This window comes from Danio aesculapii, chromosome 9, assembly GCF_903798145.1.
Source record: "Danio aesculapii chromosome 9, fDanAes4.1, whole genome shotgun sequence".
NCBI classification, from domain to species: Eukaryota; Metazoa; Chordata; class Actinopteri; order Cypriniformes; family Danionidae; genus Danio; species Danio aesculapii.
In genome coordinates, this window is record NC_079443.1 from 24254416 (window position 1) to 24398594 (window position 144179).

The window sequence follows — 144179 nt, forward strand, 5'->3', positions numbered from 1 at the left end:
TATTCTCTATGGGCAACCAAACAACAGTGGTAAAAGCAAATTCAGGCATGCGCGCAATAAAACATTCCAGTGCGCCTCACACACACTCTCTGTGTGGATCCCAGTTGTTTACATGCACGCCGATAAAATACACGACACTCATGTGCTGAGAAACTGGAGTAACAGCCTTTTACGCAGAGGTGGCGGCAGCAAGACTTGTGCTGACAAAACTAAAGTTAATATAATATGATGATGATCTTAGGGTGCTTTCACACCTGTGGATGGATTCTCTTGTTCTGAAACAGGGATTAAAATTGTTACAATTTTGCTCTTTGTTCTTGGTGCGGTTCGCTTTCACACAGCAAAGTTTCTAAACAGACCAAAAGAGCTAAAACAAGTCACGAGCGAGTTAACTCTCCTCACATTGGTTAGAGGTGCACGGTTTATTTTTCAGAGTCCCGCTCAGCTGTCATGCGTCCTTATTTAATTTATGACGATGAGCTATAAGACATTATAAGCGACAAGCTGCGCTTTCATTTTGAATGTAATAAAGAGCAGAGGTAAGACTTTCTCATACACAGCAGTTGGCTTATGCATTTTAGGCTTTACATTACAGATTAAAATAACAGATAAACCAAGACTGCTGTTGGGTCAATTAACAGATAAACAGCTCTGGTTAATACTTCAGCATACTTTCACTTTCGTATTTGATATGAAATTTACCTGTAGGAATGACATCCCGCCCTACTCATAATTCTCTCTTCATATAACCATATATGCCTACTACATATCCATAATACACTGTGATATAGCTTGGCTCGGATCGTATTGCTTTCTCACTACAATTCATCTGCTCCAGAGCTCGTTTCAATTATTTTAGCACGGATCCGAGTGCGATTGCTGGATTCACATATGCCAACGAACCACGCTAATTGGGGAAACGGACCAGTTTCCGAAACAAAAACCTAGGTGTGAAAGCACCCTTGTTTTGACTAGGCCCAAGCATGGCTATGAAGCAGATATGAGGGATTAAGAGTGAGGGAGGTAAGACTTTATAACATTAACTCTCGACGATGAGTTGGATCTGAGACAACAGGTAATTCTATAAAACATGCTTATTTTGTATTCTATAAAATTGGCATAATTAATATTCATCACTCCAGTTGTGTCACATTTAGGATTGATTTCTGTTGTTTATTTAAAATACTAATTGTGTAAAATAGTAATAATAATTATTTATGATAACTATAAATAAATTGTTATATTTATTGAAAATAAAGAAATAAATATATATTATGGAGGGGGGGTGCTTTGAAATGAGGGGGAGGGGTGGGGATGTTTGGGCTCTATGATGATATAAATGATGACTTTGCAGCAAAAAAGGCAAGAAAGGTCCAGATGTTGTGAAATAGAAGTAAAATCGTTTGTTTGTATGCTGTCTGAATTGTTTGTTTGAGACAATTGCATGTGTTCCAATGGGAGTAATAAATAAAAATAAAAAGAGCACATACTCTCTCCATTTTTTCTCAGGGGATGGGGGATGTAAATGGGGTGGTTTGCCCAGGGTGCCATTTAAACTAGAACCAAAATCTACTCAAAACCATCAAAGACAAATCAACCCGTGAAGGCTAATGAGAAAATATGTAGAGAAGTAAAGTGTGAAGCATCTGTCATGACAGATAAAAACACTTTATTTTGTTGTATATTACATGAGTGCAGTCTCCTTTTGCATGGTACCGTGTCTCTTCAGAGCCTGCTGCAGGCACAGGGTTAATGAAAATACTGGACTGTTCACACTGGACAACAGCACCATGTCAGGGAGCCGGAAAGCAGCGAGGCCAGTCCAGGCAGAGTCAAGCACAGAGAGAGAAAGTCCTCTTAGTCCAACGTCTGTGCGCCCCCCTGCTATGGCCACTCGTGCAGAAAAACACTGGATTTATGCTGTCTGCGAGTCCCAACTTACTTTAATGGGTTAGTTGCAGATTGTTTGTTCACAGTTCTCAATAATCGGAAATAAATTAAACGCTGTGGTGAGTCCCCTTCACAGTGAGCGTCCACCAGCCTCCACAGAGAGAGCACACTGAGGTCGGAGGTCATCTGACCCGCAGCCGTGACATCATCCATTCCAGACCCTGGCAGAGCCTGCGGGCAGCAAAGACACATTCAACAATGCTTCTCTTTTCATTCTTTCAGTAAATCAAACAAAGGAAGCTTTCTGTCTGTTATTCAGGATGAGGCCTCTGAACCTAATGACCTTGGACATGAATTGAGGTGCATTCTTATCGTCTTTTCAGTAAATGTAAATGACCTCTCACCCTTTCCATTATGAAAAACACAGAAAACATTAAATGTTACTTTATTTTTGTGCTGAATGGGGTTGGAGAAAAGTTGCTTCTGTAAACTATATAGAGAGCAGTGTTGCCAGCCACAAGGCATCCAAAACCAGCCCAAACGCACCAAAAATGCCCAAATATTAGATTAATATTTTATTTATTTTAATTTCTTTAAATCAAAATTAACCTAGTTACTTAACTGTCATAATTTTTAACCATACAGCAACCAACAACAGCAGTCACAGAACCACAACATAACCGGACTACATTGAAGCACTGCCCCCTATCACCCACACACTGCACTTATTGTTGTGTAGATTACACTACCTATTAATGTTTTACTTTCGAAATGGGGAATAAATTCATCCCATTTGGCATTTTAAATTCTTTTGAACATAACTCCTTGACAATCAGACAAGACTTCTATGTTTGTTCTTGCTGTTAATGGTGCTGTATGTAAGTTTTTGACTCTTCTAAAGCATAAACCCACAATAATATGTATGCAGATATTTGAGAAACATGCCAAGTGAACATACTTGTTTATCTGAAAAACAATGATGAAGTCAGATATTCTGCTTGGAACATGTGTATTCCATGCCGGAACGCTGTCTTTGTTTTGGTTAATTTAACCCGCCTAATGTCAGTTTAGCCAATTATATTTCAGCACTACGGGTTGCCTTGTTGGAAACCATGCGTTTCATTTATTCATTCATTCAGAAAGGCTCTCAAAGAATGCGCCTGTGACCGAAATGCGACCTCTGGTGGACTGTAGCATACTCCGAAATTAGGCGCAGATTTAGAGTTCCACATGAGGTTATTAACTAGCAAATGATATTAATATTACGAACGTAAACATTAGGTGAGCTTACACTGTAACCATGTGTCCTAACGACATGCTTTGTGACGAGATTTGCAGTGATAAGCAATTTGGCTGTTTGCACCGGACGAAACACGACAGAAATTTAAATACAGCCATTCAGAAGCCACACAGAATATGCACTCACTCACGAAATGGTACGGTTTATAATCTATTTAATACATATTAACCCTCTTTAACATTATTAAATGTAGATGCTGAATCATTGATGTGTGTTTAGTTCTAAAGTTCCATTTCAAACGGTTTATTTTATTTTCAAGTTCTGAGGTGAACTATCTGCTGCTGCTTTCAGTAGTATGGCAATAAATGTCATGTAAAATGACATTCAAACTCACATCATTAGCATTTAACACTGAATAAAGCACATGAGGTGTACCTGAGGTGATCATTGTCAGTGTTCTGTTGTTCAGCTGCAAGAAATTAATTTCTAAGAAATGAATTCTAGGTGTTGGTTAGAACAAAAACCTCTTTTATTATTAAAAATAGTTCTTCTATCACGTGCCGTTGCTTTTACGTAGAACACGATTTAAATCAGCCTTTTTGGTCCTAAATCTGGCAACCTGCGCTTGCGTTTGTTTTGATCCAGGAATACAATACCTAGTTCAACCACTGGGTGTCAAAATTACATACTGCACCTTTAAATATGTAAAATAAGATTGATAAAAGTGTCATGATAAACCACTGTGAGTTTAACTGCAGGTGCTGAGTGATGCGCGTGCACACAAAGGGAAGTCAGATTTGTCCAGGGAATCAGATTTTGATACAACTTTCTTTCACCTCCTCTCGTGGGTGGGCCCACATGCTATGCACTGGTTACTACTAACTGAATGGAGTAGAAGCACAGAGTTATGTTTTGTTAAATAAGTTGCATATAAAATTTAGGTTTCAAAATTTACGCACAATCAAATTCAAAACTGCCCAATCTGGCAACACTGATAGAGAGACCTTGTACAACACTATAATACTACACTTACCTATTACTACAATTAACAACATGCAGTGCCCAAAACATTGAATTAAATCATGTATTTTTAGACGTGATAATCAAGAACACAAATTAATGTTAAAAAAATACAAATATTAATGTTGAATATTTAAAGAATTGAAATATTAAATATTAATTGCACATAAGGCACTTTTTTTTCCACATAAGCAGGCACTCTGCTGCTGTTTGATCTGAGGATACATAGGGATGTAACGATTCACCTGACTCATGATTTGATACAATTCACGATACTAATCTCCTGATTCACGATTTAACCAAAATTATTTAAAACAAATTTAAGCTGAATAAGAGCCCTTTCATTTTTTTCTTAAAGCTGCACGTTTTTTGCAAAAGAATACATTTTTGGCCATAACTAAATTTCTATTTTAAAAACAAATTTTTTTTTAAAAAGAATAATAGAAACTAATGACTCATTAATATAAACAAACTAAAGCTGTGCTGGGACTTCACTTTTTTTTTTACAAAAAGAAATATTAGCATATATAGGTTTTCTGGCATAAGCTGAGGTCTTTGCACATTTACAATGTCCCCTACTGATGAAAAAAGTCTTTCACAGAGGACTGAGATGGCCGGTGTGGAGAGGAAAGCCTTTCCTAAAGCAGAGAGCAATGTGTTCAGAGGTGGTCAATAGACCCTCCGATCCAGGCGACAGGCCACTCGCATAAAAAGTGATTTTGAAATGACTAATTATAGAGTAGGATAGAGACAGGAGTTTAACATGATTATGAAGGTGAATAATTAATATTACTTGTATAATTAATTAGTACAAGTATCACTGTGATACACTTAATAAGAGATGATCTTGAACATTTTTAAATATTCAATAATAATAAGCATATTATTAAAATATGCATAAACTCATTTCAAAAGGAGAGGGTAAAATTTATCTAATACCTGCTTCTGTAACAGAACAACTTTCTCTTTCAGTCTGAAAAATATCTTCACACTTTCGTTATGAAAACACTGATGCACCGTGTATTCTCCATAGCACTCGTCGGAGCAAGCGGAGCTGCTAATCATCCGGTCTGTGTGGTTTTGCTTACAGTGTTTCCCCCACCATTGTATAAGGGGGGCACCCCGCCCCCCCAATGGCTTTCCCTGCCCATCCTTGAAGTCAAGTTAATTGTATTTTATATATAGTACCAGATCACAACTTCTTTTAATAAAAAAGCTAAATGGCCGTATGTAATATCTTATTTACACAACGACATGTGATTTCTGTCTCTACATGGTCGCGCGATTACATATTTCTGCTCTCTGAGTCGCGCACAGCGGAGTTCTACAAAGCCACTCTCTGCTGAATGGTAATGAGACTGCTCGCCACATCTGACAGGACTGAAGACGCACATGCACTTCCGTACATTATGCTTGGCCTACAGCAGCCAAAACAAAGGTAAATGATGTGTGGGAGCCTAATGCGCTTGGTCGCAGCAGATAAAATATATACAGATGTGATGGGACCTCTGTTTAGTTTATTGGCGCGACCCGCGCAAGTGATGCATTCTTTGTTGCAAGTGCAGCCATTGTATCTCCAGTGTCTTGAGCTGCTGTGACGCGTTCACCCCTATCTAGCGTCTCATCCAACCTGACCTCTCCCGGAAGCTCCGTGAATCTCCTGCAAATTTATACCAGCCCTGTGATCCCACAAAATGAGTTAAAATACTCAAAAATAATGGCGACGAGAGTGAATGAGCAGGACAACAGATCGCGAGAGGCACATTAATGTTCTAAGCATTACATTTCTGCGGTTAAACGAATAAAGCAGTAAAGATATCTCGAGTGCAAATCCCTCTATCTCTGAGTGATCTGCTGTCAATTGTTGGAGATTTAGGCCTTTTTACATATAACAACTGAAAGTTCTGTTTTGACAATATTGCAAATTCAGTAAAAGCTGGCTGGAATTATTAGATAAATAAAACTGTATTTTTTAACATGAATATTTAATCATATAAATTCTTGTGATACACTCATTGCTATAAACGGTAGTTTATAGACCTCTTTCCTTTTAGTAAAGAAGTATTACATTTATAGGTGTGCATTTTAATTCTTCTGCATCAAACATACGCTCTAAACTTGTTCTTGATTGCATTGTCATTTTTCATAACAATTTTTATACCGGTGCTATATTTTCTGTGGCGGTTAATTTCACTGTGGCGACCCCTGATAAATAAGGGACTAAGCCAGAGTAAAATTAATGGATGAATTATTTTCTGTAAAGCTGCTTCTGGCCATGACGCATTCACACCTGGTTATAAGAGGCGTGTTTAAGGTATTATATGCAGCATCCTTGATTTATTCTCTTACATAAGGCAAGATCTTCTCTTAAGATTCATACTTAGAGGGAAAATGTGCTCAATGCATTATAAAGCTTGAAGCATTAGAATCGGTGCTCAGTATCAGCCAATCACCATGACAAGGAATCAGTACTCAATATCAGCTGTAAAAATCCTGATCAGAACATCCCTAGCTTTGACCCAACTTGGCTGTCAGAGCAGCAATACTCCTTCTGCTGTACAAGACTGATCTTGGCAAGTCAGTAAATACGCCCTTAGGAAAAAGAAGTATTCTTAAAGGTCAAGTATAAAAGTATACTTTGTTTAATAAGTAATTAAGCCCAAGATACACTGCAGTGACAAAAGCTGCACACTTTGTTGATTAAAAAGATATAAAAATAAATGTTAATTTTTAGCTTGTACGGTTGTACAGTTCAAATAATTGTTCCTTTTTTTTACTGCTGTCATTAAAAGAAACTAATTAACACCATGACTGCTTGTGTCGGTGTCAGTCTGAACAGCTGCACCGCACCATGCCACGGCACACCACGCAATCCCCCAAACACGGTAAACTTAGGGGAAACACTGGCTTATTAATAGTTTTTTTTTGCATATAGACGTCTGTTTTTCACTATTCTGACAATTTATGTGCATCATATTCGTTCTTCTGTTAGTGTATGTAAACGTCTTTCTGCAATATTTGCAGTTTGTTTTGTCTGGCGCACTTTGCCGCTGTCATTCTAGTCTGCCACCCCACCTCTTGCTCGCAGCTGATGTGCAGGTAAAGAGAGTTATTAACACAGCGCCCCCTCAGTTTAAAACAGGTATCGCGATTCATTCAACATTTCTACCGGTTTGAATAGTCACACATTTAAATCGATTTTCATCCGGCTCATGGTGAATTGTTACATCTCTAGTAATATGTCATGTCTCATCACAATTATAACTTTGTCATTTTGAAATCACTCAATTTGAACTTTATTCATTTAAAATCGGGCTTTTTCTTCTTCCTTTCTACCCCTTGTGCCCTAATCAAGTAAAAAACTAAATCTAAAGAAATCAAAAGCAAATAATAGCATAAATATCATGTCAAAATAGCATAATTTTGACATGATATTTATTACAAATTATTGTGAGATTTTTTTTCTTATTGCTTCTTATAATCGTCTGCTTATAAGCTATCTTAAAGCTGTGAGAATTTAGTTTAATCATATAAACACTCCTGGGCTGGAAGATAATGTCTATATTAGTCTGCAACTTTCAGACATATGATGATTCATCATTTTTTATCAAGCAACATGACTAGAACTACAGATATTTACACAATCTGTGAATCATTACATCATGTCTGTTGTCACAAATATGCAATTGGACCTTTTCATGTATGTGGCTCTAACAGTTTTTTTTCCATAAGCTTACCCTTCTCCCGTGAGGGCACAGCAGGCCTGGATGTGCCACTGATGGTCTTTGACAGAAGTCAGCTGAAGACTCTGAGAAATCTCAGCTACAGTCAAACAGCCCTTCACGTCTTGCTTGTTGGCGAAAATCAACAAACCAGCTTTTTTCAGATCCTAATAATAAGAAATAAGGAAGTGAAATCAAGTAGTGTGACTGCGAAGACAAGAAAAAAAACATACTAATCACTTTGACATATACTGGCCTCGTGAGCTAACATCCTGTAGAGCTCCTCTCTGGTCACGGAGATCCTCTCTCGGTCAGTGCTGTCCACCACCACGATCACAAACTGCACACAAGAGACACCTGTTAAGGAGACGTTCCCTTCACCCTTTCAGTGAGATGTCAGGACATCTACCTCTGTGTTAGTGTAGTAGGTGTTCCACGAGGACCGCAGCGATTCTTGTCCTCCGATGTCCCACATGAGGAAGTGTGTATTGTTGACCACAATCTCTTCCACATTGCTGCCTATGGTGGGTGAAGTGTGGACCACCTCATTCATAGAACTGGAGATATGAGAGATATGAGATGAGATATGAGATAAGAGAGAGATTGTTGAATTTATTGCCATCAGATCAACCAGATCAAATTTACAACATTTTATCACTTTCTCTATTAAAATATATACATATATAACAATAAAAAACATCAACAGCAATGTATGATACACGAGATAAAAATCTAAAACAGTTAATGAAGGTTTGAGTTGGAGATGACAAACAGTGACTTGTTTGTGTGTGTTTAACACCATGCTAGCTACTATGGCTATTTTTATGGTGAGAAATGTATAGTGAAGTTGAATTATATGAAGTTTTTACTATTTATTATGGTCCGTTTCCAATGATGGTATGGTTCGGTTCAGTGCGCTTTTATGGCAATTTTCTGAGAAGTCTCATCTGATATGGAACGACCTGTACAGCTTTACTGTAGACATTTTCGAGTGAAAATGACATTGACTGAAACTTTGTCGTACACCACGCCCACCAAAAAGGTACCATTGGTAACCTTTTAGCAGTGGAAACGCAAGCCAGATAAAGGTGACCCGTACCGACCCGTACCGTACTGTACCACTCAGTGGAAACGGGCCAATCAGGATGATCCAATCTGGATTTTTTGAGCTAATACAGAGTATCGATTCCTTGTCATGGTGATCGGCTGATACAGCGTACCGATTTTGATGCTTCAAGCTTTATATAACTTTAACACTGCATAAAGTGCATTTTTCCTTTAACTATGATACTTGAGTGGAAGGATGAAGAATGTTGAATATAATCCCTTAAACACGTCTCTTATTACCATTTAGTGCTGACACATCATGGTCAGAAGCAGCTTTCAGAAAATAATAAAGACGACAAATTTGGTAAGGAAAATGACTAACAATAGAATGTGAAAATAATTTAACATATCTCAATAAAGAAAAGGTTTAGAGCGCACATTTGATGCATAAGAAGTAAAAATGGATCTTCTTCTGCTTGTAAACCTGTAAACGAACACTTTTGATAGGTTCATGTGATCGGCCAGATTATAGAGTACCGATCGAGTCATAAAATGTGATTATCGGCCAATACCGATCTTCGTCCAATCAATCGGAGCATCTCTACTATTTATTTTTTGCTAAAAACGCTAAAACTGTATTTGGTTTAACAGAGTGAAAAAGTGAATAGAAGAAATGCTCACAGCACAATCTAATAGAACATGCTTCATAGACAAAGTGCTTTTGCAAAGAGAACACAAGGGAGAATCTTCTCCTAGTACTAGGGCTGGGTGATTTGGCCTAAAATGAAAACCACGATTAATTGAACATTGTAACTCGATTATTACGATAATTGTATTTATTTATTTTGCCCTCTTAGTTCACTGACAGGTTTTGTACAGTAAATATGCTCACATATTACAAGTGAGAAAGTTTTGAATGAAGGATGCATTACTTGACTTTAAAATAATTGAATGAAACACACACCATCTACTATTAATGAGTAATGAACCTCAACGTTGAACAACTGAAATTAAAATACACGGTGCCTAAACCAACAGTCACTTTTTTCTTATAAAAAAGCTTGCAAAAAGTTGAGTACAAACAGAGGAAATCGTCGCGTGAGCAAAGAGATTCACACGCTTCTATTACATGAATGCGCTCTCAATTTGTAATACTGCGCTCACGACAATTGTCATTGAAATAAAGCCATAGAGATCAGATCTGGCTGCAAAGTGATGAACATTGTTTAGTTCAGCGGGGGTCACATGACTCGTGACTCAGTAGGGAAAGTAGCCAAAAACATTTACCTGGACATATTAGATGGATTATAGGTATTAATTTTCAATTAATCGCCCAGCCCTACCTAGTGCAAAAAACTTTTGTTTGTCATCATTGAGTGACCAACTCTACAGTGGGTATGAACTGTCTGGTTCCACAAGTTGGAAAATTTATAGAGTCATTACTTTCATTGCATTTTCATGTTTTCTCCTTTTGTGCATATTCCATTCTTGCTATTAACATATAAACAATTAATTGATTTTAAGTGCAATGGAGGTACTTGACAAATTTTCAGGTTTGTCACTAGCTATGTTTCCATCCAAAAATGCAAATTAACTTTATGTGCAAAACTGGAATATCGTTTAAACGACGTGCGAATAAAGCAGCGTTTCCATCCGAGTCAAAGATAACTAAAGAGTCACCACTTTTTGATTAACTTGCACCAAATATTAATATCACAGATGAAAATTGCAGTGGTAGTAGAAACTGCATGAATCTATTCTTTATTTAATAAATTTCTAGCACCTCAGAAGACGCACACAAAGCAATGAACACGTGGTGGCATTTGAAGGTGTGAGACGCGGAGCACAGACCCTCTTGACAGTTCTGGAGGTAAATAATAATATAATAACATTAATATTGAAACGGTTAAGGCGTTTTAGAATCACCAAAACAAATTTCTGATGTTTTAGTCTGCTCAGCCTGCTGGTTTGTCCATTCACACACATTTTTATCATCACATGATCTCTTAAAACTAAATCACATTACTTTTTTAATGCGCATACTGGCCTTTGTTTGGCAAGCGTTTCCATGCGCATCTTTTCTTTTAGTTTATCCTACTCAGTTATGCGCATACATTTTTTATGCACATTTTCAAAATTGATGCGCATCTTGGTGTTTCCATCAACTGATTTTTTTATAAGCATATCCAAAATGCGCATAAAAATAGGTGGATGGAAGCGTAGCTAATAATGTTTCTTTTGCAGCAGAGATTGCTTCCTCATTCCCTTTGATTCCACAGTGTCCAGGTACACAACAAAACCAGCTATCAAAATTAAGATCCTCCAATAGCAGAAGTTTGTAATAAGTTTGTCACAAAAGCGCTGGATGATCATTTTTAGGGAAATCAGATTTGAAGACAAGACTTTAAATCTGCAATTAAAAGAAACTTTCTCTGTTCTGCAGACTTTATGTAGTCCAAAGCCAAGATAATAGCATTGGTTCTGCTGTCAAAAAAGACTGCTTAAAAGCAACAGCACATTGGAAAACACATCATCCTTAAACCATACAGACCATTTTGAAGTATGTAAACAATAACAATGCTCCGGACATTCTTCCTGTTTTTCATTTTAAATTTCCATAGCTTCTGAGAGTCCAAAATGTTCCAAATATTAATAAATAATATTACGATAGCTGGTATAACATCAAATTATGATTGAATCACCTTTTGTTACAGAAATGAAATAATTTGAAAACAATCAGGAATTGTTCATGGGCCAATGACATCACCCTATTGCAATGGTCTATTCTGTATACAGTATACTTTATGTATTACATGTACTCATTAGCTATATTTTATTATACTGAGATCAAGAACTGACTGCTTGATTCATAACTAGCTGCAATACTTACAACTGATAAAGTATGGTGGTCTTTCCTGCATTGTCCAGCCCAACAATAATGACCTTGTGCTCTGGGGGAAAACAGGAAAACGGTTTCAGTAAACATTTCACATCATATCAAACTTTGCAGTCAACCAGCTTTCATTTTGACTGTCGTTAAATAACTAGAATACATATGTGTGTATATACCAGTATTTAAATGCGTCACCATAGCAATGCGTAATTCCATACAGTAACTCAAGTATGAAGGGGACAGTCAAACCCGTCATACAAAAGGAAGAAGTGAAATCTGCCAATCCCACGCAGTAAAAAGCAACAAGTCTCAAACTTGCTTTAAGCTTGAGGCAGAAGAAACTAATCCAGTTCCTGTCCTTAAAAAACTTCTTTTTTACTACCTACATTAATCACAAACAATGCAGTAAGTGATTATGCACCATAAAAGGTTACAAATAGACTATATCTGACAATGTACTGATGATATTAAGAAGACTCATTTTGGCCTAATGCACCTATACATGTGCAATTTAGTTAATATAGGCCAAGTGAAACTATACACAACAGACTTGGAATGGACTATATAAAAGAAATAGAAATGGACTAAATAAACGTCATGCAACACATTCATTAACCACTCTCACATTGAAAACAACGGCATGAGAAAGGGCTGTTTGCATCTGCAAAAACTTCAAAGGAATCAGGGAGTAGATGACGTGGTGACACCTATGGGTGTGTAAAGGTGGCCAAATAGTTTCCACAAGAGAACACAATGCTTAGTTGCAAGAGGATTTTGCATAGGCTACTATAATCTATCATGCATGACAATGAACAACAAGCATATTGTAGAGCTAATGCAAATATCTCAATGGAATTGAACTGACTGCCACATGCAAAAATAGTCAGCATTTCTTTTTTTGCAGCACAGTTGCCAAAATGGGCCCAATAAAGACGTTTTACACAAATCACATTTGTGTTGTATTGGAGAGCTGATTTTGAAAGCTCACTTTGTTGTAAATAAACTCCAGTTCTCTGATACAATTCTACTTTGGCTAAGGGAAAATTAAAGATCATTCACAAATAATAATATGTTGTTAAACGTTTAAATTCTGGCTGAGATTCATATTTGCTGAAAATTACCTGACAAAAAAACTTAATAATTGATACACTTGCTTAACATGATAACTCGATAATAAAAAGGACTGAAATGTATTAGTAATGTATTAGAATAGTGCGTGTCAAACTGAGAAGATCTGAACAAAATCAAATATATGAATAGGAATATTCACAATTTTCCTTAAAGGTCATAAATGAAAAGATGTCCTTAAGATGATTAATGGGCAAAAATGAATCAGAATATGAGAGGAAAGACTACTTCTTTTCTCTTGAACAGAATGAAGAAAAAGCTGAAACTAGAACACACTGCAGTGAGTCAGTACCTGCATGAGGTATTCAAGGACATTCAGACACACCCATTCATGCGTTGGAGAATGACTCACAAGTATGCACACTAGCTAGACCACGGTCCTTGCTTGGCTTGAGGTAGAGACAGTTCACTTCACATCAATTTGTATAATGTCTTATCCAATATTTAACTATTTAATTATAAAATTATATTTTTAAAAAAACATGTTTTCTCCCAGAAAACAACACTTTGGCCCCTTTCAAATGCATGTCGTGAAGACCATTAATGCCATTGTGTTCAAATTTGTCAAGATGTGCAATGTGACATCTCAAAAACATAATGTCTGTATATAACTTTTTCATGAGAACTCAGTGAGACACACAAGTTCTTTTGAATCAAGGAACTATGGGCAGAGCCATTTAGGTAAAATATCGTATTGCAGTATCTTAATTTTTCGTTTAAACAGATAATGCGATTTTATTTGCGATTAAATTTTGTAAAGCCAAAATTAAGCTCAATAATGTAGTATTCCATGCTTTAATAAAAAGCAATACAACACTTTTTGACCTGAATATATAAATATATTCATTTATTCTGTGTGGATGTATAGCATATGCATACACATATCAAATTCAATTACGTTTCTGAGATTTCAATTCTTATAAAAAGGTTAAAAAAAGGTTAAGAAAAAGAGTATAAAAAGGTCAAACATTTTTATGAAACCTTTATAATATGATATTAGTTGCTATAAACAGAGAGACGAATGTGAATGCTTTAACATACACCAATTGTTGGATGTTTAATGAGCACAACGTTAAGAACTCTGTATAGCCAAGTATCTAACATTTATAGCAGTAATTTATTATTCTATTTTTCTGAACGCTAACAACGACAATCACAGAATAAACTGTATGCGTTGATGAACTCATTAGCTACCACAGAAAGTATTTAATTTGTAGCATTCAATAACTGATTCAATAATCCAGAAATTTACATTTACAATTAGCAGGCTTACAATGAAAGAGGTATTCAGTGATTCAACAAAAAGAAGCAATAAACACAAGAAGTGCTGGTTATACACGATATACACAGGCCACACACGATAAACGCGATATATAAATACACATTACATTACAGTTATACAAAGTAACTTGTCTGTTCTCAGAGAATTTAGAACTGGATTTGCTATTGAATTCCCATACGCTTTACAAGGGAGGAAAAAAGTAAGTGAAAGAAAACCATGTGGATGGTGTAATAATCAACATGTTTTGGTAAAAAAAAAGTGGTGTGGACGTTGTTTTGGTGCTTTTTCACACACTTCCCATTAGTTCAGTAGGCAGAAAGCAGGTGGTGTTTTGTAGCTGTTGAGTGTTTATACTATGAAAGCAACCAAATCTTATGCGTTTATGAAAGCTGACGAGCGTAGAACATTTAAACCCTGTTTACAACTGTATTCAGCAAAATTCACTCATGATTGGATTGGCAAAAAAAGTATCTTAATGTTGCAGGTGTAAACACGGCCTTTGAAGCTGATGGCACTCAAGAATCTGAGGTTGATGTAATCATGTCAGTCAGCATTTAAAGAGGGTGCAAAGGTTAAGTATTGTTAAGATGTGTTTTAGTAGTACTTCACTAATTTGTTTTTCAATTCCTTGTCTTCACAAGAAAAATGCTAAGTACTTTCACATGTATTAAATAAATGTGGCAAAATGGGACACGCATGGGGACGGGGTGTATCAAATTCAAATATTCAGCTGTGTTGACTTTCAGGTTTAAAGAGGTGGTTGAAGTCACATGATTCCGGATCTCTCTTTCAGCTCATAAAGACATCAGGAGGTCTCAACAATACACTAATATCTTAGCACTTTCTAAATATCTAACATTAAATAAAGAAAAGTTCTTGAGTTCTCTTCACTCATTGAATGTTTTTTTAAAGTAATGATATCTGTGAATCATATACAGTAAAGTAAGCTTTCAATATGTTTTGCAAAAAGATGCAATACCATAGGTATGTATATTTTCTGACCATTCTGGTTATGCTGAAAAAAATCAGCATTTGAAACTAGCCTGGCAACTTCAGCTTGACATTAGGAAGATTTGTAGAAGTTACAGCATCTGTTTTTTTCATACCTGCAATTTTTATTTTTTTGCAAAGAACAAACAAATACATGACTAATTAATGTGACAATGCACCACAAAGTTGACAATTAAAACAAACAAAGCTAGCTGATTTGGGGTTACATGTGCAGTGTCAACTTTCAAGAAATCTTATTTTCGAAGTTTGTATGTTTCACTGGAGAGAGTTTCATAACCTACACAAGAAAGGACATGAAGCTCAGGAAAAAGACAAGAAAATCAAAAGGATACAAAGCATGAAGCAAGGAGTTCAATTCTAATCATTCAGCCAGTGAGTGATTATATCTTATCATGTCTACCTTTTCCACGAGTCGTTTTGAAAGAATGTATTCATTTTTTGTGTGCCAGTAATGCAGTGTGATGAAATCCTCAACAACAAAAATGTGGATTTAGGGTGAAAGACTAACATAGATTTTTCTTTCAATGTTTGGAGTGAATATTTTATTCAGCAAGGCTGCATGAAGAAAGTGGCAGTAAATATGTTTGTAATGTTTCAAAAGATTATATTTTTATTTATTTATTTTTATCTATCTATTTTTATGATCAAATACATGATTTGAGGATGCAAAAATGTTTATGTTGGGAAACAAAAATAAAATTAAGATACAAGAATGTGTCGGGGGACCCCAAAAGGTTTATAGATTGTTTATTAGATTTTATAGAGATGTTGGCGACAATAGCCTAGTGGTTGAGTAAGCTGACATATAGCACCATGATGCTCACGGCGACCTGAGTTCGATTCCCGACTCGAGGTCCTTAGCCAACCATTCCCCTCTCTCTGCTCCCAATGCTTTCCTGTCTGTAACCTCAACTGTCCCATCTCAATTAAAGGTGAAAAAAACCTTAAAAATATATACATTTTATGGAGATGCACTCCCACATCCAACATCCAAGCATACTACAAGTATAAGTAAAGCATTGGCTTTACTTTATATCCAAAGAAAAGAAAGATCTCCAAAGATGCCTTCACAAGTTGTAAAGAAATCTGTGTTTTTGAAACTAATGAAGACAGAAGTAGTCAATGATTTGTTTTAGTTATTTATCCTGACATCTTTACTGTTCCACAATACTTTAAATGATTCTCAAAATAAAATATATTGAGTTCAGTTGAGTTACCCAGGCATTTAAAAAGAACTTATAGAAGAACTTTTAGAGCAGTCATCACAATAGTGTGAAAACTAGAGATGCTCATTTCGGTTAATTTTCCCAAGCAATAACCGCTGCTGGTTAATAGATTTGTTTTTACATATAATATTTTATTAATTTGTATTTATATTTTATAGTTAATAGAGCAATAAAATTAAAGCCTCAGTTTGGTGCAGTTATTATTATGCAAAAAATGATTGGATTTGTTTTAAAATGAACCTTTTAAAAGAACTATTAATAACTTCCAAATGGAAAAAATTTTGGCTTGTTGGTTGTATGCTATATCATCAAAACATTGTGTTTATTCAATTCACCTTTATTTGTATAGTGCTTTTACAATGTAGATTGTGTCAAAGCAGCTTCACATAAAAGGTCATAGTAAATAGGAACAGTGTAGTTCAGTTTTTAGTGTTTAAGTTCAGTTCAGTTTAGCTCAGTTCAGTTTAATAATCATTACTGAGAGTCCAAACACTGAAGAGCAAATCCAACGATGCGCAGCTCTACAGATCCCGAACCATGCAAGCCAGTGGCGACAGCGGAGAGGGACAAAAAAAACTTCACTAATTGGCGAAAGTGAAGAAAAAAACCTTGAGAGAACCAGACTCGGTTGGGCACGACCATGAGCAGCGCCGCAGAGCACTCTGATGGAGAGAAAACCTCGACACTCCTGCTTGTGGCCAGCTTGTTTGCTAAGCATTGATTGGACATTTAAGAAAGTTTACGGTTTCTAGCTCCACTTGTGTGAAGAGACCGGGGTGTTTATGATGCAGATCCAAAACTGAGGCAATCGCCATCATCTCGTGTCAAACTGTGACCAAAAATATACTTTTCGGTCCTTTCATTTTGCTTCTCTGGCAAATACGTCTGTAGTTGCACGTGTTACCGCCCGGCGAGTTAACAAATATTTGTTGCACATTTATGTACCCAAACTTAAAAAACATGAAATTAAACCATTTTATTTTTACCATTTAACTGATTCCATTAATCGGTTAAAAATGCATTCTTTCGGTTAACAGTTAATGGGTAAATGTGAACATCCCTAAGTGAAACGGTGATATTTTTATCGAAGGCTATCATACCGTCAGAACCTTATACTGGCCCATGTCTAGTCTATTCATTGGCAATCATGACAAAATAACACAGTTTTTACTAAAATACTACACAGATCATTTTAAAGAATGATTCCTGAGCAACAAATTAACATAAGAAACAATTACAAAATGTAACACTGAATACTGAAGTAATGGCTGCTGAAAATTCAGCTTTGCCTGTACTGAAATATATTTAAAATATATTAAACTAGAAAACAACTATTTAAATTAGTAAATATGTAACTATAACAGTTTAACAAATACACTGATTTGCTAAGTATTAGAGTCTTTTAAAGAAAGAAAAAAAAATACTGCTGACCCCAAACTTTTGAAAAACAGTGTGTTCAGTTACCTTTAAAAGACTATAAGTAGTACTAAAGACTATTACTATAAACCAAAAATAGATAAAAGAGATGCATCTGACTGCACACAACACTCTCTAATGCTCAAGTTACCAGGCTCAAGCCTACCACAATGATCTGTTCAGATAACGAGTAAGGTGAGAACGGAGAGAAATGTTCCACTGGGTTGTGTTGCAGATTGCACATGCTCAGTACGTCACACGCTGATGTGCAAGTCCTTCAAACAAGAATATGCTTTATGGACATCCCGCAGCATTTATAATAAATGAGAGACCACTGGCTATCACATGGATGTGTGTAACGAGTAATGCTGACACAAATTCCACCGCTTTGAGGATTACACCACAGTCAGAGATGCACAATGTTGCAAAATGCCCAGCCTGCACTATCACAGGGCAAAGAGGCACAAATGATCTACCTTAAAAAAGCAAAGAGTGCTGCAATGGCTGTTTCGCTTTTCAATTCAGACCTACTGGAGCTACAGCAGGTTAATCTATTCTCAATGCTGATAACTGCCTTCCGTGTATATTTTATACAGTTATCTCTGTATAGATGAGCTGCGGTTTATCAATGACAAAGTACATAATATCAAAGATAATATCAAAGTATAGGAGAATATAATGCCTCTCTTCCCTTGTATTTTTTTTGTGTTTTCCAGCGTAAACATCTTCAAATCAAGAGACATTTACTGAAATCCAAATGAAAACAATAATTGGTTTTCTAGGAGAATAAGTGGTAATACTGTATATGGCAAATAGGCATGGGCTGGTATAAGATTCATGGTATTATAAACGGAATCTTCACAAATAATATCTGGGGACACAGATTTATTTTACATCATATGAAAAGGGGCATAATACAGTGGGCAAAAAAGTATTGAACACATCATAATTTTTCTCAGAAAACATATTTCTAAAGGTGCAGTTGACTTGGAATTTTCACCAGATGTCAGTAGCTTACCAAAGTATTCCATATATACAAATAAAACAAAACTAGATTGTTTAGAAAATAAGTTGTGTGCAATTCAATGACAAGACACAGGAAATGCATTGAACATGAAGAAATGTATGTGTAAAACTAAAAAGTCATGGAATGCCCAGACATAGATAAAGTATTTCAGTTAGAAGAAAACCTTCCCCCTTGTTAGTGTTAGGCATAGGCCGCTATAAGATTCTAATGGTATGATAACCTTGGATAAAAATATCTCGGTTTCACTGTAGTGTGATTACTGCTGTAAAATATATTCTTTTTAAATGTTTGGGTAAAAAACAAAAACTTTTTCCCCTTTGAACACAATAGATCTTATTTTGAGAAACATCTAAACTATTTTGTACAGTAAACATGTCAGGCTAAATAATTAAACCAAATCATTGACTTCTGCTGTCTTCATTAGTTTCAAAAACAGATTTCTTTACAATTTAAAACAGCATTTTTGGAGATATTTTCTGCTACGGATACTGTTACAGATACATAATAAATCTTACATATACCCTAGTAACGGTATTGCAGAAAATGTTGTAAAACCTTGACTTTTTCAAACCGCAATATACCTGGAAAATGACTATTGTCCCATGCGGCTATGGTACATTATAACTATATAGAGCAATGGTGAATTATGAATTGCTTTTTACTTTTAATTAACTGATATTCTGAGCTGCGCTTTAAAAGATATCTGCTCTCACTTCTTTATTCTGATCAATTCATGTATTTTCGCTTTGCAAGCAAATTTATTTTTAAGATTCTTGTATTGGTAATTGACAAAACACTCAGAAGAAGTTAATTTTAAGTTGTTTTGTTGAACAGTAAAGTAAAAACTACACAATTGAAGGTGCCAAGAACCAACACTTAGTGATGCCACAGAGGAGCATCTTCATTCTCCAAAAACCTTTCTTTGAATAAACTTTAAATAATTTTTTAAAATAAATAATCTTTTTCCACTGTTAAAAAAAAACCTTGTGAGGAATGAAAAGCTTCCATGGATGTCAAGTGTCCTTTATGGGAACTATTAAAGAACCTTTATTTTTAAGAGTGTATAGATACTAAATTTTACATAGGAACTACACGAGCGTCCCACAGGACTCGACGTCAGCCAAATGAGTGAAAAATAACGACATCAGAGCTCCATCCTCCATAAACATAGACTCAGCCTCACAGCAGCAGAAAGCTGTCAGTCGCAGATTTACTGATACATTTTAGAAATCTTTTCAATATAATGCCAGGCATTTATACAATATTTCCCGCATGTATATATGAAACATGTTTATAATCACTGATGTCGTACATAACACACGCGAGCATCGCTGTTTTAAAGCGAAACTAATTACAGTAGCAGGTTAGCAGACACTTGTTAGCTATTATATCCACATATACAACATAACCAAATTCTGTTTTAAAATATTCTATTTGACGTACCTTGGTGGTTGAAAAGCCTCCATAACTTAGTGAAAATGATTCCCATCGCTGGCGTCCGGCCTCGGGCAACACCACCCAGCAGCAGGGACTGAAAATCTATCTGCTAGCCAGCCAAGCTAACGATCCGCTTCAGTGCGAAATAATGCTCTCCGTAACAGTTATTCACTCATTTAACATCCTCCAGCGGATGGTGTCCATGTCTCGAGAAGATGCGGTTTGTGAATACTGCATCATTTCAGCGCTGTCATGTCTGCAGGAGACTGAAATGAGGGCGTTCATTGGGCTCTGCGGCAGAGTCGAGTCGAGCTTCTGTCTGTGTGCCGCTGCCGCAAACACTCACTGAGCTCAATCAAAGCGGTGAACACACAACAGCCACGCAACACACACCGGAAGTCTCTTTGGTCGTGTCTCAAATCCTACCTAGACTGCGTGGCAGTTTTGCGCCTGAACCGCGTTTAAATTGTTCGCCAGTTGTTGAGATGCTCGGAAATGTTGTCTAGTTAGGGAGCTGAGTGTGTGTATTGAGTTACAGCCACACACTCTCACTGACAGCGTCGTCGACTGATACTAGAGATAGGATTTCTGCGTGCGTATATAACGAATACGTGACCAGACATGTCTAGTAGGGGTTTTCAAGCCGGGCTCTTTGGAAATGTTTTGGAAACAAATATTAAATTGTAAATCACGCGCACACAAAAAATAATAATACAAAACAAATGACTGAAAGCAACCAAGAAGCAAGCACTTAAAATATAATTAAACATTTTAATCATTCATTCATTAAATTTCCTTCAGCTTAGTCCTTTTATTCACCAGGGATCGCCACAGCAGAATGAACCGCCTACTTAACCAGCATATGTTTTACGCAGCGGATGCTGCAACCCAGAAACATCCTTAGACTCTCATTCACACACATACACTAGGGCCAATTTATTTTATTTTATTTTATTCACCTATAGCGCGTTTTTTGACATGCAAACTCCAAACAGAAATGCCAACTGACCCAGATGAGGCTTGGAGCCGAGACAGTCTTGCTGTGAGGCAAGTGCTAACCACTGAGCCACCGTGTCACCAACAATTTAATCATTGCAGTATATTAAACATGAGTAATATAAAAGGATCAAAATAAGGCTCAAATAAATAAATTATTTCATTATTAAATCAATATATAAATAAATATACCACTAGAATACTGGAATAAATGTTATTGTGTAACTAAATAAAATTTAAATACTTTCCAAGTAATATCTCAGACTCCTTTGTAATACTCCTTTGTAAATCTCATTTACATTGAAAACTATGTGTTTATAAAAGAAATAATATATTAAAAATTAAAATAAACACTGCATTTATGAAGTGTGCTTTCCACTGGTGAGTGGGCTTGCCTAGCCACCTGTAGAAACACTCTCTTCTCAATTAAAAAAATCACTCCACCTTCTTAGCACTTAACTCACTGAGCAAACAGTTTGTTTGTATAATGTATAATAATTATATAATCTTCTTCTTAAATCACTGAATGCCTCCTCAATTACAAGTCACTTTGGATAAAAAAGTGTATGTTAAATTACTAAATGTAAATATTTTACAATTTTACGATGGGTGTAAAAATAAAAATATTCGGCTGAAGTATATATGTACAAGTGACATAATTTGATGGAGGAGAAGCTGACAATAATCATAGATGCGTTCTATCATTAAATTGTATGATTTTATGCTTGTTTTTGTATAATTTGTGAGGACGACAAGCTTAAAGGTCAGGCCCTGTCACACTTTTTTATAAGTGAAAATATTTCTGGTAGAATGTCCCATACGCACACATTTTTTCCTTACATGTACAGTGCCTGTTTATTTATTATTATACAATATTTTAATACTATTACATTTCCCAGTGGTGGGTTGCAGCTGGAAGGGCCGCCGCTGCGTAAAACATATGCTGGAAAAGTTGGTGGTTCATTCCGCTGGGGCGACCCCTGATTAATAAAGGGACTAAGCCGAAAAGAAAATGAATGAATGAATGAATAATACTATTATCATACTATTCCAATCTCACTAAGAATAAGAAGAAAACTGTTTAAAATAATTGTAAGCCTGGCAAATTGTTAAAATTACTTAAGATGTCAAAAAAAAAAAAAAATCTGAAAAAGGGGGCTTCAAATTTCTGTCCTGGAGACCCCCTAAATCTCTTCATGACTACAAGTACAGACAGATATAAGCCCTCTGTTTCTCTGGATTTATGATGTGTTTGAGTTACATGTTTTATTATGTGGAATAGCCTACTGATGACATTCTTCCCAATTTAAATAGAAAATGGTGGAATACCTGTGACTTTCAGTCGCAACAAAACAATAAATCTTTTGTCATTATCTGAAACAAATAAATAAATATCAACTTTAAGTGACATTTGCTGTGGGATGCTGTGGGAACTATAGCCTAGTACAAACATTTGAACATTTGAAAAAAAATAAGATTCCAAGTGCTCTCTTTTTTAAGTCTTCTATATAGCCTACGTTTATCCAAATTTCCTGAAGTGGCGTTTGTGTGTAAAAAAAAATATTAATAAAAACCACAGACTGAACATATAGGTATTTATCACGCATTTTCAGTAGATGGCGTCGAGTTTACCAGCAACCTGCCCGAAGAGAAACCATCTTTACGTCATCACTGCGCGTCAAGCTAAAGAAGCACAGATGTGAATGTGCACGCTGATGACTCCAGTTATTATACCTGCAGGTTTGCTTTGCGTGCACGATTAATAAGCGGTCTCGGTTTACAGTGTTTGCATCATCCGTAGATTGGACATTGTGATCAGCTCAACACGGCAAACAGCACAAGCTAAGCGCGTTTGAAGATGTCTGTAACGGAGATGTTTAGCTATATTCAGGGCTTTTTGAGTGCCGATCAAGATATTCGAGAGGTAAACAACCGTACTAGCGTATAATAACGCGTTTGTTGCAGTTTAAATAGATTTTAAGAGACGTGAAATATATATATGAAATATTGCTTTATCAGTAATAATCTCTGTCATGCCATCAGTGGATGTTTCTGATTTATAAATAAGACATGATGAAGTGTAACATATGTCTTGACAGAAGGTTCTGGTGATCTCTTTTTGAATGTGAGCTTCTTTTAAATCCACATTTCTATGTTCATTAGGACATAAGAAAAGTTGTCCAAGTTCTGGAGCAAACAGCCAGAGAGATCCTCACTGTCCTTCAAAGTGTCCATCAACCAACTGGCTTCAAAGACAGTAAGACTAGTTAAAAGCCTGTTTGTAAGTCTTTTGAGCTTCATAATGTATTTTACATTGTGTTTACTGTTTGTTTTCTAGTTCCAAGCAAGTGTCTAAAGGCCAGAGAGCTGTTCTGCACTGTCAGAAATCACACCGGAGAGCTGAAAACCAAATTCCCTGTGGAGCAGTACTATCGGTTAGGTCACTTCACTTCAAGTTTATTTGGAAAACATTTTTTAGGGAAATTCTAAAATGCTTAACATGGCTTACTGTAGCTAAACACTGATCAGAGAAACACTAGTGTCTGTCAAACTTTACTTAACACTTACTACTTTAAAAATAATGAGTCCTAATTCCATAGATAAAGTGAACATTATCACGTTAAGCGTTTTCTTCCCCCTTAAAGTCCATTATGTGGATAAAGCTTAACATGGTTGGACATATATTAACAAAAAGCGGAGGAAAATAAATTTTCATCAATATTTACTTGAAATTAACACTAACCACTATCAAAAGCATGAGCTCTGATTCCACATCTAAAGTGAACAATATTGGGCTCTATTTTAACGAACTAGACACAAAGTCTAAAGCGCATGGCGCAAAAGCATTCAGGGCGTGTCTTTGCTGGACTTTAGACCTGCTTTCAGCTGGTCAATTTTGCATTCTATTTCAGTTCTTCAAAATAGCAATGCGCCAACAATGTGCGTTAACACACCTCCTTTCTAGATGGGAACACCCATGAGAAGTGGTGCAAATGGATTTGCTATTAAAACAGTGTGGTGCAAAACTGGAAAATTAGGGTTGCGCTGGTCTGAGAATAGCAACACAACACAGCAAACACGTCTTGTGCCTTATTGCGCCGGGTGTATGATAGGCCCATTATGTTAAGCATTCTCTGCTATGACGTTGTTGCGGGCGGCATGAAGCATATAAGCGCATTCTTTTGACAGCAGAATGTGTTAAATCTATCATGAATAAAATGTAATTTTTAGGAACAGCCTTTTTAAAAATGTGGTTTTCTCTAGTTCTTCAATGGTCTTCAATGGGGAAGAATACACTTAAAGTGCACATGAAATCAAATCCAACCATATTGATTTTGTTAGCTGACATTGCTAGTTTTCTGGTGAACAATTCATCTGTGCATGTCATTAAGTAAAAAAAAAAAAAGTTTGCCCCTGTAATCTTTAATCTAAAAAAAAATGCACTTGTATTTTAGTCAAATTCTCAGATTACGTCTGTCTGAGGTATTGGGTGTGGTTAACATACTTAACCACACCCCTCCAACTGTCAGTTTTGACAGCACTATGACAACAAACAGAAATTGGGTTGTAAGTGGTAATAACTCTCCCGAAACCCTTTTCCCAATCTTTGTGACTAGAATGCTTACTTTACTTCATCCAATAAGCTCGCAGTAAAAAAAAAACAAGCCACACCCACTCTTTTCTCATTAATATTCCATATCTTTAGGAACTTAACAATACAAAAGAAAATGGTCACAGTTTCCGGTTCATGTGGACTTTAAGATGATATTGTCTATGGAATTAGGGCCGTTCTAATAATAGTTAGTGTTAATCACAAGTAAAGTTTAACAGAAATTCACGTTTCTCTGGTTGGTGTTTAGGTACATTAAGCAGTGTTTCCCAAAGTGGGGGTCGGGACCCCACAGGGGGTCTTGGGACGGTGATGGGTGGTTGCTTGGCGATTTCCAAAAATCAAATTCATTTCATTAAAGTGTTAGAATTATCATACTTCATCCACAACCTACTGAAGAACAAAATAGTAGTAACATTAATAGTAAGATTGTTAACATGTAAATAATAAATTTTAAAAAACAACATGCAAAGAAAAAGCCATCAGCCTTTCGATTTTATTGTTGGGTGATTACGTTATATTAAAGACACAGCAATAGCATTAGATACCGCAGATTGATTTTATGGCATTTTCTGACACCTTTACAGCACTCGCATACCTTAAAAATAAATACAGCCATGGAGGATGGTCTTCGAGTGGCATTCTCCAAAATTAAATGATGAATAGACTTGGGACTATTGGTATGTGTGTGCTGTTGTGTGCAAGGTTTATATATTTAAAACCACCATAGAGAATATTGGGGGTTGCAAGTCACTGGCACTGTTATTTAGGGGTTCGTGGGCTGAAAGGTTTGGGAACCCCTGCATTAATCCATGTTAAGCTTTTTAAAATGTCCCCACTTTTCACAATAATATTTAAAAAGCGTTCCAAAGCAGCTTCATGAAAGGTGCCCCTCATTACATTACAGTCAAAATCAGAAAGGCCAAGGAGTTGTGAATAGGGAGGGCAGTATATAAACATAGTTATCCTGCAGTTATACAGTATAAAGCGTGCTTCCAAAAAAACCCTAATAATAAAAATACTGTTTACTACTTACCTGATAATATCCAGTGACTGAATGATTGTTTGTCTTGAGATGTATATTAAAGACTCACATGTCCACTTTTCCCCAGGTATCATGAACTCTGGAGATTTGTCCTTCAGCGACTCGCCTTCCTTGCAGCGTTTGTGGTGTACCTAGAAAGCGAAGCATTGGTCACACGTGAGGAAGTCGCTAAAATACTTGCCAGTATGTAACCCTCAAGTGTTTTTAAATATCTTGGAATACCAGGTGGATGTAGGTTAGTTATTCTTCACCATTTTTGCAGTTGAAGTTGACAGAGAAAAAGGGTTTCATTTGGATGTGGAAGACTATCTCGCTGGAGTTCTTATTCTGGCAAGTGAGCTGGTGAGTTTTCTTCATTTATTGTTATTATTGTTATAATTGTTATGTATATTGTATACATAAACATTTAGCAGAAGTAATAAATCTGTTACTATTTTAAACATTAAAGTTGATGTTTAGTTTGCACTGATATGGATTTGCAGTGACGCGTTGTTTTTGTTGTAATGAGCAACATCAGCTGCCCTGTTGATGAGCATAATTACACCTATTATGTGACATCATATCCACACATGCATGATTTGATATATTATCCACTGCTAAATTTTAAATGCAAGCAAGTTTAACATTTTAATAGACAGCTGTCATGACCTATAGAACATTGCTGTGATGTTTATAGAAATTGTGGAAAAATATAAATGATTAATAATGCAAGTCAAATTCGTCTTTAACATTATTTTGTGCTTTTTTTGTTTTTGTGGGGAGATAGATTGGGAGTTAGGGGTACAAATGCACCCCTAAGCAACTTTTGGTTGTTCTATAGGCTGGTGTGTCTTTTTACATAGTCAAATAATTTATTGAGAATAACAATTATTTCAAACTTCTGTTTTATTAGGTTTTTTTTTTTACATGGAACATCAATTACATCATTCATTTGATTATTTTATAATTCTCTTTCCATGTTGTTACTAACACTACCCCAAATAAACACTTCCCTCCTCAACAGCCTATAACTTCCCATTGCAAAAACTAAATTAATATAATTAATAAGTAAATAAAAAAAAAAACTAAATAAATAAATAAATAAATAATATTAATGCTCAATTTAATAATCAAGTTAGCCGTCGGCACCAGTAGTGTAGTGGTTAGTGCGTCTTCACATGCACTCCGGTGCTCACGGCAACCTGAGTTCGATTCCTGCCTCGTGGTCCTGTGCCGATCCTTCCCCTCTCTCTGCTCCCAATACTTTCCTGTCAATACTCTCTACTGTCCTGTCCAATAAAGGTGAAAACCCAGAAAAAATAATTTTATATATATATATATATATATATATATATATATATATATATATATATATATATATATATATATATATATATATATATATAAAAAATCAAGTTTGCAAGTAGGTAATCTAAAAAGGGACGCCAGACCTTGTCAATGGTCGTTAAAGAACCAGTGATAGTCAAATTGTTTCCACTTTAAAAGGAGACATGTTACTAGTAAAGTAGTAAAAGCTAAAGCCTTTTGGACCATAACAATAACAATTAAAATCATGAGAAGCAGCCAGCATTTGGGGCTATAATAACATTCATTTCTTGCAATATTTTCAAAAATAGGTAGATTTTATCCCCTGGCAGTGGACACTAGATGGTGCTGTCTTCAAACTTTACAGCCTTTTTAAAGGCATAATGTAAATCTTGTCTGCTCTATTTTGTGCGAATACAGCAACTGAAAGAAGTTTATTGGCTTCTTTCACCCAAGTAATTAGTAGAAGTACTTACAATTACAATTTTAAAAGTGTAGATAGATTATCTCTTTACCTGTGCTGCAACAAAGCCTCCTGCTCTTTCTTCTGATGAAATGTGCATGTTTATCGATGTGAGAAAAGAACATTTTTCACATCATACAACTGAAGCCTTGAATCAGTTTTGAAATAAGCAACTGACTGAGGCTTTCACAAACCAGTTTCAACATATTCACCCCCCCTCGCCCCAAAATAAAAAGAGAATGTCCTCATTTACTCGCATTCTAGTGGTTCTAAAGTTAAACACAATATTTCTGAAGAATGTTGGAAGGACATTAACATCCATAGTATTTTTTACTCCAATGGAAGTCAATGAATGCTGCTTTTCTACATTCTTCATTATATCTCTTTGGTGTTCAACTGAAGAAAGAAAATCCTATCCACTTTGAAACCGGTTTGGAGTAAATAAGAGAATTGTAATTTCTATTTGGGAGAGCCGTCCCTTTAAGTGTTTATCTTTTGTATTCTTTTATCAGTTTTGAGAGCTTGTTTAGTTTGTTTTATAGAGGGCTTAGCTAAAAAGAGACAAGGGTCGAAAGTTCACAGTGATGGCTGATGATAACCCATTAAAATTGCAAATCAGTTATGATGATTTTTACTGAAATCACACGAATCTGCTGAACACTCCAAACCACTACTTTGAAACAAGTGATTCTCAAAGGATTCAAAGCTCTTGAAGCAATGTTTTGTTTAGTAAGCGCTTATCACTGTTCATTAGATCAAAGTGTGGCCAAGATACAGCATGTTTTACTATTACAAGCTGACATTGAACTGTCTTTCATGATGCAAGCAGTGAAATGGAAAAAATACCAGGTTAAGAAAAATCTGTCGTATTATTCTATAGAAACACGATATGTGGAATGCCAAAACATGTTCTGTGAATGACCCCTTAAGGATGCAGCCACCTGTTGTGCTAGACTCTAATAATCTAATTGTATCTAGTTGACACTCTAGCAACTAGAGTGTCAACTAGATACAATTAGATTATTTACAACATTTAATGTGTAGCATAGAGAATTGAAATATGACGTTATAGTGCAATGCATTCTGGCAATCTGGAACAGGACAGCCTGATTGATCTCTATAGGTTCCACATTGATTTGCAATAAACTAAGCACTCACGCCACAAGAAGGAAATCATGTATAGACATGATTTCTTATGGCAGCTCATTAATACCCTGTCGCTTACTGATAAGCTCATTCGTTTATTTCAGGGGTGCCCAAACTTTTTCTCATGAAGGGCCAAAAATCAAACTTGATTGAGGGTGGTGGGCTGAAGTTAAATAAACCAAAATGTTATATGGTGATTTCTTAATATTTAAAAATAAATTTACTTAAATATTTAAGTCATAGTAATAATTGTTTTATTTTTTTTTTACATTTAATGATGAACAATGCCATTTATAATGCTGAATATTTAAAAAACTGTAAGGATCCTCAATGAGCAAATCAAGTGTATTCAATTACACTTGATTTGCTCGTTGAGGATCCTTACAGTTTTTAATACCCGATTCATGCGTAAGATTTAATTGAAAAATTTATTTTAATTAGCTTTTTCTTATTTCTACAATTAAACAAACAAACAAACAAAAGGTCACGTTAAAATTAGAAATGACGTCTGCGCCAGTGGTGTATTGGTTAGTGCGTCGACACATGCACTCCAGTGCTCACGGCGACCCGAGTTCAAGTCCGCCTCGCGGTCCTATGCCGAACCTTCCACTCTATCTGCTTCCCATGCTTTCCTGTCAATACTCTCTACTGTCCTGTCTAATAAAGGTGAAAACCATGAAAAAATTATTATAAAAAAAAAATAGAAATGACGAGCTGTGTTGAAGGCATTGGCTTTAACTTGCCCACCATTCTCCCTCTCTTCTCAGATGAAATGGTGGGCCAACTTTGGCAGGATTTATTTGATTTCTCCATCTCTAGTTCCACTTTAGCACCGGAGACTGATTATGGAATGCACAATTTCAGCTTCTCAGACACACAAAGAGCGTTTGTAAAAAGTATTGCTATAAAACATTGGGCTTTTATTGTGGTGATTTGCATTGGTTTACATTGTGCGAGCTTAATATTGCCATTCTCTATTAACTAAGAATCAATATTTTATATATATTTATTCACGCTTCGATATAAAAACCTTTCAATCCATATTGCTCATTTTCCACAGTAAATCTGATTCCTTGTCAACATGAACATCGTTTAAATTACAGCCAATGTTTTAAGTAATGGAACATTTCTGGGGTTTTATCATGAATTTTGTCCAACCTACTTGAACTGAATCGTCTACAAAGTGAATTCAACGTATCGCCCTGTTATGTTTCCTTGGTTTAGTCCAGGCTGGCAGTGAACAGTGTGACCGCAGGGGATTACGGGCGTCCGCTTAGGATCTCAAACTTTATCAATGAACTGGACTCTGGCTTTCGCTTGCTCAACTTGAAAAACGACCCCCTCCGCAAACGCTACGACGGCCTCAAGTACGACGTTAAAAAGATCGAGGAGGTGGTGTACGATCTGTCCATCCGAGGCCTCGCCAAGGAGCAGGAGGCGGGAGAAGAGAAGTAGAGGCATTGTGGGAATGCAGGACGCCCTGGTTGCGATTCGCCACATCTAGAAGAAGAGTGCTAGAACCTGTCAGCGGACAGTTGAAGAAGGGGAGGGAACGAAGGTCCTCAGATGGTGTCTTTTAAACCATCTATCCACCTTGACAAAGAACAGGTTTCAATGGGAAGATGTTTTCTTTCTCACTTCTGTTGAGAGATGCTTTTGTACAGGTGCGTTCTGTTTGCTTGTTCTGTTTGATTGGATGTTTTTATACTATTATTGATATTTTTGTCTCCGCCACGTGTATTTCAAACCATTCTACAGTCAAACAACATGAAGAAATATGGGAAACGTTGGGGGGAAACAGAGGGTCTGTGCATGTTTTGTTCATTTCTGTCTAGAATGACATGTGAAGACGCTTTTGCATTGGACATTTATTTGTTTATTAATTAAATTGAGTTTTTGAAACACTTTTTATTTACTATTATTATTATTAGTGGTTATTAGTGGTTTTTCGCTGAAGAAATCGATAAACATACCAAAATGACAAGCTTTATACTGCAATCTGCAGTCTGTAAATCGTACATTTTCCTTCACTGTTGGTTCGATGTTTGTGTCGTGCACAATTCCGTGTGTTTCTCTGTTAAATGGATGGTTTATACAAAATAAAAGTTCTGTCATAAATGTTTCATTTTCAGGTTGTTCTGAAATTCTTGAATCCCGTTGGCTTAGATTTTTTTCAGTGGAAATCTTCTTTAAAATGATGTTTTTCTTTAGTGATTTACTGAAGGAAGCTTTGGAACAACATGAGGATGAGAACATTATGACTGAACGTTCATTTCTGACTGTACATTACTGATCAGTGTTTATCACTCTGACTTGACTATTTGCTTCTTTTTGTTCTGCTCTTATATTGCATGCTGAACTCCTTGAAGTATTTCATCATGATAAAGAGCTTTGGAAAAATAACACAAACCGTTCGAGCAAATGTTTCAAAGAGCAAACTGACAGTGCATTTGTTTTGTGATGGAAACTTAATTTGCTTTATTAGTGTTCTGTCAGTGCATTGCCTTCTTATTGCAGATCTGGTTTCTTTTGTATGTGCATGTTTCATCTGATCTTTCAGTGATGTTAGGAGACTTTTATTTTTATTTTTACAAGTAATTGTAAGCAATAATGCTCAGTTTCTCCTCAAAGAAAGATATCTATCTGACAGTATTTGCATTTGAAATGCCTGTTCATATGATGGTTAAACAATTGACTTTGATTTTCAGTAGGAAGTCATGTTTTTCTTGTTCAGTAGTGTTATGTAATAAAGATTCTTGTTGCAAACAATGTTCTCAGAAAACACAGAGAGAGATGGATCCTTGTCTTTTTTTAATTGTAGTTCACAATATTTTACACAACAAAATCATATTAAATTAGATTTTTAAGAACGGAAAAAAGGTATTGAACAGCTTGATTGGTCTCAGATCAAACTCTGGCAGCTGCAACTCTTTCTGTCGTGTACTGTGGAAGCTATGATTTATCTAACAGTATCAATGCCATTGGAAAACAAACCGTAAATATACATGTTGCAACTTAGATGTAATCATTTCTATCCATCTATAGATGGAGAAAGACCGGAATGACGGTGTGAATGTGGCTGATTGCTATTGCTGAAGTCAACTGTGGTTCTCTTAAAGCTCAAACAATCTTTAAAACGGAGTACAGTAAAGCTTTGTAAACTGCAGAACATCGTTCTCGCTCCTGTTTTAGGACCTTCATAATAAAGTGCATCAAACAAAAACAGGTAAGGTAACCGAGCGAGTTGTCATAAAGCACAGCTTCGAATATCAGTGGGGAATCACTTGGAATACAATAGCAGCAAAAAAAGAATATCGATCTCGTTTACGGCCTGATCTGTGGGTACAAGTAGAGGGGAAACTTGAACTAATTTGTACTCGTTCATTATCAAATAAACAAAGGCACATATTTTCTTCCCCTCAAAGATTACAAGAGAAGCAAAATCCCAATTATTAGCTACAAGATTTGGGGAGGAAATGGTTCATTAAATTGATTCTAATTCGGGTTTCAGCACAACCATGAGTGGCAATAGATTGAGGCTACATCATCATCATCATCATCAATGGAGAAAACATACCAACAAATGTTTTTGTTACATCGCTGCTCACAAGAACATGGGTACCTCCAAACAAAAACTGCTGCTACAATGAAGATTATTGCTGTTTTATAAACCAGCACAGTGATACAAAAATGAGAACTGCTCCTGGATGGCAGTGGGAATCAAAGCTAATGGAAGAAAGAGAGTGGAAGAGGGAGTTACAATGGTCCGAAAACAAACGGCTTTACCCAGTCTTCACCCCAAACACAGCTTTCCACTCTGTTGTGCATTCTAAAAAGTCCACCAATCCTCGCTCATGCTCATCGTCACCATTTCACACCTGAAAACGTTTCTTCTCAGTAGCCAACTGGTTTTACAATCAGTAAGTGCAGCAGTGAGGCATCTAACAAGGCCCTCGTTTTGTCATGCCAAAGGGCATTACTTTTTGCTTGACAGTGAATTTCTCCTCGTCCCAAATGTCATTTTTTCTCTCTCCACTCATACAAAGTGCCACCTTAATATTAAGTCGCTGTTAAACCACAGTAAAACCTTGCGATTTAAAAGTCCATTGGTGGAGAAATATCTACTGGACGCGGTTTCCCCACACAAATACTGTTCGCTCAACAAAATATTGATTTGTTTGTATTGTCTTCATCATTATAACTCATTATACATCAGAGTTTGTGCCTGAGGGCTCAGTCTCAGGACCGGCTCTGAGTGGTGTTAATCATGATATTAGGGAGAGCGTTGCGTCGTTTTCTCCAGGATCCCAGATCACAAACGTATCTCTTGACCTGTCGAAACCACTGCTGAGTGCGCGGTTTGTCGGAGGCACGGAAAACGAAGGCCTCGCGTCGGATGTCCAGCACTTCAAAGGTATCTTCACAGTCTGGGTCCACGGACACCACGCAGTTGGCCAGACGGATGGGTTCCCGTAACACAGTGAACTTGCCACTGCTTTTGTCCTTGATGAGCACCAGCACACCATCCTGCACCGTCTCCGAAATCTCCAAACTACCATCAGTCACTGAGTCTGTAGCGCGGAGGGTGCGAACCATAAGTAAACTTTGAACATTCTGGAATTTGAGGGATTTGCTTCCCTTCTTCAGCCACTGTCCATCGGCGGGCTGTGCTAGCTGGAGCGGCCCCTCCATGATGAAGTGGGTGCTTTCCCGCGCCCAGCCCACCATCTTCATCGACAGCTCCCTCATCTCGATGTTGATGACCTCTCGGTTCTTGCGGCTGTCACGTCGGAAGGAGCGTAAGGACCATGTGGCAGTCCCTTCTTGTTTGGTTTTCATGTTGATGTGCTCCAGATGGGACTCTACGCGGCTCTTGGCTTCTTTTAAGCGCGGGTAATCTGGGTGACATTCGTTGGTGGCCTTGCTGATGCGGCTTAGCAGCAGTGGGTATTTGGTCACGCGCTGAAGCGGCGCCATGAGGAAGGAGCGCAGGTTCATGCGTCTGAGTGCTGTGTTGTCATTCTGGGAGACATCGAGAAATATTCTGAGGGGAGAAAAAATCAGTAGTTAAAAAAATATGAACTTAAACAGCATCTAATCCTACCCAAAACCTAAACCCAACTTCTACCCTACTAATTATAAAAAAACAGCTAATTAGTAGTTTATTAAGCTGGTAGTGTTAGTTATTAGTAGGGCCAGATGGAAACTGCAGACAATTTTTTGCTATTTCTGTGCAGAATTTTGTAACAAATCTGCGGATTTATGCGGAATGATTTTGAGAGTATCATAACTAAAAGCTTAATATATGAAATTAAAAAGTTTTAACTTGTATTTAATGTTTACAATGCAAATCCAATTAGATCCACTTTATTTGGTAAACAAAGCAAGTCTCACATATAATATATCTACTAAAAGACATTAAATATTACTTTACTAACTATATTGTAAATAAATCATATAAATATTTTCATATTAGTCAATAAAATGACTGAAATTATTTAAAAAACTGAATAAATATAGATATACACACATTTACACCAGTAAATAAACAGAATCAACGATGGGCTAAAAATCTGCGGAATTCTGCGAGCGCAGATTCCGTGTGGGCCTACTTATTAGTTTATATAATACTGTGAATTGTGACCTAAACTAAAGTGTTACTGTTTCATTTAGCAGGGATGCGTAACATTTGGGACGAGCTGGACTGCATAGTCAATGGGTAAAACTGATGAAGGTAAATATAACTCTGCCCGTTGACTGCAGTGAAAATGGTGGTCCAATGAAAATACAGCGCATGTAAAAATATTAACAACTAGCTTGACAAGATTTTATTTTATCTTATTATAATTGGAGTATAATTTCCTAATGCTGAAGAGGCAGTGTGTAGAATGTGTACCTAAGCAGCTCCTTTTCCTTCTCCAGAGTGTTGAGCATGTTGACAGATGTGGACTGCTGTAAGCAGTACGTCTGAAACGCTGGAAGCATGTTGACAAACTCTAAGAAGATTTCTCCAATACACACAGCCTGCAGGTCCTCGTCACCCTGTATGGAGACAGTCACGGTTTCATTTAGCTATTACATTTGTAGAATTGTACAATTTTAAGCATTTTTTGAAGCTAAATTGTCTGTAGTGTATGTGTGTATGTCCTGGTCCTCCAGGTTGAGGGTTGAGCGTTGGGCTAACAACCCACCTCATAAAAAATGAGATGTTACGAAACACCAACATGGTGCAGCTAAATATCAACTTCGATATAAAACGGCCCTGAGAGTAAATAAATAAGCATTTTTTGAAGATGTATTGTTTTGCATTTATTAGGATAAGACTGTATTTAGACAGGAAACAAGTTTGGAGAGAGAAAGAGGTGGATGGTATCAGGGAAAGGTCAGCCAGCTGGGACTCTAACTTAGGATGCACAATGGTGCTTTATGAGCTACAGTTGAAGTCAGAATTATAAGCCCCCCTTTGAATTTGTTCTTTTTTAAATATTTCCCAAATGATGTTGAAAGTCTTATTTGTTTTATTTCGGCTAGAATAAAAGCAGTTTTTAATTTTTTTAAAACCATTTTAGGGACAAAATTATTAGCCCCTTTAAGCTATATTATTCAATCGTCTACAGAACAAACCATCGTTATACAATGACTTGCCTAATTACCCTAACCTGCCTAGTTAAGCTGTATAGAAGTGTCTTAAATATTATTTATTGTCATCATGGCAAAGATAAAATAAATCAGTTATTAAAACTATTATGTTTAGAAATGTGTTGAAAAAATCTTCTCAATGTTAAACACAAACTGCACCTGAATCTTGAATCAGTGGAAGATGGTCATCTGGTACAGGTTTCTTTTAAATAACACGAACGACTGTATATGTGCACATTTTAACACAGAGTGATGACACCAGGATGCACTATAGGATGACAAGTAGTCAGTAGAGGGGTCGATGGGGAGAGCCTAGTGGTGAAGCACACTGACACATAGCACAACTGTGGTTATGCAAGTTTTATTCCTGCTATCTCTCCGCTGCAGTATCAACGAAAAGTTTAGGAGTGTGAAGCTCTGGGAAATGTTCCGGTGGGAAACCCTTGGTCTGCCATTTGTGCAAATGTTTGTGCTATCTTTTGAAACACTGTTGCTGACCCCTTCATGACAGTGTTGTTCTAGAATGCTAGAAGTACTTTGTAATAAGATGCTGATTGTGTGCCATAGATGTGTCCTCGTACAGCGGGAAAAAGCACCCTGCCACAATGCTCATATTGTTCAGAAATGGTTTAACAAACATGAGGAAGAATTAAAGGTTTTCAGATTTCATAACTGAGCATCTGTGAGTGCTCGTTCAACAGTGCCTCCACCTTAAAAACCTTCAAAAAAGCTTGAAAAATACTACTAACACGTTGTTGCCAGTCTCTGCAGGACACTTTCAGGGGTCCAGACCTTGGTGGGTCTGCACTCTTTTAGAAGCACATGGATTACCTTGTAATTATTTTGTAAAGATGTAATTATCTTTGTCAATTTAATAGGATGATTCCCAAAAATTCAGCAGAATTGTTTTAGTTCTGGAATTGACAAGAATGCAAACTAAAGACCAGTTCACACTGCACTGCCAGAAAGTGACCAACATAGACACACTAGATTATATTACACCACTTCTCAGATATTCCACCACTCGGAAAAAAGCTAATTGAACATAAAGTGTTGGCAAAAATATGTGCCAAGCTGCCAACCATCGCAAACAGATCCCATTAGAAGAAATGCACTGACAAAGTGCCATTGATCTGCATCTAAAGCTTCTATTATATTAATGCTGAAATTACCAAACATTGGCCTGGTGAATTTGATCATACAGTGCATCCGTAAAGTATTCATAGCGCTTCACTTTTTCCACAATTTTTATGTGACAACCTTATTCCAAGATGGATTAAATTCATTTATTTCATCAAATATTTCATCATTCATTTATTTCCTCAAAATTCTACACACAATAGCCCATAATGACAATGTGAAAAAAGATTTTTTGAAATTGTTGCAAATTTATTAAAAATAAAAAACCTGAAAAATCACATGTACATCAGTATTCACAGCCTTTGCCGTGAAGCTCTAAATTGAGCTCAGGTACATTCTGTTTCCACTGATCATTCTTGAGATGCGTTAATTGGAGTTCACCTGTGGTAAATTCAGCTGATTGGACATGATTTGAAAAGGCATACACCTGTCTATATAAGGTCCCAGGGTTGACAGTGCATGTCAAAGCACAAACCAAGCATGAAGACAAAGGAATTGTCTGTAGACCCCTGAGACAGGATTGTCTCGAGGCACATGGCTGGGGAAGGTTACAGAAAAATTTCTGCTGCTCTAAAAGTTCCAATGAGCACAGTGGCCTCCATTATCCGTAAGTGTAAGATGTTTGGAACCAACAGAACTCTTCCTGGCCGACCATCTAAGCTCAGTGATCGGGGGAGAAGGGCCTTAGTCAGGGAGGTGATCAATAACCCGATGGTCACTCTATCTGAGCTCCAGCGTTCTTCTGTGGAGAGAGGAGAACCTTACAGAAGGACAACCATCTGTGCAGCAATCCACCAATCAGGCCTGTATGATAGAGTGGTCAGACAGAAGCCACTTCCCGCCTGGAATTTGCCAAAAGGGTATCTGAAGGCGGGAAAGATGAATGCAGCAATGTACAGAGACATTCTGAATGAAAACCTGCTTCAGAGTGCTCTTGACCTCTGACTGGGGCAACAGTTCATCTTCCAGCAGGACAATGACCCAAAGCACACCACCAAAATATCAATGGAGTGGCTTCACAACAACTTAGTAAATGTCCTTGAGTGGCCCAGCTAGAGCTCAGACCTAAACCCTATTGAACAACTCTGGAGAGATCTGAAAATGGCTGTACATGGTCGCTTCCCATCCAACCTGACAGAGCTTGAAAGGTACTGCAAAGACGAATGGGCAAAAATTCCCAAAGACAGGTGTGCTAAGCTTGTGGCGTCATATTCAAAAAGACTTGAGGCTGTTATTGTTGCCAAAGGTGCATCAACAAAGTATTGAGCAAAGGCTGTGAATACTTATGTACACGTGATTTTTCAGATTTTTTATTTTTAATAAATTTGCAACAATTAACAATTCTTTTTCACGTTGTCATTATGGGGTATTGTGTGTAGAATTTGGAGGAAATAAATGAATTTAATCCATTTTGGAATAAGGCTGTAACATTAAAAAATGTAGAAAAAGTGAAGCGCTATGAATACTTTCTGGATGCACTGTAAATGCAGCTCACCTGATCAAATGCCTGATCAATGCTGTCCTGCAGATGGTCTGTGAACTTGTCATTGACATCGATGAGCTCTTGAACGTTGCTGAAGACCACGGTCAGCTGTTCTGCGGTCAGCAACCCTGCACTCTGCATGGGACAGTAAAACTCCTCCTTGATGATTCGCAGATCTTCTCCGTAGCTGGACTCAGTGTTGAGAAACTCCAGGATGGCTTCTTTGCGCTCTGTGCGTAGCTTTGAGCAGCGTTCACACATGCCCTCTCCATGAGCGCCCTCTTTGTGTCCGCAGTCGGGACAGGGCTGCGGAACCTCCCAGGTCCTAAGGAACGGCAGGGGTCTCCTCCGGCTCCGAGCCAATCCATGGCCGATGCCGCTGTCCACCCGCTCTACCTCGGCTCCGGCGCTGTGACGGGCCCGACGGGGCTCTTCCTCATCCTCGCGCTCATCGCTCCAGCCCACCACACCGCTGTCTGCACTTAGGCTGCTGACTGTACTCCAGCGGTGCTGTGCGGAGCGACTCACACCCAAACCCCTGCTCCTGTCCTCACCTCTGGGCTCTGAGCGGCCCCGAGCTGTGCCTGCTGCTGGAGACACACAACAAACAGCAAAAGATCAGCTCACACAGTTCCATCACAACAGTTATAAGAACCATTTTGGTATAATCACAACAAGTTATATTTTTAAAAATAAAAACACCATCAGAAAAAGCGGAGAAAATTATATAAAACATAAAAATGATAACTGAATATTTAAGAAAATGCATTTGATGTGCTTTAAAACAGTACATATTTATCAGTGGTGAATTCACAGAGTAAATAGTGTTATATACTGTGTGATATATTATAGTCATATGTTATCACTTTTTATTGATTGTATTTTTTTTAAATATATCGCAATGTTATCTGTTGCTGTGAGGGAAAGCTGAATCACACATGGATGCAGAGTGCTTAATGCTTTTTTTTTTAAATAGAAACATTTATATTTAAGTTTTAAGTCAATTTAAATTAATAAAATGAAACAGTTAAATTAAATATGAAATAAATAAGATTATACAGTTAAAGTCAGAATTATTAGCGCACCTGAATCATTAGCCCCCTGTTTATTTTTTCCCCCAATTTCTGTTTAATGGAGAGCAGATTTTTTCAACACATTTCCAAACATAGTAGTTTTAATAACTCATTTCTAATAACTGATTTATTTGACTAGATATTTTTCAAGACACTTCTATACAGCTTAAAGTGACATTTAAAGGCTTAACTAGGTTAATTAGGTTAAGTAGGCAGGTTTGGGTAATTAGGCAAGTTATTGTATAATGATGGTTTGTTCTGTAGACTATCATAAAATATAGCTTAAAGGGGCTAATAATTTTGACCTTAAAATAGTTTAAAAAAATTAAAAACTGCTTTTATTCTAGCCGAAATAAAACAAATAAGACTTTCTCCAGAAGAAAAAATATTATCTGACATACTGTGAAAATTTCCTTGCTCTGTTCAACATCATTAGGGAAATATAAATAAAAAAACAAAGGGGGGCTAATAATTCTGGTGTCGGCTATATATAACATTCTTTTCTTCAATTTCATCATTTATTGACATTTAATACAATGCTTTATATAAAATCCTAATGTCTCTGTTGTGATCGCCAGCTATGTTCTCTCCATTGGAGATTACTTCTGGTATTCTTACCGAAATATATCTCTCAGAACTCTTTGCACCAATCAACTGATTACATAGGCTGATTAGATGGACCATATATATGTCATTACGGTTTCCTTGTTTGTTTTTCCCGTGTTTTTGATTCTTGCTTTGTTTCCCGTTTTGATCCTTTGCTCCCCAGTGAGACATCTCGCCTGTATTTTGACCACGTCTATTAGATTACCCTTGTGCTACTGTTTTGCTCCTGTTTACGACCATTGCCTGTATGACCTGTTCTTTATTAAACGGCATTTGGATCCGCATGTCTGCTGTCATCGTCTGCTTCACATCAGTCTCCATTTGAATGTAAATAGCAGTATAACCTTACATTATACTACAAAACTATAACTGTGTGTGAATAGCATTAATAGTATTTTCTTCACTTGAAAATAACGACAGATGTCATTCACACCATATCAGAAATAGTGGAGAAAGATGATGAAATTGCCTTTACTAAACTTTTTATGTTACAATAACTGATGAATAGCAGCTACAATTAATCAATAAATTCTTAAATATAGACTTTAAAAAGAGAAAATTTGCTGAACAATTGCAAATGATACTCTTGGATTGACCTCTGGGATAGATCAATATTTGTCATAATAGTAACTAGTTCGTAGTTAGTGCCATATGATGATCTAAATCTAAAAACAGACTGAAGCAATTAAATAGTTTATATTTATTGATACACTCAAAGAATATTCTTGCTGCTTGTTCAAACTACTTATTTAAAATGAGCTGAAATAACACAATTCTTGAGATTTTGGGGGGACAACTTGTTATTTTGTATTTAATCCACTTAAAGATCCACTTCTTAACTTAAGAAAGTTTCTTAAGTAACTTAATCGATTTGTGTTGGGACACCATGATTGAATTGTGTGGAACCCTGAGTTTCTTACAGTAAACTACTACAATTAACCCTATAGAGCTGCACCTATCATATTTGATACACAAAGTTCTAAGACCTATATAATATCAAACTAATCAATCCTTTGTTTAAAAACCTGTTGTATATGATATATATATATATATATATATATATATATATATATATATATATATATATATATATATATATATATATATATATATATATATATATATATATATATATATATATATATCACAGGTAACAGGTAAAACAAAGTGAAAAACTGCCTGAAATGTTTTCCGTTGTCAAAATGTCAAGGGCAATATATATATATATATATATATATATATATATATATATATATATATATATATATATATATATATATATATATATATATATATATATATATATATATATATATATATATATATATATAAATATATATATATATATATATATATATATATATATATATATATATATATATATATATATATATATATATATATATATATATACATATATATATATATATCAAACGCCTGATGTATCAAATGTGATACAATATAAATATCATGAAAAAAATGTATATGGCAAAAATGAGTTTGTTTGCTAGATAGTTTAATAAACGTCTCAGTTCCGAAAAAAATGTGAATGTTTTGATATCTCAGATCTTACAAGGTTAAGATGTCCTACATATTTAAAAGTTGTCTTAAAGTCTAAAACAAGTATGGGCAGTGAATCCAGCTGCCATGATGCAGAAAAATAAAAGCAGTCTCCAGGGTAGAGGTCATGCATGTGACGGCGCTACAGTAAAAGCCCCCCACGGCCAGGTTTTAGTAATAACTGACTCATAATCACAACTAAAGTGATACCCTTGGGTTACAGACGAGCCTAAAAATGTTTTCAATGAAATAAACTCGGTGCAAATTAGGACATGAGTAGAGTTTATTTACAGTAAGAGCACTGAGCAAAGCTGTTTGAGAGAGTTGTACCGGTGTCTCTGTCTCTGCGGTGAATGTTCAAGCGTGCGGCGGCGGCAATCTTCATCTCCAGCTGCTTCCGCTTGGTGGCATCTGCAGGCATGGGGTCGCTGTAGTGGGGCCGCAGACGACACTCACGCTGGGCCCTCACGGACTCCGCCAGCTCATAGGCCGCATCTGAGCTGGAGCGTCTGCAGCCCGGCCCTGAAACCTGCCAACGGGACGGAGATCTGTTAGACGGCTGTGCACATGGCAGAACGCTGCTCTCAAATATGCATGTGACCTGAGTGTAAAACCTCAGTGAAGACAGATCTGATCTCTAAGCACAAATGAGAATGAATGAAAACACTAACAGCGTCAGACATCGATACATCGCTACATTACCGATGCTTTTTAATATGTTGAACTGGTAAGTGGACAGGTCATAGCTATAAGTTTACATTTACATCTATTGCTCTAATTTCATCATTTACTGACATTTAATACAATGTTTTGTATAAAGACCTTGTGTCTCTGATTGAATGGGAATAGCAACAGGGCTTGACATTAACTTTTTTGATCACCAGCCACTGTGGCTAGTAGATTTCATCATCACTAGCCACTCACCATTTTTACTAGCCACAATTTTGTTGTTGGGAAAATATATTTTATATACAGAAATTTGACTTTGACATGCTAAAATTGCTACATTTAGATTTCTCATTCGTTTCATTTTTGTGTGTGTGTGTTGTGTATGATCTTGCTTAATAAGCATGAGCAAATGGGTTGTGCTTACATGGTGTTGCATTGCAATGAGTTTTATTTCACTTTATTTCACTTTTCAGGGCTCAAAATTAGGGATTTACCAAATTTATCTCTGACCAAACAAAAATAAATCATTATTTCTTAGCCACAACTTTTAAATAATGTGTGAAAACAAACAAAATACAGCTGTATACATGCAAAAAAACATTTAAAAATATTTATTATCGTGTATCTAAAATATGCACAGTAAGCTGTTCTGGCAAAAGGTCCCAGATCACCAGTTAACTACAAATAAATGGGGAGTTAATCTCCTATTAAAGCAATGTTATTGTAAAAAATGATAATTAAACCATGCTAATAAAAATAACTAAGCAAACGAAAGCTGGTAGAAAAACATACCGTGTTTAATATTGAAAGGATGATCACGCGCACATAAGAAAACTACAATTATAAAATTATTTTCAACCAGCCAAAGTAGCAAGTTGGAGGGTCTGTTTAACCCGCCACAGCTGAAATCTACCCACATGTCAAGCCCTGAATAGCTGTATAACTATATACTTTACTGCTATCTATAACTATATATTATACTCAGGTTTCGAGTAACCTGAGTTTGAGGAGTCTTAGGAAACTTTCTTGATCCTGTCCCACTTCACGTCCTGTCATTTCTCTCTAAACTATCTCAATAAAATAAATCTGAAATTTATGTTTAAGCCTGAACTCTTGGGTGGTTTAAAGGGATAGTTTGCCCCCCAAAATGACATTTTGTTGTTAATGTACTCACTTTCAGATGATCTAAGATGAAGGTGACTTTTTTCCTTTTAAAGTATCACTTCACTTTCTTGGAAAAATTGGCTCATTTTACAAGTTCCTAAGAGTTTTACCATTTTGAATCTATGCAATGATATTATACAGCACCTGAGTAATAAGAACTAGGTAACAGCATTGTGTAATATTGGTGTGGCAGAAAAATTCCATGATTATTATGTCAGAATGACAGTATAGTTCCTAGACATATAGAAAATAGCAACTCTTTATTTTCTGTTTGTCTTGGTTATCCTAACATCTCACAATGTCACAACAGAAGAGTCAATCTTTAAATAGGAAAATTATCAAAATAATTTGACATTTTTAATTTTTTTTTTAATCTTTCAATTTTTTTTTTTCAATTTTAAAGTAATTTTTGATTGAATCAATTTTTTTGTGAGATGCTAACGGTCTAATTCAATTCAATAATCTATGCTAAGCAGAACTAAAAGAGCTCCTATCAGATCTAAATGGAAAAAAAATCATAGTTATAAAAACTATACTATAGGGGAAAATTAAGTGTTTTCTAAAAGTAACAAAAAATAAATAAATAAATATCAAAAATATATATACACATACATACATACATATATATATATATATATGTATATATATATATATATATATATATATATATATATATATATATATATATATATATATATATATATATATATATATATATATATATATATATACAAAAAACAGAAATAAACTGGCTTCTCATTATTTACCAATGGCTTAAGAAGGTCTTATCTTTTAAACCTGTTTTAATACGTTTTAATTTGTTCTAAATCATTTTAATTCTTTATTGCTTTTATTTATTATACTTGTTTAGTGACTATTTTATGATTCTTTTATTTCTTTAATAATTTGTTTCTTACTACCTTTAAACCAAGACAGTCTGGAGAGTGAGCAGCCTGTTGCACAAGACGTCAAGGTGATGTCAGGAGCCACAGAAGTTCATTTATTATCCAACCATTGATTTTTAAATCAATAAAAGTATTCTTTGATGTTCTATTGGAGAAAAACAACTCGTATCTTTCATGAGGGTAAATTAACAGAATATTTTGTATTATTTTTGGGTAGTTTTACTTTTATTTCTGACTGAATTATCCGTTTAAAACATTTATCCTATTTGCTAGTCATAATCCAGATGATATTTCATCAAAAAAGAGAACAATTTCCAACATAAAAACATTGGGAAAACTATAGAAAGAATTGCTACACTACCTGACACAACTGGAAATGTTCATTAAGATCTTATTTTTTAATTATATATTATCCTAAGCTATTTTTTCCAACACAAAACACTTTTGTCACCCAAAGTTAAAATCAAGTCAGTCATTTAATTTCCCAGTATAAAATCCCACTTCACTCCAATCATACAGTGGAGGTCGAACAGATCTGTCAGCGCTTTCATGTAGACTAAAGCTGTTCACACTGACTGAATCTGCTTCAACTAACAGAATTGATAACCCTTCATCTTTTACACCTCTGCAACCATAGAACGCAAATCCAAAATGACATGTCGTCTCATTCGATACATTGCGTGTTTCGGTTCCATCTGATCCACACATCAATGACGTAAAAAAAGCCCTCAAAAGATCTCCCGACAGCATTACGTTCTCATGTTATCAAAGTACGAGACACAAGACACCACGGCTTCAGGTGACGTACAGAATTATTAATAAGGCAGCAGTTCTCTTAATTAAAACCCCAGTAACAGAGAGACAGAAGAAGCATCCTCCTGCACCAATGAATCACATCAACACTGCACAGCCTTCCTCAAAGAAAAACACACACACACACACATGCAGTTGTATAGCTATGAATGAATGTGCTGCAATGAAATCTGGCTGGCATCTCAAGCAGCAGCAGCAGCAGGAGCCGGACACACAGAAAGAAACAGAAAGCATTTACCACCATGAAACCTGGCTCTAATCCTCCCTGCGTGTGGCTCTCAGCTACATTTCTGTGGTCGCATCTACCTTGCAGATTCCCCTGCAACCTCATGCATGACACAGACGCCGGCGTCCATATTCAGAGAGAGCATCGCTTACGCATTCTGTGTCCGCTTTCCCCCGCCGTCCCGTGGGCTCGGTGCAAGCCTCCTCTCCGCAGGCCCGCGTCGTCATGGCAACGCAGGCAGATTGATGGCAGGGCTGGGTGATGCCGGTGACGTCATCGGGCTCGCGCGACAGTCGGACGGGCGTCTCGGCTGCAATCTCTGCACTGCAGCTGGAGCAGCAAAGGAGAGAGAGCACAAAAGACAGCAGAATGGAGGTGTTAGATTATTGGGATTGTGATTCCTGATTCACCATTCCTGCGTTGTGTGGCGTTTTGGTCAACCCCCACATCCCCTAGAGAGGAGCAGTCATGGCCCCGGAGCAAAGGGGTTCATGGAGGACGGCAATTAGACGCATCAATTCACATTAACACCTGAACTCTCTCGCCAAAGGGGCTCAGAATGGGAATAAGCAGAATCAATCTTTTAGATTCTTTTGTGTGTGTGTGTGTGTGTGTGAGAGAGGTAGAAAGAGAGATTATTCATCAATGAATGACCCCACACACTGCAGGCGGTGAACAAATAACAGCACATAATGGACAAATTACACTTTGACAACACACAAGTAAAATTGTGTAGGATAAGATTTGATTTCAGAGAATATTGAATGTTTGTTATATATGTTTTAAAAAATAATTCCTAAAATATTTGGTAAATAATTAGATAAATACAAGAGTAGGCATAGGACGATAACTCATTTCAACGTTTACCATGGTTTGGTAAAGTCAAAGTTTTAAAACCACCACAATTTTCTGTTATACCATTCCTACAGTATACGTAAAACCTTTTTTTTTACATGTTTTTTGCGACTGTTTTATTTAGTTTTTTTACGGCAACAGTATCTTCAGCAAAAAAGGACCCTCTACATTGAAAGTAACTGTTTCAAAATATTTGAAATGTTTCTAAAAATAAAACATATTGTGTTCAAAGGGGTTGTTTTTTTTACCCAGACATTTAAAAAAAACATATTATAAAGCAGTAACCACAATACCGTGAAACTTAGATTTTTTTTTAAGGTTATCATACGGTCACAATCTTATAGGCCCATACCTATGCAAGAGTAATGAAATTTTAGATTTTTAAGAAACTATACAACTTCAGTAGCTAGTGGGGTAAAGAGAATTCTGTTAAATAAATAAAGTTTTATTAATACAAATAGATATTTATAATAATATTTTGAAAAATGTGTTTTTTTATGCATTTGTATTAAATAATCATAAATGATAGTGTATGACGGTTTCTGCAAAAATATTTAGCAGCACAGCTATTTTAACACTGATAACAAAGGAGAAATTTCAAAAATATTATAAATCAGCCTAAAAGCCTGGTGAAAATGGTCTTGTTTTGAGTATGTATATTTTTTAGGGACACAAAAAGTAGTTTTTGCAGTGTATTAAAGTAAAGACATTAAAGAATATGGAAAAAATGATAATGAATCAAAGACCCAATCTGGTGTCCTATTTAAATCAAATGCTATATTATATACAAAGCATATTAAATATATGGGTGAAATAATGTCCTATTGTCAGTGTAACATATATTTTTATAAAAAATAAAAAATATATAAAATAATAAAATAAAAATCTGGCCTGTACATTGTGACTGTAAAAGAATGAGTACGAGTATAATGGTTTAAAATGAGTACATGGTTATAAGTATTTTTCACTGTGATCCATAAATAGAGTCTTTAATCATGCCATCATATGATTTTTTTTGCATATATGCCTAACAAAATATTTGCTGAATTATATTTTAGATATTTTAGTGGGTATCTTCTGTAAATGATCAAATTAAATAGAGAAAAAGTTACAACCATTCAATTGAAAAAACAAACACATTTCATATTTAGATACTTGAAAACCCTTTTTCATCTTTGACCATAATAAATGTTGTCAAAGAATGCTGAATGCAGAACATTGGTTTTCGATCACAGAGACTAAAGGGGATTTTGGAATTAGATCAGATATTTGACAACAGGAACCTGAAATCATTCCAGTTATTAAAACAGCAATTCAATTTAATTTTTGCAACTACAATATTTTCTAGAATCGTCCCTTAAGTCTTGATCTTTTTTACATGGAAAAACAATTGTATTCTTCATTTTCTCTCAAAAGGAAGATATCTTTTTTACTCAATGTTATCTAATGTAGGGTGTTCTTCCCTTACCTCCTTGAAAGTTTTATGGGAGAAAGATTGTGGAACAAGTTTTAGTAAAGAAGAATGGCTTTTGGCCTGTTCTGGCATATTTTTCAGCAGGGCTTTGATCACAAGCCACGAGCAAAATTTTAAATACTTTTACAGAACCTATTAAACATCAATTCGTCTCAATAAGATATTTCCTAATGTTTATCAGTGTTGTTTTAAGTGCAATGTTGGTACTGTGATGCATGTATTCTGGAACTGTGACATGATTAAGACATACTGGAAAGAGATCGACAAATTACTTCTGAAGATTATTGGTATACCTTTTGCCCTATCTCCAGTTATTTATCTGCTGAATTGTAAAACTGCTCTACACCTAGTCATGGACGGACTAGAATCTGTGTTACACTTTTCTACATATCTAGCAAGAAAATGTATTCTTCTGTTGTGCTCCTCTCCTAACATTCCTTCGGTCAATATGTGGATAAATCAGATTGCCATTTTCTTACCCTTAGAAAAACGCACTTATGACTTGTGTATGAAATCTGATGATTTCTGGCATATCTGAAATCCTTTATGCGAGTTTTTGGAGAATGAATCTTGAAAGACTATTTACATTGTTTTTATTTTTTATTTATTTATTTATTTTGTATATGTTTATATATGTTTATTATATGTTAATAATTATCCTTCACAAAAGACTTGAATTACTAGCCGATGGACGATTGTATAATAGATGGCTATATTATTATGATGACATGAGACACCTATACCACTGTTCTGCCATTGTAAATCTTTAAATAAATGTTTAAATAAAAAATAAATGTTTGCTGAATGCCGTGTGTTCAGTTTTGACACCTATTAAAAGTATTAAACAGCTGTATGCTCAAGTCATTGTTCTCATACAGCCATCACTCCCATTAAAAACAGGTGTTTTGATTGATTTGTTATAGCTCTTAATTGCTTCTTCCACAATGCTTCCATCTCTTTTGATGCCTCACTACCTCAATATCTGATAATGCTGCGCTCATCGCTGTCATACATTTGCATAGCCGCCATCTGAGAATAATGCTGACAGCACAACCTTGAAGCTCTGAAGCATTCAAAAGAGAACACAAAGACAAAAAAGCCTTGACATCTCACTAGGAGAAAACGAATCACAAAACGCAGATGTTAAAAGCTGCCATGTGACTGATGTCGGCTTTTTCATCCCAACAATAAAATGCGAGCGAGTTCATCCACAAACCTGTAGCCGTGGACTGACAGTAATTAATATTCCACTCTGAAAACGGCAATAAAAGCAATGTCTTTCACACATGAATGAAACTGTCATTACTGCACTGCAGATTTATTACCCGTCATCTCAACAGTGCCGCATGAAGCCATTAATTGGATTTTTCCCCTAAATTATTGTATAATTTATATTAAAAAATGATTCCAGTGTACTATCGGACGTTGATAAAGGCGCTACTTATTAGGTTTAAAAGTACAGTGCACATCCAATCAATCAAATAAATGACATCACTGTACCACGTTCACATGTTTGAAGTCTTTGAAATGCAAGCCTGGAGCATGGTAAAGCTCAAAACGGTGCTCAACAATTTGCTACGGTTTCCAGCTTGAACAACCTATTTCCTGGAAATGGTGTGCAACAAGATTTGTAATATGTTTTCTTTTGTTTGGTGCATGTGTCAAAAACATGGATATAAAACATGCAATATTAGAAGACATTTCACCCAAAACTGAAAGTTTTGGCATAATTTACTCATCATTCACTCGACAAAAAACCTGTTTGAGTTTCTTTCTTCTGTTAAACGCAGAAGAAGCTATTTTGAAAAATGATGAAAACCTGTAACCATTGACTTTTGGTTATTTTCTACTAGGGATGTCAGTGGTTACAGGTTTCTAACATTTTTCAAAATATTAGTATGAAACCCCTTGAGGGTGAGTAAATAGTAAGTAAATGTTTATTTTTGGGTAAACTATCCCTTTAAAGAGACAGCTCACACAATAAATAATATAATTAATATAATATAATATATATAATATAAATAATAAGAACATGAATAGATCTAGAACTTGTTTAGATTTTAGTCCGTCTAAATATTATGTAGTAATCGCAATGCCTTTTAATCCATATCTTTTTCTTACGAAGGTGCACCAGACACTCATTAATGTAACGATAAACAGATATCATTTATATATTTTGCTATTGTACCATGGGGTAACTCTTTCATGAATTTTCCTCTGATTATATAATGATAAATATTATATCATAGTACAATAATGGTTATTAGTAATAATGATAAGCTAATACAATAAAAATAATAATTATGGTGACAGAACATAGTTTAACGCACTACAGTTTTCCATTGAAAAATTGTTTTATCTGGATAGTAGTCCTGTAAAAATGGTAACACTTTGCATTATGGTTCCATTGGTTAATATATTTACTAGTATGAACAAAATATTTAAAAACTATTAATTTATTTTTATTTTTTTACATTTAATTATGAAAATAAATGTGTTTATTGTTAGTTCATGTTAACTTACAGTGCATTAAATAATGTTATCAAGATGTTAGCAATGCATGTTTAGATGTTATCAATGCATTAGAAAATGTTAAACTAAGATTAATAAATGCTAATAAAGTAATAAGTTAATTATTCATTCATTCATTAATTTTCCTTCGGCTTAGTCCCTTTTTTAATCAGGGGTCGTCACAGCAGCATGAACCGCAAACTATTCCAGCATATGTTTTACGCAGTGGATGCCCTTCCAGCCACAACCCAGCACATACACACATAAACACACATACATTCTCGCATTCACACACATACACTACTGACAATTTATTTTATTCAATTCACCTATAGCGCAGGTCTTTGGACTGTGGGGGAAACCTGAGCACCCAGAGGAAACCCACAAGAACACAGGGAAAACATGAAAACTATACACAGAAATGCCAACTGAGACTCGAACCTTGCTGTGAGGCAACAGTGTTAACCACTGAGCCACTGTGTCGCCAATAAGTTAATTATTAATTTATTCATTTTCTTGTTGGTTTAGTCCCTTTATTAATCCAGGGTCACCACAGCGGAATGAACCGCCAACTTATCCAGCACATGTTTTACGCAGCAGATGCCCTTCCAGCCGCAACCCATCACTGGGAAACATCCATTCACACTCATACACTACGGACAATTTAGTCTACCCAATTCACCTGTACCGCATGTCTTTCGACTGTGGGGGAAACCGGAGCACCCAGAGGAAACCCACGCGAATGCAGGGAGAACATGCAAACTCCACACAGAAATGCCAACTGACCCAGCCGAGGCTCGAAGCAGCAACCCTCTTGCTGTGAGGCGACAGCCCTACCTACTGCGCCACTGAGTAAAGTTAATTAATTAAAGTAAAATAAGTAAAATTAAAAATAAGTTTGTGTTAGAAAATACATGGAACCTATTGTAAAGTGTGAATCTTTTTGTTTTTGGCACTGTCTGGGATGAAATGTTGCATTTTCAATGCATTTCAAACTGGAACTATTTTTGGTACCTGGAGTAAAATAGACTTAAATAGACTGTAAAAATCGAAATAAAAATGGCAAATATATGATGCCTGCATTAACAGCCAAAATGATAAAAATGAAATGAAAAATACAAAAATGTCCATAAGGATACAAGGATTAAAATAACACTTAAAAAATAAAAATAGGCTTATTTTACAAGTCACCTAGAGTTAAACAGTTGAGTTTCACCTGGGAGAAGCACTTTTAGCTTAGCTTAGCATAAATCATTAACTCCGATTAGACCATTAGCATCTCCTTCAATTTTCTTATTTAAATCTTGAATTTGCATTGTCTTATGTTAGTGCACAATATAACTACAGAAGATTCAATGTTTAAATAAGAAAATTATCTAAACCCTTTAGTCATTTTTTAGCGAGATGCTAATGGTCTAGCTTAGAGGAGTTGTAAAATTAGCCTATTTTAAAAGAAAAGTGAAGTGTTTCCTTAAATAAGAGCATTGCCTTGTTCATCTTTTTCTGTCAAGCAGAAAACAAGTACAAATATCTATATAAAAGTCTTATAAGAAGAACTGGAAGCCCCGGGCTGCTCTGGACTTAATGAATACCCACACTTGAGGCACTGCTACAGCTGGGATATTGGAGGTTATATTTAGACTGTTCGCAGCCTGGATTGAACTCCTGCCCTGGAGGAACGTAACATTAGAGAAGGGCTCTGTTATGCCGAAAAGCCTCTGATGCACCAACAATTAATCTCCATACTACATCTGAAACAAAAGCGGCTGAAGGAAAATCTACACAGATTTATGCATGCATGCTAAATTCGAAGAGACTGTCAAGGCCAGAGGTATGTGCTGTTATGATAATCAAATTCCAGTCAGGTTTGCATATTTTAAGCTTGTGTGAGATTCTGTGTGTTGAAACGTGATGTTGGTGGACAGGTGTGAACCAGACAGCGAACCACAGCACATCAAATCCATGGAAGAATGTGTATGATACACTTACTGCTTTTGTAAATCCTTTGGGAATTCATGGATTTTGTTGCTATAGCATCCAGTCCTGTACCTTTGGTTCTGTACCTTTGTGCTACTGCAAAAGCTGCTCTTTTTCCCTCAGTAATAGGGGCAAAGAGGATTGGCAGGCATTAAATCAATAAAAGTGTGATCAATAAAAGTGTAATGTAAAATACATTTTTTCATACACTTTCAAACATTTATTTTCAATTATTTTAAACATTTAAAAAACATAATTATTATATGCACATTTTCTGAGAAAAAAAACTGACAACAGCATTCTGTTGTACCATGATGTAAAGAAGACACACACACACACGCACGCACGCACGCACACACACACACACACACACACACACACACACACACACACACACACACACACACACACACACACACACACACACGCACACACACACACACACACACACACACACACACACACAGTTAAATGTTATTCATTGTATACACTGACCGGTCACTTTATTAGGTACACCTTACTAGTACCAGGTTGGACCCCTTTTTGCCTTTAGAACTGTATTAATCCTTTGTGGCATAGATTTAACAAGGTACTGGAAATATTCATTAGGGATTTTGGTCTAAATTGACATGATAGCATCATGCAGTTGTTGCCAAGAAAATATCCCCCACACCAATACACCACCTAAATAAATTACATGCCTAAATCGTTGATACAAGGCAGGATGGATCCATGCTTTCATGTTGTTGATGCCAAATTTTGACCTCACCATCTGAATGTTGCAGCAGAAATCGAGACTCATCAGACCAGGCAACATTTTTCCAATCTTCTATCGTCCAATTTTGTTGAACCTGTATGAATTGTAGCCTCAGTTTCCCATTCTTAGCTGACAGGAGTGGCACCCGGTGTGGACTTCTGCTGCTGTAGCCCATCCACCTCAAGGTTGGACGTGTTATGTGTTCAGAGATGCTCTCCTTCATACCTTGGTTGTAACGAGTGTCTATTTGAGTTACTGTTGCCTTTCTTTTAGCTGAAACCAGTCTGGCCATTCTCCTCTCACCTCTGGCATCAACAAGGCGTTTGCGCCCACAGAAATGCCACTCACTGGATATTTTCTCTTTGTTAGACCATTCTCTTTGCCTGTGTTATGGCACCTTACTGAAATTTTAGTTTCCCTAAACGGGATAATAAAGTTGAGTCTGAGTCTGTAAACCCTAGAGATGGCTGTGTGTGAAAATCCTATTAGATCAGCATTTTCTGAAATACTTAGACCATCTCGTCTGGCACCAACAACCATGGCATGTTCAAATTCACTTAAATCACCTTATTTCCCCATTCTGATGCTCGGTTTGAACTGCAGCAGATCGTCTTGACCATGTCTACATGCCTAAATGCAATGAGTTACTGCCATGTGATTGGCTGATTAGAAATTTGCATTAACGAGCAGCTGGACAGGTGTACCTAATAAAGTGGCCGGTGAGTGTATTTATACCAATTATCTTGTCAGGCATTTTAGAACAATCATGTAATAACCAAAAAATTATTTTTAATGTAAAGTTTAATTACTTTACTTATTTTATTTGTTTTTTTTACAATATTAATACATTTTATATATATATATATATATAATAAAATTTAGTATGAGCACTTATTTCTTCAGAAAAATATCTTGTTGAATTTTAACCTAAATATTACTGTTACTATAAATGTATTTAGTATTCTCTCTTTGAATACATAATTACTATTGTAAGTGTAATGGCAACGCAGTGGCGCAGTAGGTAGTGCTGTTGCCTCACAGCAAGAAGGTTGCTGGTTCGAGCCTCGGCTGGGTCAGTTGGCATTTCTGTGTGGAGTTGGCATGTTCTCCCTGCATTTGTGTGGGTTTCCTCTGGGTGCTCTAGTTTCCCCCCACAGTCCAAAGACATCTGGTACAGGTGAATTGGGTAGGCTAAATAGTCCGTAGTATATGTGAATGGATGTTTCCCAGTGATGGGTTGCAGCTGGAAGGGCATCCGCTGCGTAAAACATATGCTGGATAAGTTGGCAGTTCATTCTGCTGTGGCAACCCCAGATTAATAAAGGGACTAAGCCGAAAAGAAAATGAATGAATGAATGAATGTATTGTAAGTTTAATAACAATGCTTATATGGATAAACTTATCCATAAAACTATATTTTATAAAAACACAATTTGACATGTCATAACTCAACTTAAATTCAGTTTACATGTAAATAAAATACGACAAAAACATTTTTATATTGCTGGGATGTAATTTTGTCCTGGAAACATACTGATTAGACAGGACATTTAATAGAGTTTTAATAAGCCAGGTTTTTACATTCCTGATGCAGCCAAACCTGCTAATCACTACAGAATATGCCCATATATGCAAATATCACATCTGCTAGTGCCTGGCATAAATGAAGACGTTAAGAAACTCATCAATAATGATACATACACTGTTTCTGTGTATACAAGCTGCACAGAGCTGCTAGATAAATCAATACTAACACAAATACTGATGCAAACGCTGCTGTGGGATTCATTTTCACAGTTAACAAGCGAAACTGATGACCACGAGATACACTGTTCCAGCTGATCTCCATTTTTACCCAGCATGCTGTTTTGTTATTTAAGTCTAAATGAAAGGGATTCGCCAATGTTTGAGATTTTGAATTCATTTAATGATCATCATGTAATGGTCAGTTTTGGATATACAGTGCATAGCATACAGTGCTCAGCATATATAAGTCCACCCTTCATAAATCTCTCTTTTAAGTTCATATTTTTAATAGGAAGCTATACAATATTATATTTGTGCATATACATTAGATTAGTCAGTACTGAAGCCAAATCTAACAAAATAACTTACTAGTAGACCCAAATTTCTGTTATAAAAAATGTTAAATACAAATTTAAAAAAGAGGAAAAATCAAGAGAAGCAAAAAATGTGCATTTTAGTTTAATTTTTTTTAGGTTGTAATTTATTTTCAATATTTTGCTTGAATTTAATTGTATTATCTTTCAGTTTCTAATAATGTTTACTGACTAAAATACTATTTTAATTAATAAATCTGTTTAATAAATCTGTTTTGTTTAAATGCACCAAAATACATAGCCTATATTCACTGAGAAATGGATACAAATATACATTTTCAAAATGGGTTCTACTCAATTATGCTGAACACTGTAAATGAGTGAAATTCACAGTGAAATTCACAAATTCACATTTTACAGTGATTAAAGACAGCATTTTTTGGTGCATTCAAACAAAAAAATTGAATTAAACAGTCATATTAATTCAAATAAGAGTATGGACACCTACCATCTTTTGCTTTGGTATTGACTAAACTACTGTATACACATATATCCTATTGTGTCCTATAAAAAGTACAATTTTTTAAAGAGAGATCTATAAAGGGTGTACTCATTTATGCTGGGCACTGTATTTTGTAACAGCCAATGTTAGTTTAGATTTCTTAGCACTAAAAAACACTGGCCCAATCCCAATTCTACCCCTTAGCCCTTCCCCTTACCCCTACCCCTCATTGTGCAAGTTCCCATAGAGGTGTCCCAATTATCTTTAACTTGAAGGCGTAGGACTAAGGGGAAAAATTAAATAGCCCTCGTAACTGACATTTTACAGGGCCACACTCGAAACCAAGGGGTATGAAAATTTTACAGAATACACCAACTACAACGGCAGCACGGCTGCACATAGAAATAAAGACAGTGTTTCCTCTAGGATTTTTTCTAGCTGTGGCGGCAGGCCTTTTTTACACAGATCTACCAACTACCTGTGGCGTTATTTCACTGACAAATGTATTACAAGATCGCATTCACATTTATGTAATAGCCTACGAGCATGCGAATCTCTTTGCTTGCGTGCCGATTTCCTCTGCTCGTGCAAAAAACGTCTTGCACGTCCCCTCAAATATACTCTGCTCAAGCGCAGATCTTCTAGTGCGTTCTTAAATAAACGCTGCTGAAGTGCGATTTAGTGCGTTTATGTAACGAGTATGTCTCCAACATTTATTTGATTTGCAAGGAATATTTATGAATGTCTCCAATAGACCTACAGAGCGGTATTAATGCGTCCTGAAGTAAAGTGAAACGGCTATACGCCGTGTTTGCTGGCCTCACGCATCACGCACCTGTCAGTCCGCCAGTCAGTCAGTCAGCACGTAACCTTAAAGGGTAAACAGCACTACTACAGCACAGCACTACTAGTGTTACAGAAAAGTTTGCGCTGTTATAATTCACTTACCTTTTAATACGCTTTGGTGCGATTATTACTAGCTATTAAAAAAAACACGACTGAATGTGTCGAATGAGAAGCTGTAATGTAGCCGTGGCAGGATCAATTTTAGCGTGGCGCCCCGCCATTCAATTCAATTCAATTCACCTTTATTTGTATAGCGCTTATACAATGTAGATTGTGTCAAAGCAGCTTCACATAAAAGGTCACAGTAAATAGGAACAGTGTAGTTCAGTTTGTAGTGTTTAAAACTACAAGTGGAAGAATGAATGTAGCGGAAACCATGAAGGAGATGCACAAATTAGCATTTTTGGTTATTATTACGAATTTTTACAACACACAACACATGTTTTAATACATTCATGACAACGTTCAAATTTTACCATAATTTAAAAAAAAAAGCTAAAATAAAAACTAAATTTCTCTATCTATAATCCATAATAATAACTCTGTATAGTCATCTCACAACATACTTTCACATCTGACACTCGAATCCCCTGTCAGTTAGTCTAGTGGCTGTGTCTGGTATAATTTAAATATTGTTTTTGTGTGTCTACACGAAATGTCCACATTATATTGTTATGGTAACATGATATTGTTGCCTTCAGTGATTTCCTGAAGATAAATACTAAAAAACAACACAACTCGATAACTACAGCAGTCGCCATCATCTATCTCATATGAAGCAAGAGATTGCAATGAAATATGATGACATGTCTAGGTGTTGTAGTGGTGTCCCATTTCTTAGAGAAAATTTTCCCCTTCACACTCTGTTTCAAGGGCCAAGGGGAAGGGATACAAAAATAGAAATGGGATTGGGCCTAATGCATCTTTAAAACACTAATTTATCCTTTTTATAAATTAATCTTAATGATCTTACTGTCAACAAATCTTCAATATAAACTTTCATAAATATTGTGACCTGTGGCAAATCTTCCAGTGAAACGTCAGTCTTCTTTCTGGTGAGATTTGCCAGAATCCTCTTAAACCTGGCCTAAAATTGACTGCGAGCTCACATTTAGATCTGCCTCACTTTACCTAACAATAATATAATGTATATTCTTTTTTTTTGATAATCTGTTTCACTCTGATGTACACCACAATACGAATGAAGTGATCTGTCACTGCTGTAACTGTAAGTACTAGGCAAATGTACATCACTCACAAATGTTCTGCTACAAACACAACAGCTCCTTCACCCACTCACCTTTTTTTAATAAGGTCCAGGGCAGATCCTAGAAAGCCATCCTTCATTTTGTAGATTTTGGCTCCATAGCTGGACAGGTCTGTGCCATCAGGAAGGATTGCTTGGCAGCAGCTGGATGGGACATCACCACTCTCCCGGCGGGGCGGGAAAGGGAGAGCAGCTACATCTGTGGCCCCAGGGCTTGCTGGGCCCTTTGTCTCTTCCTCTTTTCCTGCAGCAGCTTGAGGATGTAATGGAGAGCGGGCCACTGGGCCTGTGCAGATGGGTCCTCCTGGGACCACTGTAGTAGAAATGGGCTTAGACATCTCCCCTCCACTGGGCCCACAAGCCAAATCCTGAGTGGTCCTGACATCAGTGGTAGTCCTTTCTGGATTCTGTGTTTCCTCGCTTGGCCTGTCGCAACTCTCCATTTCTGAGGAGCTGTGGTTCTTACTGCTCTCCCTTTGCCTCATTCTCTTAAACTCCTCAAATGTGGGTATGTGCAGGCGGCCCATCGGGGGTCTTTTCCTCTCGGGGGTTGACTGAGCAGAGTTGGTGCAGATAAGTTCTGCAGTTTGAGCTTTACTCAGAGCACTAGACTCCTGTCTGGAGGTCAGTGCCAGGTTAGGGGTGCTCCTTTGCCTGCGTAGCTGAAGTCGTCGCATCGCTTCTTGTTTGATCTCTTCGGGACTTGTGATGCGACGTGCACTTAAATCTCGCTGTCCATTTTTTTGTAACAACACCAGCCCTGGCTGAACTGCTACATCCTGATGCATCAGAGGAGGTGCGTTTCCAAGCACAGGCTGAGGACGCACAGGTTTATTGGGCTCTGCTACGCGTGTGCTCTGGAGTCTCAGCTTATCCCGAAGACCCTTTCGGGCATTTCCGTTCATGCCCCAGTCCTCAACCGCAGGTAACAGCCATTGTGGGAAGAGTGGTATATCCTTCTTCAACACCCCTCGGCGCCCGTAGATTGCCATGCCATCAGAGGACGGCATTAAACCATAGACCTGCTGTTCCTGAGAAGCTCCGTCATACCAGTGACTCCGTGAAGTGCAATGCAGAATAAACTCACTGTCCACAGTCCTGTACGGATACGCATTTGGATCAGAAACAGCAGCCCAGTGCAGGTTCTCCAGGCTGCGGTACAGCCGTGTACCACCAGTGTTGATGCAGCCCTGTGGAAAGCGCAGTGTACTGTAGCCAGACTGACCGTCAGGCTGTTTAAGGGGATGCATGCTGCTGGTGGAGCAGTAGAGCCCCAGGTTGCTGAGCAGGCCATTGTTGTTATTGCAGTGTCCCGGTGTTACGCCCTGGGCAGGGAAGGAGGGCACCCCATGATGAGGGAAAGCAGACAGCGGGGAGCTGAGGACAGACAGGTCCATGGACAAGTCCATGCTACAGCCTGCAGGTGACCCTGCTGGGGAGTAATCACATTGTGGGGCTTTCACATCCGGCATGGCCACAGAGCTGCCATATTCCAGAAAGGAGCACCGGGATCACAGCCCTGCAGATATGCACAGACAAGTAATTGGCATCATGTTCACTGTATCAGTAATTCACAAACACATGGTGGTTAAAATGTTTCATTCTAATAGTAAGTTTAAAGAGCACCTATGATGAAAATCATTTTTTGAAAGCTGTTTGGACAGAACTGTGTGTAGGTATAGTGTGTCCACAGTCATATTGGGGTAATATTAAGACAATAAGTCTCTTTTTTTTAATTCCTGACAGTAAAAATAGGATCCAGATCCCTCTCATTTTGAGGCAGACCGCAACGTGACATAAGAGTGCGGTTTCCCCACCCACCGATTTGATTGAAAGCGTGTATTAACATGTCTTCGTAGTAATGCGTATAATCATATCAACAAGACAGGACGTACGCAAAGCAACTGGGATTAAAAAGATCTGTTCAGCTCTCTGTGATCATCATTCATCATCAAATGTGATCAAGAGTGAGTTTTACAAGTTTAAAACGTTTTAAAACAGTGCATGTTTGTAATGAATTACAGGGATTTTTACCGTCTTTATCACCATAGTCACATGTCAGTGAAATTATGAAAGAAGACGCTTCAATCCCAGTTTGTGGCATGTGGTAACATTGGGCGGAGACAACTAGCATTGAAGGCACAGGGAACAAAAACAGCTACATGGTGTCCAGAGCAGAAAATTCTAATGTTCTGAAAGGTATAATAAATAATCTGAAGGGTGTTTTAAGCTGAAACTTTACAGACACACTCCTGAGACACAAAAGACTTTTCCTAAATCTTGAAAAAGGGGTAAAATAGGTGCCCTTTAAAAGATCACATTTTTACTGATACTTTATGATCTTTTTGTTTTTCTCACAGAATAAAAGGGATAATAATTTAAAACCCTGCTACTTCTTCATTAGCACATTGGGTAAAAACTTGAATATCCAAACAGGAATATTAGGAATACACTCCGCTGATAATTCCTCATCATACGTGAGCAATTGAGGGTTTTAAACCCCAGATATGATCTAAAATTACCTCAGGTTAGAAAATTAATCATGAGGATTTGCCATTAAGGATTACAGAAGGTGATCCTGAAAATGCAATATGACTTCCTTGAAGTAATGGCTTGCATGAAAAAAAAAAATCAGTCACTCACTTTACCTTGCAATGACCCTACAAATAGCAATCCATATTGCTGTGCCTTTAAGGGTGCAAAAATGTCGTTCGCTATACATTTCTCACATATTTACAATAAGACTGGCTATTGTATATTCCTCATGGTGAAGAACTAGTTGAATATCATATACAGTTGAAGTCAGAATTATTAGCCCCCTGGTTTATTTTTTCCCCAATTTCTGTTTAACGGAGAGAAGATGTTTTCAACACATTTCTAAACATAATAGTTTTAATAACTCATCTCTAATAACTGATTTATTTTATCTTTGCCATGATGACAGTAAATAATATTTGACTAGATATTTTTCAAGACATTCTATACAGCTTAAAGTGACATTTAAAGGCTTAACTAGGCTAATTATGTTAACAAGGCAGGTTAGGGTTATTAGGCAAGTTATTGTATAACGATGGTTTGTTCTGTAGACTATCAAAAAATATATAGCTGAAAGGGGCTAATAATTTTGACCTTAAAATGGTTTTTAAAAAATTAAAAACTGCTTTTATTCTAGCCGAAATATAACAAATAAGACTTTCTCCGGAAGGAAATATATTATCAGACATACTGTGAAAATTTCCTTGTTCTGTTAAACATCATTTGGAAAATATTTTAAAAAAGAAAAAAAATTAAAAGGGGGTCTAATAATTCTGACTTCATCTGTAACTCACACCAAATAATCCTACCAAATAAAAAATTACTGTAACACAGGACATGTAATTGTCTAAGAGATTTAATAACCACTGATATTAATAATGTGACTTATATAATCAAATTCATTTTCTAAAAATGGCTCATTAATTTTTTTAGGAAGCATTTGTTGAGGGCAATCATGTCTGGGATTAAAAGCATAAAACTGAGAGGAAGGAAAATGAGTAGGGACAGTAATGAAGAGAGCCACAACACTCGCCTGGGGCTCTTATTCCACTAATCAGATGAGAACCACGGATTAGCAAGGAGAGCGCTTCGCTTTCAGTAATTAGTACAAATTGCCTTGCTTTGGGCCATATTAATATCCACCCGTAATCTTAAACAGAAATCAGGGTCAAGCCAAAAGTTACAAAAGGGCATGTCGCAATCATTCTGGGCAAAGGAGCAAATCCATCTAGATGAATATTCATCATCTTCACATTGGCTGTCAGACAACAACAATAGCATTGCAATTAGATTCAAAAAGCCAGTAATATGAGCGACAAAATCTGGGGGAAGCCCAGCATGTTCAGGTGTTTAATTTACGTTTGGCCCAATTTAATTAAAACGGAGCTATTGAAACCCCTCTGGTATTATCAGGCTAATTTTCAACGCTCCATTTGGGAGATAAGAAGAGCAAAAAAACCCTTTTTGTTTTTCTGTGAATTGTACAGTGGAGCACTCGGGAGGATTTATCTTGGTGGGCGAGTAGACTCACTGTCTCAATAGCGCTGCCAGTGTTTTCTTTCGCTTGCGCTTGAAAACTGCTGACGTGTGAATAAACAGTCAATTAGCATAAGGAGCTTGTTTAATGAGCAAGTGGCTCAGGATCAGCTCACGCCAGGCCCACTATGTCCTCTCTGTGTGTGACAGACAGACAGATGCTCCGTTTCCTATTTGAGCAGAATTATCAAGAAACAGACAGGTGCTTCCTAAGACACAAGATTCATACCAAGATTGAACACAGGAGAATCTAAAACACTTGAGAACTGCCATCAATGACAAACTAATCAGGCTATGTTAAATGGCAATGTATTTCTGCATTTCAATTTGCATTTTCCAAGACATATGTGCAATGTTTGGTGCAGAAGGAAAATGAAATTACATCGTTTGCATTTCTCATTTCAATCACGTTTTTAATATGTAAATTGTCTCCACATTTTATTGCTTTATAAGTTGCAAAATTAAATTAAAAATGCAATACACAAACCACATTGTTAAACATCTGATGTGTCAATTTGGTCATTCTAAAATCCCTTAATCAAAGTCTGGCATCAAAGTGGTTCAGTATAATTACCCCCCAGAACTTAAACAGTTCTTGAGAACTGTTCATTGTGTTTCATCTTTTTAGGCACAAGTAATTCATTACATAAAAAATAGACTTACTGCAAAAAATAAATAAATAAATAAATAAATAAATAAATAAATAAATAAATAAATAAAAATTTCTTTTTGTTATTTGCCACTAGTTTATCGGGAAGCAACAATTTTGTTCTCTTTGATTGCAATTTGCACCCCTCACTGACAAAGGTCCAGGATTTGTCCCATACAAGAGCTTATTTGTCCTATTTTGACTGCTATGCCATCATAATGAAAAAAAAAAAAACATTGAAAAGGGCTTTGAGACCAAGCGGCTTCAGTGTGACTTCTGCTAATCAGTTTTGGCCTATGCTAACCAAGTCCGAGTCTAACTTCCAGCTGTGCAAGAACACAAAGTACAATCTGACATAAGTGAAGTCATCTTTCACTACTGTATTGTTTTTAAATGGAGAAAACATTTTACAAGTAACTTTTATTGTAAATCTTTTTCTTGAAACAATAAATAACCTATAAGAAGATGTGAAACACCAAATGCGACCCATATTAAAATTGATTTGAATACAATTTTGGCTAAAATAGTCAAAAAGTGTGGTTATGATAACCATCAGACAAGCTAATTCAGAAGAGTGCTTAAAATGTCACTAAAATGCAGTATTTGAATATTATAATTCAATATAAAATGAGGCATATAATTGCAAAACGTTCCACTTTTTGAGAAAAAAGAACCACCCCTTTTACTAGGCTGGCTACAGGCCTGGTATCTGTATGGTATGACCTTACATGTATTTGTAGATATGTGCTGTCTGACTGTTAGAGAAGAGTATTGCTCTGTGTTAGCCTTTGTTGGGTCAGTCAGAAAAAACGTACCCCATTGTAATCAGCTCTGTGTGCACCTTTCTCCTGCTTGCTTTAGGCTCTCATTCACGGGCTCCTAGCCAACAGATTCTCTTTTGGTTTGGGTTAAAGGTAGACAGACTCCAGACTGCTGAGACCTCAAGCACCGAGAGCTACAAAAGAAGAGAAAAAAATATCAATACAGGCATCCAAAAATATCACAGATCGATTTCAGGAGTGAACAATGGAGACTGCAGTATTTCTAAGGATCGTATGTGTCTGTTATCTCAGAGAGAAAGCATTTGCATGGATTTTGTCAAGTATAAAACAGTTAAGAGTTAAGTAGTCAGATGCTCAAAGTAAGTCACAGCATGAAGATCGCTGGTTCGAGCCTCGGCTGGGTCAATTAGCGTTTCTGTGTGGAGTTTGCATGTTCTCCCTGTGTTTATCTGGGTTTCCTCCGGGTGCTCCGGTTTCCACCGCAAGTCCAAAGACATGTGGTACAGGTGAATTGGGTAAGCTAAAATTGGCCGTAGTGTATGAGTGTATGAGTGTGTGTATGGGAGTTTCCCAGTGAAGGGTTGCGGCTGGAAGGACATCCGCTGCGTAAAACATATGCTGGATAAGTTGGCGGTTCATTTTGCTGTGGTGACCCCAGATTAATAAAGGGACTAAGCTGAAAAGAAAATGAATGAATGAATGAATAAACTAAGTCAGCATTGTGGATTTCCCTTAAATAAAAGCAAATTGATTTCTTTGGCAAATCATGTGATAATCTGTCTTGCTTTCTAAGAAAATAAATTTTCTCAAAACAAACTTTAGTACATCAATGAATTACTAAACAATAATACATCCAAAAAAATATATAACACACAAAACCAACTGTCATTGTCGAAAATCTTCCAGACCATATGCACTTCAACATCCAATGATTTAAAGGTTCAAGACAGCATGGAGTATTTTTTTGAGATGTTAACAGATTTGTGTGTGTTGAGCATCAGTTAAGACGATGTTAGCACCTGTCAGCTTTAATTGTGGAGAAAACTAGATAATTTTGAGCTTTTGCTAGCTAATTTCATCTTCCAGGTTTAAAATAATTTTTGGAACGGGATCAAAATCGGTGACGTAGCAGGAATCTACTAGTGGAGTGATGTCAGTTTCTTATTATTATTCATAGCAGAGTTTTCTTATCATATAAGAAGACCCTGCTTCTTAATTATTCATGATAGCATGTGCTTTCCGAAGGCAAGGCAGACCTGGCATATGCACGTCCACGCACGGCACGGCATGGGTCGTATGTGTTTGTTTCCATGATCAACAGGCTTTGTTGCATGTTTTTCCCTGTGATGCTGTCAGGGCAGATACAGCAAAGCTGTTGGTTTGAAGCAAGCATTTTTGTCGGGAGAGTTGTACGAGAATTGGAGAATGGCAGACTTTTTCTTTTAACAGTTGAGTTCGTTACCATTCAGACACAGAGCCTATATCCATGCTGCTGTGTTTGCCTATTCTCTGGATTACCGGCAGGGCTGATGGTTGAAATAGACAGGGCAAGAGACCTGCTACTCTGCTATCACTGTGTCTGCAATCAGACTCGGGGATTGAGGAGGAGAGAAGTCCTCCTCATTTATAGTGTTTATATATATACACCATTATCTTTATAATGATATAACAAATGGTGGTTATGTGTATATGAAATTATGAATTACAAATGTGGCAGGCATTAAATTAATTACAGTTTATTTCTTTGCATTTTAACTTTGTAAACTATAAAATCATGTGTCTCCTTTCATGGGTCTCATTTTGTGAGCCAACTGACAACAGTTGTACGCTCCCCTCTTTTTCCCCTGCTCTGCGGGCCACGCCCACTTCTTCCTCTGCTCGCAGAGCTCCATGCCCATCATGAAGCATTTTTTTGAAAAAATTCGGAGGTAGACTTGAACCGAAAGAGGCGGTTCTATGGCCCTTTAAAACTCTGAAATTCATGGCATGTTGCTGAATTGGGATTTAGAGTTTTATCTCTTCTCACCTCAATATCGGCCAGAGACCTTCTGGAATTACTTCAGGATGTGATAGCGGCATGTCAGTGATTGCAGTTTCAATGATTCCTCATTACCGAGGCAGACACAGCTCGACCTCCACCAGGATGGAGTCTGGCTTCAGTCAATAAACACATTCAGTTGCTCTTCCACTCCATCTTACTAATCGCATGTGCTCTTAGTGTTTGACCAAATTCTCACAGCATGTGTCCAGCTGCTCGAATGGCTCAAAGTAACGAAACTCTAAGGACTTATGTCCTTAGACATATATGTGTGCAGACTCATGAACATATGGCAGTTCTGACTGGTTATTTTAATGAATCATTCAAAATGACTCACAGACGCTGAATCATTCAGAAGACATTCAGAACAACATACTGTGTACGAAGTACACCTGTTTTTAAGATGCATATTGGTCGACTGAATCACAAGTGGGAGGGAGGGAGACTTTCCATAGCTGGTGTTTTAATTTGTCTCTTTTGTTCAACACTTTCATGTATTTTTGAGAGAAGGGTCTATAAGCCAGTGTTTGGATGGGCTTTAATTGGATCTTTTTATCTAATAATGTATTATAAGCTAGATTAATTATATAGGAATAAAAAAGGAGACAACAAACAGGGTTCGCACTTTAAGCCCAATTTCAAAATCCCTGTCAACATCCCTGACTAAAAAGCAGAATTTCCATGACATCAAGTGAACAGAAAATAGGCCTCTGTTGTGTTTATATATTAGAACATTAAAATATAATGTTAAAATAAATATAATGTTAACAATATTAAAATGGTTTTAGTTTTTAGAAATGAATGAAATGGAACTGAAAAATAACCTATACCTAACCTTGAGCAAGACTGATGTAGTGATTGAATAAAGAAGATGAACATTTGTAGCTGGACAGAAGCTCTCCTAGACAGCGGTTATGACACTGTTCCTTTAAATGGGGTGCTTGAGCATGTAAGCTTGGAGTGGAACAATCACTGATGCTCAGTACATCTTTTTTGTAATTGGTATTTTATTAAATACCATTATTTTCTTCTGTGTTACTATTTTACAGCTTTATAAAAGTTATTTACAAACGCTCTTGTCATAATTTTATGTTTATTTGTGTTAATGTATAAATGTTCGATTTTTTTCTTACGCCATGGTTTAACTTAACAGCCAAATAGATACTTTGTTTTATTGGTAATTTGGGGAAATCACAGAGGGCTGGCTCCAAGTTAAGAACTTCAATGCTGCAAACTAAGACAAATCTAATTGCAGCAACAAAATATATTTTAATAACCATACATGGACAAGTGTAATGTGAAGCGGACACTGACAAGGGAAGTGCGGATCCAAACTATTATTTGGAAGGTCAAGCAAGCAATGATCAACACAGGGGCAAATAGATGTATACAGGAAATCCAGAGCCGTAGTCATAAAGCAGGCAGACGGTCAAAAGGCAGGCAGCAGACAGCAGTAAAACAAACAAAACAAGGCAAGAAAACCACGTCATAATGTTCACAAAACTGTTCAACAAGACTCAGTACAGATGTGTGTGTGAGTGTTCTCTTTATAGTCCATGTAATCAGTTCATGAGTAGCTTCAGCTGTGACTGTCCGCAATCATGGGGATCCAGGCCAGGTGTGTGAGTGGTGCATGACTGGAGCTTGTAGTCCATTTAGTGGCAGATTAGTAATTCTATGCAATACTGCGTGTTTACCAGCGATCTGCACAGGCTGGATCGCTGGTGATCAAGACAACAAGACAGAAACTTGTTGATGTAACAAGGAGGAATCTTGTTGACTTGAAGTGTTTTGTGAATAAGAATACATTCAATCAGACAAACACAACACAAATATTACAATTCAGTTAGCTGCAAAGAAGTTACACAGACCTATTAAAACCATGTTGAATTTACACATTTATACTGTGTTCAAAGCAGTTCAAGTTTACTTGATTTGTTTAGATGCACAATGGGTGTTATGATTAAATCATGTTGATTTAACAAATTATTTTTTGAGTGTTTTTATTAGGCATAAAAACAGCTTAATAAAAAAATCGGTCCAAATTACATTTTGATAAATGAAAACTACTTTTAAAGTGACAAACAAAAATCCTTGATATTCTGTGACTAGGACATAACAAACATAAAAATTCCCTCATTTTCAATGTCTGGAATAGACCTTTTTAAAATTCCATGATATCCCAGAAATTCCATGTCCCATGGGAACCCTGAACAAAATAGCTGCAAAATTGCATTGAAATCTGTGAGCTTGTGTTAAATTTAGGACTGGGAGGAGAACAAATGAGCTTTTTTAAACATTTTTCATTTTCAAACCAAGCTTACCATTTCAGATGGCAAAGTTTTAAATCCTGTCAGGCTAGCGTGCTTCAACAACGTGTCCCGTAATGTTTAAGAATTAGGTCAGCTGGCATAGATGAGGCAGCCTTTTGTGGCTGTTTGAATGCATTTGAACACAAGCCTTAACAAAAAAGCAATCCAAACAAATGCATTTTTGACATCTGGTGTAAAGTAATCAGATGCCTTTTCCACCTGTATTTAGGGTTGACAAAAATCCATCTTAATATCAGGTGTAATTACACTGCACTTCAGTACCTCATTATCCCCTTATTTTAGCACCATCACTAACTCAATCCCTTGGGTCATATAAGGAAAAAAAAAGTTGAAAAGTAAAAGAGAAAGAACTGTATCCACATCTCTGCAGGTGCTGTTTACACTACACTACACCTGCAAGTGTGGAATATGTGTCTGCTGTACTGTAGCCAGGCTGCACTCTGATCTATGAAAGCTGCTCCATGGGGAATCAAAGGCTAAAAGGCCACATATTGATTGTACGTGCAGGTTTGTGAGATAGCACAGCAGGGGGATTTCTAGGTTTAGGGAGGTGGAAAAACAAGAATCTCAGAGATTCACAGTGTGCTGCAAAAGACTGTCCTCATGAGATTGAACTATTTCATCTGAGGTCACAGTGGCCAAAGCAGATTCTAACCACTATATTAGGGTTTCCGTGAAAAAGATTGTTGTATCTAATTTAAGCAAAAAAAAGGTCATATGAGTATAACGGTTGCAAAAATATAATAAAGAAACAGCGCAGAATAGAAGTTCATTTTAGTTAAACGGAGGATGGTTTAGATGGTAAACGTGAGCAACCAGGGCTAAACCGAAAGTCAATCTTGGATTAGCACCTGTTTCCCAATTCGCCTAATCCATGTGATCCTGCAGAAAGCCGATATACGGGAAAGCTAAGGAAACCTCCACCAGTTATTGATCATTGGCTGTTATCTCCTGTATCTTGCACGTAAGAGAACTAAAAGGCTATCTATACGCTCACATGCTCTTGATTTATATTACAAATCCTAAACAACAATGAACTTCCAATAAGTGATTTGGTAAAATACTTGTTATCAAGACAATTATAGTCTGTATATATTTTTTAACATAAAAACTGTGTAAAATGCATCAGGAAACATATAAAACATACTTAAAACATATCCCAAATCATAAATAACACACTCAATTATGTGGCATGTTCAATTTACAGTAATTGATTCACTCATTTATATCATTCAGTCATTAATTTTCTTTTCAGCTTAGTCCCTTTTATTAAGCACGGGTTGCCACAGTGGAATGAACCGCCAACTCATCCAGCACATGTTTTACGCAGCGGATGCCCTTCCAGCCACAACCCATCACTGGGAAACTCATTTATACTGTATATAGTTTTCAATAAAATATTTAAAATTTTTTATTTTCCATTTACACAGATGTTACTATTTTAAATAATATTATGAAAATATTGATCATTTATATGACTTTAATAGAATAAAGTAAATATGAACATTTTACTCAAAGCCATACTTGAGAAATCCATTAAACGTTTAAATGTTTAAATCCGTTAAATGTTTAAAGAGTATACTTAAAGGGCACCTATTATGCAAAAATCACTTTCATAAAGGGTTTATAGCGTTTATAATGTCAGCGACTAAGAGGATTTTAAATGTGGAGTTGCACAAATGCAAATGCAAAAAACTTGCACATGAATATGCACAAATGAACACTGTAATCTCCTACAGTGAATTAGGTTCTTAGGCCTATCAATTTACTTATTGTGATTAATTGTTGAAGCTTTTATCACATTATACGGTATTATCATGATAATGGCTTACAAAAAAGGTTACTTTAATAAAATAATATTATGATAAAGTAAAACAGATTACACTTAACAAAAAAGTAATATAAGAAAATGGTTAAATAATTAAAAGAGTGAGAAAAAGACAGATTTATTATTTATAGGTTATAGTAGGTAAATTTAAAAGAATTTAAACTTAATTTTATTAGTTATTAATTCCATTTAATAAAAGAATTACAACTATGATTCTAAAGCATTACCTCAGAAATTAACATCACCTCAGATTAACAAAAGCTTTAGTAGATTTCATCATGAGTTTAGTTTAGGGAACTAATGTTAAATATTGCAGTGTTAACATACAATAGCCCTGTGAATAGTCATTGAAGTTTCAATCAATAATTTAGCATGTACAGTAGTAGGCTAGATTATCATGTAAATGTACACGTTTGAACTATTAAACTAACCAATTAGGTCTTTAAGTATTTTGGCACTGTTATGAACACCATTGTGAATCCACAAAGTGACTATTCTTAAAAAGCAGTCCAAAAGCAAAACAAATCTATTTTAGAGTGCCCCTGATATGAATATTGTGCATGTTCATTACCACTATAAAAACAATCATTGAATATGAGCATATGTCTAGCCTGAATAGAGTCTCAAAGCACTTCTTGAACATCAGTGTCTGAGGCAAGTTTAGTAGAAGTGAAGTTGATGTAGGTACAGTACGAGCGAGTGCGGTATAATCATATGCAGACCTGAAGAGCTTCTCTATTACCTGTCAGTAGAGCAGCGCTCCGCACTCATTCTGACAACAGCAGCCGAGACAGAGCTGGGTTACGCTCTTCAAAGTAAGACGAGACGCCATCAAAACATGTTAGAATGAGGCTCAGTAGAGACTCAGATACCAGCATAGCTTGCTTAATTAGAATTCAACAGTGCCACGAGTTCACTCAACTCAACATTGCATGAAACAAAGTGTTGCATACAGCGATCACATGTATTAGAGCTGAGCAATATGACAATATACAGTACATCATATGAACAATATAAAAAGTCTATCGTTTCATATTATGCTCTATTATTTATATCATGGTGTCGTAAAATCCATTGTTCACCGTAATACTTTTTTATATTTAACATGAACCCAATATTACAATATTACATCACAGGAATGCAAACAGAAACATGAATAATAGCATCAAGAGAAAGTTGCAATCTTTGAAGTACAATGTTTACATGTTGAATTTCATTTACCTTTATGTAGTAATCATTTGTTTTTGAAAAGTGTTTTATAATTCATTCATATTTCTTTTATATTTCTGCATTCTTAATACAACATTTGCCCTGAAGTTCTAAATAAAGTGAGAAATAAGATTGGATATGAATGAGTAGATTTTCGGGTACATACTTAACAATGTAAAACAAATAGTCCTTTACAAGTGGTCAATATCTACAGATGAAGTAAGAATTATTAGCTCCCCTTTGATTTTTTCTACTTTTTAAAATATTTTCCAAATGATGTTTAACAGAGCAAGGAAATTTTCACAGTATGTCTGATAATATTTTTTCTTATTTGTTTTATTTGTTTTATTTTGGCTAGAATAAAAGATTTTAAAAGATTTCAATTTTTTCTAAACCATTTTAAGGTCAAAATTATTAGCCCCTTTAAGCTGTATTTTTTTTCGATACACTACAGAACAAACTATCGTTACTAACCTAATTACCCTAACCTGCCTAATTAACCTAATTAAACCCTAATTAATATATATATATATATATATACTATTAATTGATTAAATTTACAGAAATGGTACTATACTGTGATATACATCATTATCAGGATATGAGATTTCAGTCATATCCCCCAGCCCTAACATGCATCATGCTATTCAAGGTGAACAGAGGTTGTACCAAGCCGATAAAAAAAAAAATAAAATCTTGACAGATAAACTACAGGGTGTGTCTTTTCCTGTAGCTCAAGATTGTTTAGTGAATATTTTATGCCTGCGCAGTGTTAACTGAGCTGTTGAATAATGCATTAGCTAGATTAGGTGAGAGAAGTATGGTTTGCGCACAAGTTTTTCCATAAACACATTATTCTACATACATCTATTCTTAGACTAGAAGCCTTTTGATAAAAGTGACTGCATGCAGCGCTAGAAATTGGTACAAAGCTGTACTGAAGTTACTGCTATCACTAATTGGTGCACACACGGATGTCACAGTCTTGCTGTAAATCATTATATATCTGACCCTTGTCTCAAATAACTGGCACAGATCATGTTATTCTAGCCAGGAAGAACACACAAGGTTGCATTTCCACATCAATATGGCGATGGATCAATGTCTGCCGGTCGTCTTGTTGGTGGTTGTGTTTAATTGATGACCAGGCTGCCACGTGCAATATCATTAGTGCATGATTTCACCCTGAAAATTGGTGTATGTTAGGAATTATAATAATTGCAACACCATTCTAACCTGATTCATCAATAAATCCTTCTCGCATGCTTCAGATGCTGATTATGAGGGCAGACAGTATAGATCTCCTCCCTCTAATAAGACCGAACGTTGCTTACATCATGCATAGCGAGACACAGATACAAATCTTTTCTATGAAATGAATATGTACTGAAGTCCTTTGTGATGTAACTCTGTGCTTAGCTGATTTCTGCCTTGAGAAGCAGAAGGAAATGAAGCAGGATGATAATTGCTGATGAATCAATGCGTCACTGCTCCCCACATGGATTTTCTTGCCCCAGCTTCAGGAATTAAAGGGATAGTTTGGTCAAAAAATGAGTATTTTACTAATTCTAACATTGTTTTAAACATTTTTGTATAGAGACCTGGAAGGGATGTGATAGTGGGGGAAAAATGGGTGGATGAAAAAAAACTGCGAGGAAAAAAAACGACTAATAGGAAAATATTTTTTTTATTTAAGTTTTTGCATTCTCTTGCAAAACTGTTGTTCCACAGACACTTCCTGTTCACTTTATACATGCCAACCATCCTGTTTTTGCCAGGATTCTTCCTTATTTTACCATTCTATCCCACTATCATCAAATCATTAAGTATTTCTCCATACTTGTCCTATATTTTTATTCTTGAAAGCACGGTGAAATTAATATAAAAACGTCTGCATTCACTTTCTTTCCATTAGATGTGTGTCGCTCATTGCCCTTCATATGCAACCTCTGAATCAGTGAATGCATGTATAAGCACTGACTGACGGATACGCTCCATAAGACAAACTGATCCCTGCTCAGCTTCTTTTCACATCATTTAAAGTGATCAAACAAGTGAAGAGCAGCAAATGAATCTCTCGTTTTGTTTTGCTTGGTAACAGAGGTTTCACTTTAAGAATGCACAGATCTATAATGACAGCATTCCATTACTTTAGTTTGTGCTCATTTAAGATAAAATTGGCTGTGTTTAAAATAAAGCACGCAGGACGGACATGTTTATGTATTATTAAGTGTATTTGTCTGTTTAAATACACACTTGAATCCCAAAGTATCCTACGCTTTAGCTCCTCTTTAAGTGGAGTGTACAGAAGCTGATCTGGGATCAGCTTATCATACAGAGCACATCCGTCAGTCAGCGCTTATACATGCGTTCACTGATTCAGAGGCTGCATATGAAGGACAATGATCGACGCACACCTAATGGAAAGAATGTGAATGCAGACATTTTTATTTTAATTTCACGATGCTTTCAAGATTAAAAATATGGGCGAAATATGGGGAAATACTTAATGATAGGATGATAGTTGGATAGAATAGTAAAATATGGGAGAATCCTGGCAAAAACTGGAGGGTAGGGATGCAACGATTAACCGATTTCACTATTAACCGCGATTTAATTCGTCAAGGTCTATTAATCGTAAAGGTTGCTCAACACCGCGGCACGGAACAAAACTGCAAGTTATGCCAACTGTGCGCTAGTTTAAGGTTCTGAGCTTGTACACCGAGGTTAACACACGCACACAAGGTTTAACTATGGCTGATGCTATTAACTAAGGGCCGTTCACATTTTGCATTTTTTGCACGTGCAAATTAGCTTCCAATGGAAGCGCACGCCTTGTGCTCGCATATTGGGAGAGACATGTGCGCGCTGCAACACACTCGCGCTTTTTATACACATTTCTACTCGCATCCAAAAAGGAAAAAAATACAAAATAATAATACCAAACATTTTTGTAATATGGTTGATCTAAAGTGCCTTTGACTACATTTGTTCTCTTTAAAAGAGAAATACTCTTTTAAAGTATTGAGAAAATGAGAAAATGCTTATAATAGATTTACCATAGACAAATACAGTTTGTTTGTTTGTTTATTTTTTTATTATTTGTTTATTTATTCATTTATTATTTATTTATTTGTTTATTTATTTAATATTTATTTATTTATTATTTATTTATTTGTTTAGTATTTATTTATTTGTTTGTTTTTTTGTTTATTTATTATTTGTTTATTTCTTATTTATTTCTTATTTATTTCTTATTTATTTATTCATTCATTTATTTATTCATTTTAAAATGTATTTTCAGTTTAAAATTATTACTTGTTTAAATGTCAGAAACTTTTTTCACTTATTTTTAAGTCCAAAGAGAAACGGACTATTGTTTGTTCATTATTATTATTTTGTGTTGTACAGTATTATGTAAATAACACTTTAAAATATAAGGAATTTTCATGTCATTTTAGAAACTAGTAGTTTTAAAATCAATGAATGCATAATAACCGTGAAACCGTGATTTTTCCTCAGACTATAATCATACAACCAAAAACTATAATCGTTGCATCCCTACAGGAGGGTGGACATGTATGAAGTAAACATGAAGTGTTTGTGGAATAACAGTTTTGTGAGGGACAGCAAAAACTTAAAAAAAAAATATATATATATATTTTCCTAACATTTCAGTTTTTTTTTCTTCCACCCATTTTTTCCCACCATAAAGTCCCTTCCAGGTAGGGCTGGCCAATTAATCGAAATGTAATTTGAAATCGACATTAACTGTAATCAATCAAATTTTTCCAGGTCGATTTTTTTCAAGTACTTTCCTCACTGCATGTGAAGTCACGTGACCCAGTTCATGTACAGGGCATGTTGTAAAAATGTAGCCACTGAACTGAAAACGTTCAGCACTTTGCAGCCAAATCTGATCTCTGGTCAAATCGGACGATGGACCCATTTGTGAGCCTTACTTTGCAGTACACTGATGGTGATTGAAAACTGCGCCAGAGATGCCTTGACATGGCATATTTTTTGTTACATTAAAGTGTGTGTTTTAATTTCAGTTGTTCAATGTTGTTCAATTAATCTCTCACTTGTACTGTGCACGCATATTTACTGTTTAAACCTGTCAGTGAACTATGAGGGCAAAAAAATAAAATAAATGGAATAATTGTTCAATAATGTTCAATCAATCAAGATTATGATTTTAGGACAAATCGGCCAGCCCTACTTCCGGGTCTTCATATGTTTGAGTTTCTTCTGTTGAACACAAGGAAAGATATACTGAAAAATGTTGGGAAAGAAGCAGCCATTGAATTTCGTAGTATTTTTGTAAAAAAATGTTGTCAATTAATTTTTGTCAACTATTGATGTCCATGCTTACTTTTTTGTACAAACATTCATCAAACTGTTTTGTTTTATGTTCAGCAGTAAGAAATTTGTGAAAGTTGAGAATCACTTGAGTGTGTGTATGTAAATGGTGACGATGATCTTCCTTTTTTAACTATCTTAGTTTTTGTCTTGTTTCTCGTCCAAATATTCTTTTTTTTCTTTAAAAAAATCAACACTTTTTTAAATCAAGAAGCACTTTCTAGACTATAAAATATTTTCTTGTTTTCAGAATTCAATGTTTTTCCTTAAACAAGCAAAATAACCTGCCAATAGGGTAAATAATCTTAAAAACTAGATTATTTTCATTATTTTTGACATATTTCTGAAAACAAGACCATTTTTTCTTGATATTTTGGCTAAAAACAAGGCAAAACACAAAGTTAAAAAAGCTTTTTTGCTGTGTTTTTTGTAAGATATTTCAAAGCAGCATATAAAATAATCACTAGATGCCATCACTGCACTCCGGTACCATCCCAGTGCTTCCTTTTTGCCTTCTATGATCAAAATTATAAAAATAATAATAAAAAGTATGAGAATCAAAGCTTCACGATGATTAGTTGAACAACAAAACTCAACATTACTCATCCGAGAACTGTCATAAAAGCGGTTATATTTATAGGAGAGTAAATAATGTGTTTGTTTTGCAAAGCCGATGGAGTCATTTGTTGTCATCCGTTCAGAGTATGCTTCTCCATCTTCATTATCCCTAAGTGTGGCTCTGTTTGTGTTTTCATCCGATAATGAAACCAGCAGCTCTGGCAACAGTAACAACAACAAAAAAAGCAGCCCACGTACCTGCCGACTTCACACTTATCAACCTCTAGAGTGTAAGAGAGGATACTATAGTTTGGTGTGAAATACTGTGAAGGTAACAAGAGAAAAGAGTGCCAAGGACAGAGTGGGATGAGAGAGGACAGGACAGGACAGGAGAGAGTGATTGATAGGTGAGAGCAGGAAGCCAGATAAAAGGGTTAGGTGTGGAGAGATGGAGAAACACGAGAGATGAGAGAGAGAGATAAAGTAGATCCCAGGAGCTGAGCTGATAGCTTGCAATAAAGCAGGACTGCTGTAAGATGCAGATGAGCCTGTGGCAGAGAGAGAGAGAGAGACAGAGCCTACAGAGACTATGGTGATATCATGGAATCGCTGATAACTCATTTCAGTCTCATTTCTGTGTGGACTGGAGCAAAGCACTAACAAGCACAGACTTCAGCTTTAGGCAACAACCCACAATTATTTGCTGAAAAATTTCTACCCTATTCATTTTACTTTGCGAGGGAAATATTTAATAATTTTCCTTCAGCTTAGTCCCTTTATTCATCAGGGGTCGCCACAGCGGAATGAACCGCCAACTTATCCAGCATATGTTTTAAACAGCAGGTGCCCTTCCAGCTGCAACCCAGTACTGGGAAAACACCCATACACTCTCACACTCACACATACACTACGGCCAGTTTCTGTACGGCAGACATACACTAGCCACAGCCATATCACCCTGCAATCCAAAAGCAGTTACTCACTGAAGCTAAGAAGGCTGAGCCTAGTCTGTACCTGGATGGGAGACCACATGGGAAAACTAGGTTCCTGTTAGAAGTGGTGTTAGTGGGGCCAGCAGGGGGCGCTCAACCTGCGGTCTGTGTCAGTCCTAATGCCCCAGTAAAAGTGAAGGGGACACTACGCTGTCAGTGAGAGCCGTCTTTCGGATAAGACGTTAAACCGAGGTCCTGACTCTCTATGATCATTAAAAATCCAATGGCACTTCTCGTAAAGAGTAGGGGTGTAACGTCCTGGCCAAATCCCCAGCATTGGCCCTTACTGATCATGGCCCCCCAATCATCACCATCCACCGAATTGGCTCTATCACTGTCTCTCCACTCCACCTATAGCTGGTGTGTGGTGAGCGCACTGGCGCAGTTGTTCTGTGGCTGCCGTCGCATCATCCAAGTGGATCCTGCACACTGGTGGTGGTGTGGAGAGACCCCCGCCCCCCATGATTGTGAAGTGCTTTGGGTGTATAGCCATACACGATAAATGCGCTAAATAAATGCACACATTACATTACATTACATATAGCTTATAATAATAATAATAATAATAATAATAATAATAATAATAATAATAATAACAATAATAATAATAATAATAATAATAATAATAATGAGAAACACACCATGTGGTAAAGATTTGTAGCATTAAAGCTTCACTGATTACCAAAGCAACCTAATGGGAAAATGTATATTTGACTTTTAAAATGTTGTGTTTTTGTAAGTGAACAAAACTTAAATTAAATTGACATTTTTGTACTGGTTTCAAAGATTGGAGATTTTTCAAAAGAAGATTTTATACTTTATAATTTCAGCAATAATGTAATATATTTTTACAATTTCACATTGTTGTTTTCTGTTTTAATCTCCATGATATTCCTGTGATGGTAAAGCTGCATTTTCAACAGCAACTACTCCCGTTTTCATTGTCACGTAGAAAAAAAGGAAATAAAACTTTTAAATAAATACATAAATAAATATTACTAAAAATAGTTGCTCTGTGATTTATAATTACATGAAAATGAATAGAGGCGACACGGTGGCTCAGTGGTTAGCACTGTTGCCTCACAGCAAGAAGGTCGCTGGTTCGAGTCTTGGCTTGCCTAGTTGGCATATCTGTGTCTAGTTTGCATGTTCTCCCTGTTTTCGCTTGGGTTTCTTTCGGGTGCTCCAGTTTCACCCATAGTCCAAAGACATGCATTAAAGGTGAGTTGAATAAACTAAATTGGCTGTAGAGTATGTGTGTAAATAAGTATGTATGGATGTTTCCCAGTGATGAGCTGCAGCTGGAAGGGTATCCCATGTATAAAACATATGATGGATAAGTTGGCGGTTCATTCTGCTGCAGCGACCCCTTATGAATACAGGGACTAAGCCGAGGGAAAATGAATAAATGAATGAATGAAAATGAATATTTTTGTCCATTTCTCAGTGAATATAGGCAATGTATTTTGGTGCATTTAAACAAAACAGATATTTATTAAAATAATATTTTAGTCACTTAACATCTTTAGAAATCGAGAGATAATACATATAAATTCATGCAAAATATTATAAATAAAATTTTACAAACTACAAAATTTCAACAAAATTGTATATATTTTTTGATTCTATGATGTTTTCTTTTTAAAAGTTAAATCTTTAACATTTAAGTTTGGGTGTGCTAATTTTTGAACTTGTATTGTAAGTTATTTTGTTAGATAACCTCCAGATTTGGCTTCAGTACTGACTAATCTAATGTCTATACAAATATAATATTGTAACGCATACTATATAAAATATTAATTTAATTGGGAGATTTGTGTGGGGTGTACTCATATATGATGAGCACTGTATTTAGTTACTTATACTTTCTGATTTTGTTTTGAGTAAGTATTTGCTTACAGTAAACTTGACTGATGTGTTTCAGACTGACATTTACAGCAAGCTGGAAATTCCTCTTTCAAATCACTGAAATATCTATATCTATGCACATCTCCCATCTCTAATTGTAAAATATAATGATTATAATTTTTCCATTATTAAACAGGTATTACTATCACTTTTAGAATTGAATGAATCTTTGCTTAATTAAAAAAAGTAGTGTAAAAAAATCATTCCACACTCCAGAATACTAGTGTGGATCAGCCAAGATTTTAGTCTTTATAAATATAACATCTATATATATATATATTTTTTTTTTTTTTAAAGCGTCAGAAAGTTATTATTAGTAAGGCATCTTCTGATCCCTACAACACTACCATTCACTTCTCAGTCAGTGCAGTTTTCTATACTGCATCATGTGCTGTGGCATTAAATAGATGATCACACTTGTCTTTCAGTACTGCAGGACTGCTGGATGTCCTCAGGAGCTGCCTGTGGCTGTCATATTTCAACAGCTCCATATGAGCCCTAATAAGCATCCGTTGGGAGAACATCATAAGACCCACACAGCCCCGTCTTGAGGGGCCTCCCACACACACATCAGCTCTTTGTTGTTCTTTGTGAATGAAGACGGGATCAAAGCAGCGGATCTCTACGTGAAGGTGCCCCGAACTCCGTCAGAAGCACTTGGCCGGTAATGGGCTTTCATCGGGGGGTGATGAGGTGATAGACGGGGGGAGAAAGGGGGATTCGGAAGCAGGAACAGGAGCGGGACGGCAATTGATCAGCTGTCATATCCGCTTACTGTAGGCTGCTGCAGTTTTCACAGGAAAATGTCCCATCCAACTGGGCAAGACGAACATCATCTCCATTTCAAAGTGGACCATTTGAATGAATGCAGCAACAGGATACAGTTCAGAAATTTGACAAAAGCCTCCATTTGGAAAACCCGATATGGATAGAAAAATGTTCCTCGATGAATTAAATATAAAATCAAACCATAATGTAGACCTAATATCATGCTTTTGTTTGATTCAGCCAATACTAAATGCTGGTTTACTGCCATTCTCTGATGGTATTCAGTTTAATTATTCCAAACATTCATCACGCATGAACAATAGCAGTTCAATGCCAATGCCCCACATACTTCTCAACATAGCTGTCTCCTCCTGCTGATAGCAAAACCTAACCAGTTCACATACCAGACCTTTTATTTCTCCAGAAAACATGCTCAGCATTCTGCACTGATATGAATGTGGCTCCAGCCTCAAGCCATTGCAATTTAGCCAGTCTGAGGCAAATATGAAGGTTATTCCACTACTTAGTATGACTAATTTATATTTATGGGACAGTACGCTCTTTTGTGCATATAAATGTTTTCCATATTCTTTATCTCAGAAATTAAATCAGACATCATGTTCCTGGTAGAGCAGGAAAAGTGAACCAATAAAACAGCTCAGACTTATAGATATTGTTCGTACTGCACAAGAATATCCTGCTTAAACTGCCAGACACCCCCACCCACACACACACCAAAAAAAACAAAACATGTTTAATATGCACTAAAGTCAGTAAAGTCCAATTTTAAGTACTAGTCTGTTTTATGTAGTTCATATGGCAGACTAAGTACGTCCCATGAGCATCATATCAATATATATCGATCAGGTTTAGTGTCAGTCATGAATTACAAGCTCATTTGTGATTTATTTAAAGAAAATTATGTCAAAATGTTTGTTCTTTAAAAGCAGTAAATCCCCACATGTCCAGCATTGTCCCACAAAATCACAAGTGCTGTCCTGCAACTAAACAGCAACCCACATGGTCAGCACAACCTATTACATATTCACAGATTAACTTTTCAGAAAAGTTTGCTCTGCTAATCGGTTTTGAGCTAATGAAAGGAGTTATTGAAGACTAATTTCTTTCTTTCTTTCTTTTTGGCTTAGTCTCTTTATTGATAAGGGGTCGCCACAGCAGAATAAACCGCCAACTTATCCAGCATATGTTTTACACAGCGGATGCCCTTCCAGCTGCAACCCATCACTGGGAAACACCCATACACTCTCATTCACACACATACATTCATTCATTTATTTTCTTTTCGGTTTAGTCCCTTTATTAACCGCATGCCTTTGGACTGTGGGGGAAACCGGAGCACCCGGAGGAAACCCATGCGAACGCGGGGAGAACATGCAAACTCCACACAGAAACGCCAACTGACCCAGCCGAGGCTCGTACCAGCGACCTTCTTGCTGTGAGGCGACATCACTACCTACTGCGCCACTGCGTCGCCCACACACATACACTGCGGACAATTTAGCTTACCCAACTCACCTATAGCACATGTCCTTGGACTTGTGGGGAAAGCAGAGCACCCGGAGGAAAGCCATATGAACACAGGGAGAACATGCAAACTCCACACAGAAATGCCATTTGACCCAGCCGAGGCTCGAACCTGTGACCTTCTTGCTGTGAGGCGACATCGCTACCCACTGCGCCACCGCGCCGCCCCATCTGATGTATATTGTACATCTTTTTTACTGATCAATTTTCCCATAAAATACAAACAAGGTTTAGCAGGACGTCCAAGATGTTCTCAGGGTTCCCACACGTTCATGAAAAGCAGACTCAAGGACTTTCAAGGACTATTAAAGCACCATTAATTTTAAATCAAGCACCTTTGTAATTCATACCCCAGCATTTGTAGTGCCATGAAAGTCCTTACTGTACTTAAAATTTCACTTACACTTAATATTTACGTTAATAATGTTATTTTCAAAAACGTTTGAGCACTGTAAAAAGTCATGTTTAAAGAGCTTTAATAAAATTGCTTGAATTAAATACTAATAATATTCAAATACAGATTTTGAAATATTGATTAAATGTCAGTGTTATTGTAATGATTTAAATGTACGATTTTAATTTAAGAATTTCTGGTCACACTTTATTTTGATGGTCCGTTTGCTGAATTTTGGAACTAATTCTCATTAGATTATAAGTAGACTGTTAGGTTGGGGTAGGGTTGGGGTTAGGGTTAGTGTAAGTTGACATGTACTTGCAAAGATTCTTATGGTCAGTTAAATGTCTGTTGAAGGAGCAGTATTAACAGATATTAAGCAGACAATCTACTAATACTCAAATGGACCATCAAAATAAAGTGTTACCGAATTTCTCAGTTTTTTCATTTCTGTTTTTGACAACTGAGTACAATTGTTTCTAGAGTTCACACTTAGGTGAAGATTGATTATAAAGCTTGTTTAGCATGCTGTCCCGGGATAGAGCCCTGAGCTCATAAGATCCTCGAGCCTGGGGCTCCCTCCCGTTTGCAAGATGAGAGGAGAGTTTGAGCTCAGGTAGATCTTAAGAACTCCCCTGTTGTAGTAGCTAATGAACAGACAGTGATTGCTCTTAAGAGATAACTACTTACTAAGAGCATGTCTATGGTGCCGATTTGAATTAGTCAATTAACTTAAGTTGCATGTTTTTGGATGGTGGGAGGAAACCGGGGACCCCGGGGGAAACCCACATGAGCACGGGGAGAATGTGTAAACTCCGCACAGAAACATCGGCTGGCTTGGTAAGGACTAGAACCAGTGACGTTCTTGCTGTGAGGCAACAGTGCTAACCACTGGGCCACCGTGCCACCCATCTAAGAAAGGAGGAGGAGTAGGGGTGGAAGGGGGGATTCTTCAAAACGAAGATGGCTGTTATATGGAACTCAGGGTATTTATAGTGGCTTAGGAATCGTCTGATTGGTGAATCATAAATTAAATAATGCAGGACCGGCTGCAAGCAATCAAAAGCATGCAATCCTCTCGAAATTAGTTTATAAATAAACTTCACTTAAATAAAACCATAAACAAATGTAATTTTAAATGGACCCCAAGCAGGTTCTAGGACCTATGTTTTTTTAAGAACTTTCCAGGCCTTGAATCTATATGTCTGAAATTCAAGTATTTTCAAGAAGTGTGGGAACCCTTTGTTCTTGTCCCATTAATGACAGTGGATGGTTATCAATCTCCAAAGAGGGAAAAAAGCCCCAAAAATGTTTTCTATATGAACCCATAGTTTACCATAGTCTTCCAAAGTCACGTTATAGCTTGTGAGAAGGATATTTTACTTTTATTCCATTATTCACTAAAAACCGTATTTCACAGGACTGATCACCACCATTTGTATGAGTAAAAAAGAGGAGCACAAATGCTGCAATAAATAACTTGTAATGTGCTCCACAGAATTTCCCAGCTTTCAAAGGATATGATGGCAGATTTCATGTCTACCCAGAAGTCCCCGTTTATTTAGAAAGCCAAATCTCCAGAGCATCAGATAGCCCACCCAATCTTACAGAAGGTGTCGTTATCCCCTGATGAATACCATGCAAACCTGCAAGTGTCACTTCAATTTATTTTCCAATTTCCTGTCCGCCGAGATCCCCTCTCTCTTTCTATGAAATATTGAGGCATGAATTAGCCTGTTTTCAACCAGACACTGAGGTGATCGTCTTTTGCATCCTGGCTCAAGTTCTGCCCACACAACAACACAATAAATCAATGAAGCATTTCATTAGGGCAGACGGCTACATCTCCTGCCGGAGCGGTGCTCTGTGTATTGTTGAGGTGCGCAGCGGTGGAGCGGGTCAGCCTGAAAACTCCAATGCTGGTGTTGTCACAACGAAACAGCCTGACCCTTTACTCTCATCGTCACGACAGCAAGTCAAGGGGTCAGTGAGGCATGACAACCAGCACAACAGAGGGATCGAATGACAGAGAGCAGACTATAAATGAATTCAGCGCTTCTCTATCTCTGTGTGTGTGTGTCTCCTGAGGTCTATCCTGCGCTTTAGATCTGTCCAATGCCATCAGCAGAAGTATGCAAATCATATTCTCACTGCTCCCTTGTACTGTTCGGCAAGTCAGATCTGCATATTCCAAACTCCAAAACCATGAGGATTCTCACACGCAACAAAAAAGCAGCATTTGTACATTGAAAGATTCATTTAAAAGATACTAAAACATCCCAGTATGTGATCATCAGCACAAAACCCATGTTCAATCATTCCAATACAAGTCATCCCATTCAACAAGCAGACAAGAAGAGGTTTTTAATTCCAAATGTGCACCAGTCAGAAGCCAAATATCTCAATTTAGACTCTCATACCTATTTGTGGTGCAGAAACGACAGGTACAGGACGAGCAGGCAGAGCATGTGAGCAGAATGAGAGTCTCCTCCGCTGTGATGCGATAGCAGCATGTGAGCAGCTTTAGCTCTCTCAGCTATTGTTAGAGCCTTGAGCTGCGCACTGAGCATGCTCCAAACACAGCTCCACTCACCGTCGCCATGGACACCACTCAAGCACAGATAGACCTCCCTGATAGACTTTCTCTCCCCCCACCTGTCTGTCCCCTCAAGGGGTTTTTCCTTGTTTTTGTGTCTGTTGTCCTGTGAACTGAAGCACAGCTTCCCAGAGAAAAACCGATGAGCAACACTTGTGAAAGTTCATGCGACATCATCGTTTTGTAAGTCATGAGTTGATTACCAAGAAATTAAGTGTAATTCATGTTGTGCTGGTGTGGGGGAAACAACTGTTTATGCAAACATAATTTGGCCTTTAGCAGTGCAGTCTGCCTGGATTTAAATGAGTGTCATCATATTGAAGGAATGTTCCAACAACAGACTACAGATTTAACAAGGTCAACAAGTCAATCTAGATTTGTATAAATATTAATGTATTTTTAACAAATACATATGTAATATTAATTTATTTAAATAAAGTTTACAAAAATGTTTAGCAAATTATTAAAGTATTAAAAATTTATAAACAAAATTGAAATACTAATAAAAAATATTTAGATAAAGTATACCTTGGGTTATATTTATATAACTATATTTTTATATATTTATGAAATTAAGAAAGCTTATTTATTGTGTTAGGTTTTATATAGTGTTTGATGTTTTGATGTTCTTGTTGAGCCTGATGCAACGTAATTTCGTTCTGCATTACAATTTATTGTGATGTTTTGAATGACAAAAATAAAGGAAACTGAAACTGAAACCTTATGTAGTTTCTAACTTTTTTTCATTTTATATTTTAATACACTTATTTGAATAGCTATCTAAATATATCTAAATGAATAAACACCTACTAGTAAATAAACAAGGTCATGGAGGTTTTGAGTTTTACATTTATTTTTTAAGTAGTTAAATAAATAAACAAAGAATATGTTATCAATAATGCATTTCTACAATACATACATAAACAAATATTTTGAAAGAAATAACTGAATTCAATTATCCAGTTAAAAGTGTTTCTACATATACAGTGCTCAGCATAATTGAGTAGACCCCATTTTGAAAATGAATATTTGTATCCATTTCTCAGTGAGTATAGGCAATGTATTTTGGTGCATTTTAACAAAACAGATTTACCAAACAGATATATTAAATAATATTTAAAATAATATTTTAGTCACCAAACATATTTAGAAATTGAAAGATAATACAATTAAATTCAAGCAAAATACTGCACAAAAATTACAACCTACAAAATTTCAACAAAATTTGTCAATCATTTTATTTTATTTTTTATTTTTTGCTTCCCTTGATTTCTCCTCTTTTTTTTTAAGTTTGTATTTAATATTTTTCTCTAACATATAAATTTGGGTGTACTAGTTTTTGGACCGTTATCGTAAGTTATTTTGTTCGATAAGCTCCAGATCTTGCTTTAGTACTGTAAAATACTGTAATTTAGTACTGTAAAGTACTGTAATAATCTAAAGTATATGCACAAAATATAATATTGTATAGCTTCCTTTTAAAATATGAATTTAAAAGATAGATTTGTGAGGGGTACTGTATTTATTTGAATAAATGTATTTTCATCTTAAATAAAAAATATCTAAAATAAAAAATATATATATTGTTAACTCGGGTTTATAGTTTTATATTTGTTTATTCTAAAATAAATAAATAAATATATGAAGAGTTCAGATGCAAAAACCTCTAAGCGCTGTCTGAAATTTCCATCAAATATGAACACTTCTCTCACCCTCTTTGCCATAACAGTGATATAACTGAACCTACACACAGGATCCTGATAAAAATGCTCAATTTAGAGGAAAATTTCAGACGGTGTTTAGAGGTTTTTGCATTTGAACTCTTCATATATGAATAAATAAATAAGTAAATATATGAAAATTAAATCTAAATAAACATAAAATCTTCCCAGTACTCAGTTGCAGCTGGAAGGGCATCTGCTGTGTAAAACATATGCTGAATAAGTTGGCGGTTCATTCCGCTGTGGCGACCCCTGATGAATAAAGGGACTAAGCTGAAAGAAAATGAATGAATGAATAAACATCAAACAAATGCATGACTGAATTTAAAAGCACAAGCATAATCTGTATAAATATAGCATAGGTTTTATAGCTAGGATTTCATTTATTTAAAAACGAGAGAAAAATAGGTTGAAAAACTTCAAATAAATAAATGAATTCCAAAGCACGAGTACTACTCTGTCCTGGAACGCCATGCTGGATTGTGTGGCATTCCTCAGTATCCCCGTGAGAGAGCTTTCAGAGCTTATTGGCTGTGCTGTGTAATTACAGTATGCTGCATGGGCTGCAGTGACCAGGCCATATGGACAGAGCTAATCCTCCACATCAGCATACACTCCTCCATACAGTCATCAGCACGCTAAACAGACATCAGCCGTCAGCCTGGCGTAATCCACACACTGGATCTCTACAGCTCAGAGCAAGGGATTTACTCTTTGTGTGATCTATTGGGATCAAGTGCTGCAGCCAATGCATTATCAGCATTTGATACTGGACTCCCTGGACACTCAGATTTACTATCAGCTTCTTACATTACATTTTTACTGTACATTAGCCAAAGTGGCACTTTTATCAGAGACTAATGGCTTATTTAGCTTTTTTATTGTGTCATTTATCTCTAGAAGTTATTCATTTTAATTTGTAGCTGTATTCGCGACTTTAATAGCTAACCGCATGCAGTTGTGGTGGGAGGGAGGATTGACATAAAAACCCAGGTCCCTGCGGTTCAGTTGGGTTAGTTTAATGCACTACACTACAGCCAGTAAATGCTTCATCCATTAGCTTGAATGCTTCTCCAGAGGGCTGGTCTTTTTTATATAGTCTCTTTATGAGCAGTGGCACACGGTGCAAATACAATCTGGAAAATATCATCCGATTAATAGTAAAACCCACAAGGCTTCAATTAGAAACATAAACACCAAAAGTAATACTTTTTAAATTTTTAAAAATATCCACCATCGTAGTATCATGGTATTCCTGAATGTACCATGAACTATACTCATCGGCCACCTTATTAGTACCAGGTTGGACTCCCTTTTGCCTTTAGAACTGCTTTAATCTTTCGTGGCATAGATTCTACAAGGTACTGGAAATATTCCTCAGATTTTTGGGTCCATATTGACAAGATAGCATCACGTAGTTGCTGCAGATTTGTTGGCTGCACATCCATAATCTGGTGACTGTGGAGGCCATTTGAGTACAGTGAACTCATTGTCATGTTCAAGAAACCAATCTGAGATGATTTGTGCTTTATGACATGGTGTGTTATCCTGCTGGAAGTCACCATCAGAAGATGGGTACACTGTGGTCATGAAGGGGTGGACAGGATCAGCAACAATACTCAGGTAGGCTGAGGCGTTGACATGATGCTCAATTGATACTAATGGGCCCAAAGTGTCCTAAGAAAATATCCCACACACCATTATACCACCACCACCAACATGAACCGTTGATTCAAGGCAGGATGCATCCATGCTTTCATGTTGTTGATGTCAAATTCTGACTCTTCCATACGAACGTTTTTCCAATCTTCTATTGTCCAATTTTGTTGGGCCTGTGTGAATTGTAGCCTCGGTTTCCTGTTCTTAGCTGACAGGAGTGGCGCCCGGTGTGGTCTTCTGCTGCTGTAGCCCATCTGGTTTAAGGTTTGATGTGTTGTGTGTTCAGAGATGCTCTCTTTTATACTTTGGTTGTAACGAGTGGCTATTTGAGTTACTGTTGACTTTCTATCAGCTGGAACCAATCTGGCAATTCTCCTCTCACCTCTGGCATCAACAAGGCTTTTGCGGCCACAGAACTGCCCCTCACTGGATATTTTTTCTTTTTTAGACCATTCTCTTTAAACCCTAGAGATGGTTGTGCATGAAAATCCCTGTAGATCAGCAGTTTCTGAAATACTCAGACCAGCTCAACTGGCACCAACCATGGCATGTTCAAAGTCACTTAAATCACCTTTCTTCCCCATTCTGATGCTCGGTTTGAACTGCAGCAGATTGTCTTGACCATGTCTACATATCTAAATCCATTGAATTTCTGCCATGTGATTGGCTGATTAAAAATTTGCGTTAACAGGCAGTTGGACATCTGTACCTAATAAAGTGGCCAGTGAGTGTATAATTCATATTTTGATGTGGTTTTTTTTTTTCAATTATTGGCAATTTGTTTAAAAATTGTATTTTACCATAAGCATCCTTGGCTTGTATTATTTAGTGGTTAATATTCTGCAATGAAACGATAAATGGCAATATTCTGTGAATAATAATTTTGAATTATTAACATTCACATTAACAATACCATTTTTGGAATTAAACGTGTGACCCATTTGTTTTGTTAAGCTACACTGGTAACAATTTATTGTAGAATCTATAGTAACTTACTGGCAGCAGTTCACCAGAACTGCAATTCAATCACAGCAAAAATACTGTTTTTACATTTATAGCACCATTTATCTTTCTCTATTTACAGTCATTTTCACAATGCAACTCTAAAATATGGAAACATACTGCATAACTGCCGTACAGTAAAAATCAGTTCATATTACAGTTAAATACTGTCATTTACAAAAATAGTTTAACCTAATATTTAAATTAAACCTAAATAATATTTACATAGCTTCAGAACTAAAGATTTGTTGGTGATTTTGCTAAATAACATAATAATAAGTAACATTTAATATTTCTTATAACAGATGTCTGGGTATGGAACAAAGGTAACAGCAGGATCAGACTACATAATATTTTTGTTTGTAACAAAAGTCACTGTGTCAATTTATGTGATTATAACTTGTATATAGAAGACAATAAGGGCCAAAGTCTTTAAATGAAACATGAGACATTTCATTGTGTCAGCATGCACAGTTTGTCAATGCGTCAGCAAGCAGAACCAGCCAATGAAATTGGTCCATTGGAAACTATACTTGTCTCTGTGTCACAATGGTTCATTGGGATATAAATATACAAATGTCAGACTTCATGTTTATTCATACTGGCATAGATGTATATGCAAACATCGGATATTATATTGCCATGCATAAAAATTTCTGCAAAGCATCACAAGATGCGTGCTGTCCAATATGATGCATCATATAAGATGAACTGACTGAATATCAAGCTGATATGCCGGTATGAAACAATAAATATCCACATAACATGCTGCAATTCAAGTTTTAGATGAGCCTCTTCACCAATGCTACAACAATGCTTTAATATATCAATTCCATGACCTTCCATACTTCACAGTGCCCTTCATTTAGCAAATAGTTTTACTACAAGTCAAGTTAACCCCACTGGACATTAAATTGCCTTCAGTAGACGAAACATCAGTTTAGAGGCCAATGAATTACACATTTTAAACTGACAATGGTACAGAATGGATCCAGGTTTTTAATACAGAGCGTTTGTTGCAGCGTCTGGGCCAGTGGAAGCATTAAAGAGATTGATGGACCTCTGGGCTTGGAGCTGGTGGCCGTGACACTCAAGATGCAGAGCGTCCACTGAGCAGCGGCCGTCACCCTGCCCAAAGACTGGCCATTCCTAATTTATGAGGGCTCTGCCAGACCTCAATAATTCATTCAGCCAGCTCCACACAGTGATCACTGGAGCACGGACCGCCTTTCACACAAGACCAAAAAAAAATGTAATAAATAAATTCCCTTTCAGACATGGTTTGCCTCTCCATTGTGAGATTCATTTTTGGCAACAGATGGACTATATTTGGTCCTGCACATGAATCAGCGTATGACACACAAATAGAAAAAAGATGAGCAAGCTGATGCGGCATTCATTAAACAGTCAAACCCACCGAACATTATATATAAAAATAAGCAATATGCAATGTTGTTTGTATCTGCGCTAACAATAATTTTTAAGATATGACATAAACATGTTACATGTACATATTACATAAAATGCTATTATTGTTAGCTATGTTTTTAAATCATTTATTTACTGAATGATATAAAAAAACATGTAAAAGATATTCATTCATTCATTTTCTTTTCAGCTTAATCCCTTTATTAATCAAGGGTCGCCACAGCGGAATGAACCGCCAACTTATCCATCATAGGTTTTACATAACGGATGCTCTTCCAGCTGCAACCCATCACTGGAAAAGACACCCATACATTCTCATAACCGAATTCACCCATAGCGCATGTCTTTGGACTGTGGGGGAAACCTGAGCACCCGGAGGAAACCCCGACGAACACGGGGAGAACATGCAAACTCCACACAGAAATGCCAACTGACCCAGCCGAGGTTCGAACCAACAACCTTCTTGCTGTGAGGCGACAGTGATACCCACTGCTCCACCGTGCCACACCATGTAAAAGATATTTTTATCTAATTAATCAAGCGCAAAGAATTGGTATGAACGGAGATGCCGTGTCCCCACCAAAACCCACTAATTACTGAAATGTCCCTACCAATAATCACCTTATTTTGTTTAGTCACCTTCAAAATAAAATAATCCTCGGTCAACCCTTAACCTACACATGCACAAAGTCAAGTTCGCTACGAGTTCACTGTAATACTATTAACCAAGACTGTGCAATTCATCAAAATTGGGTTTCGATTTTGGCCTCCATGATTATGAAAAACAATAATCGGGATAAAACTGTTAACTTGCATCACACATCACTCTAAATGTCTACATTTACACCTCTTCAAAGCCTGACTGCAGTAAAATCATGTAAATTGACTTTTGCAGCATGGGACGTGATTGTTATTTGTATTATTAAGTGTTTATTTTATATTATTAAGTACTTTGTTTATGTTTTCATGTTATTCAAAGTGTGAAACAGAATTTGTGCTGTTGAATGCATGCGCTCTAGGGATGTATGTCCTCAAGAAACATAGTAAGGCCCCATCTGATTGGTCAAATTTAGATGAACAATCAATTCATAAAATGAATGTAATTTATCACACATCTGCAGTACATTTATTGCATATAATATTATCAACAATAATCTATTATCAATGATAATCTTGCAATATATTGGATAATATATACAACATACATATATTTGCAATGATATATATTGTATATTTTTAGCTTTTTTAATTTAAAAAGCTCAACAGAATGTTTTTCAATTGTTTTATAAAATAGTGATCTCACTAAGAATCAGAGCCATTTAAGTACAATTGAACAGCTATCCATTTTTATTAACTGAACGTTAAAAAATAATGATTTATATATTTATTAGATATATTTTGTCTACTTGCTGCTACAAGTTTTGCAATTAAAATAAAAAATAAAAGAATTGCAGACTATTTACAAAAATGGTTTTACAGCTTTAGTATAAACTATGATAACCCTAAAAAGAATGCATTTAAAGGACACAACGCTTGTTAAAGATGACCCTAAAAAGTAGGCCTGGCCTAACTAAAGTGAGTATCTGTGTAGGATGTCATTAAAAATGTATTAGTTTAGCTCAAGGGCTCTATATCCGGCACCATTATGGGATGTTATATTGGTGGTGCAGTGTGATCGGATGATGGACAATCAATTGCACTGTGACAAAACCAACTCGGCAAACACACTGACACAAATATGGAGAGAGGGCATCTCAGTCTAACACACTGACACACATACTGATGCAGAATCTCCAGCTCAGTTCAACAAAAAAACGTATAGAACGCACATATATAATGTATCAGATGTAGGTCAGTGCTCAGCTGTGCGGCTCCTGTACATTGCTCATATAGACGTACATGTTTAATATCCCATACTGAGGTGACATCACTTTTTGCCAGTACTCTGGAGCCTGGGAAACGGCATGGGAACTGTCCCAGATTCCTCAGACGAGTCACGACTGGGGACAGCAGACGTGTACAATGGGGATGTATTGTCATTAATGCATGGACCCACGTCAACATGGTATTGACTCAGCTTCAATATTCAGTGAAGCTGCTGTATACCAGTGCTACATTGGTTCAATGAGTGAATGGAAAGTTTAGTTAGACCATTAATAGGGCAGACGGTCTAATGTCAATGTACACTTTACATAACCATATCCAACCCACATTCTCACAGTCAGGTTTGGATACTTCTCTAAGATCTCTGATTAAATGCTCAACACAATGACAAAGTGTAATCACTACTAAATTCCTGTATGGTAATCCAGGTGTCTCTTAATAAGACCATAATCTCAAATCTCTAACTTTAATTAATAAACTTTGCTGTGTAAGTTAACTCAAACAAAAACTATGCAGCTTGACTAGGTGCTGCAACATTTCTTATTAGACTTTTTCATGATAAATTATTAGTGCTGGGCAAAAATTAATCACTATTAATCGCATCCAAAGTAAAGTTTTGATATGACATAATATATTTTTCTATATTACTATCCTCAATTTGATTTCACAAGATCGGTTCAAGCTAACACAGACAATGTGATTTTTATTAAAGGGATAGTTCACCCAAAAATGAAAACCCCTTCATCATTTACCTCACGTGGTAAATACAAAAGAAGATGTTTTGAAGAACACTGGATGCTGAAACATCAATTTCTATAGCAGAAAAAAAACAATTACTATGGAAGTCAATGGGTGCCACCAAACAGCATTCTTCAAAACATCTTCTTTTGTGTTCAACAGAAGCAAGAAAGAAAGTAGGTTTTTAACAAGCAGAAGTAGAATTAATAGTTGCACACAAAGAAACTGTTTTAATGTTTTAATAATACAGTCAAGCCTGAAATTATTCACACAAAATTATTCATTAAAATTTTGGGCTTGACTGACTAGATTTATCTTGATTTCATGGATTAAAAACTACTTTTTTGAATCTCACGTCACAATATGTGACATTTTCATGTGCCTTCCGTAGGGTGAAAGAATCAAGATGTTCGATTGAAATGTAATGATTTCTAATAATCTGCTTAGAATGACCTTTTATTAAAAACGGATATATTCATCCTCAGGAAGTGGAAGTGGCCCATTTTTGGTCATACTTTTTTTTTTCATTAATTGCTTTATTTGAATTAATAGTGCTTTGATTCAACTTTATGTAAAGTAGGATGAAGACCTGAACTCTTCATTGGCAACAGTATTTACACAACAAAAGGAGTTCTAACAAGCTCTTTCATTGATTATCAAGCGCTGGCACTATTTTGATGCAAAATATTGAATGCATTTGATGCTGATTGCTATGCAGATGAGGCCAATGTGGCCAGTTCATAGTTTGTTTTATTCCACCAACCTTGATGTTGGGAGAATTTAAAACTACACAATTAATGCATTACTCATCCCTTGATAACCTTTAGTTCATCAAAATAAATATGAAAGAACAGACTTTAATCAAGACATTCAGGTGCGGTGTGTTCACCGCAGACTGAATGACAATAAATGACACTGATGTCTCCAAACAGACACTCTTTCGGTTGGTGAAAAGAAAAGTTTTACCTAAGAGCTACTGGGAATTGGGCTGACTTCATTAAACTGTATTTTGTATACATGAACTGTGAAATACTCTGCATAAGAGCAATGTAAGGAGAATATAAATGAAAGCTGCTGCTACAGTTTCCTCAATTTGCGCATTCACATGAGCAGATAATCATGAGTATTACAGTTTTTCCTTTGGGAATCATCAGTATCAATGAGCATGATGTCCACATCTGCTGATTCAGCAGCACTCCCGGGTAACCAATACTTAAATGATATCTTGTATGTTTACTGGTTCTGTGAACAGGTTTATTTAAAAAAAAATTAAATACTATTTTGCAAATATCTTTTTTCTATTTACTATTCTCAACTAAAATCTTGATAAATTGTACATTTTGTAAATGATCGTTGATCTTTCCATGTAACAGTTGATGCATGCTTCTTTCTTATTTTGAACTTGTCATTTTTTTCTATTTAAAAAAGCTTATCCAAGTTCACAGTTTTCTGATCTTTTTCTATGTTATCTTAATGTTCATTATGGAAGAAGACATTAACATCAGTAATGTGTCGTATATTAATATATATTATATATAACCAGGTGATGCAGTGGTGCAGTAGGTAGTGCTGTCGCCTCAAAAGCAAGAAGGTCGCCGATTTGAGCGTCGGCTGGGTCAGTTGGCGTTTCTGTGTGGAGTTTGCATGTTCTCCCTGCGTTTGCGTGGGTTTCCTCCGGGTGCTCCGGTTTCCCCCTCAGACCAAAGACATGCGCTACAGGTGAATTGGGTAGGCTAAATTGTTTCCCAGAGATGGGTTGCAGCTGGCTGGAAGGGCATCTGCTGCGTAAAAACCTGCTGGATAAGGCGATTCATTCCGCTTTCGACCCCTGGTTTAATAAAGGGACTAAACCGAAAAGAAAATGAATAAATGAATATATATATATAACCAAATATGCCCAATCTAGGGCTTACGGGCCACAATTGGCCACTGGTAACCTTTGATTTGGCCCACCATCCCATTTGAGAAGAGAGGAAGAATGATAGGGTGGTTTGAGATTGCCAATCCAAATTTAATGTAAACGTTTGTTTATTTGTTTTATTGTCAAAAGCTAACTGAAATTAAATGTTTCAATTAAATGGTGTAAATTAAGTAAGATTGTGCTTAAATGTACATACTGTCACCGGACAATGCAAAGACTTTGGTGAGCAAATCAAGTCAAAGGCATATTCTGCTTGAGTAGTGTATTCAGCATTGAACTCCACTGTGTTATAAATGTGATTGTGTGTTTTTATTGCAGTAAGTTATAATTTGAAAAAGTTATACAGTGTTAGTATGATTTAAATGAATGCTTTCTTTGTATTTTGAAATATTATTTAATAAATTAGGAAATTACCCATGGCTACTTTAATGTGATATAGTTTGGTATATTTACCTTCAGGGGCATCCGCTGAGTAAAACATATTCCGGATAAGTTGGTGGTTGATTCCGCTGTGGCAACCCCTGATTAATTAAGGGACTAAGCCGAAAAGAAAATGAATGAATGAATGAATATTTACCTTCGGCCAACAGCTCTCGATGTTATTTGGTTTTTGGCCCTATATAAAAAAGTTTGGGCACCCCTGAGATAAACAATCAAAAGCAAATAAAGTCTATTACAACTAATTAACTAGTGCAAAATTCCACATAATTTTGCCTGAAGGTCATTCAGATTCTTGAATTTTAACATGGTATTATCAAAATTAAATGAAACAGCTTTTCAACAACCTAACACAATCTGGTTCTTCACTGAAAAGGTGAGTTTATGTTAATGAAAAAACAATACAAATTTACACCAAAAGGGCCATTCATCACAGAGCCACACAATCAGATGTGCTGTACCAGTGTTATGAGCTCCTCAAATACAGTACACCAAATGTTGGTACATCTATATCTTTTGTTTCTTTAATTTATAGCAAACTTGTTTGATATGACTTATGTCCGAATGTGAGCCTCAGATGAAAAAGGAATGATGCCATGACATTATACACATCTTCATCAAGCAATGGCAAATTAATCCCAATCAATCCATCAACATACCATGATTATACAATGTGGTATTCTACTTTTAGCATTTCTGATTATGTTGTGTCTCTTGCGATAAAGAAACATCAAGGGCAAGGCCAGACTGATATGATGTTATTTCAGCAGTGGCTGACGTTCCAGAGAAGATCCACCCTTAACTTTAGGTAAAACAAACAGCAGCTATAAAACCTCATTTGCATATTAGCCAAGTTCAATTATGGAACATGAGTTTGCTTAAATAAAACACTCAAAGTGCATAACATACTATATGTAATCTAGAGGAGATATGCAAATAAGCCCTGACTGAATCATCCTGAGCTCATCTATCCTTCAGCTCTCCTGCCATGCTTTCTCTGCTTTAGTGACCATGATGGCGAGGTCAAGTAATGTGTTTTTTTACACTATTCCTCTGTTAATTTTACACAATAAAGGATCATTCCTTGTCAAATCATCTAAATTTCTAAAGTCTTCTATGTATAATGATTAAAGCCAAAATCTTAAATATCTTGCGTGATACTTGGTTTTTAGCAGGTGTAAAAATGACAATATTCAACCTGATATTTAAAGCCTAATTTTGAGGGTAAAGGGACTTTATATTACCACACCATGGCAGCATCATGTTATTTTTACATAGAAATTGGTAGATATTAATTGAGTCAGTCAAACATATCTGTTTTGTTGCATTATATGCCAATAGTAAGAGCACAAAAAAGAGAAAAACTGCTTTTTTCTCAATTTTGCATGCCTCAAGAACTGTTACATATACTATATCTTAAACTCAGTTTAGATTTTGATTACAGATTTTGATTTTGATAACAAACTCTGCAAACAACCTATAGGGTTACAGGGACTGTATGGGTACAGTTTCATCTCCAGAAAGACATTTTAAATCAAATGTGAGTCATGTATGTTTTGAGTAATGCATGTTTTCATAGAACTATAATACATATTTTTCCATTTAACTCCTTTTAACCCTTGTATTGTTGCCCCATATTTTGAATTCACATTTGAAATTATAGGTGATGTGCGCAAATCATACATAGTTTGTCAAGATAAGTTAAGATTTAGATTGTTTAAGCTATACTGAAAAACATACCACCTGAAGAACAGCTAAAGAACTTTTAAAGGGCACCTATGTTGAAGCTTTTGTAAGCTGTTTGGACAGAACTATGTGTATGTATAGTATCCACTGTCAAACTGGAGTTATATAAACCCAACAAGTCTCTCTTTTAGAATTTCCTGATGTTAAAATAGGACCCTAGTGATTTTGGGGCCCACCGCAACGTGACGTAAGAGTAAGGTTTTCTTTGCCCTCCGAATTGATTGTCAGGCACTATGTTTCCAGAATAACATGTATTCACATGTCCACAGAACATTTTTATGAAAAAACAACTGGGATTAAAATATTTCTTTCAACTCTCTGAGATTTTTTATAATTTTTATAAGTTTAAAATGTTGTTAAAACAGAGCAAGTTTGTAATAAAGACAGTAAAATCTCTATCTAATTCTTAACCGCTATAATAGTGTCAGTAAACACTCAAGTGTGTGTACAGCAAATGGCATTTGCATCGTTTCAGAAAGGCTTGAATAGACTCCACCACAAATACATGAAATAAACTGACTCCTGTTTATCTGACGTAACGCAGGAGAACCAGACACTTACGTGGCATTTAAAGCCACAGGCTACAAAAACAGCTACAATGTATTCAGACACCAAAATGGGCAGATTCTGGAGGCTATAATAAATGATCTGATGAGTATTTTGAGATGAAAGAGACATTCTGGAGATACCAAAGGCTTACGTCTTGTAAAAGGGGTAAAATATGTGCCCTTTAAATGACTTTTTTACAGTATGTGTACTTAAAATGTACTTACGATGTATTTACCTAAAAAAGCCCTCATTATATAATCTAGGTTAGATAACTTAGGTTAGATTAGGTATAGGGTATAGGGTACCTATAGGGTATAGGTTTAAGGCTAGCATCATGTTTTTACCAAATTAAGTACATAGTATTTACATGTAAATAATGCTAAAAGTACAAACATTTCCTGCTTTCTTTATCATAACAATGTAGGACATATACTTTTGTGCACCTAACTCAAGAAGTAAGAGTGCTCTAGTGTGTTTTGTAAGGTTCTTAGCAAACTGTTCATTGGGATCATAACTTTATATGTAGTTACAATACTTACACATCACACTTACAAATGGTTATGGAGTAACAATGTGTACTTATTTGTTGAGCTGAAAGTGGTGCATAGCTGGCTGCTGAAAAACCTGAACCACATACAGAGATCAAGAACCAAACCACAGCACCCCACTCCCCAATCTTGATTTTTGATTTCAATTTTAGACTTCAATTTCAAATATGTATTGAATTTGAGGTGTTCCTGTGAAGAAAGTTCTGTAAACTTTCTTTTCCAGAATAGCTGGTGGCTCTCATTAACATTAAAGACAACTTTATTAGTCCAGTAAGCAACTGAAGAGAAAACAGCAATCCTGTAATGACTCCCCTGATGGCCATTACTTAGATAATGCAGTCGGTGAGGACAGGAGGCCTGAACTCAGCCAATCATTTAATGGAGAACAATAATCATCTGTCCACCATTGCTGACTAAACTAAAGTCTCGTGTGTATCACCAGCTCAGGGACACCGCAAACCTACACTTACAGAAGATACGAAAAAGACCACTGGTAAAAAAAAAAAAGTCTAATAAAAAAAAACATGTTTTCTAATTCTTGTATAATTATTGAACACCTTTCTAATCCTTTTCTTTCTTTAAAAATTATGAATTTCACAAGGCTGCATGTATGATTTCTGAAGCTGGTTAATAAATATGTAAGAGCTGCAAAATAAATCACGATAAATGGAACATGACCTATAATTTGTGCAGAATTTGAAATGTTTTCATTGATTCTACATTATTACTTGATTAATGATCACACTTTTCAAATGCAATTATATATATTATATCGGCATCAGATCAGCATAAAATGCAGAATCTCTAATCTAATCTAATCTAATGGCAAGTAGTGTCAGACTTAATTTTCACTCCATCATATTAGATCTCAAAGGATGTTTTTCTTTGTTTTACAGATAGACACCCAGCAACCTGCTAATTCCCAACATCACATGCTTCCGCTGAACCAATCTCCTTCTCTATTGGGATTTAATGATCCCGGTATTCAGAAACAGTGCACTTCATAGTGGAATTAGTTTTACGCTTATGATGAATGATACTGAAAATAACACTGTATACGGCATCCCGTGAACATTAAACCGAAAATAAATACTTAAGCTGGCAGAAAAGAAACCTCGCTCAAAAATATGGAGTGAACGTGACAATTCGGTCATTTAGCCCTCGCTTCGTTAATGAACGGGGTCACTTTCACGACCGACTCATTAATATGTCAAGATACAGGAGAAATGACAGTGTAGTGTATGCTCATACTTACATTTAGTAGCTTTTGTTTTCATAGAGTTGACATGTCGACGGTCTTTCCTCCACACACGCGCTGCTCGCGACCTCCAGATAGCACAAGACCCCATACATGTCGTTACTCTCTCTGTGTGTCAATCCAAACAAACCACACAATTTTATTAAAGAAAGCAAATCACATTTAGCAAAAATGTAACCAAACTGCAGTATAATTAAATGAAAAACGATTCCAAAAACAGCAAGGCATGTAATTTATTAATATAATGTAATATTTAATGAGGAATTATGATTGTGTTTGTGCTAATGAAATTACCAGTTTGAAACATCCCTTAAAATATTTCTTTTAGGCCCAAACTACATTTCAACGTGTGATATTTTTAGTTTTTCTTAACTGACTAGACTTTTTGTTTTATGTCATCGTTAACTAAAAAAATACCAAGAAAAATGCATTCTTAGCGAACACTAGAGGGCATCAGTGCAGTCGTGTAAACGCGTGTCAAGCAAAAGATGGGCACTTCCGTCAAACGTCGCGTCAGCGTTGACTGATAGTCTTTTAAACCAATTACATACAAGAAGAGCTCGAATGAGGCGTGACCAAGGGCAGAAACGCAGCCAATCACAGCGTAGCATTCGCGAGCAACGGGTCCAGAAGTGAGGCGTCTATTTCTGCCGTAGATGGTATCAAACCAAGCAGAAAGTTGAAAATCGCTAATATATGGTTGATAATTGTAATTAGAATGAATGGAACAGCATATTCAAACTTTGACACTCAAGAACACGTCCTCAAACTAGGCGAAACTTTTGAGAAACAACCTAAAAGTGCATTCCACACGGTACGATGTAAGTGGCGTATTTTATATTGCTCTCTGTAAACCAAAATAATCGCATGAACACGTTTATTTGAGTCCTATTTTGAAAAAGTAAACGATCTGTTTTTTTAAGTTGATACTGAAACCATATGTTGTTTTTAAAGAAAACGCACAGGCATATCAGGAGGCAGCTATGTGCTTTCCACCTTGCTGGCTAAAACTCAGCTTTGTGATGTTGTTTGTGGATGATTTTAAAAAAGCAGCCTGTCTCTTTGCCCATAAAGGAAACCATTATAAATGAACAGTCTTTTCTGTCCGCCGAAAATTGGTCGTTTTAATGAAATCGTGAGAGACATTTAATTCATGAAGAATTAATGACTTGTCATGGGAAACACGCGCCCTCTGTAGGTTCTACAAGGATACTACAATGTTTATGTTTTACTGTGTACTGTACGTGTCAGTAATAATAGCTCACCTGAATATCATGAAATATTTTCTTCCTGGACACAGATGATTTCAAACCAGCCTCCATAGACACTACATGTGAGGGGGAGCTGGAAGTGGGAAAAGGAGAACAAGTTACAATCACACTACCGAACTTGGAAGTAGGTTTCATAATATTATACTCAGAAGTGTAAGTAAAATGAATGATTCTTGAGTCTTTTACTCTTCATTCAAACTTTTCAGGGATCCACGGCACCGGTTACTGTATTTAAAGGCTCCAAAAGGCCTTATATGAAGGAATGTATTCTGATTGTTAACCATGACACTGGAGAGTATCGTCTAGAGAAACTCAGCAACAACATTGCAGTCAAGAAGACCAGGTAAAAACATTTTTGAGTTTCAAGTCATATAAATACGTTGCTTACATCTAATTCTTTGAATTGTATGTTAAGTAAATTGTTAATTTCTCTTTTTTTTTTTTGTTCCAGGGCTGAGGGAAGCAGTAAGATTCAGTCACGGCTTGAGCAACAAACCAGCAGACTCAGCCAGCAGATGAAGACGGGCAGCGGAAGCAAGGCTCCATCTAGCACCAAGAGCTCTCCTCCCAAGGAAAAAATGTCTCCATCATCTCCTATGGATGATATTGAGCGAGGTAACATGTCTGGTCCAAATTGGAGAAAAAAATAGATTCTTAACTTCTGCAACAAATCATCAGTTTCACATCCATAACTGATCCACATAGTATAATGGTAGCCTGTGATCTCAAATCACTGATTGGTTATTCTCAACGCTAAAAGAAGTAATGCATAATGTAAACATATAAATTAATATAAAACAATATGTATACAACGTGTCAATATACAATGAAATGACAGTTGAAGCGTTCCCTTATTTAACATTAATCATAATGGCTGTGATAGATTTAGTCTAATAGTCCTGGGTCATTTTTGCCCCTTTAAATATTTTTCAGTTTTGTCCCTCAGTAGCTTCTGACCCTAATAAATATATTTCTTAATGTTCCTGTAGAAGAATTACAAGGCTATAACAAAGCTGTATATATTTTTTCCTGGTCTTGAAAGCATGTCAATTTAGTGTTGGAGAAACCCACTTTAAAAAAAAAAGAGAGCAGCATTTACAGCGGATCTTTCAGTCCATAATGTTGTAGTGATATTAACATACTGTAAACTAACTAAATCATTTTGACTAAGGTATGTCTAAACTGAAAGAGTACTGCTGACGATACTAACTTTGCCATCTGAATAAATATAAACAAAACACACTGATCACACACTTACCAAATCCGTAGAGACAGGACAATCAACACAAACTGGAGCTGCGTCTTTTTTTAAAAAGAAGACAACTGGCAAATCTAGATTTCATCATTTCCAGATGCGAAAAGCTCTCGGGTAAAAGATTTTCCTTACAAACATATTTTTGTTGCATGTTAGCAGACCACTGTGATCCACACATGAATCCAGCTGCGCTCTCTTAGCAGGGAAATAAAAACAAAACCTTCAATGCAGCACATTTATAAACCCAACACTGACGATCCATGTCTCCAAACAATTCTTTATTTTCCACTTGTTCTAATCACGGTTGGCAACACAACGGGGTGTCTCTCTTAACCATGTAACCGGTAAAAACAGTCTTCGAAGCTCTATCATGCATATTAATGAAGTTGCACCTCATACACAATAGAACGTGCTGATTGCTTCGCATCAAGTCTTTCTCATGAATTAATGCTGAAAGCTCAAAGACGTCTCGTTGTACCCGCCAGTACAGACAGCCAGTCTAGACGCAGGAATTTACACAAGCATCTAATCACCGTAACGTAGCTTCAAATTTCTTTTCAAACTGGGAGAACGAATTTGCTCGAAATAACGCAAAAACAACCAATTTTCACTTTTTAGTGAAACATATGTGTCCTAATAGTGTTTTTAGCAACGTGGGACACATATATATCATCTCAAAAATGTGTTTTGTGACCCTTTAAAAGTCTTAAAATGTTTTCTTTTTAAACTAAATTTTAGGCCTAATTTAAAATTTTAAACTAAACTATTTTTTTTTTAAATGTTGTCTTGTATGTCTTAAATCAATTTAAACAGGTCTTATTTTTTCTGTGGCCATGTAAAGCTAGCCAATCGAGCTAACACCCATCCACTCACTAACATTCCATTGCATTAAAAGTTTTCACAAATTAACAATATTTAGCAAAATGGTTTAATTATCTTCCTTACAATAACATTTGTTTTAATGTTTTTTTATGTTTTAACTGTGCCAGTAGAAAAATCATTAGCGTTTAGCCTTGTGTAAATTTGAAATCTGATTAATAGGCTAAATTATAATTCATTCATTTATTCATTTTCTTTTTCGGCTTAGTCCCTTTATTAATCTGGGGTCACCACAGCGGAATGAACCACCAACTTATCCAGCATATGTTTTACGCAGTGGATGTCCTTCCAGCTGCAATCCATCACTGGGAAAAACCCATACACTTCCATTCACACACAGACACTACGGACAATTTAGCTTACCCAAGTCACCTATACCACATGTCTTTGGACTGTGGGGGAAACCGGAGCACCCGGAGAAAACCCACACGAACACAGGGAGAACATGCAAACTCCACACAGAAATATCAACTGACCCAGCCGAGGCTCGAACCAGCAACCTTCTGTGCCCCCATGCTGCCAAAATTAATTCGTAATGGTCTTAAATCTGTCTTAAAAAGTCTTAAATCTGACTTGATGAAACCTCTAGAAACCCTGATGTAAATGCTGCCTTGGTAATCACAAGCATTTAATATGAATAGTTGTGTAAATGAGTTTTTCAGGGAAAACTCCTTGTTGTGATGTGTTTGTGCAGAGCTCATGGCCGAGGCACGTGTCATGGATCAGATGAGCAGCGGCGACAGCTCCTCAGATTCCCACAGTTCCTCCTCATCCAGCAGCGGCGACAGCTCCAGCAGCAGTGACTCTGAGGATGAGAGTCGCCCTTCACATAATGCAGCCCCGGCTCCTTCTCAGAGCTCATCTGCCCTCAGCATATCTCAAAGCCGCGTGGAGGAAAGCGGCGGCGATTTCATGAACACACTCAGTGAGTTTCAGAGCCAGCAGGTGTTATTGCTGCTTGATCACTGTTCTCTTTGGTTTCTCTAATAAGCTGATATTTGATCCGTTGCAGAAAATGATCTCCAGTTGAGCGAGTCTGGGAGTGAAAGCGACGATGACTGACCGCAAAGATACCGAATGGTGAAATAGGGTTTACAGGAAGCACAGTGTCCGTTCACTTGCTAAAACCTCACATGATACCTGAATCCAAATCCTTATCAACTTTTCAGTTATGAAATATTTTCTTTCCCCCAGTTTCTTAGTAGAACTTGCATCAGCACAAGTCATTGGACATAAAGCTGGGGGTGAGTTTGCTGTATTAGTAAATTAATAAAAAGTATTTATTTTGTTGAGAATGCTACTTAGGTTATAGTTTTATAGGAAAGTCCTATAGTTGCTTTCTCAGAGGTTATAGAAATGTACCTGTTTTTGAGATAACTTGAATTTAGAAAGATCAGAGTGGTCATCTTCTATATATGAACAGTTCAGATGCAAAAACCTCTTAAGTGCCATCTGAAATTTCCATAGAAAATGAGCATTATTCTCAGCCTCCTTTGTTTATGTTGAGTTATTTAACTTTAAAGAGCATGAAAAGAACTTCTTTGCCATGAAAGTGAAATTACTGAACCTGCACACAGGATCCTGATAAAAATGCTCAATTTAGAAGTACATTTCATACGACATACATAGATATACATATATTTCAGGCTCGACATACTCAAGCACAAGTGACTGAGCAGAATAATAAAAGGAGTCTTAATGAGCACCAATACAAGGTGTCAAACTTAATTTGATTTACACATTACCCAACCTGCAATACTTGAATCTGTCTCTCTTATGATTCAGAGACATTTGTTCATAACAAACTGTGCCTTGTAAATAAGGTGTTTTTACTATCCATCCCATTCTCTTGGTTTGAGGTTCCGTTTTTTTTTTTTTAATTCCTGCATCGTTGGAATGTAATCTCTGTTTAGAGGTAAAAGCCTATGTCTTGTGTATGTCTTACTGTCTGCCTCTGGAAGGCCAAAAAGCAACACTCACTCTTAAATTATGTCTTCATCCAGCCCTTCTTGGAAATTATGAAGTGCCATTGTGTGCATTATAGCAGGGTTGACTGATAGTTCTGTCAGAGGTGTTTGATCATTCAAATTGTGTGTAGATCAATAAAGATTTGTTTTGCGACATGCATTTGTTGAAGATTTATGTTTTGCAATTTCTTATCCCATCTTCATGCAGTGGCATGATTAAACCACATTAGATCATTGTGAAATAGCAATCATTAGTTAAAGGTTTCAACATAGATCTTTTTTTTTACAAATTTTGCAATCACTTTTGCGTTATTTATGTCTGATTAGTCAAATTTTTCTTATGACGGGCCAAAAATCAAAGTTGATTGTGGGCCGAAAGAACATACACTGCACTGTAAAAATGCAGGTTCCACACAATTTACTCAGGTTGTCACAACAATTTAAGTGGATTAAACAAAAAACAATTAGGTTGTCCACCCCCAAAAATAGCAAGAACTGGGGTGGGGTTGGGGTAAGTGAACAGGATGTACAGTAGTTTGACAATCATCATGGGAAGTCCCTATAAAGATAGCTATACGAGTGTGTCTTTATTTTCTCTATTGTAACATTATCTCTATTGCAGTTAAGGTTTGGACAGCTGGTTAAGAAAAAATATATTATCCATAATGGTCATACCCGTAACAGACCCGTAAATTAGGCTAGTGTACATTACAGTAAAACACCGCGAATTCCTTCCATTGCTGCTTAATATACACGAGCAAGGGTCGTGTTTTGTCAGAAGCCGTGGTTACTGAAGAGGCGTGTAAAACACCGGCGGCTTTCACGGAATCTCAACACAGCAGCTCACGGTAACAATCGAGTTTACTCAAGTTCATCTGCACAGTAAGTGTGTGAGAGTCGCTTTTTGCACAGACTTCCATTACTGCTGTAGCAGGACTGCTCAACACAGTGCGCTGGACTGCGAGATCAGATCATGTTTTCCAACTCATTGCTCAGAACAGGACTATTTTTATGTAAGCAAGACTGCGGTGGAATAAAATGCCTGACATCGATGTTCCTGAATGCTCGGACGACCAGTACACTGATAGGTGGAGATAAACAAAAAACCATGGACGACTTGGATGGTCCCAGCTTTCTGACGTCTTTATACTGGCTGTTTGGAAAAGGATATTTTCAAACGACTCATCAGATGCAGGTACAGGTTTATAAAGCTCTCCGGGTTCGTTGTTGTACTGACACATAGTTGCATATCAATAACATTTAAATGGCTTAATTGTTTCTAAATAACAAATAAATCCGGGGTTTACATCTTTCAAAGAGACTGTCAATGAGAAAGATGGCACAGTTCCCTGGCTGAAAATGTCAACAGTCCCTAAAAACACACTCAGGCAGTCACTATAACTTTATATATTATAACTTTACAGTATAACTTAATATGTTTAACATGTTAACTGAATATTGACAGAATTGTCAATTTAAACTGTCACCCTACATTTTGAGTTAACAATTGGAAATTATAGGTGATATTGGCATATAAGCTGATATCATAAAGGTAGAGGCTCCAGTGTGATTTGTGTGTGTGTGTTTGTGATTTACCTGTTTGTTTGTTTTTTATTAATTCTATTACAGGCGAGTAATATTTTTATTAAAATCAAAAACAACAATACGCAACAGAATAATTAATAATAGTTTAATATTAATTAATAATAGTGTAATAAGCTTTGTTAAATAAAATAGGGTGATTAACTTGAAAAAGTGTTCATCTTAATTTGCAGTTTTTATGTTTATGTTTGGTCTTGTACAGCTATACTCACAAACTGAATCTTTTTTTAAGATAGAGCACAGCAAAATCTATGGCCCACTTTGGAAGTCCAAATATGGGCCATTGGTTATTGTAAATGTGGCCAGTGCAGACCTCATAGAACAAGTTCTGCGGCAGGAGGGTCGCCATCCCATCCGTACAGACATGCCCCACTGGAGAGGCTACCGGAAACTCCGCAATCATGCCTATGGACCCCTCACAGAGTAAGTGGCACTACTATTAACACAAGCATTTCAGGATCACAGATTAGCACCAAAATACATACAGTTGAAGTCAGAATTATTAGCCCCCCTTTGAATTTTTTTCTTTTTTAAATAATTCCCGAATGATGTTTAACAAAGCAAGGAAAATTCCACAGTATGGCTGATAATATTTTTTCTTCTGGAGAGAGTCTTATTTGATTTAGTTTGGCTTGAATAAAAGCAGTTTTTAATTAAAAAAAAATGATTTTAAGGTCAAAATTATTAGCCCCTTTAAGCTATATTTTTTGATAGTCTACAGAACAAACCATCGTTATACAATACCTTGCCTAGTTATTACCCTAACCTGCCTAGTTAACCTAATTAACCTAGTTAAGCCTTTAAATGTCACTTTAAGCTGTATCTTAAAAATATCTAGTCAAATATTATATACTGTCATCATGGCAAAGATAAAATAAATCAGTTATTAGAGGTATTAAAACTATTATATTTAGAAATGTGTTGAAAAAATCTTCTCTCCGTTAAACAGAAAATGGGGGGTGGGGGGTGATTGGGGGGCTAATAATTCTGACTTCAACTGTATAATCACATTTTAAATCTTTATATTTTGCCATTATTTTTCAAAGCACTTGGTTTTACCAATTTGTTAGCTAGATGTTTTTGTAAGGAAGACCAAATTTAAAATAGGGTAAATAAAATAGATGTAAAATATAATATATATGTAATATCCTTACTTAGGTTGATGCTGTAGCTTTTAATATATAATATAACATTTATTTTAAGCTTAACAATTTTGTTAGCACTGAACATTCCTCATTTGTCTGAAATATAACTAAGATCCAGAAATGATTGCAGCAAACTGTGGTTCATTGTGAGGGATGACACTGGATTAACAGAGAATTTGCTTTACACCAAATGATGAAACATTATCGTAAATGACAAAACTTCCATTATTTAGCCATTAATATATAAGCCAATAAAGATTATGACAATTATTTTTAACATCTCTTAACATTACTCCAGGAGCGTAGCAGACATTTTAAAAGTGTGTGTGTGTTGGGGAGGGGGGGGGTAGCTGTATGAGATCATATGTTCATATTTATTAATCACCTGTTTCTAAATGGTCAGTCTCTAAAAGTGAGGGGGACGGATACCCCCGGTTGTTACGCCCCTGCATTACTCATAATATCTAGAGTGCCAAGAAAAAGAATATATTTTAACTTTGAAATTTAGTATGCTTATTTAAAGATTTAATGGTGAGGACCATTACACTGATATGTAATTTTACAGTTTGAAGCATTATTTTACTCATATTTTGACATTTTATACTCACAAAAGTTTTTTAACCCATTAAAGTATACACTTTACTTGCATTTATTATGCTTTCTATGTATATTCAATTACTTTGGAACATGTTATTGGATGTATTTTCAACACAAGTTTCATTGCAAGCATAATGTGCTTTCAGTCATTCTGCAAAATGTACATAAAAGCAATTGCAGTTAAAGCCACAAACTGCACATGTCTGAACGTGTATCAAATAGCTTGCAGCATGTAACTGATAGACAATCTCAAGTACATCATGAAAACTTATACAGCAATAAATGGCTAATATTAAAAAAACAGGACTCATGCACTGCACCTTCACGTTTCAGCAAACATGACTTCATCAGGGTGATGAAGTACTTTGAGTATCTTGGACTGATGATTTAATCCCTCATCCAAAGAGCATTGACACATGAATCACCCCTGAAGCAGTTTCTGTTTTGATTCTGGATTTTACTATAAAAATGCTTTTACAGGGGACCTAGAAAAAGTTCTTCCATAGTATGTCATTAAAATCCCTTTTGTGGTTCTTCCTGGCAAAGTTTTTTTTAAGAGTTTAGCAAAGGGTGTGAAAGTAATGTAATTTTGTTGTGTTTCAGAATGGGTCCGGAGTGGCAGCGCATCAGGAGCATACTGAATCCTCGAATGCTGAAGCCGAAACATGTGTCCAACTACACCAATGCTATTAATGGTGTGGTGAGTGACTTCATTGAGAAGATGGCTAAGCTAAAGACAACCAAAGGCAATGACGTTATGGTGTATGACGTGGCTGGAGAGCTGTACAAGTTTGCCTTCGAAGGTATAACATATTGGGTCATTTCAAGCTCTAGATACTGAACTAGAGATTCCCATTAACAGAGTTTAATGAATTGTTGATTTACAAGCAAATCAAGTGAGTACAAAGAGCCAGTGTCATATTTTACATAACAAAGGCACTAGGTTTTACCAATTTGTCAGCTAGAAGTTTTTGTAAGGAAGTTCAAATGTAATATAAAATATATTAAATAGATGTAAAATATAGTATACAACATGTAATATCCTTGTTTAGGGTGATGCTCTAGCTTTTAATAAATAATATAACATTTATTTCTAAGTTAAAACATTCTAAACATTTCTCATTTGTATGAAATATAACTACGTTGCAAATATGATTGCAGCAAACTGTGGTTCAAGTGAATCAAGTGAGTACAAAGGGCCAGTGTCATGTTTTAGATAACACAGGCATCTGGTTATCCGCTACAAAGCATCGGCCTTGACAAGTTCATAGATTGTATCTCACTTTATGTCATAGTTCAATGTCAAATGAAAACCTGTAAAGTGTTCTTTATGCATCCTGAATATATAGATGCAATCAAACGCTAGTATTGCCTCAGATATATCACACCATAGAACTATAAGGTTTTATCTGACATTTTTATCAAAATTGAGTTACTGACATATTCTTATTAAATGACAACTTATTTCCATTATTGGATGTTTTTATAAGTTATTTACATTTTAAGACTTTTTATTTAAAAAACAAATGTAACACATATACTGTTTGCTATATGGAAGGCAAAAACTTTGCTCAATATCTCAAAATCATTCAGAACACAAATAGAACCTCATAATTTCAAAGTGATGACACACAGACACACACACACACACACACACACACACACACACACACACACACACACACACACACACACACACACACACATATATATATATATATATATATATATATATATATATATATATATATATATATAAATATATATAAATATATATATATATATATATATATATATATATATATATATATATATATATATATATATATATATATATATATATATATATATATGTATGTATGTATGTATATGTATGTATATATATAAAAATAGGTTAGATGCAACAACCTCTAAATGCCATCAGTCTCACCCTCCTACTGTATGTTTATGTTCAGTTATTTCACTTTAAAGGCAATGAAAAGAATCAATTAAATAATATAAAAGTAAAATTATTATACCTACACACAGGAGTCTAAGAAAATGCACATTTTAGAAGAAAATCTCAAATGGCATTTAGAAGTTTTTGCATCTTAACTCTTCATATATATATATATATATATATATATATATATATATATATATATATATATATATATATATATATATATATATATATATATATATATATATATATATATATATATGTATATATATATATATATATACATATGTATATATATATATATATATACATACATATATATATATATATATATATATATATATATATATATATATATATATATATATATATATATATATATATATATATATATATGTACCATATTGTCGGTCACACTACACATATGGTTTTTTTTTCTCTTTTCTTCATAAGGAATATGCTCAGTGTTGTTTGAAACTCGCATGGGGTGTCTGAATGATGAGATTCCCGAAGAAACGCAGAAGTTTATCTTCTCTGTAGGGGAAATGTTTCGTCTTTCTCCCATTGTGATCCTATTTCCTAAATTTCTCTGGCCCTATATGCCTTTTTGGAAGCATTTTGTGGCTGTTTGGGACCATTTGTTCAAAGTGGGTGAGTCTGTTTTTATTACTGTCACAATTCAAATATATTATAATAATAAATGACTACTATTATAACTATTATAATTCAAAATAATTGTATATCCACTGGTTTGAAAGTTAGGCTTAATAAGATTTTAGATTACCCTCTTATATACTGCAACAAGGATGCATTAGACTAATCAAAAGTGGCTATAAAGATATTTGTAATGATTTCAATTAAATCTCTTAAATTTTTATTTAAACATTTTATTTTCTATGTTCTATTACAGAATTTAAAAATATATAAAAACAGTTTAAAATATATATATATATATTCCTCAAAAATATTAAGCAGCAAAACTGTTTGCAGGATTGATAGTAATAAGAAATGTTTACTGAGCAGCAAATCATGACACTGAAGACACAGAGTCCTGATACTAAAACTCATGGGAATAAATTGCACTATAATAATATAATAATATAAAATATAAATTAAAATATAATTACACACAAAATAGCATATTTGTAATCATATTTCACAATATTACAGTTTTCAATATACTTTTAACCAAAATATGCAGCTATTGTGAGCATAAGAGATTTTTTTCAAAAAACACCATGCTTAAATATGCTGTTTTTTACACAGCGGATGAACTGGTGCAACAAAAGATGACCGAGATTCAGGAAAAGGTAAAAACTGGTAGTCCAGTGGAGGGCGAGTATCTCACACACCTGCTGATCAGTGAACAGATGTCCTTCACGGAAGTTTTGGGTAGCATTACTGAGCTTCTGCTGGCTGGAGTCGACACTGTAAGTGTCTTCACTTTTTAAAAGGCGATGCATTGATAATGTTTTTATTGTGTTTATAGAAACAACATAAATGATGATACCGTTTGTAGCATTTGATATAAAACAGAAATAAACAAGTGCATTTTAGCTTGAACAATTTTGATGTCCACAATGTAGACTTCAAACACCATTTCCTGGGCTCTGTATCATTTGGCACGAGAGCCAGAGATCCAGCAGAAGCTGCATGAGGAGGTGGTCAGCGTCTGTCCGGGTGACAAGACACCAAGCAGTGATGACATCACCAGGATGCCACTTTTGAAGGCTATCATTAGAGAGACACTTCGGTAAAGCATATACATATCTCTACATTACACCTTAAGAAACGTATTAGGTAAGAGCAGTGACACAGCCCTGCATCCTGAAGGAAAACAGCTGATGATCAAAGCAAACAGTATTAACTAATTTAATGATGCTGAGTTTAAAAATGTCTATAAAAATGTCATTTACAAAAGGGATTTTTTAAGGAAAGTAAAAAACAGTTCAGTATAACATAATTAGGTTAAAAAACACTCTGATTTGTACATGATATATTATAGAAAAGAATACATTATCATCAAATGGGTAAAACCTTGTTGAAGGTTTGTGGTGAAGTATAAAGATTTAAAAAGACGATTAATTAGTATTTGAACTTTTTTTTAATCTTTTTTACTATACTATATACTATACTACAATACTAATAATGCATAATATTTTTTTTTTTGCACAAAAAAAGTAAAAAACAAAAAGGACAATCTGTAATGTACAGTGAAATTAAGCTCTATTACACTTTTATTAATTTAATGCTTTAAAATCCACGTCTGGGATATGGGGAGGTCAATCCAGCCTCTCTCTGAATCCCAGGGCTCTGCGCTGGTTGTGAAAAATCAAAATTGGCTGAGATTGGCAATGAAAGTTTGTAAATGTGCATCAAGTAGTGTATTAAGAGCCATGGAAAATTTAATTAAAAAAAGGAAATAAAGAAAATCTACGTCTGTCAGCTTTAATGCTTATATTAAAATAATTTAGCAGTTTAACGGCCAAAAAAGGTGCTTAAAATGTATCCTTTAATTTACAATCTGCAGGCGTGGGAAAATGTTCAGACACTTAATGTTAAAAAACTTTGGAAAATTCTATTTAGCAGTTTTATAAATAAAAGGATGTAGTCAAAAAGCCAAAGAAGCAGAAAACATCTGAATTGTGTTTCGTTTTTTTAACCTTTAAATCAAAAAAGCATCAAATAAAATGAATTAATATTATACATTATGTGAATCAGCTCTAATCAAGCTCAGAGGACATCATTATAGCTGATTATGGGTTAACATGAGACTTCAAATGAATGATTGTATGAAACTTCATTCGTCAATATATGATGCGGGGTATGTTGTGATATGTTGTGTTAAAAAGTGTTGTAAATTAACCCTCCAGACATTGTCCTCAGATTATATCCGGTAGTTCCTGGAAATGCTCGTGTTGTTGCAGAAAATGAAATAGTGGTTGGTGATCACCTCTTCCCTAAAAACGTAAGCGGAACTACAAACTGACGAAGCATGACATGCATTAAACATTGCAGCCATAAATGAATCTGCTTCGTGTTCTCCAGACTCTGTTCCACCTCTGCCACTTTGCGGTGTCCTACGATGAGACAGTGTTCCCCGATCCCTTCGCCTTCCTGCCACAGCGCTGGATCCGGGAGCAGAAGCAGTTAAGCCAGCATCCCTTCGGGTCTGTGCCGTTTGGTTTCGGCATCCGTGCCTGTTTGGGCCGCAGAGTGGCTGAACTGGAGATGTACCTCCTCTTGTCCCGGGTAAAACAACACTCATAGTTTCATAACTGCTCACTTTGTGTGTTTGCTCTGATCGAATAGCTCGAATAGATCGAATGGCCATAAAAATAAACTCTGATCTTCAATTCCCCTTTAAAATACACATTAATTGTTTATATTTTTCCACTAGTGTTAATTTCTTCAATGAAAATAAGAGCAAAAATGTTTGCTTACCATCTTTTTATAAGACTAAAATAAAGACGGGATAGATGAAAAAGGAAGAGACTAAAAAGATAAAAACTGACCAACATAAATGATTTATTTGAGCTGTTCATTCATTAGACTAGCAGATCAGAGTGTGTGCATTCATAGATTTCAGTCACATTATACTGGCACAGCAGTCAAGTTTCTGTTAGTTTCAAGCCACAGGCAAGAAATATTTTTCATCATTATTTTCTTTGACTAAATGAACACTGATTTCCACTAATCTTAAAATGGCAGCTACTGTTTTTTCTCTCTTTTTGGATTTGCAAGGGGAAAATAAAAACAAACCACAAAAAACTTGCTGTGATGGGAATCAAAAAATGCAGCATTTGATGCACTATGTTTTCACAGTTGACAATACTAAGTTTATTTTAAAACTTGCTAAAAAACACCGCATTACCGCATAATTGTTTTTCCTATACTAGGGGTGTGAATCTACATTGGTCTCACGGTTCAGTTCGGTTACGATTATCATGCCATCGATTCGGTTCTAATAGATATCTTGGTGCATCACGGTGCAATGACGATGATTTCCATAAACAATTCGATATTTTACTTAGCAACACAACAATTATTATATTAAAATTGATCATTTTTAATATATTTATATATTATTTGTAATATAATTTTATCCTTTAATACATGCAGTCAGATATATGTACTGTACCTATAATTTTACCTGCTCAAAGAAAACACTCTTTTTGAATGTATCAAACAAAACTCAAGTACATGCACTGAACAACATGAGCATTTAGAGAAAATAAACAAATGTAAATATTATCCCGCTTGCTATTTGAGCGTTGTCGACCGAGTTCTTAAATATATCTGTGTTTGGTCATGCGCTCAACAGAAAAGGCTGCGATTGGCTCTAACAGTCAGCGTGGCTCTGGCACTGTTCAGCAAACAGTGACACGGACACTGAAGTTAAATGGAAGCAGCGATCAGCGTATCCATTATAGTTTTCTCCAAGGTGGAGAAAACTCGCTCTGCAGAAACACTCGTGTCTTGATCCACAAATAATGTTATTGCTGACATCAGTGACAAACTTTATATGCACAAACCTTCTGAATGTTTTTTTTAAATTAGATATTGTTTATCATAGTGCCTTAAGTTTTGTCACTGGTTCAAGTGCACGCACACACATCACTGTAATTTATATAAAATGACAAAATGGACCTCATTACAGTTAAGGAGAAAGCAACATATTTTATAGCTTTAGTTGGTAAATTACCACAGTATATATCTATTTTGTTGGAGTACACTTCAAATACTTACAATACCAGATCAGCAGATATACTCTTACTGAAGATGCTATTTTTTCACACAGAGTTAGGTTGATCTGCATTCTCTAAGTATGCTCCAAATGTATGGAATGAGCTTCAGGATATAATACATATGAAATCCGTACCATCTATTGCTATATTTAAATTTATTTTAAAGACTGTCAATTTAGAACAGTGCACATTTTAACAATTGATTATGGTTTACTCTGTTCTTGTGTGTGTCAGGTATTTTTATTTTATATTATTTTTAAAAAATGTAACTTTGTCTTGACCAGGACTCCCTGGTAGAAGAGATATTGTCTCTCAATGGGACATTCCTGGTAAAATAATTAAAAAAATTAACAAATTGTTGTAACAGCCAAGAAAGGAGATAGAACGTTACCTCATGAACACGCCAGCAGGTCAAAGGGGCCACAGAGAGTGAGAGAGAGTTTACAGCTTTCATTTTTTCCTAGCTGGGTTCTGATGGACTTGCCTGTCAGTGAAAGACTGTCCAACAAACTCACAAGCAGTGAATTTTGCACAGTTGTCTGATTTTTAAGTAGGAGCAATGCGGTCTCCTCCCTCACCATAGTAAGCTACCACCATATAACGCATATGTAATAAATGACGTCAGTACATAATAACCGGTTATGATTATTACTGAACCGATACCCAATTGTTCATGTCTGCATCGCGGTGCATCGAAAAAAGAATTAATTTTGACACCCCTAGTGAACACACAGCCTTTCAAAGTATACTTACTTTTATAGGTAAGGTAACTTTATTAGTCCTAATGGGGAAATTGGTTTGGAGTATCATATTACAACACACACACACACAAAACACACAATGTCAGACCAGCTGACTTCATAGCCCATCACGGTTTGTAAATCGTATTGCTTGTGGGATAAAGGAAATCTTTGTCCTGTTTTTAAAAACTGAAGGCACACAAACACACATAAAGTGTGCATTATATACGTTCTCCACTCTAAATTCACACTAGTACAGTGTCTGCACCTTTTCTCTTTTTAATGTGTTCTGTGTTGTCCAAATTGGACTAGCCGTAGCACGTACATAATATTGCTCTTTTGTTGATTTTGATTGCTTTTATAGTTTTAGTTGTTTGCTGAATCTTCAGGAAGGAATCATCCAAAGATTCATATTTTTTGTCTGCACTACTATTACTAATTCTCTCTATTTTACGCTATCCATAAAAAAAGCTTTAGTCCTCAAGCAATATCACTTTCCAATCTATTTTCTATTTGGTCTTTTTTTTTTATAAATTCTAACTCTTTTAATCTATTCTGTTTTGCTGATATATTTAGATTTTATAATATTAAGTAAATAGTTCATCCCTATTTTGTTTTCTTTTTTTCTGTTTTTTTTTTTGTCAATGTAAATGTAATGTAAGAATCTAATATCTATCATTTTACCATCTTCAGTGGTTGATTGTAGTTATTACCATCTTTTCCATTTGTTTTCCAACTGTAAACTGGTTTCATCTCATGAACAAATGAAGGTCAGTATTAAAAGTCATCAAAACACAGATAATGCACTCTAAATTAGGAATCAGAGAGAGCCCTGCCTTCTTATCTTTTTAATATGCGTTTTTGTATGTACTTGAGTTCTCGTGAAACACTTTATTAACAAAGTGCCATTCCAATTTGAGCATCACATCTTGCCAAATACAGTTCCAACCCTTTGGTGTGTTCTTGCTCCACTTTGTTTATTGATTTATGCATCTTTTTTCTTGTGCGTATTGTTGTGGCTAAGCATAAAGTTGTATAGCATGTGTTAAATTACATTAACGTTGTGCTATAGCACTGACTTTGCACATTTGATTTGATATTGAGCACTGTTTGAGTGCAAGTAATAACAGTTATGAGTAGGCCCACACGGAATCTGCGCGCACAGAATTCCGCTGATTTCTGCATATTTTTAGCCCATCATTAATTCTGTTTATTTACTTGAGTAAATGTGTGTCAATCTATATTTATTCAGTTTTTAAATTAAGTACAATAATATTATTCACTAATATGAAAATGTTTATCTGACTTATGTACAATGCAGTTTGTACAGTAATATTTTCTGTCTTTTAGTAGATATATTATATGAGACTTGCTTTGTTTACCAAATAAAGTGAATCTAATTGGATTTGCAATTTAAACATTCAATAAAAGTTATATAAGATATAAAAGCTATTATTTTTTATTTCACATATTAAGGTTTTAGTTATGATACTCCCAAAATAATTCCGCAGAAATCCGCAAATTTTTACCAAAATTCTCAGCAGAAATATCAAAAAATGTCCGCAGATTCCCTCTGGCCCTAGTTATGAGTCAGATGTCATTGGGGATTTCAAATATGAAATTTAATTGTAAGCTTGGTGAACATTTTTGCAGAATTTGATCCTCCGCTGTTGAAAGAAACATGACGATCTGTTCTTGGATAGTGAAATATTTGTCTTAGAGGTGTTTTATAGATGAACACAGTGTTCTCGTACTGTTCTCATGACGAAATTTGTGTTGCACACTGCAAGTGTCTCCTGCAAATCATTAAAAACAAAGCACACATTGTACTTTGTGGTCCCATGTAGATGATTTGATTGCAAATACATGGAAGAAAGGCACATTCAAATCTGAGTTCAGAATCTGACTGAAATCTTAAGTGAACATAATTTTTCAACCCCTCAGTGTCAGTCAATGATTGTCTTGACCCAGTTCAGCTCATCATATTAGTGTGTTAGTTTTGGATCTTTGTCAAATCTGCAGGCCTTCACCTTTGGCCCAGACTTCTCTGCTATTACAAAGATAATTTGCTTGTCAATTAGTAACTAAGATTAATGTTATAACAAATGTCGTAAAAAACATTAAAACTCTCGTGTAGTGTGTTTTTAGATCAGAAGTATTTTGGCAAAACCCCCGACATTTTTTGTTTATCATGAAGCTACATCTTTTTCTTTTTTAATTGACTTCTTACATTTAATTTTATACTGACTTTTAAATTAACTTTTTTTTTTTTTTATTTAAAAACAGGAAAATTTACTACATAAGTCCATCCCACTTTACTTAACATAATAAATTGAAAGAATAAACAGTATAAGGTTTGGATATGAAAGGGATAGTTCACCCAAAAATTTACATTCACTCACTATTTACTCTCCCTCAAGTGGTCCCAAACCCTTAAGGGTTTCTTTTTTCCTGTTTATATGTTTAATAAATTATTTTGAAGAGTGTTAGAAACCATTAACATTGACTTCCATAGTATGAAAAGAAAATCTTATGAAAGTCAATGGTTACTGGTTTCCAACATTTTTCAGAACAATTTATTTAGTGGAGGATGAGTAAATGATGACAGAATTCTCAGTATTGCATGAACTGATGTTACATTTACAGACCCAAACTAAAACTATTTTTTTAGATTTGAATGTAAAGAATTTTACTAAAAAATGACTGACTGATACAAAGTTGAAAATAAAGTGCATTTTTTGGGGTTGTGGGACAATACTATTATGAACTGTTACTGTTAGATATAGGTAATGATCTTCTGATTAAAAGAATGACTATGAGACCTGCCTGCAAATCATTCCAAGCCTGTACCAGTTAACATCATTTATTGATTTATTTGGTAAAAACTGCAAACCAAAACCATTTAGTGAGTGCTGAAGCCTATTTGAATGCAGGTAAATTTAAGAAATGAAAAAGAAATCCCTGTATGTTTTGAGTTGTTTCACACAAACAGAAGTGTTGAGCTTGATCGCAAATCTGCCATTGATTTTGTACTACAGTTCTTCAAACAATAAGTTAATACTTAAAGAGAGAGTTATCAGGCAATGCAGAACATTTGTGTGTTTCAGAGCAACACCTGATTGTTCCTTCCCGATTCTGCTCATTTGACCCAAAGATTCAATAATTCAATCATATCAATGTACATCTATTTATCCATGAACCAAACCTAAACCAGCATACTCAGCAAAAAGTCGTTGTTTCTTTGTTTCATTATTGATTAATAATAATAATAATAATGAGATAATATTATTTGTCAATATTGCTAACCACTTTTGCTAACTAACAACTTTCTTTTTTTGATTTGCAGTTAATCAAACGCTATGAAGTGCGTCCAGACCCTGCAGGAAAGACTGTGAAGCCGATCACACGAACTCTGCTGGTTCCTGCAACATCGATTGACCTGCAGTTTATTGACAGATAAAAAGAGTAAGAAGTATCCATCAAAGCAAATGCGTCTGTATCAGTAACCGTGCACTTCCTTTAGTAATCTTCTACTTTATGTTTTTAGCCCTGTGAACACGTAGCACTTACACAAATACATGGCCTTACTGTTGCCTTTTTAAGGTATTTTTTATTTATAACAAGCAGACTTATTTTACCACCAGAAATACTTATGAACTGAAGATGTACCAACATTCATTTGACACTACATTGCATTAACTTTTTGAAATGCATGTGAGCTTGTTAAAGGGATACCCCCCCACAAAAAATAAAAAAATCTGTCATCATTTACTCATCCCTTAAGCCTAGTTCTCACTCCCTGACTTTAAACATTGGCTGATTGCTGTGCTGTTCAGACTACATGGCTTGATTTTGGCTCAATCCCGATTCTATATTTTTATCCTGCAGATTTTCACCCGATCATAGCCCAATCTATCAGCGAGCTTGTTATCTCAAAATTCTGCAGTGTGAACTTGGCATTACTTGCTCCAAACTTTTATGAGTTTCTTTCTTCTGTTGAAACACAAAAGAAGATATTTAGAAAAATGTTGAAAACCTGTAGCTATTGACTTCCATAGTTTTTAGTTTTTCCTACTATGGAAGTCAATGGTTACAGGTTTTCAGCTTTCTATATCTATTTTATGTTCTACAGAAGAAAGAAACTCAAAGGTTCACGACCACTTGAGGGTGAGTAAATAGTGAGTACATTTTTATTTTTTCGGTGAACTCTCCCTTTAAGTACACTGTAAAAAAATTGACTCAACTTAAAATTTTAAGGCAACCAGCTTCAGGACATTTTTGAGTTTACTTAAATCAAGTCAAGTGCAGTACTTGGGTTGAAAGTTGAGTCAACTTAAAAAAGCTCTGCAGCAAGTTACAATTGTGAGTTAAGTCAACTTTTTTTTACAGTGTATGAGAGTCAATTTATTTTCTTGTAAATGCAGATAGATTTTTGTAATTATATGTATTTTTTTAGAGCTTGCATATCCAATTTCCGATAACAGTGTCCTTGCAAGTAAGAATAATTCTCATATTAACTGAACACATTTCATAGCTCTCGCTTAAGCTTCAATGAAATAAAACTCCACTGATGCCCTCTAGTGGGTGAGAATTGTCGGTGCAATAAATAAAGAGTCCAGCTTTTTCACATACTTGTCGTTTTTTTTTTATGTATATCAGCAGCCTATACAATAATTGGTTATTTAGACTTATGCAGTGCATATCTAAAAAAGGACATTCATTTTGCATAAAAAAATGGAATGAATGTGTCAATGACTTTCCTTTTTTTAATCCAAAACTTTGCTTTCCTCCTACATTGAACATTTGATTCTGTAAATGATTTGCCTTTTGACCACTTAATCTGCACTCCATCTGGATATGTTTGAGGGTAATATTTAATAAGTAAATATTTTTTAATGTGGATAATAATGTCAGCAAATGTCATTTATTTACAGTACTTTCTTTTTGGCCAAGTTGCTTGTGTTTCCAGTTATATCCAGCAGATGGTAGTGTTTATGCGTTAGAAACAGCGCACTGAAAAACATTAGTGAATAACTCCTCAGGTATACTTTATATTTAAATGAACAATACAAACAAAAATACAATACTTTTTTATGACACACTGGTCTAATTTGCAGTTTCATCTGAGTTTCATCCTGAATTTTCTTCTAAAATGAGCATTTTAGAAAGTTTTGAATGACTCCTGTGTGTAGGTCCAATATTTTCACGTTTATAGCAAAGGATAGGTTCTTTTTGGTCCCCTTTAAAGTCAAATAACTGAACATAAAGATTGAGAAAAATGCTCATTTAAAAAAAGTTCACGTGGCTTTTGCATCTGAACTCATTAACTATTATTACTTTTTAAACTTGTATTTTGTTATAACTAATCACTGGTAAGATTACAGCCACAGTAAAGTTCAATTAAAATCTTACTAGCAAAAATAAAAATAAAAATAAAACAACATTCGACAATGCTATTCTAGTAGCTACAGAATAAATAGCAACAGAATAAGTATAACTAATCAATAAGCAATATTAATTTAATTACTACTACTATTAAAGTGTCAATAATCAATAAATACTAGTTTCTAATGAGAGTGTATTACTATCTATTTTATAGGCAAAACTGTCTAATTAATAAGCACTGGTATCTAGTAGGCGACGCAGTGGCGCAGTAGGTAGTGCTGTCGCCTCACAGCAAGAAGGTTGCTCGTTTGAGCCTCGGCTGGGTCAGTTGGCGTTTCTGTGTGGAGTTTGCATGTTCTCCCTGCGTGGGTTTCCTCCGGGTACTCCGGTTTCCCCCACAGTCCAAAGACATGCGGTACAGGTGAATTGGGAAGGCTAAATTGTCCATAGTGTATGAGTGTGAGTGTGTATGGATGTTTCCCAGAGATGGGTTGTGGCTGGAAGGGCATCCGCTGCGTAAAACATGTGCTGGATAAGTTGGCGGTTCATTCCGCTGTGGCGACCCCGGATTAATAAAGGGACTAAGCTGAAAAGAAAATGAATGAATGAATGGTATCTAATCTTAGAATACCAATAATGAATTACAAGAATAATAAGGAAATAATAGCATGTAGGTAAACTAGCATGTAGTTAAAGAAGTATTGTTATCTAAGGAAGTATTGAATTAATAAGTACTAGTATCTAATGAATAAATAAGAACCACCAAAATGAATAAGTGCTAATACCTTTTAAAAGGGTACTAGCAACTAAACAATAAACATTAGTACCTAATAAAATAGACAATGAATAAGTACTAATGAAAAAGATAGTAGAATGTAGGATCCAGAAACATGCATGATGAAAATGCTAGTATTAATTGTTAAAATGGCTTGCCAAAAGTGTTTAGAAATCACATTTTTTTGAATATTGAAAGCACATGCTCTTGAGTCTCCTGCTTTTTTCATACAGTCACACACACATATAGCATAGATATATCACAATATATCAGTTGATCTTTCTCTTTATCTTGCTATTTATCTCTAATTACTGCCTAAGTTTGCATATTAATGATTCGTGTCTTCTTTATCCAGCTTTAAATGGCATTTTGAGATTAGTAATTGAGGCTATGAATTAAATGTGTAAGAAATTAGTATAACAATTTTCTGGACAAAACCTCTCGAGTTTCTCGAAACAAAAAGTTTGAAGACTCTTGGCCAAATCAAATCAGTGAATCACTTCTTTATAGAATAATTGCCCACTCAAATGCATTAAAGAATACAGACAAAGCTTAAAACATTGTTGGACATCCTTAAGAATGCTCGAATTTTAATCTACAATTTTGAAGTTTTTAAAAGTGCTTATATTTTGGATAAAGTGCTTTGGATAAAATTCTTTAAAAATGTGATTGAAGGTGTGATTTAATAATAATATATCTTAAGACTTAGGTAATAATAATGAGCTATTCAAGTAAAATAAAATAAAATGAAAAGTGGCTGTAGCTGTGATCTGCCTGACATTTTGAAATCTCTTCCCTTTATTAAGCAGTGGGAGAAAACAAACTGCTCTTCAAGAATGATTACCTCTTCAAGAATGAACAATGCATGGAATTAAAATAAATGTAAATTTACCATGAAAGATGATATTTAAAGGGGTGGTCCAGAGAATTTTTTAAGGTTTGGAGTGCAAAGCAATGTGTGCTCATGCTTCAATTGTAAAAAAAAAAATCAAGCTTTTTTCACATATCTTAATTTTATATACTGCTATTCAGCTAACCTGAAAACTACTGTCATGTTTCCTAGATCCTCCAAAAGCCCACCCTCAAGAGGCTCTGATTGGTCATCTAACATAGGCCCTGTTTACACTGTCAGGTCTTGATGCCCAATTCTCATTTGGTGCCTATATCTGATTTTTTGCCTGCCCATTTACACGTTCTTTTAATTGTGACGCATATCTGATTCATGTGTTTACACTTGCCATACAATTAACAATGTCGCGTAAAGGCAGGTTCTAGTATCTGCGCCACACTAGCCATGATGGAAGAAATTGTCTTGCTTTTAGTTCTGCGAAATATGTGAAGATCACCCAACTTTAAAATGATTTTGAGTCCGCAGCTTGCGCCTATGGTTTATATATGGTGTCCTCCACCATTCAGAGGAATGTGTTGGTACGAGAGAGATTTCAGGTCTGGTGGGAGCAAATTGTGGTGACTGACTACTTTCCTCCTCTATGTTTCCTCTGTTGTTGTTGTTTACCGCGCCGGTGTCTCCACACATGCTCTTCCTTCTACGCCATTAAACCATGGAGAAGTACCACATTGTTGCAAGTTTAATGATGTACAAAACGGAATGCCTCAATAAATCCGATCTGCCTGTTTGCATGATAGTCACATTGTCGCATATATGATTTATATATGATTTATTTCCTCATATGAAGGAGGCAAGAAAGCCGATCTCTAAATATCCGAACGCATGCGTTTTTTTTGTATTTACACAGTCATAGATCAGATCCAGTCTGTGTCACATATGAGCTAAAAAATCAACATTGGGTCACATTTAACTAGCAGTGTAAACTGTGCCATAATGTGCTGTGATTCGTGGATCGGTTCTATATCCTCAGAAGGCGTCACGTCCAGTCCACTAGCACATGCTGTTTCTCTGTGTAAATACTCTCAGTCAGTTTAGCAGTCACACTGTCAGTGTGAGCCTGAATTGGACAAAGAAATAAGAGGACACAGCTAAACCTCACACCTGCTCTTTAAAATAAAATCTGACAAGTGTCTTTCACATATATTGGGGTTAAAACGTTCATATCTTTGCGAGTTCGTTATTTCAGATGTATGATGCAGAGAAAGTGGTAGCATAGAGAGCACTGCTGAAGATTGTGTGTGTTTACAACGGTTTGACTGATAAATATGAATTTGAACCATTAAAGCTAGAAACTGTGCCTGTAGTTGATCAATTTTAACAAACAAAAACACTTACAGGTTGTGGCTCACAATCCACAGCTTCGTCTATTAAAGTTGGAGCTGCTCGTTTTTAGCTGAATCCAGCACTGAACTGGGAGAGATTCTGGAAGCAGTCCTTTGTCAAATGCTAGCTATATGTATTTTTTAATTCTCTGGAACATAATTGAAATTAAATTGTCAGCACTTCTCTCTTTGTGTCGTGTCCTTTGGAAGCCCAAAAACAGAAACAGAACAAGCTGCTATAACATTACAGCGCCTCTTGCCACGCCCCTTCGCTGCGCAGGTTGTCTGCACATGGTGTATACGTGTAACCTGAAGTGTTTGTGATCTCACTAGCCCGGATGTATTTTTTTGTAGTCCCCAACCTTCGTTCGCTGTACACTTTGCTAAGCTAACTCTGTAAAAGCTAACATCTCCCTTTGCATTGATCTTTGAGCATATTACATTCATTCAGAGAGGTTTTTGTTCACACAGCTGCATTACACATCAACTAAAGTTTAAAATTATATCATAGAGGACCACCCCTTAAACATGTAAGTAAAATTACATTTAAGAGAGTAAATGACATTAATTCAACTTACTGGCTTACCTTGTTTACGTGTTTGGCTTGAGGCAAACATGCCATCAAACATTTTCCTTAGAGTACTATACTATATTATACTGTACTATACTATACTATACTATACTATACTATACTATACTATACTATACAAGAAAGCATCTGGTTTAATGTGATAAAGCATTAATATGTATGTAAACATGTAAATTGACCTTTTTTTTGTCTGGAAATTTGCTTGAAAGTAAGTTGAAAGTGACTTGGAAAAAGCCCTGTAAGTAAGAGGATTTTAGAATGAGTAATGTGTTTGCATACAATGACATGAGTGTTTGACAGTTATGCTTCGTTTATTACCTCATATTAATCTCTCACATAGAAAAACAACCCACAATGTATATCTGTGACAGTAATTGAGACCGTTTTTGTTTTTGGTGCAGGACAGGTCTGAGGTTAGCGAGTTAATCCAAGTTAATTACGTCCACAAACTGGGTTACGCTGCAAAATCCCCAGGAACTTCATCTTTGGAGGCTTTCTACAAAGTACACAGTAACACACAGAGGTTTTCCCTGCTTAATGTTTTCAAAGATGGCTAAAAAATGCTCTGAGGTGCTTTTAAATAGACTGCTTCATCATTATTAATACATGTCGCTGACTCAGTTCAGTACGTATTGAGAATACTAGCGAAGTGCAAAATATCTCCCTTCGTTTCAACGCCCATTAATTCCCCGGTGGACTTTTAGAAAGAATCCTGATATTAGAAGAAATGCATGCAGATAGGATGGCTTCTGAAATCACATGACTGTGCAGGTTTTGGCCTTGGTCTTGCGTAGATGAGAGTCCAGCTCTGGCCTGCTGGATACACGCGAGGTCCTTTTGGTGGCTCTGCTGGACTTGATGCGCTTCACGTTCTTGTTGTTTTTACTGACGCAGGCCAATGTGGCTATGTGAAAAATGTCCCTCACGCTGTTCTCTGACTGCTGCGCTGAGCACTCGATGTAAGGGGCCGAGATCAGCTTGGCCATGTTTGAACCCTACGAGACACACAGAGCCAAAAATTCACTTAATGTTGTTAGCTAATGGACTGGTGCATACTTGATGTCCTGTCATCTAATTCAGGGCTCATCGCTGCATGTTAGGAAAATATGCAGTTAAAAAGATTGTTTATCTTTAAAAGGAATGTCTAATCCACAAGCATATCTTTGTGTGTGAATTAATATTGATTATTGTAATTGTTTAAAAAAATGACATAAATTAATATGGTACTACAAGTTATTATAGCTTATACCAGGGCCAGACAGGATATCTAGAATTTTATTTTTTATTTTTTATTGTGCACAGAATTCTGCAAAACAAATAAAAAATAAAATATAATAATATATAATATATATAAAATAAAATATAATATCAATAATCTGCAAAACAATTTTTTAGAGTATAGAAACTTAAATGTTTCTAATGCAAATCAAATTAGAACTAATTGTTTGTTAACCAAAGCAATATCATATAATACATCCGCCAAAATTACTAATTATATTGTACATAAATCATCTAAACATTAGCATTTTCTTCAATAATATTACTGAAATAAAATATAATAACTGAAGAAATATATATTTACATCAGCAAAAAAATAGACTGAATGATGCGTACAAAATTCTGCAGATTTCTGTGGGGGCAGTATCTGTGTGGACCTACCTACACTGTAGAAATGCCTTCATGTTGTCCTAACCTAATAGTTTTTACCACTTTAAGTAGATTGAACATGAAACAATAAAGTTGTGACCAAAAAATCTCAAGAATTGTGTTGTTTTAACTGATTTTAAGTAGTTTGAGTGTAGTTAAGTCCAGTAAGCCGATATATTGGATCTGTTTTGCACCATTATAATTCCATTAATATTCCTTGAAAAAACCCACCTGGTCGTATGATGAAGGAATGTCATTGGACAGCTGTACAAATGTTGCCAGGTCTGCACGCAGGTCTGACTTGCATCCAACCAAAAGGACTTTGGTATTAGGACAGAACTCTTCAATTTCTCCCTTCCACTAAAGAAATAAAACAATATTCAACTATTTTATTACAATCATTAATGTATTTTTGTAATATATACACCACTGTTGAAATGTTTTATAACAGTAAGAAAATCTTTCATCAGAGTATCATGGAATTTAGCCGTTTACACATTCCTTTCCACAATGTTTATATGACATTTACACCATGTTTGTTATCTCAACATTATGCGAAATCTCTGATTTTATGGTCATTTTCAATGATTCCATAATAATGTCCAGTTTCTTATAGACTAGTTTTAGGTAAGACTCAGTTAGTCAGTAATTATTTTTCTTAAGAATGGTTGCAGTTTGGTTTATTTAAGTTATTAATTTGAATTGAGTACCTCTAGCTGCTAATTTGTCAAACTATTTCCAAAGACACATTTTATGCAACTGGCTTCTCAATTATTAAAGGAATAACTCAAAACAAAATAGTAATAAACTTGGAAATGGGATTGAAAATTATCAGCTGAGCATTTAACATCAGAAATACCAAGGCTGGTCTTTTTGACTGTTTTTAAATGTTGCAGTGGAATAATGTTGTTGAAACAAAAACTCTAATGAATTTAGTATTCTTAAATAAGTGTAATTTATTCTAACACTGCTATTATATCAAAATAACAAAACATAAAGAGAATTTCTACCTTGACGATAGGGTCCAAATTGTCTGTATGCATTACAAATGGCATATTATTTCAGCATATGCTACTTTTTTCATGCTGTAATGAAGTTTACGAAAGAGGCGGAGAACCGACAAACTTTTAATGCGTTTTAATGAAAAATAAATAAATAAATAAAACAAACAGACGGCAGTTCTTCAAATTGAAAGTAAAACATAATATGTCCGGGCCCGGTCCTCTCTCGTCTAACACTGGCGTCTCTCCCCCTTTTAGCTTCCAGGGCTCCTCCGTGAAACTCGAGGCAGGTGATGCGTCCAGGTGTCTCTGATTATCTCACTCACGCCACCCTCCACGCCGCCTCACTCGCCACATACGTTTTCAGAAAGGTTTTTTATTGTGCATTGAAATGCATACCTGTGATGTTTACTGTGACTATTATTTAATTTATTTAACAAAGAGGCTAAAAGCATTAACCTATTGTGAATTTAAACAAAGTAATTAGCTACAACAGCAGGCTCTGTGAACTAATACATTGTTATCATAACTATTTTAATTTTGAGTCCTGATTTTTATCATTACATTCTCTTGACATAAAATATTTATTTATTTTGAGCGTTATGAAATCAAAAAGTCAAGTAGCCTATTGACATTTCTTAGAGGTATCAATTTTCTAAAATTCACAATGTTTATATCCACATTTGTTGCCATTTAGACTTTCAAAAACAACATCTTTACTGCAAAGAAAAATCTTTGCCCTCCTGTTTGCCAGATACAAAGTTTCACACACACCTTCAGGGGCGCCAACTCTTACACAATTAAATATTACTGATAAGATCATACAATTTAACATTCAAAGCTTCATTCAGAAGCATCACAATTAAATATTACCTGGCAAAAATTATTCTAGCATCAGTCTAAAAATCAGTCTAGTATGAACAACCTCAATGACCACTATGGCCATAGAATTAAGGTAGTTCTAGTGTTAAGATCATTTATTTAGCTAAAGCTGTGATTTTATGAATTCCTTAAAAACTTATTTAATGTTCTATTAAAGAAAAAAAAAAGCAGTTGACATCTTGGGTGGTCTGAGAGTGAGTACATTAACAATAACATTACATTTTTGGCTGAACTTTCCCTTAAAAAGTATTTAGTATTATGTGTCATCGCTTCTTAGTCACCCCAGTATACAGTAGGTGACAGTAGGCATTTGTGTTCACCAATAGTGTTCTCTATTCTACCTCAAATCCCCCTCTGTCATCATTGGCTCAGATCGCCTCTCTCACAGAGATGCAATCCGAGGGCGCACCAATAGAAAAATGCCCAAAAAGGGATGGCTACTTCTCTCTCAGAGCTTCTCATCCCCTAATGACATCAGAGGTTAGAAGCCATCCTGTGGCACAAAGGCTCTGTGATTCTGAAGCCCAACCTAAACAAGCTCTTATTGGTTGTCATTCTCTCCCTCTTGAGATAGTCAAAGGATCAAAGTCCTCCTACACATTGGCTCTCTCATTCACTGAACTCTTCTCTCAGAAGTCTGCACTTTTGTTCTCAGTGCCACAAAGACGAGGCTTGTGAGATTATACCAAACCCAATTCAGGAGAGCTATGACAGTTTATAAACTGCATCAATAAACAAATCGAACGTCATGAAGATCAGCTTACCTTCCTTAGCACGTTCTCCAGAGTCTCTGGTCGACCAATATCGAAACAGATTAGAACCGCATCAGCGTCCGGGTAAGAAAGAGGGCGCACATTGTCATAATATGGAGAGCCTGTGAAATAGAAATAGAGAGAACCTTTTATAAACAAATAAATTATTACTGGAGTGAATAATAAAAACGAATGAGCAGATGTGGCCATTTGTAAATTTAATGTGTCCGATGGCATCCACTTCCAGATATTTGTATCTGTACAATACCACTTGATATGCTGCTTGCAATATTAGGGTTTCTACCATATTGTTTTAGCCCTTTATTGATCGATGAACCATATATGGTAACTTTATTGCAATATAAAGTCAGAAAAGATCAAAGGTCTTGTAATAACCCCCAGCGACACTCCAATGTTTTTCCAATGAGCATTTAAATGAGTGCCCTAGAGAAGGTTAAAATATAAACATATAAACCTATTGTTTAGCGCAAACAGGTCTACCTTGTGAGGTATCACACTTTCAGAGAAAACCTCAGGAACAACAGCTGTCGTTTAACAGTAAAAGACATGCAATCCACTTCAAATAATGTAAAGTGTATCCATTTATTTACTCAGAGTATGACTGTTAGTAGGATCTTCTGGCCATTCTGAACCTGCTTTACTGATACTGGCTGTTTTCTATGAGGTCTTTGTGCAAGTCACTGTCCCTCTTTACATAGAAAGACAGCACATGTACCCATGATTCAAGCCCACTAAATTAGGTTACAGTGCTATTCTGGGAGGTGAGTGTTGAATCTGCTCTAGAAAGTTTGTAGGGCTTGAAATGAGTTCAAACCTTAGATCATTAGCCATCATTACTAAAATATTTAAAGCTTTCATTTTAAAATGTCTGTCCATTCTGAGATGAGGATGGAGAGCAGCTGCATGGATTGCTCACAAAAAGATAGATGAGGAAGCAGAAAAAAATGTTTGCTATGAAAAATCGTGCCACATACACATACTACCACATACTGTATCTGTGGTTTATTTTGAGACTAGTATTACCTAACATTAACAACAATCATCTGAGTCATTCTAGAAGTGTGGGAGACAACCATGAATCTGCTGCGAGAACATCATAGGCTAATCTGTGAGAATGTATAAACTACACTGCTCGAGTTTACTGTACACTCTTTCTAAATAAAGCTTAGAATAAGTTATCAAACAAGGTTTTACAATTTAATTACTTTGAGTTATTCGGACATGAAAAGCTTATTCAAACATAAAACTGAACTGAAAATGTGTTTCTGATTGGAAAGCTTGACTGAAATCTTTTTTATTTTATATATTTTAAATACTAAGTAGTAGAAAACTGGATCTGCTGGAGAACACTTCATGACCACCATGAAACAAAAAATCTGATCTATGAATTGAGGGGAACATGAAACTTAAATAATAGAGGAGTAACAGGAATGGAAACATGTGCAAACTAACACGCACAACTAGAACATAGAAAACAAACAAACAATGAAATAAAAGTAATCCACTCTTAATATATATATATATATATATATATATATATATATAGATAGATAGATAGATAGATAGATAGATAGATAGATAGATAGATAGATAGATAGATAGATAGATAGATAGATAGATAGATAGATAGATAGATAGATAGATAGATAGATAGATAGATAGATAGATAGATAGATAGATAGATAGATAGATAGATAGAATAATTAATTCACCAAAGAAGCTTGCAGTAAAAAGTTCTCCAAAGAACCATGAGTTTGAAGAACATAAAAAAGGAAGTGAAATTTTTCAACTGTAAAGAACATTTTGGGGAATAGAAAAAGGTTTTTAGATGGTCAAATATTTTTTATGATGCCAATAAAGAACCTTTATTTTTAAGAGTGCACAACAATAACTTTTAGATTTGTGCTTCTTTGCATTTTGTCAACCACATAATCACTGCATTCATTTCTGAATTTCCTCATAAGTGAAGAATGATATCAGTGGTCCTCACCCACTCCCTACAGTCCACTAGAAATGGGAGGAGGTTCATTGAATTATGGCCATTACAATGTTATAATCTCTAAATCTGCATTACATATTATTCTATAACTAATAAAAGCACATATGTTTGTCTGTGAAGTCCCATGGAGCAGATTAAAAAACTAATTTAATATCCTCAAAGACATCTAATTCTTCTTCTTACCTGAAGTATCCCAAAGACTGAGCTCCACTCTTAATGTGTCCACCTCAAAACTGGCCGTATAGTTCTCAAACACCGTAGGAACATAGTTCTGTGACAGAAAGATCAAAAGTTTAACTAAACACTGTTTACACACGACAAAAATTACAATAAAAGCTGAATTAACGTTCACATAAATTACATTTTTTACCACAAACCTCTGGGAAGGAGTCTTTGGCAAAGACATTTAACAAAGACGTCTTTCCACATTGAGTGTCTCCAACCACAACTATTTTACATTTGAGATCGTGATGGTGATCCATCATGAACTAACTGAACCTCATCTTCATTCACAGTCGCTGAACATCAACCGGCTGACCTCGAGTCTGAAGTCTGTCCATGAGAAGGAGAGAAATAGTCCAATACTTTTGTTCAGAGAATTTAAAGTTGTGCTCAGTGCTCCTTGTTTGAGATGAAAAAGGATTAAGAGTAAAGCTGAAGCTCGACTTATCGTGCTTTCCGTGAAGGCATCTTCTGCGCGCTGCACTGAGAAATAAACCTCTTCGACTGGAGTCTGTGAAACATCCACATACTTGAGTGATGAGCGCAGCGCGAGCCCGCGCCGCCCCTCATCAGCTCACATTCCAGTGCCCGAGTGCGCGCCGCGCGTTCCACATAGACAAACGCTGCTGAAGAAACCAAAACCAGAATTTTCTGAAGAGCTGTGTCAATAATAATCTAGAAGAACACAGCTGTTGTATCGTTAGTAATACCACATGACTGTGATGTGATCAGCTAACCAGTTGAACTGCCTGTAAATTTTGTTGTAACCAAAACAATTCTTTACCTATGCTACTAATTTAAGTTGTAACTTATCGTTAAAAAAGTTCCACTCAAAATGAAAAGTAGCTGATAATGCATTAATCCAACGAGTGACTTTTTCTTCAATAGAACATTCAAGAATATTTCTGATTCTTTGAGAGTTTTAGTTGATGAAAAATGGTGATACGAAAAATGTAAGTCAATAATTGGCACTTTGAATAAAAAAACACGAGAATGAGAAATGGTGAAGAAATGTTCTTTTTTGAGTGAACAATCTCTATATAGCTGTTTTGTAAATGAGTCTTATAAAATTAAATCCATGTTCATTTTGTCAAATTTCATAATCTCAAAAGCCCCAGCAAATATTTAATCCAGTTCGCAACTATGAATTATATAGTTCAATAGTTGGTTGAATGTCTCTAATTCTTCAGTGTTTAAGCACAACTATGAACTATCTTTCCAGAAGTCCTTAAAGGTTGTGTTGTTTGTTCCATAGAGCACTCACCACGAGGTCAATATACAAGATATTTTAAGAGAAAACAGCCATGGAGTGACTTTCCAACCTTATAGAGAGGCCAAGCTTTTGATGAAATGCGAGAAGAATGCCTTGTGGTTGGCTTGTCCTCTTTTTCTTAACAATTTCGCAATAATGTTGGCTCCAAATGCGTCTTAACACAAAAATCACACGAATCCAGTGTTTTGTCTTTTGGCTCTGTTTATGACGTAAAACTATTTCATGATAAGCAGGAATAATGAAATCATATTTCCTCAGAACTGAAGGATTTTGTACATACACATTGTGAAAACATTATGTTTTAAAAAATCAAAATGAGTACATTTATTCTGTACATTTATTTGCACCACAAAAAATCATATTTTTTTAAACATTTAAATATTTTCTTATGCCGAAATAAAGAGTGAACACCCTTCTGTTTCTCAGCGTCAGCAGCCGTTTGAGATCAGCCCTGAGCAGGAATGTTCTCCAGTTGGAGGATAGCCAGAGCGAGAAGATCCATGACTGAAGGAAGACCACATCCTCACAGTCAACCAGTAAGAACTGTCTCCTTCCTGGATCATTTACAGATCAGCCTCGAGACTTGTGAAATGCTTTTTAACAATACTGATCACACATGGAAACACTTAAGAATTGCTTATTTTTCCACTTCAGCCTATGATTTTGCTCAAATTCTTGCCTAATATGATTTTGTCTACAGATAGCAAACTAGCAGTATTATTTGGTAAAGTGTTGATTTGCCTTTCCCCCTCACCCCATGGTCCATCCTTGACATACTGTAGGCTGTAAGTAACTACATGCACAACCAGTAGGCTACTGTTATTCATAGGAGGAAAAATGCTAAAAAGATTAGCAACATTCTACAAAATATCTTCTTTTGTGTTCAACAGAATAAAATACTGAACTAGATTAAGAAGTGAAGTAAATTATCATCTTTGAGTGATTATTTTATATCATAACAGAACTGCTAGCATGTGAGCGAGTGATCTTCTAGGAGTATCAGTATTCATGTCTCCGTCATCATGACTGTCTACATGTTTGTGTCATTTCCTCTTGTGTCCCTATGAAATCCCCATTGGCCACAGCTGGGGTGTAACTTTATGCTGACAGAGCAGAAATACCACATGCGCTTTATACAGAGCTGCAGAACTTAAGAAGCAGCGCTCACTCAATGTGGGTGGAAACATATGGATCTGATAACGGCATTTTTTTGACAGAGTTATTCACAACCCCTGCTGGACCACCAGAATATAGAATAACAAACTGTGCGAGTCTGTGGAATGTGAAAGTTAAACATCAGACATGGGCCTCTTCTGTTTTAGGACGGCTCCTCTCACCTGATAAAAGAGCTCTCTGATTTTAGGTTGAGCCGGTGAGAAAGGAGAAACTCAAAGATGGAGGCAATTTGCCAGAAATCTGCTGTTCCCACCATGGAGACATGAAACAAGCTAAAATAACTAGTGCACTAAGGAGGTGTATATTTAGATTGTGGCCTTTTCATGAGAGCATACGAGTGATTGAAAGTTTGTGGCAAACCCAGGGTCATCATGTATGTTTTTTTTTGTATGCTGTCCCAGATTTGTGCTCCAGGCAAGATTAACATGACCAGAGAAATAAACATGACTACTTACAATACTAAACATTTGCAAAATGTTGTGCGCTTGTTTAATTGTGGTGCAATTTTAAGGGGACTCAGATTAAGATTATGTATTACATGTTACATTAACCCTTATTGATAGAAAAAAAAAATTACATTCTGTCATTTTAGAATGCATACTTCAGGTATGTGAACACCCCCCCCCCCCCCCCCCCCCACACACACACACACGCGGAATAGACAAGATTTGATAAGGCATAATGATCCTGAAAAAAATGATCACACATGCTGTTTGTGGTCAAAAATTACTGCACTGGAATTAAATTTATTTAAAATTAATTTTATTTGAATGTGTTTGTTTTAACACCAAACAATAAAAGAGTAGAATTTTTGGAGTTATCAACATCAACTTTGAATCTTGCTGTTTAAATTTAAGGTTTTAGTCACTGTATTCATTCAGGTTTTAATTTTAGAGTAAATCATGTTATAGAAAGGTTTATATAAAGTATCGGATATTTGTGCATTATTTATAAACAGTATTTTTAAACTTCTTAATTTTTTCTTAAGAGGCGACACAGTGGTTTAGTGGGTAGTGTTGTCGCCTCACAGCACGAAAGACGCTGGTTCAAGTCCTGGTTGGGTCAGTTGGCGTTTCTGTGTGGAGTTTGCACATTCTCCTTGTGTTTGCATGGGTTTCCTCCGGGTGCTCCGGTTTCTCCCACAGACATATGGTATAGGTGAATTGAATAAACTAAATTGGCCATAGTGAATGAGTGTGTGAATGAGTGTGTATGGATGTTTCAGAGTACTGGGTTGCAGCTGGAAGGGCATCTGCTGTGTAAAACATATGCTGAATAAGTTGGCGGTTCAATCCGCTGTGGCGACCCCTGATGAAAAAAGGGAGTAAGCCGAAGGAGAATGAATGAATGAATGAATTTTGTCTTAATAATTTGTTTTACCTCAGTAATATGCTAAATGTTCAATATTTTTAACAGTTTTATTTGGAAATTTCAATTTCAGGTTTATGCTCAAAAACGTAAATTAATTGACTACTGGATAAATATAATGTACAATTGAACATAAATAATATATATAGTAATACAATATAGAGGTCTGGATTCCCGACCAGATTTCTTGACATGCAGGAATAAATTTCAGAATAAAACGATAACTCTGGTGTAATTTGAACGGTAGCAGGAGGTCTAACAATATAGCGTTTTTGAGAGATGAAGAGTGAGAGAGAGCAAGCGCGCATCCGCCGTGGTGCTGTGGGCCGCTTGTTAACCTGTCTGGACTTTGTAGCATCCAGCTGGGTGTTTTTTAGGAGGCATATTTAACCGTTATACATTTGACATTCTTCCTTGGCCCAATATGTACTTGCTTTGTGTATAGAACTAATGATGATATGATACATGAAACACAATCGGTAGTTGGCAAGCTTATTGAGTAGATATGATTGTAAATCTGACTTTGAAAGAGTCAGTGCCTCACCAGCCACAAACGCGGCACTCAAGTCTCATCACAAAACTGACATTTAGCCTACAATTCTTGCACAACCTACACTTTTATCTGTTACCTTTCTCTTTTGATAGTGCCCAATTTAAATGTGAGATTTTGGAAACCAGATCTAAATTTAGGAGGAACAGTTGGGTCGCAGTTGAAAATGGGGCAGGTCGGGCAGCGGGTGAACAAAGGCTGAATATAAAGTGGGAGCGGTCGGTCTAGAAATTCAGTCTCGCGCAGATCTCTAATACAGTACATCACAGATGTCAAACTCAGTTCCTGGAGGGCCGCAGCTCTGCACAGTTTAGCTTTAACCCTCCCTAATTAATCACACCTGAACAAACTAATTGAGTTCTTCGGGCTTGTTTAAAACCTACAGGTAAGTGTATTGAAGCATGGTTAGAACTAAACTGCAGGGCTGGGATCCTAAAGGAACTAAGTTTGACATCCCTGCAGTACATGATGATTGTTTATTGTAATTCAACTTTATACTATATATTTAAAAATGTAAAGATAGGGGAATGCAAGCAAAGCATATTTAGCTTTGTAGCATTTCTTGTTTTTGTAAAACAAGTGTTAAAATCCCCAAAAAATAATTAATCAAACAATTTGCATAATGTGAAAGAATGCAGTGTAGCAATCCAAGAAAAATAGGTGAATCTGTCTCTCAAAAAATTCCAATCATCAAGCTGCAAGTATTTTGTGCTTCTGGTTTGCAGAAGAATATCACACCCATCATACATATGAAGAACAAGTTTTATCAAGTAAAATCCCTGCACTACTAGCATCTTCTTCATGCTCTAGTAAATGGTTTTTGCTTCTGGCTATTTGTACATGCATGTTTCAGTGCACAGAAAGACCACTCTAAGCAAAGAATGAGCCATTGCTAAGATTTCTGGTAGAGCTGGTGCAATAGCAAATGCAGCATGTGGAGACTTGTTGAACTCAGGATGTTTTGTCTTTGATGTCCTCAAGATGAACAATATTTCATTATTTATGCCTACTGCACCATGTCTCCTCCACAGCTTAGGCTATATCTGCTAAACTGGATTGCTGGCTGTCTGAAAAATTGAAGTATTTATATCAGTTTAATTGATGTTTGTCTTGTTACCAAACAGGTTATTTTGCACATTCTAATCCTCCTTGTGATACATTCTAATTCATTTAAAACATTTAGTTTGTCTTTACAGAATGGTTATAACTGCTATATCACTGGATTACTAATACACAAGGAACTTTTTTTTACATGAAATCTTTGCATTTGGTGGGCTGATAAAATAGTAAACTCAAATCAATACTTTGTGTTTAATTAGTTATCTGTCTCTTGTTAGGAACTGCTCTCTTGGTGGAGCTTTTATGTGATCATTTATCAAATATCAAAAAATAAAAAAACAATGAGCAACAAAACTTGCAAAAATATTAATAACTAAATTCACATGTTAGATCCTGCAAAATGTTGAGAGGTGTGGTGTGCGCAAAATATAGCTATGGGGTGCATCAAGGCTCAGTTGTTGGACCACTTTTCTTCTCCATCTACGTTCTCCAACAAATAGATTGCTTCATATCAGAGCATGCTACACACCTCCATTCAGGCTGGATTGTTGCTCTCCTGATGGATCTTCCAGCCAGTACTGTGAAACCTCTGAAAACTACATATATTGAAGTTTTTCAAAGTAACATTAGATTAGATTAACCATCTCTTTTTAGATCATTAAAATAAAAACTACAAAACATATCGACATTCATGAACAATAAAAAAGAAATAAAAAATGGTTACTTTAAAAATTTTGAATTATTACTTTTGACTGGTTCAAATCTGATAAACAGTAGCCGGCAGCTAGCTCTCTGCAACGCTCACATTGTTGCCCACTGAAGTTAAGCAGGGCTGCTCCTTGTCAGTACCTTGATGGGAGACTACATGGGACAGTTAGGTTGCTGCCGGAAGTGGTGTTAGTGAGACCAACAGGGGGCGCTCAACCTGCGGTCTGTGTGAGTCCTAACGCCCCAATATATAGACAGGATCTCTATACTGCTCAGTGAGTGCTGTCTTCTGGATAAGATGTTAAACTGAGGTCCTGACTCTCTGTGGTCATTAAAAATCCCAGGATGTCCTTTGAAAAAAGAATAGGGGTTTACCCTGGCATCCTGGCCAAATTTGCCCATTGGCCTCCTAACCATACCCAAATCATAATTGCCTTCATCACGCTGTTTCCTCTCCACCAATCAGCTGGTGAGTGGTGTGCAGTCTGGCACAATATGGCTGTCGTCGCATCATCCAGGTGGATGCTGCACACTGATGGTGGATGAGTAGATCCCCCCCAAAAATGTTTAAAGTGCTGTATAAATGTGAGGAATTATTATTAAATTGTGGTGATTGACGACAACAACATACTGAAAGTCAACGACCTGAAACCAAGACAGGACTAAAGTATGTGAGAGTTTAAGAATCCCTTTCCCCCCTGTTGATTAACTAATTTTCAAGATTTGTTCTATCCTGAATAGACTAATTTGGAAAAACATTGAATGTCTTTTGCATGTCTGAAAACTTGATAACATACAACAGATATGCTTCACCAATAAGGTTTCAGAACTATGTTCATGTTCATTTATAGATGTATCCTCAGTATACCCATTTGACATTGGACAACGACATTTCAGGACATCTACGTGTTTTTTTAAGGAAATAAGGCAGCCAAGTGGCCAAGTGCCACTAAAAGAACATTGAGGAAAAACCTGAAGCTACATTGTAATTCCATTACACCTCATTGGAGAAAGTGCTGCGGTTTTCGACTGTGCCTTTTGTTGAGGAGAAACCCTTTGGCTTTGATACAGCTTTTAGATGTTGAATTGCCACATGCTCATTGATAGAACTGACATACGGTAATGCAATTCAGTGCTTCAGGGTGACCTGGAATGTCCTCCGATTTTCAGAAGAGCAGTGCAAGCCATAATAGGCCACAACAAAAGCCTCCTGTTCTTTACAGAAATATGCTTTTTGCTGTTGCTGTTTTTAGTTTTTTCACCACTGACCCATAACACATGATAAAAAGACCAAAAGAAGAGAACAAAAACTGAACATTGTTAGACTGAACAGAAACTGTATAAATGCAATGTGATGAAACTGTTATTTTCATCAGTATATATTTTCTGAGGTGGAGGTGGGAAACATAATCTTTTAATTATTGAGCGGATTGTTCATTATTTAAAGATGCTTTAAGAATGTTGTTATGTTTTTGTCTTTTATGTACACACCATCTAGAGCAACTTACATTTGAATATACAACAGTAAAGGATGAAATAATGTTTTCTGGTTGTCATTTAATGAAAGCATGCTGTACTGCAGAGAATTCACATTTTTTCATGTACTCCCAAACTGGCTTTAGCAGAATAAAGGAACAAATGCCAAGACGTTTTATTAGACTATATAAATCACATTTTCTGGCTCAGAAGCACTGGAAAAAAAATCTATATAAATTTGTTTGGTTTTCAAATGTCAAGTTTTCTTCTTAGCTGAAAGTAATGAGGTCTGTGGACTTTGTTGTGCACAGCAGCCTGAAATTGTATGTTATTTATGAATGTGAATTACATCATTTAACACACTACAATACTTTACAAATTCACACACACACACACACACACACACACACACACACACACACACACACACACACACACACACACACACACACACACACACACACACACACACACACACACACACACACACACACACACACACACACACACACACAAAAAACAACAACAACAACAACAACAACAACAAAAACACTAATGCTTTATAAGTAACATAATTATACAACTATAGGACCAGTCAAGGATTCTTAATGAAAGACTTCATAAAGAGTAAGCTTTTATCTTTTGGGAAAATTAATCATACACTTTAAAACCCAACAGTCAAATTTATCTTATGAAATGAGTGCAGTTAACTGCAAATTTACTGGAAATGAATTGTACTCTTTTGAAAAGAGTTTTAAACGCTTTCTTTTAATAATGTATCCCTGAGGTCGCTGTAGTTTTGAGTTTCTCTTCAGTCATTTTAACAGCCGGTGCGCATCATTAATGCTCAATCAAGACTTACTTAATCACTTAAATATCTCATTACTTCAACTTAAACGGAGTAAGTTCACAGTGCTCATAGAGATTTGTTAGTCGGCTTAACTTATTGTGTTTTACAGTACTCAATTGGTTTGAGTTCTCTTCATTTATTGGGTTTTGCTGTGCTCAAATAGTTTTGTGTACTCAAATGGATTAAGTTCACAGTATTCATTATGATTAGTTTTTGAACTTAAATGGTTTGTTGCAATCAGTTTCCTCAAATGGTTTGAGTTACCTTTTGAGTTTTACAGTGTAACACAGATCTGTGACTTCATCATGTCCTTGATGGCAATGAGCTTTCCAGTTTTTCATACTGAAAAGTAGCAATAAAGCATTTGACAGAAGTGGAGATGAAAAAGATTAAATTATGTTTTACGTATAGCCTAAACCTATAAATAGCTAAGAAAGTAAGAAAGAAAGAAAGAAAGAAAGAAAGAAAGAAAGAAAGAAAGAAGAGAAAAAGTATGATTTTAAAATGAAAGCGTATGAATGAACTCAGCAAAGAAATCATAATATATTCTTTATAATCCTTGTATATTAAAATATATTAATAATTGTTTATGGTTGGACGGTGGGAATAACTATTTATAACTGTGGAAATTTCTGTTAAACGTTCGACCAGAACACAAATCTGAGCCAGAAACAAAAGGCTGAAAAAAACAAACAAACATTTTCTGTGTCTTGCTGACATCTGGTGGAGCTGCAGGACATTTCACGGAGGTTTTTGTATTTGTCCTCTACACGCCGCCGTTGTTACGTAATCAGAAGGTTAAACAAGACTAGCTTGGAGTAAGCTAACAGCTAACATACACACTACAAAATTCAGGTAAGAAATATTGAAATAAATGTATACGTCGTTATCGCGTATCCACAAATAAATCGCCAAATAAAAAACGATATGTTTCATCGTTACAGTAGTTATTATTGTTAGATGTAACTTAACTCTTCGACTTGGTTTAGCCAATGGGCTATTGAGACATGCGTAAAGAGAAACATTGTTGACATATTCATGTTTATTCTGTTTTATTACTGGAATCGTTTAAATCCGAATGCTTTAACGTTAGTCGTGTAAAGTCGTAAGTTGTATTCTTTTTATTGCCATTTAATGACCTTAATGCTTGTAACGTAAACTGAATACACATCAGACAGAAATGACAACCTTGTGTTATTGCTTACAGGTAGATTATTATGTCATTAAAATAAATAAATAAATAAATGAAAGTATTAGTTACAGCTGAGGATGATCGTAGCAGCACTTCCCAGTTTTTTTCTGGATATGAAATGGTGGAAATAAAGGTATCATCCATGTTTTATCCATGTTTTTTGTCAGATGAATAAAAGGTTATTATTAGAGTATGTTTGAATTGTATTTTAAAAAGACAAATGACAACTGCTTACAATATTTACAATAAAATTATGCTTCCTACAATAAAGGTTTCATTAGTTCATGTTTTAACATCAGAAGTGTGAAATGGCTACAATTTTTATGCAATTATGGTAATATTTCTAAAACTACTTTTGATCTCACAGACAAGTAATAACAGTTATTGGTAAAATTAAATGAAATGGTTACATCGTTAGATTTTAATAAGTTATTAAACAGTAATAAATGATCATCAACTTAGATTGACAAATGCTAAACAAGTAGTTTTCATCTTAAGTTTAGTTTAATTAACTATGTTAACAAATAAAGCTTTATTGTAAAGAATGTGCCTTGAAAAAATCTAAACATTTTCAATCAATATCCCTGGCTTGTCACAGTCCAGATTAGTATATGAAAATGGTATTGTTTCAAAATACAACACACTGAATATTTTTAAAAGTCTTTCTAAATGTTTAAATTATGATTACATTATTAAATGATTACATGATTAAATAATGTCACAGTATTTTGAAGTGCCCATGATAATAAAATAATCATAAATGTTTATTATCACCGTATATTGTGTTATTGAACATAAGCATGTCTATGCAACTCTATACATTATTTCTACACCAGGTGAACCGTAAACAAGAGAAGCCCAACAGGATGGCCAGTGTAAGTGTACTGTAAATCTCACATCTATTGTAACTGCTTTGTCTTGAGCCCTATGTAAAAAAAATAAATATATATTTTCGTGTTTGTTATTGTCGTCATGGTGTTTTTGTCTTTTATGAATGTCAAAACCATTTGGTGCAACATACATTTGAAAATACACCAGTGAAGGATGAAATAATGTTTTCTGCTTTGTTTTGAGCCCTATGTGAAAATATATTCTTGTTTGCATGTAATAGCATTTGTTATTGTTCCCCTATATAGTGAAAGATGAAAGCTACACGTAGAGATGTGTAAGTGTTTGCTGTGTTTTGTCAGGTGCTCTGCAGCAGAGCTCGGCTGGTGACGTACCTGCCAGGGCTTCATGTTCTAGTTCATCGTGTTGTTGGAGCCCGAAGTTTCTCTGGGGCGTCAGGATCAGATGAGCCACACCTGAACACCACAACTCCTGATATTGGTAAACAACTCTGTTTCTCTGTAGAATATCAAAGCAACTTTTATCTGGTGTAAAAAGAAATCATGGTAAAACATTTACAAATTAAGTTAATAAAAAAACATATTTGACATGCAAGTGATTATTCGCACATGTATTTCTAGTTGATGATCTGTATAAAGAGTGTTTTTTTTTTTTTTAATGATCTTGTTTATATTAATCTCGTTTGCAGCACCAAGGACTGTGTGGCCAGATGAGAGCATGGGCCCATTTGGACCTCAGGATAAACGTTTCCAGTTGCCGGGTAATGTGGGTTTTGACTGTCATTTGGAGAGTCCAGTGGAGCAGAGAACCACTTCGGTCCATAGTGTAATGCCAGATGTGCTCACTGCTCAGTCCAACAACCAGAGACACGACTTCATCCTGGCCCAGTTCATCAATGAGCTTAATGTAGGATACTTTCAGAAACTACAAAATCTTATTTTCTTATGTTTTTTTTTTAAATGAATAAATAATAACAGGGTTAGTGATAATTATGCAGTCATTCATTAATATTATTATTTATTATTATTTTATTTTTATTTTTTACAAATCATCACTTTGACATTTAATCATAAAATCGTTATTGCGTGTTCATGATTAGTTTTGTAATAAATATAGGATCATAACATTATTATTAAAATGATAAACATTTTGTAATATTCAGTAACACTGTTTTAAAGTTAAATTCATTTAACTTCTGAGTAATATTATTTAATTATATTTGCTTACTCTATGGTTAGGATTAGTTGCATGTAATTATGGATAATGAATTGTAATTACTATAGTAAGTATATGGAACATTTGTAACAAAGACACCTTAAAAAATGTAAGTGTTACCTAATATTTAAATGATGTTTTTGTTCCTGTTCTTGTTTTTGAAATAAGTCATTATAGCTCACCAAAGCTTCTTTTATTCAATCAAAATTTTAATGGACTATTATAATATATATTTTTTATTATTTATATTTTAGGAAGATGATGAAACATCCACAGCAAAGAACATGGATAAAGCAGAGCAGTTTTTTGATCACTCCAGTGTGGAGTGTGCCATTCAGTCCTGCCCTGAATTGTTAAAGAAAGGTATGCTGTTTTATTAAGAGTAGTTTTAGACTGTTAGAATGCTCTTTAAATGTTTTTTGACTTGTTGAAATGCTGTAATGTAAAATCCCACCACAAGGGGGTAGCATTTACATCTGTATTTTAAGCACTCAATAATGTGCTCTGCTTGAAAATGTCAGAATTAGGATTTAGTGTGTAATTTTTTAAAAATAGATGTTTTTTTTATTGTATTTGATGTTTGTTTATGCATGCATGGCCTGTTCACTTGATTCAGATTTTGAGTCCATGTTTCCTGAGGCCCCGTCGACTGGCATGATGGTGGTCACTGTGACACAGAGGACACAGAACGACATGACGGCCTGGACTGAGCAAGTGGACCAGGAGAGAGAAGAGCTGCTGGCTAAAGTGAGTTCATAGATACGGTGACATCATTTGTGTAGAAAGTACCTTAATATTACAGTATTAAACACAGAAATATTAATTTGAGTATGTATATTTAATTTCAATAAACAGGGACGTATTTGGAATGTTTTAATTTGATATAAATTTGAATGCAAATTTGTTTCTGTCATTGAAATTTAATTGCTGTAATTGGCTTAACTTCATTCTTTAGTGTCACATGATCCTTCAGAATTTTCACTTCAATATTTACTACTATTATTATTGTGGCCAAAAGAATATTGCTTTAACACAATCAAACATTAACAAATCAATCATTAACAAAATCAGTATTACCAGTATATTGTGATGGCGCTATTTAAAAAATTAAAACTGCTTAAGCTGTTATACTTAAACTGCAATCTTGTTATCTTATGTTTAAACTGTAACACACCACCAAAACATTTGGGAAAATTAAGATATAAAAAATCTATTTTATTTTATGCTGCAAAGACACATTCAGTTTAGGAGGGGAGAGTACATACATTTATAATATTACAAACTAGGGCTGTGCGGTTTATCTAAAAGTAATCGAAATCGACATTCAGAACCAATAATCGATACAATTTTTCCAGGCCGATTTATTTATTTATTTATTTTTATTTATTTATTTTTTTAATTAATTAATGATTGGAATCTGTGCCAGAGATGCCTTAAGACAGCATATTTTCCATTACATTAAAATTGTTATTAAAATTAAAACATTTGTTTACAGAAGGTCCAAGAAATGCACTGTTTAAAGTATTATTTACAGGATATGCAAGGGCAGTATGAACACTGCTTATTTTCTACTCTTAATATTAAAAATAATTTATTTTGTTTCCAAAAATGCAAGTTATTTATTTTCACTTTTTTATTAAATAATGGTTTTAGGCAGTGTGTTTTAATTTCAGTTGTTCAACGTTGGTGTTCAATAAATAATCATTAATTGTAGATAGTGTATGTTTCCTTCAATTATTTTAAAATCAAGTAATGCACCCAACATTCAAAAATCTCTCACTTGTAATATGTGTGCATATTTACTGTAAAAAACCTCTCAATGAACTATGAGGGCCAAAAAATAAAATAAATAAATAAAATAATCATTCATTAATCATAATGGAGTTAAAATGTTTAATTAATCAAGATTTAAAGCCTGGCGATTTGGCCTAAAATCTATTACAAACAATACTGTTCTTTTGCACTTTATATTGAGCAAAGATCCTGATTTAAAAAAGCATTTTTTCTTAAAAGATATTTAGTAACACTATTTCAACATTGATAATAATAAGCAATGTTAAGAAATCAGCATATTAGTATAATTTTACATTGAAACCAGTAGTAATGCTGCTGAAAAAATCCAGCTTTGCCATCACATAAACAATTGCTATTCATTACTATTCATGTGTAGCTCCTCCCTGTGACTTTGTTTTGTCCTTTTAGTGCAGTTATGTGGCGGCAGTAGGGTAAATGTCCTCCAGAATGTGTATGAGTGGGGCCGCTCTCTGTTATTTACTGTCTGCAGAGTCTCTGTTGAACTGGCATGAGGCCCTGCTGTAGGAATGCTGCAGGGACTGTATTCTTCTCATTCTGATATTTGTTTGTGAGTCAGTACATTGAAAGGAGACAATTGTTACCGTGCATGTGCCAAAAATGACGCAAGCTTACCTGAATGGAGGCTCTACGTTTATAGCCAT

At 35.7% G+C, this 144179-nt stretch overlaps 7 protein-coding genes across 8 annotated transcripts in view; 4 read left to right on the top strand and 3 right to left on the bottom strand.

The window, feature by feature from the left end:
* Positions 1 to 1649: 1649 nt before the first annotated feature.
* arl5a (ADP-ribosylation factor-like 5A) lies at positions 1650 to 20866 on the bottom strand. Its single transcript, XM_056464833.1, has 6 exons — positions 20346 to 20866; positions 11810 to 11870; positions 8282 to 8429; positions 8129 to 8212; positions 7888 to 8039; positions 1650 to 2121 (listed from the first exon to the last, which is right to left on the bottom strand). Exons 1-6 carry the CDS (start codon positions 20389 to 20391, stop codon positions 2073 to 2075), a joined length of 540 nt encoding a protein of 179 aa, XP_056320808.1. The 5' UTR covers positions 20392 to 20866; the 3' UTR covers positions 1650 to 2072.
* A 2151-nt stretch (positions 20867 to 23017) lies between these two features.
* tsn (translin) lies at positions 23018 to 31095 on the top strand. Its single transcript, XM_056465245.1, has 6 exons — positions 23018 to 23259; positions 23499 to 23592; positions 23674 to 23770; positions 26058 to 26173; positions 26253 to 26332; positions 30129 to 31095. The coding sequence occupies exons 1-6, from the start codon at positions 23194 to 23196 to the stop codon at positions 30357 to 30359; spliced, it is 684 nt and encodes a 227-aa protein (XP_056321220.1). The 5' UTR covers positions 23018 to 23193; the 3' UTR covers positions 30360 to 31095.
* A 615-nt stretch (positions 31096 to 31710) lies between these two features.
* On the bottom strand, positions 31711 to 83370 carry si:dkey-91i10.2 (uncharacterized protein LOC555224 homolog). Of its 2 annotated transcripts, none has more exons than XM_056465247.1 (8): positions 83289 to 83370; positions 62967 to 63106; positions 57465 to 58950; positions 45335 to 45512; positions 41736 to 41934; positions 38179 to 38753; positions 34801 to 34946; positions 31711 to 33948 (listed from the first exon to the last, which is right to left on the bottom strand). In XM_056465247.1, exons 3-8 carry the CDS (start codon positions 58901 to 58903, stop codon positions 33144 to 33146), a joined length of 3342 nt encoding a protein of 1113 aa, XP_056321222.1. In that variant the 5' UTR covers positions 58904 to 58950; positions 62967 to 63106; positions 83289 to 83370; the 3' UTR covers positions 31711 to 33143. The 2 variants fall into 2 exon arrangements, with proteins under 2 accessions (XP_056321222.1, XP_056321221.1); XM_056465246.1 differs by having other exon boundaries at positions 38179 to 38756.
* Positions 83371 to 98972: 15602 nt separating this feature from the next.
* eaf2 (ELL associated factor 2) lies at positions 98973 to 103884 on the top strand. The gene is made up of 6 exons (XM_056465950.1): positions 98973 to 99177; positions 99657 to 99751; positions 99834 to 99970; positions 100079 to 100242; positions 102456 to 102686; positions 102774 to 103884. The coding sequence occupies exons 1-6, from the start codon at positions 99075 to 99077 to the stop codon at positions 102821 to 102823; spliced, it is 780 nt and encodes a 259-aa protein (XP_056321925.1). The 5' UTR covers positions 98973 to 99074; the 3' UTR covers positions 102824 to 103884.
* Positions 103885 to 104224: 340 nt separating this feature from the next.
* LOC130234913 (sterol 26-hydroxylase, mitochondrial) lies at positions 104225 to 119129 on the top strand. Its single transcript, XM_056465248.1, has 9 exons — positions 104225 to 104923; positions 105563 to 105753; positions 107676 to 107875; positions 109468 to 109665; positions 110281 to 110444; positions 110601 to 110767; positions 111901 to 111982; positions 112063 to 112266; positions 117849 to 119129. Exons 1-9 carry the CDS (start codon positions 104702 to 104704, stop codon positions 117960 to 117962), a joined length of 1542 nt encoding a protein of 513 aa, XP_056321223.1. The 5' UTR covers positions 104225 to 104701; the 3' UTR covers positions 117963 to 119129.
* A 4646-nt stretch (positions 119130 to 123775) lies between these two features.
* Positions 123776 to 130584, bottom strand: rnd3b (Rho family GTPase 3b). The gene is made up of 5 exons (XM_056465249.1): positions 130163 to 130584; positions 129969 to 130056; positions 127778 to 127887; positions 125362 to 125490; positions 123776 to 124478 (listed from the first exon to the last, which is right to left on the bottom strand). The coding sequence occupies exons 1-5, from the start codon at positions 130268 to 130270 to the stop codon at positions 124239 to 124241; spliced, it is 675 nt and encodes a 224-aa protein (XP_056321224.1). The 5' UTR covers positions 130271 to 130584; the 3' UTR covers positions 123776 to 124238.
* Positions 130585 to 139223: 8639 nt separating this feature from the next.
* Positions 139224 to 144179, top strand: part of mmadhcb (metabolism of cobalamin associated Db) — a 7384-nt gene continuing 2428 nt past the window's right edge. The window contains exons 1-6 of the mRNA XM_056465905.1: positions 139224 to 139322; positions 140496 to 140534; positions 140850 to 140988; positions 141197 to 141414; positions 141978 to 142086; positions 142340 to 142470. Coding sequence (XP_056321880.1) covers positions 140526 to 140534; positions 140850 to 140988; positions 141197 to 141414; positions 141978 to 142086; positions 142340 to 142470 — 606 coding nt within the window. The 5' untranslated portion in view covers positions 139224 to 139322; positions 140496 to 140525. The remainder of the gene's footprint in view (positions 139323 to 140495; positions 140535 to 140849; positions 140989 to 141196; positions 141415 to 141977; positions 142087 to 142339; positions 142471 to 144179) is intronic.

What these genes read in the sequence shown, in the direction of transcription:
- arl5a (XM_056464833.1), bottom strand. Translation starts at nt 20,391, where the DNA reads ATGGGAATCATTTTCACTAAGTTATGGAGGCTTTTCAACCACCAAG. An exon ending in GAGGCTTTTCAACCACCAAG is followed by an intron (nt 11,871 to 20,345) that starts GTACGTCAAATA and finishes GTTTTCCCCCAG; the next exon opens with AGCACAAGGTCATTATTGTT. An exon ending in CCTACTACACTAACACAGAG is followed by an intron (nt 8,213 to 8,281) that starts GTAGATGTCCTG and finishes TCTTGTGTGCAG; the next exon opens with TTTGTGATCGTGGTGGTGGA.
- tsn (XM_056465245.1), top strand. Translation starts at nt 23,194, where the DNA reads ATGTCTGTAACGGAGATGTTTAGCTATATTCAGGGCTTTTTGAGTGCC. An exon ending in CCGATCAAGATATTCGAGAG is followed by an intron (nt 23,260 to 23,498) that starts GTAAACAACCGT and finishes TATGTTCATTAG; the next exon opens with GACATAAGAAAAGTTGTCCA. An exon ending in TTATTCTGGCAAGTGAGCTG is followed by an intron (nt 26,333 to 30,128) that starts GTGAGTTTTCTT and finishes TCCTTGGTTTAG; the next exon opens with TCCAGGCTGGCAGTGAACAG.
- si:dkey-91i10.2 (XM_056465246.1), bottom strand. Translation starts at nt 58,903, where the DNA reads ATGCCGGATGTGAAAGCCCCACAATGTGATTACTCCCCAGCAGGGTCA. An exon ending in CTGGACCTTATTAAAAAAAG is followed by an intron (nt 45,513 to 57,464) that starts GTGAGTGGGTGA and finishes TTGCTGCTCCAG; the next exon opens with CTGCAGTGCAGAGATTGCAG. An exon ending in CCGCAGAGACAGAGACACCG is followed by an intron (nt 38,757 to 41,735) that starts GTACAACTCTCT and finishes GTGTGTCTCCAG; the next exon opens with CAGCAGGCACAGCTCGGGGC.
- eaf2 (XM_056465950.1), top strand. Translation starts at nt 99,075, where the DNA reads ATGAATGGAACAGCATATTCAAACTTTGACACTCAAGAACACGTCCTC. An exon ending in TGCATTCCACACGGTACGAT is followed by an intron (nt 99,178 to 99,656) that starts GTAAGTGGCGTA and finishes TCCTGGACACAG; the next exon opens with ATGATTTCAAACCAGCCTCC. An exon ending in TCACACTACCGAACTTGGAA is followed by an intron (nt 99,752 to 99,833) that starts GTAGGTTTCATA and finishes CAAACTTTTCAG; the next exon opens with GGATCCACGGCACCGGTTAC.
- LOC130234913 (XM_056465248.1), top strand. Translation starts at nt 104,702, where the DNA reads ATGTTTTCCAACTCATTGCTCAGAACAGGACTATTTTTATGTAAGCAA. An exon ending in GTACAAGTTTGCCTTCGAAG is followed by an intron (nt 107,876 to 109,467) that starts GTATAACATATT and finishes TTTCTTCATAAG; the next exon opens with GAATATGCTCAGTGTTGTTT. An exon ending in TGTACCTCCTCTTGTCCCGG is followed by an intron (nt 112,267 to 117,848) that starts GTAAAACAACAC and finishes TTTGATTTGCAG; the next exon opens with TTAATCAAACGCTATGAAGT.
- rnd3b (XM_056465249.1), bottom strand. Translation starts at nt 130,270, where the DNA reads ATGATGGATCACCATCACGATCTCAAATGTAAAATAGTTGTGGTTGGA. An exon ending in CCAAAGACTCCTTCCCAGAG is followed by an intron (nt 130,057 to 130,162) that starts GTTTGTGGTAAA and finishes TTTCTGTCACAG; the next exon opens with AACTATGTTCCTACGGTGTT. An exon ending in TGGAGAACGTGCTAAGGAAG is followed by an intron (nt 125,491 to 127,777) that starts GTAAGCTGATCT and finishes TTATTTCTTTAG; the next exon opens with TGGAAGGGAGAAATTGAAGA.